Here is a 118,437-nt window from a genome sequence, read left to right on the forward strand (position 1 = left end):
CCATCTGTCTAGATTTCGTCACAATGCATTGCAATGTAATTGGGCATATGTGACATTCCAAAGTAGAGGCTTATTCCTCAGAAGAAGCAAAGAAGAAATACATCCAAAATACAACCATTATTCATTTCATCTCAGTTTCGTCATTCTGGGAGAGTACAATTACCAATTTCCATATATCAATTATCATGTATCAATTTTCATGTTTCAATTATCATATATCAAGCATGACAGATGAGCTAACCATAACGTTAAAGGATACTTCTTGCTGCTGCAAATGAGTATTTGTTTGCTCAGCGTATACGCGCGCGTTAAGAAGATAACGTTCGAGATACACGCTCATTTATAATCTTTTCTAAAAGTTCAGCAACAGTATTAATCATCAGAAAAATAGGATGTGATGAATTCATTGGTGGTCTGAAAACGGGATATTTCAACTTAAAATGTTTAGAGCACTTGCAAGTGAAAACGACATGTTGTAATCACACACCAGCTCACGAAAAGTTATACAAATAGTGTACTTTCTTATCGAGAAATATCAAAGAAAGCTACACTAAAGATAAAATCTTTGCTAAGATTTCTGATCTCCTTTCCAAGATAATTACGTATTTGAACAAAGAGAACTGTGGCCATTAGCCCTAATGCCACCGGGAGATAGTGGTCAGTGAAAATGATCTGGGAACTGCTTTGGAACCGTTGACCAGGCACTAATCTTGAAGCTAAAGATGAATATATCTGATTTTACCTTCAAACATAAGCACAATGCTCCTTTCATTAGTTGTGTTTTGTTTGATTGGTAAGGTAACTATTCGAAGGGACTTTGTAAGAAATAATTAGTAGAATGATAATATTAATGACATATTTTACCTTTCTGTCTACCCCGTGTAGATTAGGTTCGGCAATTATGACATTGTCATTCATCATTCAATTTCAATTAAAGTTATTCATAACTTTGAAGTTGCACACACATTGTAACACTTAGTAAATTTATATAACTTTTCTTAGAGCAGATCCGTTTCATATCATATTCTAAGATTGATTTTTTTATGGTTCTGTACTACAGGAGTGCCATATCAAATCGGCTCAGTTTTTCAAGGAGAGGCTATCTGTACGACCATTGCATCGAATTTATGTACAATGTGTTGAGTCCTTCGCTTGGATGAGGTCGGCTGACCTGAAAAGTGAAACAGAAGGCTTTCTGTTTGCTGCTCAGGACCAGTCACATCCCAATCGAAACCGTCAATGTGTGATTTTGCATCAAAATGTAAATATGAAATGTAGATTATGTAATGAATTTAATGAGACTGTCCAACACATTGTCAGTGGATGCCTAGCTTTGGCACAAACACAGTATCTTAAGCGACATGGTGGAATTGGCTCGATCATTTTATTACCGTCTTCGCCACGCTTGTGGTTTTGACACAGAGGTCCATCCATGGTACGACCCGGAATATGTGGAGGGCGTCATGGAAAATGATCAATACAAAATTCTTTGGAATAGGCCCGTATACAGCCTCAGACGTATCCAGGCCAACAAACCTGATCTTGTCCTTTTTGATAAATCCAATCATTTATATTATTGAATTTTCCGTCCCCTTTGACACCAATGAGATTGACAAGATTGAGGAAAAACATGGCAAATATGCAGACCTCGCTTTCGAAATGCCACGCTTGCATCCCAAGTAATAAATTTGTCCGACTCCCCACTCTCGGTGCCTTAGGTTTTGTACCTCCCAATCTGTTGACTGACAATGGGAGAGTACCGGGGTATCCTACCAGGAATTCAGCCCAATCTGGGTAATGCAGAAGGCTGCAGTGTTGTGGAATCTTCACATTCTCCGAAAAGTTACCGATGGGAGGAGTCGCTGTCTGGGCTGCGTGTAAAGGGGGGCAGGTCACTGAGCTGATGATGGTGCCAGGATCACCCAAACCCTCATCGCTGCATTTTTTACATTAATCTGTACTTTGAAATGTGAGGTGTATTTATAGTTCCTACAATTTTCTTAAGAGGAATGTCTTTAGCTGATATTTAAAGCTGTCAAGGGATGGAGAGTCCTTGATATGTGATGGAAAGGAGTTCCAGAGAATAGGACCAGCCAAGATTTCAGTCTTGGTTTAGGAACTTGAAGGAGCATCTTGTTTTCCGATCTAAGAGTTCTTGAAGGTTAATACTGAGAAAGCAGCTTGGAGAGATCTACACAACCCTCGAATTTAACCCGAATCCTGTACAATCGATGCCGACTATATTATATTATTTGTTATCAAAATGTGCACTTACAAATGCATGTGGGCTTTTCTTATCTGTGAGACCTTTGTTATGTCTTCTAACGGAATGTTTATTGCCATGAGTGTTATTTCTACTAAGTAATATCCATGAAGTCTTCTTGAAACAGGTTAACATGAGTAGGTTTTCCTATACCAGATACTACTGCGCATGCGCAGAGTTGCGTACAATGTGAACACAGATTCATTGCAAAGTGTAGAAAGTTAGCAGTTATAGTTGACCTTGGAACCGTGATGCGAAATTCCATTTCATGGCTTGGTATTATTGTACATTGTGCATAGCTAAGATATTGTCACTGTGTAATATTTACAACAGTTATAATTGTTTGAATTGTTCAAACGTGCTACGACTGCAAATAATCACGAGCATAGCACATTTAATATGTAAGAATCTGAACATGACAAAGATGAAAAGGGTGACGAAACATAACTTACTCCGATTGCCATGGAAACATTATTGTAGTGTTGACACTACGGACAGGTTACTATATAGGGAAGGGAAGTAAGTAGCTAAGAGAAATGCGAGCGACGGGGAATGGAATGATATCAAACATTAATTAGCTGGGTTATGCGAGAAACATATCAGTATCTTCATATTGTCCTTTATGTGTCGGTTCTGTGCAGCGTGAAGGTATCCCCGAATGTTTACACAGTAACACTACCCTATGACACTAAATTACGATACACACAATAGAACTACACGCTGTCACTTCATTATGACACTGCACTACGACATACACACTAGAACCACATACTGACACTTTATTATGACACGACACTACGACATACACACTAGAACCACATACTGACACTTTATATTGACACGACACTACGACATACACACTAGAACCACATACTGACACTTTATTATGACACTGCACTACGACACTGCAGTACGACATACACACTAGAACCACATACTGACACTTTATTATGACACGACACTACGACATACACACTAGAACCACATACTGACACTTTATTATGACACTGCACTACGACACTGCACTACGACATACACACTAGAACCACATACTGACACTTTATTATGACACGACACTACGACATACACACTAGAACCACATACTGACACTTTATTATGACACTGCACTACGACACGGCACTACGACATACACACTAGAACCACATACTGACACTTAATTATGACACTGCACTACGACACTGCACTACGACATACACACTAGAACCACATACTGACACTTTATTATGACACTGCACTACGACACGGCACTACGACATACACACTAGAACCACATACTGACACTTTATTATGACACTATACTACGACACACACAAAGGAACTAGACTATGATATACACAATGGAACAACACGGAGACACTTTATGATGCGCTACATTATTACATCTGACTATGCGTGTACGTGTTGGCACCAGACAATTGCACTACATTTGAGAAGCACAACGAATATATCGTTATTCACGCCGACTCTAGATGGTAATGATAATCTCCAATGTGATATGATATGACTCATCAATAAAGTGAATGTATGCATGTATCGTCTTGTTGTAGCATGCCCAGTCTATCCTCGTCGTTCTCACTCTGGGGTATTACTTTGTTATGTGTACATGTATTTGTATCAAACATATAGTCGGTAACAGTATTTCCTTTTAACAAGCAGATTTTGTGTTAACACCTGGTCTGACTAGTTATGTCATTGTCAAGTGAGGGTATATGCCGTGCTATTAAACCGGGAGTTTCGATGATTATAAAACCTGAAAACAAATACCGATAATCATTGCATTTAGACTGCATAAAAATATATGTGTTTCTTAGTCACATTTTTTCAAAATTTTATTGAAAACAAAATTGATGAGTGAAGAACACTTTTTTCCAAAGAATACCAACAAACACAACTGGGAACACGGCGCTCTTTGATGCAATGTCAGTTGCCTAGCATAGATACTAGTTTCTGTTTCATGTGACACTGGAAATTTGAAAAATATGTTTACTATTGGCAATAAATAAAACAGAATAATATAAGTTAAAATGACGAACCGATGCCCGAGAAACTTTTGTTTCCTTTCGCCTTATATATAATGTTTACTGTACCATTCTTGCCATTAATACCGTTGATACCAATTGTTTCGCGACTTTTATTCATTCTTCCAACATGTTGCATTACGTGCATCCACTTTTCCAAACAGTTATATTCGCGCTTGTGACACATAAAACCAGCCAATAGTTGTGTTAATGACAAAACACAAGAGTTGTCACGCCAACTTGGATACACGCGTAACAAATGTTAGATTTGGCTCTGTGGCTGATAGGGTTAGATCGCTAACTTCATGTGCTAGCGATCAGGTGCCTCACTTTCAGAGTGTGAGTTTGAATCCCTGATTGGTCTCAACCACAAAAAGTACTAGAATTTGTACTTTACTAAGAAAGTGTATGCTAACCATACAATTTGACATTTGACAAATGCCCTGAGATGCCTCTAACGGAAAAGCACACGTTGCCTTCCACATTTCTGTGGTTTGAATGTCCAATTCCTTTCTGACTGCATGAAGCATCCATAGAATCTACCGTGGGCGTCAGTGGCGCAACGGATCTGTTATGTTCACGAAGTGTTCGCCCTGATGAGGTTAACCAGTGAGTGTCAGATAAAGCACGTTACCGGGGAAAAAACGTGTCATCGAGAAAAGAATGAAATGTTTACGTTCACAGTTAGCAACGATTGTTTGGGAAAGTGGAAGGCCCTTCACAGTGTCCTAAATATGTCAGCGCTATATCTACATGTTCCCTCGTCTGTCAAATATGGACATCACTGGTCATATGTAGAGTAGACATTGCGGCATAGACATAGCAGACAACATTGCAGCATTCCTGCACATCTCAGGATGACTGATAATCATATCGTTATAGTTTCTGGCACGTAAAAATCGTTACAACTATTGAATATTCAAGCAGCGTGAGACCAATTATGTTGAGATATCAACCTCCAATACATCTTGTTCAGATGTTGACATGACTCAGTGAATGTGAGTTTGAGCACTATATAACACACATGTTCCATGCAACCATAAAAAGCACTTACAATACTAATTTTGGGTAATTAAATAGACAAGAAAGTCCACACTTAAAAATGGTATCCTTTATTTACAATATGAGACGTTTTACACAAATACACAATGATTTTGTATTATGTACACACAAAACAAACACACACACACACACACACACACAAACACACACACACACACACACACACACACACACACACACACACACACACACACACACACACACACACACACACACACACACACACACACACACACACACACACTTCACCAGTCATGTACCACACGCACATGGACCAATTGCACCGTCTGTACAATATCTCAGGAATAAATATTCAAATTGTCAAGTAACAAAAGTCAATTCAATAACAAATACATGGACTATTTCAACCAATGTGTGCGTTTGGGCGGGATCGGTATGGTTAATGGGTGGCCACCCTGAATGAGCAAGCTATGGATAAGCGTAAGATAAATAGACTTCCTTCTTAATTTGGTTGGAACGTCCTGATTCCTTCGATTGAATGACGAGCCATGGGGGTTTTCTTCTGAAATATACATGACATACATGTTTGGCATGGGTTCGACACAGAAACATGATACTGCTAATAAACTTGCGCGATGGAGATGGGGTGAGGTAAATTTGGGTTTAACGTCGGACTAATGCCGATTTATAGTGCTAGCTCACTGAGATACCATGCCGCAGTTTAACATGAACACCCCACTCAGACACAGTATACTGACTCCGAGCCAACCAGTCCTTGTTTTAGCCCCTAAATGGCGAACGCCAGACAGGGTAACAACAAGTACCATCTTTTAACGTCTTTTGGTATGATGCGACCGGTGATCGAATCCCGGACCTTCCGCTCTCCGGGCGGACGCTCTACCACTATACCACGGAGGCGGTCTGCCCGATGGAACATATTGAAGCACCAGCAGAAGTAAGTGAAGGGAAAGCTGTGCTTCTAAGTATTTTAGGAGTATTTCAATCGGTTGCCTTATGCCTACAACTATAGAGTGAGTTGGATTTATTATAAGACATCCAAACGGTTGTACAGAATTTACAGATTCATATCAGTAGCTGAATAGGATCTTGGTCCTAATGTAAGTAGGACAAAAGATATTAGTTCTTTTGTGGCATGTACGTAATTGCAGAATCAAGAAAAATGTCACTGTAACTGACGAGGGTGGATTTTATGATGCTTCAACCCAAAATGAAGAGCGGGAAAGTTTACCGTTTGCTTGTTTTGGCAGTGTTTGGGGATGGCAAAAACTCCATAGTCCTGTATTGATGGTTGAAATTCGGCAAAACTATAGCTGACTGCTGTCTTCACTACAACAAAGAAGTCGTTATTAAATTGTGTTGGCAGAAATATGTCTTCTCGTTGTTAATATTGAATGAGTGGTGTAATAATAATAATGATAATGATAATAGTGGTGGTAGTGGTGGTGGAGGTGGTGGTGGTAGTGGCGGTGGTAGTAGTAGCAGTGGTGTTGGTGGTGGTGGTGGTGGTGGTGGTAGTAGTAGCGGCTGTAATGGTGGTAGCGGATAGCGGTAGTGGTGGTGGTTGAGGTAGTGGTTGTGGTAGAGTTGGAAGTAGAGGTGGTGGTGGTAGATTTGGAAGTGAGGGTGGTGTTGGGAGCTGTTGTCGTACATGTAGTACATGCAGTAGTGAGTGAGTTGGGTTTAACGCCGCTTTTAACAGTATTCCAGTTATATCACGGCGTGCCAGATTAATGTGGGAGGAAAGCCCGAAGCAATGCAGGTGTCAAACGTTTACCACTTCGGTGAAACCGGTGAAACCTAAGAGCACGGGTATGGTGCTGACAAACTTAGAAACATGTAGTGGTTGATGTGGTAGTCCATGCAGTAGTTATAGCGCCCGTAGTGGTTGATGTGGTAGTACATGCAGTAGTTATAGCGCCCGTAGTGGTTGATGTGGTAGTACATGCAGTAGTTATAGCGCCCGTATAGTGGTTGATGTGGTAGTCCATGCAGTAGTTATAGCTGATGTAGTGGTTGATGTGGTAGTACATGCAGTAGTTATAGCCGATGTAGTGGTTGATGTGGTAGTACATGCAGTAGTTATAGCCCGTAGTGGTTGATGTGGTAGTACATGCAGTAGTTATAGCGCCCGTAGTGGTTGATGTGGTAGTACATGCAGTAGTTATAGCGCCCGTAGTGGTTGATGTGGTAGTACATGCAGTAGTTATAGCGCCCGTTGTGGTTGATGTGGTAGTCCATGCAGTAGTTATAGCCGATATAGTGGTTGATGTGGTAGTACATGCAGTAGTTATAGCCGATGTAGTGGTTGATGTGGTGGTACATGCAGTAGTTATAGCGCCCGTATAGTGGTTGATGTGGTAGTACATGCAGTAGTTATAGCGCCCGTATAGTGGTTGATGTGGTAGTACATGCAGTAGTTATAGCGCCCGTATAGTGGTTGATGTGGTAGTACATGCAGTAGTTATAGCGCCCGTAGTGGTTAATGTGGTAGTACGTGCAGTAGTTACAGCCGATGTAGTGGTTGATGTGGTAGTACATGAAGTAGTTATAGCCGATGTAGTGGTTGATGTGGTAGTACATGCAGTAGTTACAGCCGATGTAGTGGTTGATGTGGTAGTACATGCAGTAGTTATAGCCGATATAGTGGTTGATGTGGTAGTACATGCAGTAGTTATAGCCGATGTAGTGGTTGATGTGGTGGTACATGCAGTAGTTATAGCGCCCGTATAGTGGTTGATGTGGTAATACATGCAGTAGTTATAGCGCCCGTAGTGGTTAATGTGGTAGTACGTGCAGTAGTTACAGCCGATGTAGTGGTTGATGTGGTAGTACATGAAGTAGTTATAGCCGATGTAGTGGTTGATGTGGTAGTACATGCAGTAGTTATTACCGATGTAGTGGTTGATGTGGTAGCCGATGTAGTGGTTGATCTGGTGTACATTGCAGTAGTTACAGCCGATGTAGTGGTTGATGTGGTAGTACATGCAGTATTTATAGCGGTCGTAGTGGTTGATGTGGTAGTTCATACAGTAGTTCTAGCCGATGTAGCAGTTGATGTGGTAGTACATGCAGTAGTTACAGCGGTCTTAGTGGTTGATGAGTTGAAGGTTTTGGTAGTTGTAGTCGTCGTAATAGTGCCACTAGCAGTAGAAGTAGTTGACGAAACGAGCACTGTTGGCATAAGGTGTGGAGAAATAGTGACCTTGCACCGCCCAACAAGTAGCACCAGGCGTCTCTGACGTACAAGCGACCACACAGTCTGTTATCGTGTATGACTTCTCGGAGCCAAAGAGTATCGTGTATAACAACACTGTAAAGTAAACTCAACTCGAGCTGTCTATGAAGTGCTGGACTCGAATCAATCCACAGGTCAACACTGACGCCAAGGTCGGGGTTTGCATCACGTGACTCTCTATAATCTTCTGTATTACACCATAGTCCCAGAACCCACGAGAAACTCAAAGACGTCTAGGAAAGAAGTCATATCTACGTATACACGCCTATCTTTAATTTTCTATCTGTCGAAATGATCTCTGTACTCTTATCTTTGCTTTCTAGTGTGGTTTGGCCAACGTCGCCCTTGGCAATCATAACGTTTCTTTAAACTTCATCGAACGTTTGCATGACCACAACATTCTTGTGAACCGTGCAGAGTTCTTTACACACATCCCACGTCTCTTGTTCACATGAGTGGGTGGTGATTGCTCCGCGTCGAGGGGGAATAGTGGAGGTGGATTGTGTGGCTTGTCACGTGTGTGGGTGGTGATTGCTCCGTGCCGAGCGGTAGTGGTGGAGTTGGGTTGTGTGGCTTGTCACGTGTGTGGGTGGTGATTGCTCCGCGCCGAGCGGTAGTGGTGGGCTGGGGTTGTGTGGCTTGTTCACCTGTGTGGATGGTGATTACTCCGCGCCGAGCGGTAGTGGTGGGGTTGGATTGTGTGGCTTGTTCACATGTGTGGGTGGTGATTGCTCCGCGCCGAGCGGTAGTGGTGGGGTTGGTTTGTGTGGCTTGTTCACCTGTGTGGGTGGTGATTGCTCCGCGCCGAGCGGTAGTGGTGGGGTTGGGTTGCGTGGCTTGTTCACCTGTGTGGGTGGTGATTGCTCCGCGCCGAGCGGTAGTGGTGGAGTTGGGTTGTGTGGCTTGTCCACCTGCGTGGGTGGTGATTACTCCGCGCCGAGCGGTAGTGGTGGGCTGGGGTTGTGTGGCTTGTTCACCTGTGTGGGTGGTGACTGCTCCGCGCCGAGCGGTAGTGGTGGAGTTGGGTTGTGTGGCTTGTTCACCTGTGTGGGTGGTGATTGCTCCGCGCCGAGCGGTAGTGGTGGAGTGAGTCACCGGGACAGTGTTGCAGTAAATAGAACAGTGAGATGAGTTAATCTACACCTGTAATTTCAACTTTCGTCCGCAGTGATACAGTTTGTTCTTGTCAAAGAATAGAATCAGAACCTAGTCAGTTATGGAAGATCGCATACACCCATCTGGGTAGCCGTTAAACATCGTCTTGACATTTGTTAAAAATTCTAAGGTGTGTCGAAATTAAATAAATTATGTTTTAAAAATATTTCAAAATTTACGTGCTAATATTTTGGGTGTGTTTTTTAAATAACAGATAAATCCGCAATGGTCAATTATCAATACAGACTGTCTGTCTCTTGTGTGCTTGTTATTATTTGTGTGTACATAACACCGCATGTTGGCTATCTGAAATGGACGGGAATCCTTTCCTTATATGTGTAGTCAAAAGCTTACATTGACCCATTTTGTACTTAAATATTCGGATAATGCAGAATCTGAACTCCACGCGATTTGTTAGGCATTTCAATATTGACACCCCTCTCTTACTTAGACATAAATCCAACCAATAGTATCCATAGATGATTACCTCCACGAAGAGTTCCGTACATGGCCTCTGTGATGGGGATACAGTTCCTGGAACTGACGGTCAGTTTGACCATCACGTCTGATGACCGTGTCGGAAACTCCCACGATACAAACTCCACCCTCTCCTCTCCGTATCCGAAATAGCTGGAACCCAGGTACGTCGCACTGCCTTGGAAACAGATAATGTACGTATGTAGAACCATACTATATAGAGCGTCCACCATCACCCCGGCCTTGCAGTGCTATAAGCATGCGTCACATTACAAGCGACAGTGTGCAGTACATCACTGGAGAGGAATACATTGCGTGAATGAGAAGCAAAACACATTATCATCGATTATGGATCATTTCTGAAAGAACTAATGGTAAGCCAGGATAAGAGGTAGTGGGTGGTCCGCGACAAGTAGTACGATGGATATGTGCGTGAATTCTGGTATCGACATGTCACACCGACCTCTTAATATTCTTACGAGCAACACGTGTGTGCATGGAGCGTAGTCAATTCCCTCGTCATGACCTGCACGTGCACAACGTGCGTACACCCTTTCTACCTGTAACAAACCAGATATGTTGGCCAACTTCTGTGCACTGCCTACGTGTCTCACACGCGTTTTGTGAGTTTGTTCAACTCATCCTGGATTACCAGTAATGTCTACTGTTGGAAGCATATCGAACATGTCGAATACAAGTAAAGATTACCAGTAATGTCTACTGTTGGAAGCATATCGAACATGTCGAATACAAGTAAAGATTACCAGTAATGTCTACTGTTGGAAGCATATCGAACATGTCGAATACAAGTAAAGATTACCAGTAATGTCTACTGTTGGAAGCATATCCAACATGTCGAATACAAGTAAAGATTACCAGTAATGTCTACTGTTGGAAGCATATCCAACATGTCGAATACAAGTAAAGATTACCAGTAATGTCTACTGTTGGAAGCATATCCAACATGTCGAATACAAGTAAAGATTACCAGTAATGTCTACTGTTGGAAGCATATCGAACATGTCGAATACAAGTAAAGATTACCAGTAATGTCTACTGTTGGAAGTATATCGAACATGTCGAATACAAGTAAAGATTACCAGTAATGTCTACTGTTGGAAGCATATCGAACATGTCGAATACAAGTAAAGATTACCAGTAATGTCTACTGTTGGAAGCATATCGAACATGTCGAATACAAGTAAAGATTACCAGTAATGTCTACTGTTGGAAGCATATCGAACATGTCGAATACAAGTAAAGATTACCAGTAATGTCTACTGTTGGAAGCATATCCAACATGTCGAATACAAGTAAAGATTATTCTTTTTTCCCGGTGTTTAAATCCAGTAAACGAAGGCACTTACGGATGAAGAAGGTTTCGCCAGTTCAACCGAAAAAGTTAATGCAAATTACATCTACGTAGAACTCTGGTATGTCTGGTCATGTGAGATCATTGTATTTAGATATCAACGACAGAACAAGAACAACACATGTACACTCGTATGCGTGCAAGGTGTAACCTTCAAGTGGCCACATGTTTACTGTAGAGATCAAGTCAACTATACTGACTGCATTATAATATATTCGTCTTTAAATGCAAAAACTGATACACACATGTGGCTTTGTAACAAGAGTGTGTCAGATAAAGGGTTTACGCGAGGCAATATAGAGACTCAGCGTCACCACTTTAAGCATTGAAGAAAGTTTCATATACCATTAGATATAAACCTGGGTAAAACAACTGAAGTCTTCAGTCAAATATAAATATATCCGTCAAACCAAATCAGAAATGTAACGATTTAGATGCGACAATTCTCGTCCTTGTGCAAAATAATATTGCCCACATATGGCATCTGTAAAAGCATGTTAAGTTCACACAGAACATATAACGAACGAACGATTGAAGGGCATTATCTGTTTACACAGAGTCAACTGCACTAGTACTCGGCTTCACTCTATGTTCTTGGTATCAAGCGCATGTTTCGTCACTTACTGTGCACCGGGATGTAATACCGGAGATGTCCCAAAGATCAACAACACAACAACCCGCGCAAAGCCGTCCCTTTCTTACCATAAGCTGCATGCACACGTGAGCAAAAGCTGGAGAGCGTGGCGATAACATGCTGGACCGTGTGATGCAAGGTCTTCTGGAAACCCCTGCCCTTGCCAACACAAGTTTGTTAAACATGCAAAATAGTCGTAGGTTCTTCAAGACTTGCTACAAGTTCAAATCGGTTAAGAAATCACATCTAAAATGCAAACCATTGTGTCCGGAACATGTGTATATTCTTTTCTACATTTGTCTTTAAGAGAGTTGGTTTCTAATATCTAGAATGGTTTGTCGAAAGAACATAAGGAATGGTATTGACTGAAAATCAGTGAAAGTTGAAGTAAATACTCGCGTGAACGTGAACGAGTACAGTATTCTGTGCTGTGTCAAGAAGTCTAAATCTACAAGTTCAAGTTTTTACCACACGTGAGACACTTTCTCCAATTGTGTTGGATATTTGCCCGGACGGCAGGGATATATCAAGCAGCGAGAGGAAATTATTTACATACTAATTCCCTTAAGAGAGTTTGTCTTGGAGGATCGTCTGACGAGAGTGATACTTTTTTTCATTTTTTCCCCACTCAAATCACCGCCGGTTATTTGCCCGTACGGGCCTGTTGACTAGACACAATGTACAAGTTTTCTTATCATTGCGAAGAAGACTTTTTTATTAGCAAAATATAACAATGTCCTTGTGCGTTTGACCTTTGCGAAGAATACTTTTTTATAAACAAAATTGTTTAATGTTCTCGTGCGTTTGACCTATTTTCACAACAACAAAAAAAGTCTTCCCGATCAAACATGTATTGATCCTACTCAGATGGTAAATTGGCCCCTGTAAGTTGTCATGCTCCAAACTTGAAGTCTTAAGGAGGGAACAAGAGACGCCTATGATGATCTTGATGAATGCTCTCACCATATGATCAAGTCATGTCTTATATAAAATATAATTATCAAATCTGTTATTGTTATGAATAATCATTTGATGGTTGTATCAAAGACCAAAATACAAGATAGCCATTTTACGATCCTTTGCAAAGTTATGCCTGGAATTTCGGATTTGGTAGATCTACGAATCCTATCAATGAAATTTAATTAGTTCCAAGTTTAATTTTTGCGATACGTGAACAATCACCCTATCCCCCAACCCCACCTAACCCCTTTCCGCTCACTATAAGACTGTGTCACTGTATGATAGCCTTGTAGCAAGTCTAGGTACCTGGAACACATGGGTGTTGCATTTCTTCATGGATGTCCACAATCGTACACCTCCCGTTGTCTGTGATGTATTGCTTCTTCTGAAATACAGGAAGGCTCAACGTTTTTGTGCAAGAATACACTGTTTGTAACTGCCCCTTAGGTATATTTACACTATAATGAAGAAAAAGGAAAAAAATGTACGCCGATCAACATTTACTGTGTATTTATAGATGTGTTTAATCACCTTTCCATTCTGTCAGTTTTCGTAGATTTCATAAAACATACCCTTTCTTTTTTCTTTTTCCTCTTTTCTTTTTAGACATATTCTGCTGTGTTATTAGTTGAAAATAGATTCATTTTCGATTCCGGGATATACAGGGCTGTCGATAACCTACCGTGTTGAAGTCCATCACAATGTTGACTGTTTGGTACCGGCCAAGGGATCTGTCATGGGCCTCCAGCGCCATCAACTTGCGGTCATAGTCGTAAAATAGCTTGTTCCAACCCTGTGACAAAGACATATGAACAAGGCCATGAATGTTGTTTTCAGCAATTTGATTTGGACAAAATATTTGTAATCAAAACTCGATGCCTCGAACTTCTGTAATCGAGGTGTCTTATGTACTTCCCTTCCACACATAAAATCAGGAAACCTCAGAAAACGAAAATGTCAAATGTCAATATGGATTCATACAAACGGGCACCTTTGCTTGTATGAAATGATACTCTAGAAAGGCCATTCCTTACATAACTGTTCATCTATATATATACCTTTATGTATAAACACAGAACCTTTAGAATACGTACTTTCATAAATCGAATCTCTACATATTTTCTTGCTAAAACAATTGTTTTTGTACACAAAGTGACATACTTGTGTTCAAATATAGAAACTAATATCGGTTACCCAACGACATGTCTTGAACTGTTTTATAGCAACGGATATTTGACAATCTCTGCTTCTTTGCATCATATTATGGAACCCCGTACTGGCGACCATCTTGAGGAACAGACAGTGTCCGTGAGCCAACGCTTTAGCTCATATCAAGATGAGAACAATGCCAAATGTAGATATTTCCAAACAGACATGAAAACTCCAGATACATGACAATAAACAAGGGGTGGTGTATATTGTTTATTGTGTATATATGTCATCATTCAGATGGTTACTCCTTTGTCTGTTGGTGATGTTTCTGGGTAGCGGCCTTGCATACACGTGTGACTCCATTACCTACTTTCCGAGAATATCATCGGATTCAATCGTAACCATGATATTGTACATAATACAAAACAGACAACCACATGTATTGAGCGCAACACAAACCTCATTGTACTTTGTTAACATGCACGACCACACATCTTCTTCTAAACATGGAGGGGCGGTCGGGTAGCCTAGTGGTTAAAGCGTCCGCTCGTCACGCCGAAGACCCGGGTTCGAATCCCGACATTGGTACAATGTGTGAAGCCCATTTCTGGTGTCCCCCGCCGTGATATTGCTGGAATATTGCTAAAAGCGGCGTAAAACCAAACTCACTCACTCACTCTAAGCATGGACCTGACTACATATCGCTAATTATTTCTCAAAGTAGTCAACATCTTTTTCTTTCTTATTGCTTTAATTTTGAAATACATTTGCCGACCTTGGAGACGAGCATATCTCTATTTCTACACAAATATGATAAAATATGTAAACGCATTATGTTTATAGCATTTAAAGCATGATGCGTACTTGAAGAGGTACACAATCATTGTTATGGAGCCGGGCGTAAAGAAAGGTTAGGTTATATTGTTTAGGAATACTGAGAAATTGATTCCTTTATTGTCGGGGACACTAATCAATGCTAACCTTTCGACAATGTCTAACCACTTGTTATCAGATACAACACCTTGCCTCTAAATCACCACAAGCTTCTTGGCGGGTCGTCGTAACGGTGTTAATATTTGTAGTTAATTATTTGAGGATCAACAGCAAAGGTTAGCTTTGCAAACACGGCAGTTGTTAGAGATTGTGTGCTACGCGCCCTTTGATGTATCTAGCGATAAAACGCCTCAGCCAATGGTATTTGTTTTTGCTTCGCCTTGTGCATGTGTTACGCAACAAGGACAACTTGTTCCTTTCCATGACCACATTGTCATTCTCTTGAGAGAATTTTGTAAAGCTACCACCGAGTAAGATTCACCGATTTTTTTACACTTCCTTCCGAGGACAACTTCAAAGGCTTTCGGTTTTGTGACATGAGCACACCTGTAGAAAAAGTTTGTTTGTTTGTTTGTTGTTTAACGCCGCACTCAGCAATATTAGAGAGATATATCACGGCGGTCAGTAAATAATCGAGTCTGGACCAGGCAACCCACTGATTGACATCATGAGCATCGATCGACGCAATTGGGATACGATGACATGGATCAAACAATGATCACCGTGCGGTACATTTGGCACACGAAGAAAATATACTGAGTGAAATATTGACGATTTAATTGGGAAGAAAAAGGCCTTTGAATTGTTTTGAACATTTCCTGCAACCATAAACGAGAAATAGTTTCCGTGTGAAGAGGTTCTCACTCACTAAATCAAATCTCATCTGACCATGTACTAGGAGAATGGTCGACTCTGATTGGTCAACAAGAACTATCAAACCACACTAACATATGTCTAAATGTAATGAAAAGGTCTTTTCGGATTCCAGGCACCATATAACGTTGCCGATGCCGATGAACCAATGACGATGGTAAGGCACGTTATGAATATCAAACTAAAGTTCAGCTGCAGCATCTACAGTGCGTATCATGACATAACCGATGTATCTTCCATACAAAGCGTATCTCGTCTCAGGGATCAATATCACTATACTAATAAGCGATGCTATTTGCTGTTTGATCGGATTAAGGTAAGGTTGGATTAAGGTAAGGATATCTATCATTCAACTAGAGATGGGGGAAAGTCGCATTAATATTAAGTCGCATTGTTGGCTAGGGGGCAGCAGTCGTATTAATTTGGAGACGCATTCATTTCAAAATTAAAGTGTACTTCTGTAAGTTTCACTTTCAGAGTATGAAAAACAGCTGATGACATGGAATGGAACCAGCAGGTCTTACATAAACTTCCTTCATGGCGCAGATAGTTAGTTTTACAACCGCTACCTAATGCCGTCTTGGAAATATATTCTTATCAGATCATGGAGGGACATATACAGGGATGTGTAGAATGCGCCTTTTCCTGAAGCAGTAACACACCTGACTTGAGCTTTTTCTTGAGTTTTTCCTTGATAGCCTTCTCACCTGACTTTGTTATTTGGCATAGTACTGTCCATTTATTGGTTCAGAATAACGAATCCTTTGCCAACTGACGACATCCGCTTGTACGTCTTTGGTGGGATGAGCCCAAACGTTTTTACTGTTAGCTCTTATTTTTTGCCTCTGGATTAAAGTGACAAACTCAGGTCTGATACTGGGTTATATTTCGCATTAAAGTTGTCACGATTCTGCTGATAACTGCTCAACATGCCCCTGAATATATCCAGTCAGATCAGCTTCTGATCTGGTGTCAATATTCTGAGTATACCCATGTTGCATGTGTCAGTCAAGATGGAATGAAGTGACCCTAGGCTGATCCCTATAGTGTCAGCGCTATGCCGAATTACGAAACGTATGAAATGTAGCACGTCGGTCAACCAGGCAGTGGACAACCTCCACTTGAGTTTCAGTCGTGGCAGCTTTAGGACAACCAGGCATAGAATCATCTGCTGTGCTCCTTCTGCCTTGCTTACAACCAGCAGCCAAATTCTTAGCTTAATACGAAGGCCGGTCAGCCCCAAGCATGGACCAACTCTTTGCCAGGGCCCTCATCCAGGGCAAGCCCAGACATGCCCAAGGATAGAACCACCGACCTTCCGCTCTTCGGGCAGACGCTCTATCCACTAGACCACGGAGGCGGTCACAAAGCGACAAAACCATTGCCATAACCATATCAAATCTCTGAAATAGTGATGATACCCGGTGAAAAGGCGATCGTATCCTGTCCTACGGTGGCACCTGTCACAAACACGTGCACAGAGCGTGCTCGATTGTACCTTAAAGGTTGTGCAATGTATAGACACCAAGGGCTTGAGCTTCAGGAGTATTGCTCGACATAAAGGGAAAGTTGACTATTGGAAAGTTGAAGTCATCCCTTTTGTCACAGAATTCATTGCAGTGAGAGTTGTTTGGGGACGAACAATCCTCAGAGTACTGGGTACCTTGGCTGGGCCCCCAGACCGCATCAGGATCACATGTAGGCATCATTGAACGAACCCTCTTCATGCGATCCTTATTGTTTCCATCAGTTGTGTTTCCCGAGTGACAAAGTGATGAAGGATAGTGAGAACATTGTACATGTATGGAATGTCGTCCCTCTCAGAGTTTGCAGAGTTAGAATTTATATATTACCCTCGCTGCCACTGCCTGAGTGATAATATAACCAGTGTTCTACTTAAGTACTAGATTAGGTGATACAGGGTTCATAGAAACAGAACTAATTGGGTGACTCCCCATTTCGCAGACAGCTTAAATACACAAAAGACAAGAAGAATACACTGCAAAGTACTACCTTCCTATCGCTTCATTGAAGTGGTATCACAACCAGATACCCCACTTTGTAGACATCTGTCAAGAAAATAATGAAACATGAGTTTCTCCATATTTTTAATGTCATACAGATGGTCATGTTACACATGATAGCCAGGACACATCATCCAACGTACCGAGTTATTCTTGTCATAGTTGTGGTAAATGTTTCAAAATGAACATTAATGTGGATATTTCATTGTAATAATTGCACTTTATGTTTTATCATCTTTCAACAATTTAAATTGTTTCAGACTGTCTTGGATGTCAGAATGTCTGGCCCGAGACATTAACACTGCCCCCCAAACTGTCTTTCAAAACGAATATATTTCTTAAACCGTGTTCGTAGGGTAGGACATGCTTACCCTGTTTGAGAACACCTATTGAAATCACTAATTTTCAGTGATTCATTCACACAATTTTCACAGCTATTTTGCCCTTTACGCCATGTGAAATTTGTTTCGGCGGATAATCTCACTGGTTATCATCTTGCTTTAACAATTTATATTGAAGAATATTTATGGATTTTATGGATATATTTTATGGATAACAACTTCTGGTTTATTGCATATAGCGACGTTGATTCAAACAGCTTGATATTGTAGTAATTCTGCCCATTAAACACGCACATTATATAACGTAATCATATTCTAAATCACTGGCCAGTCATTTCACATTTGTAGTCTATATGACCCTTTTGTAAAACGTTAATTTTGAACAAAACAGTAACGTCTCAACAAGAGCAAACCATACATGAGAACGGTAAACGTAGGAATAGTGAAATACTTACGTCAATAGGTATGGCCTGTGATGCATTACTGACGTAGACTCCGCCGATTTCGCCGAGCACCGCCTGGAACACACTGTGTGTGCAGCAGGGTCGGGGTATGTGGGGGAGGGCTGACGTCGTGGGTGCAGGTATGTGTGAGAATGGTGTGGTCGTGGGTCGAACCCATCCTATCATTGACATCAGGGTAACAAGAAGTAACTGAAACATTGTCCTTCTAGTTATTATGAACTCGTTGTTCTTCTCAACCGTCACTGTAGAAACTGACACTGAAGTAACGTTCTTCGCTGTTACTTTATGTCCTCTGAGGATATGATTTCCTAATGTTTGACACGCAGACCACCTTCCACCTTCACGCAGTATTTAGTTGGACGTGTCCTGTGCCGACTTCCTTCAGTGTCGACTTGGTTTACCGCCCTCGTCCGCCACTAGAATAACTACCAGAATTACGATACACAGATTAAGACTGCTAGCAATGACTTTTCCGTTTCTAAATGTCACAAGTGCCGTTCAGGAAACAAATGTGATTCCTCGTCACTAGAATGTCCGTGTTGAAGACCTGGAGCACTGCAAACTGGCGTCCATCCAATGGGCAGAGATGTTGGTAATGCTTCTATCGATATGAAATCACTACGTTGTACCCAAAAATCAAATCGTCCTGTGATTCCTGTTTGATTCCTGGAAGTATCTATGGGCGCTTCTGCAACAGACGACTCAAACTCGGAATGTGATGAACATCCCTCAGTGTCAGCCCATATAAGTGAGACATGTGATCAAAGAAACTGTTTTCTTAGAACAATGCACCGGCCAGATATATTGAATCAACTCATTAGAATCTTCGATTTGTGCCCACTGACTTTCACTGGGTAACACAAATAGTCCGACACTTCGCCAAGAGCCACGTGTTCAGCTGAGCCGTTGTTTTACAGTACTAAACGAGAGCCCGCTCATGCAGCCTATAGGCCTCGAGGGTCGTGGATCGATTCCATGTTGACTCTCTGCGAATTCGACAAATAAGAACCTGTCTGTTACTGGTCAGTACGCGATGAACTTGCTGGAAATAACAATGCTAGAATGTTTTACAGAAGGAGAATCTGAAACAGTCAAAAGATACTGTACAAATGCAATTATTTAAGCTCGGGGTATGTATTGTCAGAGACCGGTGACGCCAGGCTAGAGCAAAGTACATGTACCTTACTGTAAGAAGTCGCACAGTTTCCTGTATATATAGTGACGGATCGTGGTTTATGTACCTGTGAAAACAAAATATCAAAGGGAAGCCAAAATATGTAAGTAAAAATGTCTTTGCACATTCGACGTGAAAGGCGATTACCATATACCGATATGAACATATCATAGATGGTGATACATTTTAACATTAAAGTGTAATTTAACTGCTGATACAATCTCAAAATAGGTAGACTATGTTAGGAGTAACGTAGAGTGAATGAGTGGGTAGCGAAGCAATCTACAATCCAATCACGATGTGAAGCACTAGATACGGGCTTCACACATTGTACCAATGTGGGGGTGGAACCGGGTGTTTGTCATGACGACGCGACACTTTAACCAGGCCATGCACCGTCCCCGGTCACCGGCTGAATATATAGATAAGTGTCCCTTTACGTGTTTCCTGCTGCGCCGCGCCGTAATGTGGAACTCTCAAGTCTACATACATGACACGAATACAATGATGTGTTGAGTCTGTGGTAATGAGATGGGGAACTTACTGGTACATATCTTCTACTACTGAAGCGGTAATAATCCACGTGCCTCCATCACGAATACTTCATATCAAATGCAATCACGGTTTAATGTTAAAGCGTAATCTTTACACAGCTGTGTTAGATAATACTTTAAACCACACATTCTATTGTGTAACCATCATCAAACATTTGATTCTTGGATAATGGTTTTAGCCAGTTGAAAGATTTCAGTGTTGGGTCAGATGTATTTGTAAATAATGAATGTGTTCCAAACTTTAAATCATTAAACACTTAAGAATTACGTACATATATACATGTGTATAAACGTAGGCTCATCCATGGGGACAATATGAACCGTGCAGTGCACTCACAGATACCGAATACATACATTGTGATGACATCGGTCTTTTTTCAAATGAAAACCAAATCAATATGCATCAATAGGGGTGGTGATGTTTCATATATATGTGTATCCTACACCTTATAGGACTTTGATTATATTATTGCGTCACCCATGTTCATGTTCATTTTTATAAATCAAAGAATAATTGTGTAGAAATATGAAACACGATTTATCATCAATCAAATCCATCTCAACTTTGAAATGTAATGAAAAACAAAATTCTAACCTTGACCATGAGAAGAGTAATATTAACATTATGAAACTATTTGAACAAGCCCTCTTAGCAATGACTAGGAGGCAATCAATGCTTTGATGTAATCTGTTAGAATAAATAGCAATGCAGGTGCATTCAAGCAAACACTCTGACGTCAATCGTTTGCAGGAGGTCAACATCACGAAGCATTGTAGACAAGGGTTTTTGATCCCGACATTGAGATTGCAGTTTGTTAACACTGGATCGACTCAGTTGGGTTTTTTTGTTTTAAAAACCGCAGAGAGAAAATGCAAATTTGCGGACATGTCTCCTACCTTGTAACACTTAATCAGCCATGTTTTCTGGCATTGAATTCTTGACATGATCTTTGCATATTAGTCATATTGTGAATGGTTGTGACAGTGGTTGACATTGAATTCATTCTGAAGACAAGACAATTATTCATTTTTTTATCACAAAGGCAGAGAGTGTTCTTAAGGATAACTTAATTACATTAACCTAATGACGACGACGTTTTTTTTAATTTGCAAAGCAAACTACGACATTCTTCGTAAATTGAAAACAGGACCTTGAGACGTTTAATCGTTGCACTTGATAAATATCGACGACTCGATTTCTAAGCCTTTTCCAATGACATATTTTCGACATTTCGAAAAACGTCCTCAATAAATTTCTGAGCATTTAAGTCACATTTTATATTTTAGTACAAAAACGGAAAACGCTTCAAGTAATTACATATAATTATACCACAAACCTCTCCACAGAAAAGTAATTCTATATATATGTGATAGTATCTTAATCAGCAAATATAAATTTTGATATGCATTGCGTAACTATTCTTCGTTTGTGTTTGAAGTGTTACGTTTATGTATGAAGCAACTCGCGGTTTCAAATTGTATCTGTCGGGACTAAAATGATTGATAGGCAATCCTTCAAAATTTGTTATAACATCATAAATAATGTTGATCTTATCAATATTCACTTTTCAGAAAGCTAACAAATTTACAAAAGACTAAGAAAATTCTAAATGAAAAATCAGCCAACGGAATGTTATTCGTTTTAAGCCAAGGTGGAAAATTACACCTGTCTGTTGACTGTATTTTAAGACTTTTTGATACTTTAGTCATTCCTGTTCTTCTTTATGGCTGCGAGGTGTGGGGTTTTGAAAACCTATCTCAAGTTGAAATATACATTTATGACTTTTTTAATAATTATGTTCACAAAAGAATAGTATTCTTAATTTTATGATTTTTGTAGATCTTGGTAGATACCTACTTGTCAACTTAGTTAAAAGCAGAATTATCATTTTCCGGCTAAACTCAAAATGTTTTTATCCCTTTTGGTGAATACTCTTATTTATAATGACAGTATTTTGGGAAAATGTAATCACAAACGATATGTTTGACCAACTAGGATTAAGTTACATATGGATATAACAGATCCTTCAAAGTATTTATCTGTTAAAAATGCTTGCTAATACTAAACAGAAAAATATCTATAAGCAAACATGCATAGGAAACATAGAAAATTCTTCGAAAGAGGTAACATATAATCTATCGAAATCTCTAGAATTAAAATTTGAGCAGAATTTATTTTATTTGCAAGAATCTAACTGGCGAGTTTTACAAAAAATCGGGACATCACATCACTATCTGCCGGTTGAGACCAGGCGATGGAAGTATATTTCTCTGATGGATCGGAAATGCAATCTCAATGACTTCGGAGATGAATTTCACTATCTATTTGTGTGTCAAGCATTTGGAAAAGATAGAAATGTTTGTTCGTAATTTAATGTCAACACAATGTATACACAATTAATTTTCTTTTTAATAGCAATATGAAAATTTGTAAAGGAACATTAAGAAAAATATCTAAAGTTTGCTTTGAAATTATGGCTATATTTAGAAAATGAATTGTGTGTGAGGAAAACACTGAATTACTCTGTTTTCTGTATGTATAGTGTGTGTATATACTTGTCACCACCAAGCGCAGATGTGTACATGTATATAGATTATACATAATTTAGTTAATAACTGCAATGTAAATATTGTACCTCTTATGCCACAGACTGTGGTCTGGGTTTAATGAAATTCAGGTGAGTTAACTATTTCTACAGAGCATTAAAGTATCACAGAAAAATTCCATTGAGACTTAAATAAATACTAAATACTAGCTGTGAAATACTACTATTGTGATGTGTGAACGGGTTCGTCATTAGTAGATATGAACCACGTTTGAAGTAACGTGTGGTCATATTTATACCAACAGAGACCTCGAGGGGGGATTTTCAATAAGCAAATAGGTTGTTGTTATAAGTCTCCCTCCGAACGCAGCTCATCGGCAATAGTATTTACCAAGTAACAATAGTTGTCTTCTTTATATAAACAACTATGGCTGACGACTCATGCAAGGGTATCAAAAACAACAATTAGCACGTGTCCTTGTATAAATAAACCTTTTGAACGAAACCGCCCAAAACTACTTTGTGAATGTTATAGTATGTTGCCTGGTGAGAGTCACGATGGTGTCTTTTATATTTCAACATTTCCATTGCACAACGCATGTGCATTGACAAGGCGACAATACATTGATTTAATATCCCTTCCCAATGTTATATTTATAGCACGACTGTAGTGCCAAGATGCATGTTCTGCATTTCTCAACTACCTCTGACGTGTCACACTGAACAGCTAACCACCTGGGAAGCTTCCAATGCTCTATTTAAATACATTTACTTACATACCAACCATATATGTACCCCCACGGTCAGTATTTGATCAATACATGATACCCGTGAAGAACCGGGGTAGAATTGGTCTTCAGTAACCCATGCTTGCCGTAAAAGGCGGGTGGTCAGGCTCACTGACTTAGTTTGATGCATGTCATCGCATTCCAATTGCGTAGATCGATACTCTCAATGTCAACCACTGAATTATCTGGTCCAGACTCGATTATTTACAGACCGCCACGATATAGCTAGAATATTGCTGTGTACGGCGTTAAACAATAAACAATAAATCATTTACATGTCTGACCTTATTGAATGTATCTTTATTGTTTTAGAAGCGCATTGGTCAAACTACATCTTCGTTTAAGTTTTGCATTGTACTAGGGGCTAGTTGATCTGAAGAAAGGTATCATATAACTTATATTTTGTTTTGGCAATTCCGACTTTATCATACGCATGTGGTCTCGAACATAAAATGTCATTCCAAAATTCATTTCCCTGAGTAACGGTTTACAGGTTATGTCAGATGTATTCTATATTTCTGGTGTCGAAGTAAGTCAAATTAAATGTTAAAACTGTAAGTCCTTCTTGACGTATCTCCCAGGGTCCCGTGCTCGGAGAGGTCCGTGTGTGTTATATGTATTACTTGTATATGACGTTTCTGCACCGACCATATATCTGCACCTATCATTATTCACAATCACTGTGTAATGAAAATGAATACAGGAGAAGGCCACGCAAGTGTGTTACGTGTACCTAATCCGCTTGATTATTCGCAATAAAATATATTTAAATAATTTTAAAAACTCGGAGAAAGTAATTTTAAACACGCTGAATACATTTATGCATGTTTTTTCTCTGTTTGATACTTTTGACTTGTTATTGTATTTACAGGTACTGAGCGCATGTAGATGCATTAATGCGGTTCTGTCGCGAGTGTGGTAGTTGTGGGTTCTGATTATGATACATATTGATGTTATTTTGAGTTTTCCATTAAACCCAGTGATGCAGTACTCGTAGTGTGGTCCTCAAGTGTTATGCAATCCCTGACTCACCAATTCATTTGTCAATAAAGATGTAGTCTCTCAGCCTTGTGGCGGTGAACTCAGAGACCAAAAAAGATATGAGAAATCTCTGATATTTTTCTCAATTAACAAATGACCTTCTTCGATATCAACTTAGTTTATGTGGCGTTGTTCGTGATTCAAGGCGAATTTGGAAGAATGCCACTTCGCTCAGAGGTATATAAGAGAATGATACATTTCTAGCATAAAACAGCAACTAGTAATCAGAAGCTCTCACACTTAGTATATAATTATATTTTTAATGATTCAAGAATTAATGGACATGGTAATAAAAATAAGTGGTTAGAATGTATAACTATTCTACTAAACTGTCGTGTTTTATGTCACGTGATGGAGATCATTACGACGAAGTGGCTCACAACCCGTGTCGAAGATACTTTAAAGGACCAGTTTCTTCAAGAATGGCGATACAATATCATATCTAGTTCCAAAGGAAATCTATATAGGTATATCAAACCTGATATACGATTGTCTAACAAAAGCACTAAAAACTAAAGCGATTATGTAAACTTATACTCATGAATGAGTTCTAAAACTCTTCATCCAAGGCCTCATATACAATGTCTTAAATCATTTATGTATATTAATCTAATGTTAATTATATATTGTACCCTCGTACCACCGCGGGAGGTCTTGAGTAATTTTAATCTGAATCTGTTACACTGAGTGTTAATTGACAGGTAACCTAGTACCTCCCAGTCGGCATATCCCGTCATGCAGAGGGGTGGGTGAGTGGAGGGTTATGGACGGGGATGGACGTGACATACTGGGGTTATGAGGGACTTCATCAGTAAGGTCGGTGGTACAAACATCCGTTGTCAAGTCAGATGTGATGAAGATAGCTGTGTGGACGACTGCGTGCGGTCACTGTCCTGTTTGTCTTGGGCAGAATCGATGTGGGCTAAGACCCACGTTACTGTATGATTGCTTCAATTGATCTCTCTGTTTATAGATACTTTGCTGGTTGCCAGGGTACAAAATGCTGAATTAGGGGAAAACGCAAGCTTTTAAATCACCAAATTGTAGCATGTGTTGACATTATTGTTCAACAAGTATGACGAAAACGATAAAAGACAAACCTTTGATGATTTAGTTAAGAGATTGAACAATATTTCCCCTTTTTGTTATAAAAGTCTGTTAGAGGTCTGTGATGTGTATAATTAAAGCAAGCATTCATTCTTTTATATCATAAACACCACTAACGTATGTTTATGTTTATCAACCAATTTCGTTATGGTGTGTTTATTGATATACTAACCATTGCATACTTTGTTTATGGCATTAGAAATTATAAGAAATATGTTAATGAAAACAAAATGCCCAAATCATTTCATCACAAACATCTGAAGGAAAATAACTTGATCGGCAAAACTACTCCTGTCAGTTAACATCTTAAGATAATTTTCACCCACAAAACATCTGTGACTAAAGTAATTAGAAATATATAGTTTTTAAAACAGCTGTTAAATCTTAAATAAAATAACGTTTTGATAAAGAACATGTACAAAAACACACAAAGCACACAATGTGCCCGATGAAAATAATGTTATGTGAAAGGTATTAAATCTGCCCATAATACCAGACTGTCACAAACCTTGAGAGCAGGAAGCCTATTAAGCCATATTACACCATGCAGATGTTTAACGTCAAGGGGGAAAAAACTCGGTTGAGAACAAAGGCGTCTACCGGACGAGAGGATAGCTTTTTTTAATGTAAAATTTACTTCTTTTTCAAGAATGACGGAATCACCAATGCTATAAGATACGTTTTCAACGTAAATTTCGCCAAGCATTACGCGATAAACTGTGGTTACAAATTTATCAAAGAAGTGCGAGATAATTTACATTGTATGGAGGTACTCAGAAAGAGATTGCCACATTCTCTCAGCTCGCCTCAAGCTTTGTTGGAAGCTGTAGTTTATTCAAAACGTTGTAATCAATGTTTTATTATCCTGTTGTTTGTTTATGTGTGAAATAAACAAGGTCACTCGTTTTTTAGTGTGCTGTATCTAGTAACAAAACTCAAACGATATTTCGTGATGCAAAACGACTACGGAAACACTGCCATATATCCCATAAACGCCGTTTTTGTTCTGTAAAGAATATATTGAATTTTATGCATTTGGTTTACGTTGTACTCGTTTTCATTTGCTATTTTTTAAAGAAATTACAATTAAAACTACATAACACATAACATGAGATATAAAGTGTACACTTTATTCAGTTAATACATCAGTTGTTGTCAATTTTGGTCAAAACAGATCCTTCAATGCTCGAACTGCCCTGCCTACGACTCCGACCTGTAAATCAACACAGAAGGACGTGACAATGATGTGATACATTTAGGACACAAGTGACAGACGAGCTTGGAAATGCCAACACAAGTTTAAAAAAGATAAATACAGACAAGATTTGTCAAAAGTATTTACACAAAAAATGTGTCTGACTTTTAAGTAATTCAAACACTTTGAAACACTACACAAACTGAGTGTGAACCAGACAGTTATTGATATAATAAGGGATAGAGTGTGGTTTACAATAAACGCCCTAAAGCACAATTTAATGCCCACACGGCATGTAGTTTGATAAAATGTTAATCACGGGCTTATTACGAGGACTGGTAAAAAGGTTCTAAACCCGACTAACTTTCAACTTTGGGTCATAACAAAGTGAACTACCCAATGTAGTACATTGTTTGAGTAGTTCATTGCAAGTGTATTTGGTCTGTTGAGGCCGTTTTTATATTAGTGACAGCCAGTTGAACGTGATAGGGGTCCAAATGTACACAGAAATGAAAAAGATAGAGTTGCTAGGAGTCATCAAGTTTTTGACTTTAGAGAAAAGTACTCCACAAGAAATTCATGACCGCAAGTCACAAGTGTATGGAGACAAGTGCCCTAGCTATTCCATCGTTAAGCATTGGATAGCTATGTTTCAGGCTGGGAGAATGAGCCTTGATGGTGACCCAAGGTCTGAACGTTCCTCAACTTCCATCTATGAAGATTCAATCAAGGAGATAGAAAACTTATACTGTCAGATAGAAGTATTACCATTGGTGACACTTGAGGAAGCCACACGTCTCAGCCATGGATCCATTGAAGCTATTATGCATGAACATAAACAGATGAATAAGATATCTGCTCGTTAGGAGCCAAAGTTTCTAAACTCTGATATTCAGGAAACACGAACTGACATTGCCAATGGAAATGTAGAGCTAATTGAGGAGGATTTCGTCAAATTCAAAAGGAGATTAGTAACGGGTGATGAAACATGGGTACACCACTATGATCCCGAGTCAAAACGTCAATTCATGGAATGGCACCATTCCACTTCTCCGGAACCGAAGAGATTCAAGTCTTCAACATCAGTGAGGAAAGTTATGGCCACACAAGGGTGTGATCCTTGTTGATTACTTAGAAGTCGAAACACGATTACCGGTGCCTACTATGCTGATTTCCTTCATCGCCTGAGAGATTCTATCACAGAAAAGCAGCGAGGAATGGTGACTGCTGGTGTTCTACTACTTCATGAAAATGTCTCTTCTCACACATCTCATCTTGCAAAGACTGCTGCGCGAGAACGTGAGATTCCTTACCCTCCATACTCGCCAGACCTGGCAGCAAGTCATTTCCATCTGTTTCCTAAACTGACAGTGCCATGACGACAACGACGACCTTATAGGGTGTATTCTGAAAACTTCTCATGATTTGAACTGAAAAGCTTCACTATTAACATGAGAAGTGTATTGTAAAGCAGGGAGATTATGTTGAAAAATAAAATTAAAAACTGTTTCACAATTGTTGGTCTTTTTGCTAGGGTTCGAACTTTTTTACCAGCCCTCGTACTTGCATATGTTGGGGTAGAAGAGGTGGGTGGTTGGAGGGTGGGTGTCAAGGTGGTATTTGAAGTAAATTCTTTGCAGCATCGTTTATGTTCAACATTTGACTGATTGAGGAAGAACCTCGAGCTTATTTTTTTTCTTTTGTATCTTTTTGACCAGATTAAAAACCGTAACTCCGGCTGCCATGCTTTATGGTTCCATCTTTACAGGATTAAAGTTCGTATTTACATTTGTGGTAGGGGGGTACTCTTAGCGTACACTATTGGTATCTTTTAGGTATACAAATACTCATATAAAAAATATGTCAGTGAACACTGACCGTGCTGCCTCCTTGCTGGCAGTTTGTTGGGATGGTGAACACACTGCGGTCCTTGATGCCAGGCTGGAACGACGTGATGAAGTAGACAACGTCGGTCTTGGCTGGAGACAGAACATAGTCATTATAGTGGCACAGACGAGGCTGTGTCTATCTATAGCAGTACACGTTGAAGAGGTTATAGCAACAGCAAATGTCAAATTCATGGTAACAGCAATCGACTATAGTTCTTAAGATAGATCATATTTAGCAAAACGCACATTGACATATCATCAATGAAGCATGTAGAACGGAAACAGACAAAAACTAAAATGTACCTCATAAAAGTTTTGAAGTGAACATCATGACGTGAAATAAACTGCTATGTGGCAGTGGATCGGAGATTGTTGAATTTTAGTGTTTCAGTGGCAGCAAAGGATTGCCTAGAAAAGTGTCTGGTAATCAGTATTCGTTGACAATCACGTGCGCTTCAACCAGATTCCCCGAGTCCATTCCATTGAGGAATCTTTAAGGTTTTGATCAAGTTTCCCATCATGGTTGGCTTACCCGAACTAGTTCGAACGATCAAGGGAAACATTTCATGTCAGGACTGTTTCAGCAGGTAAAATATGAGTTAGGAAATAAGACAGACACAAGATCCATTGGAGATATTTTTTTATCAGACTCTTATACGATTTGCTGCTATGAAAGTAGGATCAAGGAATTTATTTGTTGTAGTTAGCAGCTGGGGGGTCTTTGCCGGAAACATTGGATTCAATCCCCTTGAGTTAATATTTACATGGTCACTTGGGCATTTGAAAGTCAATATACCATCAAAGCTTAATGAATAATCCGATTTGAAGTTGACAGGAAAAAACAAAATTATCGCAATACAAAAAAATAATTCAACTGTGACGCAAAATTCTGAAGTCCTGGCGATAGGGTTTTGGTGATGTTACCCATTCCTGGTCAATCTGTGAGGGTTAGATACCATGGTCCTCGTGTGATTGATAAGCAAGTAAGTAAAACTGACTGTACAGACTCCAAGCCGCCGAAAACGAAAAGGTTGTGTTTTTTAATATGATAAAGGAATATCATGATAGGTCTGAAAATGTACCACCAAATGTATCTGCTATATATGATGAGTGCAGTTCTAAATGAACCAGTGAGCAGAGCATGTGGAGTTTGATGATTTGGGTGAGAAGGCTAGCCCCGTGCATAAACAATCTGGGGTGTTAATTCTTGATGTGAAATTAGTTCCACTAACTTAAGAGCAACATACATTTCTCAGATTTAATTCACCAGATTTAGGTCAGCGTATCGCTTGGACCTACTCACGTAGGAGCATCCGGAATGAAGTCAAATACAAGTAGGTGTTGAAAAACTAAGTAAGGACGTTTCGCTGTAGGTTCGCTTTTCGCTGTAGGTTCTAACACCGTTCTGCAACACTTTGATGTGTACTTGTGAACTACTGAGTATCTGAACTGTTCACTGATCATAATCCGGTGACTTTTCTTCATAAGATGAGGAGCGGTCGGGTAGCCCATTGGTTAAGGCGTTCGCTCGTCACGCAGAAGACGGGGTTTGATTCCCCATATGGGAACACTGTGTGAAGGATCATTTCTGGTGACCCCCACCGTGATATTGCTGGAATATTGCTAAAAGCGGCGTAAAACAACAATTACTCACTCACTCACTCACTCACTCACTCATACCATGAAGAACCAAAATCGGAGAAAAATACATAATGAGTCTTTTGCAAGAGTCTAATCTTCAGATCAAGAACATCAAGGCAAAGACAATGCAATTATTTGTACTCCTAGGGTTAGCTGATTGGAACATAACATACATATTATGTATTTTATGCTCATTCAATAGAATCTGAAGCTTTCTCCTTTAACTTGTCGATTTTAAAAAAAGGTTTTCATTGAATTTAAACTGAAATCTTGAAATGTATTATCCCTTACTACATGTATAACAACAGGAAGGTACCGTTATTCATCGTGCCATATGATGCCTCAACCATAGGGACGCAGCCGTCCGCCGTGACGACAAGGTTGACGACGTTGTCGGAGCCAGGTTTCTGGTACTGCCATGTGTTCACCTTCAAAGCCGTGTCGCCGTAGCCGAATGATGTGTTGCCAAGGAAACGGGAAATGGCTGATCGTGATACACACATTTATGTAGTTAGGCCCTTATGAATAACAAATATTAGAACTACTATTTCGTGTCGAGAGCGTCATGAAATTATGTCTGTCACATTATATCCGGCATCGTTAACTCAACAGATAATAATTGGAAAGAAGAGACTATAAGATTGTATTCGTTATTAAGACACTTGACCGATATTACAATAAGGACATTAAAGGACCTACCAGGTACACATGGCTCTCTCATTTTTTCCGTGGTGTCCAGAACTGTACACCCTGTGTCTGTTTTCACGTACTCTTTACCCTAAACATATGTACAGTTTTAAAATAAGGGACACCAGTTCCTTCACAGTTCGACCAATGTTGTCGTCTGGATGACACAACAATAAAGCAATCGGAAATGTAAATAAAACTGTCACTCAGTGGAGAACGTGTTATGCATGAAAGCTATCGCATAGTTCATAACATAACGCCTAGCTAATCGGCCTTTGTTTATGCCAAATAGTATACAAAACAACATATGATATATATACCCTGCTTTATATACATATACTTAACCAGCGCCACAGCACTTTAGGCCACCTTGCTATGTAGTCAACAGTTCAAATGTCAACAGCCACTGTGAGTGGCTAAACTTAGGAAATTCGGATTCAAACATTTTGAACAAATTCAGATGTTATCGTTGTGAGAACAATTATGTGACGTTTCAGCTTCATTGGTCAAGTGATATATCCGAGGAAATGTTTATAATGCTTTTTGAGAGAATATATAAGACGATATATGTCCACACATGAAAACCGAACATAGATGTGTTGAGTCCCACTACGAACTACACATATTCCAAATTTCATTAAATTGTGAAAGAGATGGCTGAATAGTGGCCATGAGAAGCTTCAGCTTTCAGTATGGTCGAAGTTAAAAGGCCAGCTCATGGTCAAAATATACAATACCGCAATACCGTACGGAACATATGTGTTCGGCCCCACGACTAACTACATATATTCCTAATTACATAGAGTTGCGAACGAAAACGACTGAGTAATGACCATAAGAAAACTCTTTCAATATGCAATCACTGCATTGGCCCAGTGATTTCTGAGTGGATGGTGTTTACAGTAAGGGGCAGGCCATTTGATGGTAGGGTACTGCCGGTTTTTTCTTCATTGTTGGGGTCTGAGATGTTTTTTCAGCACATTTCAATTTCTACCCATGGAAAGAATGTTAAAAGTTGTTCACTGTTCACTAAAACATAATAACAGTACAGTACAGGTGTAGGTGATTTTGAAACAGTATAATAGAACATTTTTATGTAATAGCATATAAAAGACAACGTTTTACAACACCATGTGTAGCAAAACCCAGTCAACTTGTTTGTACTTACATCTAATGGAGAAATGTACTTTTCAATTACTAAGATGATGGACATAAGTAAGCATAACTTTTGATGTAAACTGACGAAAAATAGAAACGTTACCAAACTGAAAGTTGGACACACTGGGCCCAAACCCCGAATAGTGTTACAAAATGGTTGAGAATCAACCGCCGTAACAGAACCACAACAGTTTGTTGAGCAATGCACGTGCTACATTACCCAGATCAGTGACACTTGAGTTTGTAGAGAAACCTTTGCTGCACTTGCAGCATACCAGCTTACAAAGATATGGATATAAAAAGAACGATCACAACCAAACCGTTGGGCAGTTACAAATAACATACTGAGGTTAATGGTACTGAAAGAACAAGCCATTGGTATTATACACCTAGAAGCAACGCATGCCCAGTTAGCCGAGGCACTCTCCCATTGTCATGGTTAAAAAACGTGATAGCTCCTACCACTTTGCCGAGATTATAGACGCCTCCATGCAGTTACCAAGCCTATATCATTCCCTCTACCACCTCTGCAAATATGTTTAGTGTGCTTGACTGTGCTAGTGGATTTTGGCAAACACCACTCCATTCAGATGTAGAACACAAATCGGCCTAAATTACACCCGAAACAATTAAAACTAAGCAAATGTAAATTTGCGACAAAAACAAGTCACCTACCTAATGGCATATCTTCAGCAAAGATGGATAGCATGTCGATCTTTCAAAAACAGATTCAGTCACACACATCCAACCCTCTAAAAATGTCCATGATGTGTGTCATTTCTTAGATTTGGCCTCGTATTATCACAAATTTGTGAATCTTCCAACAATTGCCAACAGGCCTTCGAAAAGCAAAAGCAAGCCCTTATGACAGGCCCCCATCCTTGCATATCCCGACCAAACCGAACCCTTCATCCTCACAACTGATGCATCTCAAACTGCAATAGGGTACATAGGTGATTCTCATGGAATGGAATGATGTTGTTAATTCATGATCCATACAAGTATCTTCCTGTTCTGTTTTTAGGAACAAACAATGTTGATTGGTAACGTTTCTTTTGCTCGTCAGTTTCCAAGTAAGGGTATATGATGTTTAATGGTCATTTCCCATCACAGTCAAAAACTTTTATGGCCACTTGAAATGGAAGATTTGAAATGATTATTAATGAATAAGGGTTACAGGCATACCGTCTCTTATGGCTATGTCTCTGTCAAAGATTATGACTTTGTTCATGAAATTTAGTGGTCAAAGTTGTTGTAAAAAAACGAACATAAGTGTTGAGCCCTACTATGAACTAAATAAGAAAACGGCTGACCAGTGTTTCAGTATGGGTCAGTAATGACCAAGAATGAGTTTTTTTTAATATCATTGAAAGTAAGCAGCAGCCTTTTAATTCAATTTGACGTTATTTTGATGTTGTATCGTCCGGTTAGCCCTGGGTTTCTCTTGTCGATGGCGATCTGTTGCTTATAATACAACTGGCCTCGGTCAATGTGCACTCAAGGTAAATAGCTAGCCTCCAGCTCGGTGTTTGATATCTGGTTTGTGTCAATGGCAGCCTTCAGTTGTAACGCTGATGTTGTTTATGATGCCGATATAGGATTTGTGTCGGTATTTCCTATCTTATGTAACGCTAGAACAAGTGCCACAAGCTCACGATTAATGTTTGATAACAAGGACTCACGTGGGGGCTTAGCGTGAAACCTGTTGTTGACTGTCAAAGATTATCAAGAAATGCCAACGCTTGTTGAGTAGTCGATGTTTATAAGAAGAGGATCCAGAAAGGAAATCAGGTTGAAGTCCCGAAATATACAGTACGTCTTTGCAGTCCGTATAAAGTGTTTTGGGTGATGTTTTCGCAGGTGTGACAGTACATTTACATATTTAAACACGTAGATTGATGACAAAGCACACATATACATGCTGCATAATTGTGTATTGCATCTTAGCCTGTACAATACGGCAAACTAAATGGGGACACTTATATAGAGCTTAAAGAGTTTCATACATTAGTTTGACGGGCAATAGATCTTTAGCCCGTGACTTGAAATATGTGTGTGGCTGACTTAAAATTATGTTCACAGAAAAGGATTGCTTACTTTGAGAAAGAGTTTAGTATTTCTGCCGAAAAAACATCCCTCCACGTCGTTTTCAAACAACCTTACTATAATACGTTAAATATTGCGTTAAAGCAAACCAAAGAATGTTGTCATCAAATATAATAATCAAGATGGTTTATTTTGTTCCGTACCACTGTCTAAAACATACTCACCGCTTTATAGTCAATTATGACATTCGTTACTTGCACTGTCCCATCTGGTTGATTCATGTGGGCCTCCAACCGCATCATCTTTGCATAGTAGTCATAGGACATTAGGTTGAATCCCTGGTGGTAATATAACATAGTAGATAGGACATTAGGTTGAATCCCTGGTGGTAATATAAACATTGTAGATATAGGACATTAGGTTGAATCCCTGGTGGTAATATAAACATAGTAGATAGGACATTAGGTTGAATCCCTGGTGGTAATATAAACATTGTAGTCATAGGACATTAGGTTGAATCCCTGGTGGTAATATAAACATTGTAGATATAGGACATTAGGTTGAATCCCTGGTGGTAATATAAACATTGTAGTCATAGGACATTAGGTTGAATCCCTGGTGGTAATATAAACATTGTAGATAGGACATTAGGTTGAATCCTTAGTGGTAATATAAACATTGTAGTCATAGGACATTAGGTTGAATCCCTGGTGGTAATATAAACATTGTAGTCATAGGACATTAGCTTGAATCCCTGGTGGTAATATAAACATTGTAGATATAGGACATTAGCTTGAATCCCTGGTGGTAATATAAACATTGTAGATATAGGACATTAGGTTGAATCCCTGGTGGTAATATAAACATTCTAGATAGGACATTAGGATGAATCCCTGGTGGTAATATAAACATTGTAGATAGGACATTAGGTTGAATCCCTGGTGGTAATATAAACATTGTAGTCATAGGACATTAGGTTGAATCCCTTGTGGTAATATAAAACATAGTAGATAGGACATTAGATTGAATCCCTGGTGGTAATAATAATAAATAGTAGATAGGACATTAGGTTGAATCCCTGGTGGTAATATAAACATAGTACATATGACATTAGGTTGAATCCCTGGTGGTAATATAAACATAGTAGATAGGTAATTAGGTTGAATCCCTGGTGGTAATATAAACATAGTAGATAGGACATTAGGTTGAATCCCTGGTGGTAATATAAACATTGTAGTCATAAGACATTAGGTTGAATCCTTGGTGGTAATATAAACATTGCAGTCATAGGACATTAGGTTGAATCCCTTGTGGTAATATAAACATTGTAGATATAGAACATTAGGTTGAATCCCTGGTGGTAATATAAACATTGTAGATAGGACATTAGGCTGAATCCTTGGAGGTAATATAAACATTGAAGATAGGACATTAGGTTGAATCCCTGGTGGTAATATAAACATAGTAGATAGGACATTAGGTTGAATCCCTGGTGGTAATATAAACATAGTAGATAGGTAATTAGGTTGAATCCCTGGTGGTAATATAAACATTGTAGTCATAGGACATTAGGTTGAATCCCTGGTGGTAATATAAACATAGTAAATAGGACATTAGGTTGAATCCCTGGTGGTAATATAAACATTGTAGTCATATGACATTAGGTTGAATCCCTGGTGGTAATATAAACATAGTAGTCATAGGACATTAGGTTGAATCTCTGGTGGTAATTTAAACATTGTAGATAGGGCAGTAGGTTGAATCCCTGGTTGTAATGTAAACATAGTAGATAGGACATAAGGTTGAATCCCTGGAGGTAATATAAACATTGTAGATATAGGACAATAGGTTGAATCCCTTGTTGTGATGTAAACATTGTAGATATAGGACATTAGGTTGAATCCCTTGTTGTGATGTAAACATTGTAGATATAGGACATTAGGTTGAATCCCTGGAGGTAGTATAAACATTGTAGATATAGGACAATAGGTTGAATCCCTTGTTGTGATGTAAACATTGTAGATATAGGACATTAGGTTGAATCCCTGGTGGCAATATTAACATAGTAGATAGGACATTAGGTTGAATCCCTGGTGGTAATATAAACATTGTAGATAGGACATTAGGTTGAATCCCTGGTGGTAATATAAACATAGTAGATAGGACATTAGGTTGAATCCCTGGTGGTAATATAAACATTGTAGATAGGACATTAGGTTGAATCCCTGGTGGTAATATAAACATAGTAGATAGGACATTAGGTTGAATCCCTGGTGGTAATATAAACATAGTAGATAGGTAATTGGGTTGAATCCCTGGTGGTAATATAAACATAGTAGATAGGACATTAGGTTCAATCCCTGGTGGTAATTTAAACATTGTAGTCATTAGACATTAGGTTGAATCCTTGGTGGTAATATAAACATTATAGTCATAGGACATTATGTTGAATCCCTGGTGGTAATATAAACATTGTAGATATAGAACATTAGGTTGAATCCCTGGTGGTAATATAAACATTGTAGATAGGACATTAGGCTGAATCCTTGGAGGTAATATAAACATTGAAGATAGGACATTAGGTTGAATCCCTGGTGGTAATATAAACATAGTAGATAGGACATTAGGTTGAATCCCTGGTGGTAATATAAACATAATAGATAGGTAATTAGGTTGAATCCCTGGTGGTAATATAAACATTGTAGATAGGACATTAGGTTGAATCCCTGGTGGTAATATAAACATTGTAGTCATAAGACATTAGTTGAATCCTTAAGGGTAATATAAACATTGTAGTCATATGACATTAGGTTGAATCCCTGGTGGTAATATAAACATTGTAGATAGGACATTAGGTTGAATCCTTGGTGGTAATATAAACATTGTAGTCATAGGACATTAGGTTGAATCCCTGGTGGTAATATAAACATAGTAGTCATAGGACATTAGGTTGAATCCTTAGTGGTAATATAAACATTGTAGTCATAGGACATTAGGTTGAATCCCTGGTGGTAATATAAACATTGTAGTCATAGGACATTAGGTTGAATCCCTGGAGGTAATATAAACATTGTAGATATAGGACAATAGGTTGAATCCCTTGCTGTGATGTAAACATTGTAGATATAGGACAATAGGTTGAATCCCTTGTTGTGATGTAAACATTGTAGATAAAGGACATTAGGTTGAATCCCTGGAGGTAATATAAACATTGTAGATATAGGACAATGGGTTGAGTACCTGGTTGTGATGTAAACATTGTAGATATAGGACAATAGGTTGAATCCCTTGTTGTGATGTAAACATTGTAGATATAGGACATAAGGTTGAATCCCTGGTGGTAATATAAACATAGTAGATAGGACATTAGGTTGAATCCCTTGTGGTAATATAAACATTGTAGATAGGACATTAGGTTGAATCCCTGGTGGTAATATAAACATAGTAGATAGGACATTAGGTTGAATCCCTGGTGGTAATATAAACATTGTAGATAGGACATTAGGTTGAATCCCTGGTGGTAATATAAACATATTAGAAAGGACATTAGGTTGAATCCCTGGTGGTAATATAAACATACTAGATAGGACATTAGGTTGAATCCCTGGTGGTAATTTAAACATTGTAGATAGGACATTAGGTTGAATCTCTGGTGGTAATATAAACATTGTAGATAGGACATTAGGTTGAATCCCTGGAGGTAATATAAACATTGTAGATATAGGACAATGGGTTGAGTACCTGGTTGTGATGTAAACATTGTAGATATAGGACAATAGGTTTAATCCCTGGTTGTGATGTAAACGTAGTAGATATAGGACAATAGGTTGAATCCCTTGTTGTGATGTAAACATTGTAGATATAGGACAATAGGTTGAATCCCTTGTTGTGATGTAAACATTGTAGATATAGGACAATAGGTTGAATCCCTTGTTGTGATGTAAACATTGTAGATATAGGACAATAGGTTGAATCCCTTGTTGTGATGTAAACATTGTAGATATAGGACATTAGGTTGAATCCCTGGAGGTAATATAAACATTGTAGATATAGGACAATAGGTTGAATCCCTTGTTGTGATGTAAACATTGTAGATATAGGACATTAGGTTGAATCCCTTGTTGTGATGTAAACATAGTAGATATAGGACAATAGGTTGAATCCCTTGTTGTGATGTAAACATAGTAGATATAGGACAATAGGTTGAATCCCTTGTTGTGATGTAAACATAGTAGATATAGGACAATAGGTTGAATCCCTTGTTGTGATGTAAACATTGTAGATATAGGACAATAGGTTGAATATCTGGTCGTGATGTAAACATAGTAGATATAGGACAATAGGTTGAATCCCTGGTTGTGATGTAAACATAGTAGATATAGGACAATAGGTTGAATCCCTGGTGGCAGTGTAAAAGGCGACGATATGCTTGTCGTAAGAGGCGACTAACGAGATCGGGTGGTCAGGCTCGCTCATGTGGTTGATGCATGTCATTGATCCCAATTGCTTGGATCGATGCTCATGATGTCAAATACTGGATTGTCTGGTCCAGACTCGATTACTTACAGACCGCCGTCAAATAGCTGGAATATTGTTGAGAGCGGCGTTAAACAACAAACAAAGAAACAGAATTTTCACGTCGATTATCTGCACATTTACTCCCAATACCGATTGTCATATCTCTCCCAATTTTGGATGCGTTCGTTCGGCCAATGCGTTCATCTGCGTTGTCCAGCTACATCTATGGGGAGCAACTCACACTACCCTCTCAAAAATAACGTCGTCCAATTTACGATGTCTTCAAGTTGCGAGCGTATGTTCAGACATGACGTCATGATAGAGCAATGTTTTATCGTGAAACAAGCTGCGCTTCGTTCTTCATTGTTCTTTGCGATTTATCGCGTAGCTATTTTTATATAGGGCATCATAATCGCTGGACAAGTTTAAAATGGATATTTGGTGAAAAGCACGAACCTTTCGGTAGCGAAAACGTTATGATAGAATTGTTTTATCCTTATTCGTTTAAACAAACTGTTTGATAAGGAAACTCGTGGAAACTTTGTGTTTTGAGAGGAGCAGAACCTGCTTAAAATAATCAGAATTTAAGAAACAATCTAGTCTCCTAATCGGCCAAGACGAAATGGGTCCCGACAAGCATTTAAGAAGGTAATCAATTTCAAATAGAGTTTAGGTCTCATGTCACGCTTGCGAAAGGAGGAAAAAGTAACTCCCCTGATATTTACTTGTCAACAATTCTATTTCGAAAACCCTTTTGCAAAAACTCACATTAGGAATGCTACTTTTTATGCACTGTTCAAACAAAACGACCATTTTGAAATGATTTCAGATACCTCTTAATTTACATCCCTTAATTTGTATTCCTTTTATACCTCAAAGCGTATTTACTTCATTAACACACTTGAAGCCACACTTCGTATGTGTATGTTGGCAATGTCGTCGTATTGGATTACTTTTAAATACGGCCAAATATTCAACTCACATCTAGGGCAGTTGGGGTGTTTTTTCCGGGAAGTAAGGCGCCCCCAAACTCTCCCAGGAGGGCTTCAAACTGCCTGTCCACACAGCATTTCTGTGGCTCGACAGCAGCGTTGGTGACAAAGAAGGAAGCGAGAAGACAAGACAGAAACATGCCGATCCGTGTCAGTGTATTCAACTAGCAAGTAAGAGCAAATGTGAGGCTTTGTCACATAGATCTACCAGCTGAACATTCCCATGAAGATTTCATAGAGTAACTGAAGATATGTTCGCTGCGATGTATATATAGATACCAGTTAGCAGAGGTCGACATAAGGTTACAACTAATAATGCTGTAGGGTACACACACACACAAATGTTTCACAGTTGCGGTCTTTATTGAATGCCAGTGATTATTGCGCACTATGTTCATGATCGTTTTCCTGGCCATTGTAACAATATTCCAAGACGATTATTTCTTTCAAGAATTTATTCGAAGCATCAATTACATATAATTAGAAGAGTTTTGATATTAAACACTTTTTTAAAACACAAACATCAATTAAATAGCTGCACCTGAATCAAAATTCAATAATTCGTTTGAAGCGTCAATTACATATAATTAAAGAGTTTTGATACTAAACTCTTTTTTAAAACACAAACATCAATTGAATAGCTGCAGCTGAATTAAAATTCAAGAATTCATTCGAAGCGGCAATTACGATCATAAACCAGAAGAAAACACATGCACATAAATCTCTTTTTTAAAACAAAAATTACAAGCGTGGTGGCATCGAAACGAGGTAGCGCGTGTTTTGTTTCGACCTTTTTGTAGATTCTAAGGAATAAAGTCCTTTACTTATGCTGATATTTTCTATGTCCATACTAGAATGTGTAAGGTGATAATACTATTTATGCTCGTAGCCTCTGAAAAATTGATATATTTGAGGAATCATAATAAGTCTACATGATGAAACATATGCTCACACTTTAGTTGGTTTGCCTGTCGCAGGGACTGTTTCGTAAGCAGGCAAGATGTCACTGTCTGTCATTAGTTTGCAAAAGCATTCAGCAGGTATGACATTACTGCTAAACAGGCATCGGGTCAAATGTTATACTACTGATACCTGGGTACAATGTGTGAAGCCCATTTCTGGTGTCCCCCGCCGTGATATTGCTGGAATATTGCTAAAAGCGGCGTAAAACCATACTCACTCACTCACTCACTCACTACTGATACCACGGACCAGGATGGTGCTAACACAGACATGTTCATTAGAATCACTGTGTCTAAAATCTGAAATTTGTTAACACTCGTTTTGGACAACCGTACAAATACCACCCACTTTGGGTGACACAACCAATAATTCCTCAATGCTAAACAAGGTTGTTGTTGGTGGTGCTGCTGCTGGTGGTGGTGTTGATGATGATGATGTTATTTAACAATTTTAATACGTATATATTGACGGTTTTCTCTAACTTTCATTGTCTATGATTAATACATAATCGCTGAAAACCATTTTCTCATTATTCAGACACTACAGTAGTAGTGTGTTAACACCTCTGTGTAAGCGCGACACGACGCGGCTCCTTGTGGGCAGGTCACTTGCTATACATGAGTCTACTACAGTAGTAGTGTGTTAACACCTCTGTGTTAGCGCGACACGACGCGGCTCCTTGTGGGCAGGTCACTTGCTATACATGAGTCTACTACAGTAGTAGTGTGTTAACACCTCTGTGTAAGCGCGACACGACGCGGCTCCTTGTGGGCAGGTCACTTGCTATACATGAGTCTACTACAGTAGTAGTGTGTTAACACCTCTGTGTAAGCGCGACACGACGCGGCTCCTTGTGGGGCAGGTCACTTGCTATACATGAGTCTACTACAGTAGTAGTGTGTTAACACCTCTGTGTACCGCGACACGACGCGGCTCCTTGTGGGCAGGTCACTTGCTATACATGAGTCTACTACAGTAGTAGTGTGTTAACACCTCTGTGTACCGCGACACGACGCGGCTCCTTGTGGGCAGGTCACTTGCTATACATGAGTCTACTACAGTAGTAGTGTGTTAACACCTCTGTGTACCGCGACACGACGCGGCTCCTTGTGGGCAGGTCACTTGCTATACATGAGTCTACTACAGTAGTAGTGTGTTAACACCTCTGTGTTAGCGCGACACGACGCGGCTCCTTGTGGGCAGGTCACTTGCTATACATGAGTCTACTACAGTAGTAGTGTGTTAACACCTCTGTGTAAGCGCGACACGACGCGGCTCCTTGTGGGCAGGTCACTTGCTATACATGAGTCTACTACAGTAGTAGTGTGTTAACACCTCTGTGTACCGCGACACGACGCGGCTCCTTGTGGGCAGGTCACTTGCTATACATGAGTCTACTACAGTAGTAGTGTGTTAACACCTCTGTGTACCGCGACACGACGCGGCTCCTTGTGGGCAGGTCACTTGCTATACATGAGTCTACTACAGTAGTAGTGTGTTAACACCTCTGTGTACCGCGACACGACGCGGCTCCTTGTGGGCAGGTCACTTGCTATACATGAGTCTACTACAGTAGTAGTGTGTTAACACCTCTGTGTACCGCGACACGACGCGGCTCCTTGTGGGCAGGTCACTTGCTATACATGAGTCTACTACAGTAGTGGTGTGTTAACACCTCTGTGTACCGCGACACGACGCGGCTCCTTGTGGGCAGGTCACTTGCTGTACATGAGTCTACTACAGTACTAAGTGCGGTGGCAATACCTTTATTTTTACAAATGATTGTCAGTCTCAGCGTGACAGAACTGCGTCAATGTAGCGAGCTCCTCGCTTGATGTGTTCCGAAGGAATCTGGAAGACGACATTGAGAATATTGCTATATTCAAGCCTATTTGTTCACTTATAAAGAAATAGACATTCATAGTGTACGCCATTAAACATACTTGCAGTTGTTTCATCTGATATTATTTGTATACTGAATATAACTCATTACTTTTGAAGGGATCATCACTGAATCTCTCACTGAAATTTATTTGAAAAATCGAGAAAATTAATTTCTCCTTGTATTTCAAGCAGACGTCTGCTCTTCTTTCGTTACAGTGGTTTGCATTTATCCAGAAGATGAGCATTATAACGTGTGGAAGTGGCATTATGAGATCGAGGGTCATATAAACCAATACATTACACTGTAGCAACATCACCTGATTGTCGGCACGTGGTAGCGGGACACAGTCAGCTGGGATGTCAAAGACAGATGGGCGTTGGATCCCAGGACGAAACCCCGTCACGATGAACACCACATCATTGGAAGCTGTCGATATGACGATATCACACACTCAGCAACGAGCTATAATAAGGGCCTACTTCGACCCACTGTTTATGCCTAATTTAATTAGGAAAAGAGATAAATGTTCAGAAAGTAGATATATTCACAGGAGTGAACATTGGAGGTGTCAGTAGGTGGAGGTGTGACGACACGCTCGTAATGGCGAAGAGTATCAAAAGGGGTGTTTTTCTGTTATTGTTATTCTTAATAGCACTAGTTGTAGTAGTGAGTGAGTTATGTGAGTGAGTTATGGTTTATAGTCACATCGGCAATATTTCAGCCATATCGAGTGGTAGTAGTAGTAGTAGTAGTAGTGGTGGTGGTAGTAGTAGTAGTAGTAGCAGCAGTAGTAGTACTAGCAGCAGTAGTAGTAGTAGTAATAGTAGTAGTAGTAATAGTAGTAGTAGTAGTAGTAGCTGCAGCAGTAGTAGTACTAGCAGCAGTAGTAGTAGTAGTAGTAATAGTAGTAGTAGTAGTAGTAGTAGTAGCAGCAGAAGTAGTACTTGTAGTAGTTGTAGAAGTAGTAGTAGTAGTAGTAGTAGTAGTAGTAGTAGTAGTAGTAGTAGTAGAAGTAGTAGTAGTAGTAGTAGTAGTAGTGAGCTGTATTTAAGGATAGTACACAAACATCTTTCATGTGGCTGGGCGAGTACTAAACTTGTACGTGGCAAAAACGAACAATAGGCTATTTACAGTCACATGAATATATCCAAAATCACCCACTCGTTTTATATAATTCATTGTTTGGTTATTTTTATCATAACTTCTCCGTCACCGCACTGAACTTACCTGAATCCCAGTGGCCGATGTTGTTGAGTCGCGAACATATATCGACTGAATCCCAGTGGCCGATGTTGTTGAGTCGCGAACATATATCGACTGAATCCCAGTGACTGATGTTGAGTCGCGAACATATATCGACTGAATCCCAGTGGCCGATGTTGTTGAGTCGCGAACATATATCGACTGAATCCCAGTGACCGATGTTGTTGAGTCGCGAACATATATCGACTGAATCCCAGTGGCCGATGTTGTTGAGTCGCGAACATATATCGACTGAATCCCAGTGGCCGATGTTGTTGAGTCGCGAACATATATCGACTGAATCGTGACAAGAACGTCGGGTTGCTTCGTTGATATACACGATAAAAAGTAATTAAACAAATATGGTAAGTACAATTATCACAAGGCTGATATATGCAACATTATACTGTGTGAATAGTAGCAAGTATGTGTACGAATGATTTTACCATCTTGTCCCAGGGTCGAAAAGGCTGCTTGTACAAATGGCACACAGTTGGACGCGGCCATTGAAGACTTAATGGAGACGTTGTTGGAGGGGCTGGTGTATTGCCAGTTGTTGGCAGGAACACTATTGACACCGTACCCAAAGTAAGACCGTCCAAGAAACTTCGCGTTGTCTATGGAAAACAATTACCAATTATTGATTATGTATTTCACTTCTATAATAAAACATTCGGATATTTTAATTGTGATTGTTGTTTTTTTAATGTTTCATTTATACTCAATTATCTGTCAGGAGTCGGGAAAAAGGGACCATTTGGTCACGGAGACCTGATGATATAATAACTTATGAAGGCTTCATAAAAACTTGTTTAATATTTGTTAGCCAGTGTCTTCTCCAGGCTCTTACCTATGCTTGTATATATGTGTTTGTTGAAGGTAATCTATTACCCCGTTCACACGCGCCTCTATACATATGTGTGTATATGTGCATACGTGTGTAGAAAGACATGCGTCAGTATACTTGTCATGTGAACGCGTTTACTCATGTGTGGACATTTACACAAGGAGCAAATTTGCATCATGTCGGGAGTAGGTGCAAATGTAAGTGTTAATTTGCACGGAGTGTATATGTTGCAATGTGAACGTTTATGTTAACGTAAGAGGATGATCTAATTAATGTCTGTCCTTTTGCCAACCCCAAACAAATAGTCAACAAGTTGCGTATATACAGAGTTGAGCGGACGGTGTTTTCTTTTGGTTTCAAGGAGTCAAAACGTTGTGTACAAATTAAATCAAACACATGTTGATTCACGCGAAAATGTTGGGTGAAGTTACTCTCTTCTCATTCAACTTTGATTGGAAAGCAACGTGTTTTGTGTTGAAAGTCGTAAACAGACTGACGAATATGTGTGCCTTACACAATTTACATACTTTACACACGTAAGTTGATTTTCATGTGGACGCATAGTAAATTTACATATACACACGTATGTATAGTTACACATGTGCAAAATTACTTACGTGAGTAGATGTGCATGTGAATGGGGTATTATATAAGTCACCAATGTGCGCATGTACAAGGTTATAGATACACGCATGTATACTGGGCAGGTAAACAGAAGCGATAAAACCACATACCTGGAACGCACTGTTCACTAATAGCTCGGGAACCTCTTACATACGTGCATTTGTTCATTTCAATCACATAGCGAAGACCCTAAAATGGAAAACGTAAAAATATTATATTTTGTATTTGACTAAACTTGGATTTGCTTGAAATATATCATTATCTCATGTGGGTTGTGTAGATTTCATATCATGTTAACATATTGACCTACTACCTAGAATAAGGATGTTTCAATCTCGAGTGCTTGTTCCATTTTAGGTATAAAATACAAACATTGTTGAATATTAAAGGTTTATGGATATTATGTCTGCATACAAGATCCAGTACATTGCATTACTTTACTTTCCTGGTGATGCAGTTTGGAACTAGATTGCAACATGTCCGTACCGCATTAAAGTCATGCACTATTCGGGAATGCATGGTACTGTCGTTGGCGCCGCGCTCAAACACTTCGTAGACCACTGTCTTGTTGTAGAAGTTGTAATGTAGAATGTTGTCCACCTACAATGTACACCCAGCATATGGGCGATTGTAGGGTCAGTACTACAGGACCAGTAGGAGCTAACTAGACGCCTGGTTACGGGATTAACCAGTTTAGATGTAATTTATATTTTTATAATGTGTAGATTTGAACGAAGGTTACTAATGGGGCCTTTACACAGGATGGCGACCTTTGTGCCTCCCGTGTGGGACCATAGAATTTGTCAGGTCGTCGTTGGAGGCTCAAAGGAGGCAGAGTGGTTGCCTAGGTCGTTCCAAGGTGGTACACAGGAGGTTCGGACATCGCCATGGACGCCATGGTCGCCGTGAATTTTTTAACATGTTCAAAACAGTCGCACAAAGGTCGCCGAGGAGGTTGGTTGCTCAAAGGTGGCTCAAAGCACAAGCATTGCCGTTGTTGCTGAATGAAGGCCCTGTGGTCTGCTACATAAAAACACGATTTTCTGGGTTTAGGCGACCATTGAGCGTCCTGGCCAGTTTTTGATCGCTCGAGGGTGGCACAAAAGTCGCAGCCCTGTGTAATGGGGCCTTAACATGTTTGTAGATGTCATCATTCAGGGTGATTCTCCTTGCTTCGCCTACGGTTCTGTTTCCTAAACCCTAAAAAGTACCTTTATCCCTTCTTTGAGAGCTGTACATTTCCAGGACTTGCATCTCGGTAAACCCTACACTAACCCCTGGATTCATTCCCGTAGGTTCTCGCGATCTCAAAGAACCCGTCCTTGATTTTCACTCGCGAATTTGAGTTACAAATCGGCCTCAATGTTGGGTTGGCGACATCAACATGGCAATACGAGTTACCTCCCTTCCCCATTTCCTTTTTCCTTTTCTCGACGTCTTAAGTCTACAACAAATTATCAACTTTCCCCGCACGTTTTACAACCAAACTACAGAGTCTAATGCATGTGCACCTACATGGCGAAGACTACGCACCCACAAAATGCATTCATGAATGATGGCTCCTGAGTAGCAACCGCCATCGCACATGGTGCTGGAATATTTTAAAATAGACATCTTGGAATGCAACACCTCGGGCTTCCACTACTGTGGTCTTCCTATATCACCACGTACACCACAGGCTTGACGTGGCTGCTAGCTGGAGTGTCTTCCTATATCACCACGTACACCACAGGCTTGACGCGGCTGCTAGCTGGAGTGTCTTCCTATATCACCACGTACACCACAGGCTTGACGTGGCTGCTAGCTGGAGTGTCTTCCTATGTCACCACGTACACCACAGGCTTGACGTGGCTGCTAGCTGGAGTGTCTTCCTATATCACCACGTACACCACAGGCTTGACGCGGCTGCTAGCCGGAGTGTCTTCCTATGTCACCACGTACACCACAGGCCTAACGTGGCTGCTAGCCGGAGTGTCTTCCTATATCACCACGTACACCACAGGCCTAACGTGGCTGCTAGCCGGAGTGTCTTCCTATATCACCACGTACACCACAGGCTTGACGTGGCTGCTAGCTGGAGTGTCTTCCTATGTCACCACGTACACCACAGGCTTGACGTGGCTGCTAGCCGGAGTGTCTTCCTATATCACCACGTACACCACAGGCTTGACGTGGCTGCTAGCCGGAGTGTCTTCCTATGTCACCACGTACACCACAGGCTTGACGTGGCTGCTAGCTGGAGTGTCTTCCTATATCACCACGAACACCACAGGCTTGACGTGGCTGCTAGCCGGAGTGTCTTCCTATGTCACCACGTACACCACAGGCTTGACGTGGCTGCTAGCCGGAGTGTCTTCCTATATCACCACGTACACCACAGGCTTGACGTGGCTGCTAGCCGGAGTGTCTTCCTATGTCACCACGTACACCACAGGCTTGACGTGGCTGCTAGCCGGAGTGTCTTCCTATGTCACCACGTACACCACAGGCTTGACGTGGCTGCTAGCCGGAGAGTCTTCCTATGTCACCACGTACACCACAGGCTTGACGTGGCTGCTAGCTGGAGTGTCTTCCTATATCACCACGTACACCACAGGCTTGACGTGGCTGCTAGCCGGAGTGTCTTCCTATATCACCACGTACACCACAGGCTTGACGTGGCTGCTAGCCGGAGTGTCTTCCTATGTCACCACGTACACCACAGGCTTGACGTGGCTGCTAGCCGGAGTGTCTTTCTATATCACCACGTACACCACAGGTTTGACGTCGCAGGCCCAGAAAGTTGTCAACCCCACTATTTCAATCAATTCCAAAAACCAATGCCTTTGGCAAATAAAACATGAGTTTGTTGAGGCAATTACTATTAAAAAAATTAAATTATAAGGCTTCTGATATAGCGCTGAGCCCACACTTGTATGTGCTCAAAGCGCGACAGATAAATAGAAAGTAAAACAATAAAAATAACGTCGAGAGACAGACGGCATGAAAACGATGGTTAGACAGTGATCAATAGTCAGAACAGATATGTTTTATGTTGAAGCTTAAATGTGTGAACGGTAGAGGCAGCCTTGAGATCATCGGGCAGGGAATTCCATCATTAGCTGCAACATAAGCAAAGGCTCAACATCCAAACGTTTACAGCTTTATCTCCATATTGAAGTAGAACAACATTCATTCAAGTCCCTATGTGAGTAATCCCGACATAACATACATTTATGAGAGCAGGAACCTGCTGTCCGTTGTGCTTGTACAAACTCCCCCCGACTTCCGCCAACCTGGCCTCGAACTGACGCTCTGTGCAGCACTTGGGGGGATCGGCGCCACTCACTCCACTCCAAACAACAGCCAGAAGAACAACAGTCAAGGACCTTATCATCATAGTGACATGCGATTAAATGTGACTCTCACTACAGACGCACATGGTGTCTGCAGCCAGGTTATACAGATAACCTGCCTTGGTTTGCTGGAGAATTTGGCAACACTAGCAAAGAATTCTATTCTAAATAGATAAGAAAAAGTAAGTCGTGTATGTGTGATATAATCCTACCAGATCGTATACCATAGCTTTAGAAACTTGTTTCTCCCATCAACAAAAGAGACAACTGCCTGTACAACATATTTTCTTTGCCTGTTTCTTGGAGCTTTTTTATCGGAATTTCTGCTCGGATTGGCGAAATCAAAACAAGGCAATTTGGCCAAAACGTTTAACTTAATAAACTTCATGTATATCGATCATCTTATATCGTTGAAAACAAGCTGAAGCTTAATCACAGAAAAACCCAAAGGGTCTAAGAGCGCGATGTGGCACTGAATCATTTCAGTTCAGTGACACTACCATTCCCCTGTCAGCAGGTGTACTACATTTTGGTGCTTCCCTAGATCTGGAATAGCCTCTCAACAAGCATATCAACAATGTGGTTAGAATCTGGGTTTTTTAGTCTAAAGTATATAGGGCACATCCTTAAATTTCTTAATCAGCAGTCATCAATCATACTTGTCTTGTCTTTAGTTATGACGAGATTGGACTACTTGCTGGTGGATGCAGCAAGATCTCAGCTGAACAAGTTACAACTAGTTCAGAACACAGCAGCCAGAATAGTTAAACACTATCGCAAGACTGACCATATCACTACCGCGTTATACAAACTGCATTGGATTCCAGTTGAACACAGGATGCCATTCAAGCTACTCTGTTATGTCTTCAGATGTCTCACGTTACAAGCACTGTCCTATCTTGCTGATCTCCTTCAAGTGTATGTCCCAGGAAGATCCCTCCGCTCAGAGAATAAGAATTTGCTTATTATACCAAATATCCACACATCACACTATGACAAACGTTCCTTTGCATACACAGCGGCCATTGCCTGGAACAGTCTACCACAACACCTCAGTGTCTCCATGCCTACTTTCCGCTCACAACTCAAATCCTGTCTCTTTAGACTTTCTGTCTCCTAATTACTTCTCATTTTTATGCACTTTGAGCATGCACTATGCATGGATATATACGCCCTACAAATGGATTATTATTATTGTTGTTGTTGTTGTTGTTGCTGCTGTTGTTATTATTATTGTTATTATTATTATCATTAATAATAATTATTATTATCATCATTATTATTGTTGTTATTATTATTGTTATTATTATTGTTTATTATTATTATTATTATTATTATTATTATTATTATTACTATTATTATAGGGGATTCCCTTCCAGTGATTTACCCACCTAAACTTGAAATAAAAGAGACCAGCGAAACCACCTCATCTGTTTCATATTTAGATCTACGCATAAAGATTCCGAGTGACAACAAATTCTTCAAAAGACTCAGTAATATTCCAGCAGCTCCATCCTTGGGTGTTTTTCGGGTGAACAATTAGCTTGCCTGTGTTTGTGATGGGTGCCATCTGGGGCAGCATGCGAACACCGGGTATCATCACTATTTGAAAATGAATTCAGAAACACAGGCTCACGATGTAATCGGAATCGTCCAATGAACTCTGCTTTAGCAGAGATCTGTTAAGATTATGGAAATGGATTTTGTCGCGTTTTATTCATAACAAAATCATACACTCATCTACTTGAACAGTGTCAGACATGTCAGGTATTTTGTAACTATCAAATATGTCGAAGATATTTTCCTATTTTGAAAATGTTGTACATTACGCATTACGTCATCATGTCAACCATGACACAACCAAAAACACGTTTTCCATGATGTGCACGCAATTTGTTGCGTTCTGGCGATTTCGCTCACAAAAAAAATAGGAATGTGTTTTGACGAGCTGTTCTTCTTCATGCTTCGCCCAGAACGTCGTATATTACTCATTCACTTATATATTTTCATATGACTTAAGCCCTGATAAAAAATACATCCATTTTCATGGTGGTGCGTTTTCAATGCTGTTCAGTATATTTGGTATGGAGTGGGTGAGTGAGTGAGTGAGTTGGGGTTAACGCCGCTTTTAACAGTATTCAAGTTATATCGCGGCGTGTCAGCTTAATGTGGGGGGAAAGACCGAAGTGATGCAGGTCTCAGACGTTTACCACTTCGGTGAAACCCACAAGCACTGGTATGGTGCTGACAAATCTAGAAACATAATCGGGGCGAACCGAGATTCGAACCCACAATCATAGGTTTCTTGCGTGCCCAAGGGACGCAACTCTGTACAGCGAATCGCGGCGCCTTAGACGACTGGGCCACCCGTGCCCCCATTTGGTATGGACACAAGATATCTTTTTCTGAGCTGTGGGTGTGTAAGCTTCTTGCAAAAAAGGTGTTTTTGTGTCAGGTTTTGTCAACAGGCTGAAGTATACACGTGTCAAGCATATTCTTAAACAATTTATAACTCTTTGATTGGCATTCTAGACGTTAGTGAGTAAGTAAGACAACGTACAACTTCATGGACAACTTCCATATAGCATATAGCAACGTTTCTATGTAGATTCTTACAACGTTATCAGGCGGGAGTGACTCCACGTCGCGATATGCAATAAACCAGAAGTTATTATCCATAAAGTTGTACGTTTTCCTACAGGGACAATTTACGTTTTTCGATAAAACCCCAGGCCGCACACACCCCGGCCCCGGCCCCACCCCGAATATGAATTGGACGGTCCGTTAAGGTCCCTATTTTGAATTGTCATTGTCAAATAGATAAGGAGGCGGTAACCTGCACATGTTTTATTTTCACACTTTAAGATACCCAGCCGTCCATAGCAAGGATAGCACGTTGAATGTGATGTGGGTGGTCCTGTAAGGAAACACCAACATGTAGATTTGGGACAGAAGGTATTTCACATAACATTAAACCGGTCAAAAAGATCATTATAAGTTCAGAAAGGAGTTAGTGAGCCTAAAGAATATTTATCTGAAGATCAGAGTTACAGGTGCGATTTAGTTCAGGATAAATAGGATCAAACATTTTTCATAATTCTTAATATTATCAATATGAAAGTTATCATCGCCAACGACAATGTTTAAACTTCGCGTCATTGTCACGCAGATTTAACGCTACGTATAGTGTGATTTCATCAGAAAAGTGACCCCAATCAATAGGTCCTACCGTCACGACACGAGACGCAGGTCATTCCATATAAAATAAACTATCTGTATGAGTGAGTGCACGTACTTCATTGTTGATGGTGTCGGCAGCGCCAGTACAGAGGGAAGGCAACACAAACAAGTCTGGTGTTTTAATGCCGGGCTGGAAGTTAGTGAACACGAAGACAAGTTCGGAAGGGGCTGCAACATTGGCAAAGTTTAACGTTTCTTCCCAATCACCAGTCACATTTATACACATTTAGGCGACATGCGCCAATAGATATCAGCCACTAACGACAAAGGGTTTACATAGATCATCTATACAGATTTGGGTGACATACGCCCCCAGATATCAGCCACTAACGACATAGGGGTACATATAACATCTAAACAGACTTAGGCAATATACACCAATGGATATCAGCCACTAACGACATATGGGTACATATAACATCTATACAGACTTTGGCAACATACACCAATAGATATCAGCTACTAACGACATTGGGTTAAATTTAACATCACATACTCCCCCAGATATCAGCCACTAACGACATAGGGGTACATATAACATCTATACAGACTTGGGCGACATACACCCCTAGATATCAGCCACTAACGACAAAGGGTTACATATAACATCTATACAGACTTTGGCGACATACACCCCTAGATATCAGCCACTAACGACAAAGGGTTACATATAACATCTATACAGACTTGGGCGACATACACCAAAAGATATATGCCGCTAACGACATAGGGGTACATATAACATCTATACAGACTTGGGTGAAATACACTAATAGATTTGCCGCTTACGACATAGGGGTACATATAACATCTATACAGACTTGGGCGACATACACTGAAAGATATATGCCGCTAACGACATAGGGGTACATATAACATCTATACAGACTTGGGCGACATACACCAAAAGATATATGCCGCTAACGACATAGGGGTACATATAACATCCATACAGACTTGGGTGACATACACCCCTAGATATCAGCCACTAACGACATAGGGGTACATATAACATCTATACAGACTTTGGCAACATACACCAATAGATATCAGCAACTAACGACAAAGGGTTACATATAACATCTATACAGACTTGGGTGACATACACCCCTAGATATCAGCCACTAACGACATAGGGGTACATATAACATCTATACAGACTTTGGCAACATACACCAATAGATATCAGCAACTAACGACAAAGGGTTACATATAACATCTATACAGACTTGGATGACATACACCCCTAGATATCAGCCACTAACGACATAGGGGTACATATAACATCTATACAGACTTGGGTGACATACGCCCCAGATATCAGCCACTAACGACATAGGGGTACATTTAACATCTATACAGACTTGGGCGACATACACCGAAAGATATATGCCGCTAACGACATAGGGGTACATATAACATCTATACAGACTTGGGTGAAATACACTAATAGATATGCCGCTTACGACATAGGGGTATATATAACATCTATACAGACTTGGGCGACATACACCGAAAGATATCAGCCACTAACGACATAGGGGTACATATAACATCTATACAGACTTGGGTGACATACACCAATAGATATCAGCAACTAACGACAAAGGGTTACATATAACATCTATACAGACTTGGGTGACATACACCCCTAGATATCAGCCACTAACGACATAGGGGTACATATAACATCTATACGGATGGGTGACATACGCCCCCAGATATCAGCCACTAACGACATATGGGTACATATAACATCCATACAGACTTGGGCGACATACACCCCTAGATATCAGCCACTAAGGACATAGGGGTACATATAACATCTATACAGACTTTGGCAACATACACCAATAGATATCAGCAACTAACGACAAAGGGTTACATATAACATCTATACAGACTTGGGTGACATACACCCCTAGATATCAGCCACTAACGACATAGGGGTACATATAACATCTATACAGACTTTGGCGACATACACCCCTAGATATCAGCCACTAACGACATAGGGGTACATATAACATCCATACAGACTTGGATGACATACACCCCTAGATATCAGCCACTAACGACATATGGGTACATATAACATCTATACAGACTTTGGCAACATACACCAATAGATATCAGCAACTAACGACAAAGGTTTACATATAACATCTATACAAACTTGGGTGACATACACCCCTAGATATCAGCCACTAACGACATAGGGGTACATATAACATCCATACAGACTTGGGTGACATACGCCCCCGGATATCAGCCACTAACGACATAGGGGTACATATAACATCTATACAGACTTGGGTGACATACACCCCTAGATATCAGCCACTAACGACATAGGGGTACATTTAACATCTATACAGACTTGGGCGACATACACCGAAAGATATATGCCGCTAACGACATAGGGGTACATATAACATCTATACAGACTTGGGTGAAATACACTAATAGATATGCCGCTTACGACATAGGGGTACATATAACATCTATACAGACTTGGGCGACATACACTGAAAGATATCAGCCACTAACGACATAGGGGTACATATAACATCTATACAGACTTGGGCGACATACACCAATAGATATCAGCAACTAACGACAAAGGGTTACATATAACATCTATACAGACTTGGGTGACATACACCCCTAGATATCAGCCACTAACGACATAGGGGTACATATAACATCTATACAGACTTGGGTGACATACGCCCCCAGATATCAGCCACTAACGACATAGGGGTACATATAACATCCATACAGACTTGGGCGACATACACCCCTAGATATCAGCCACTAACGACATAGGGGTACATATAACATCTCTACAGACTTGGGCGACATACACCGAAAATATATGCCGCTAACGACATAGGGGTACATATAACATCTATACAGACTTGGGTGAAATACACTAATAGATATGCCGCTTACGACATAGGGTTACATATAACATCTATACAGACTTGGGCGACATACACCGAAAGATATATGCCGCTAACGACATAGGGGTACATATAACATCTATACAGACTTGGGCGACATACACCAAAAGATATATGCCGCTAACGACATAGGGGTACATATAACATCTATACAGACTTGGGCGACATACACCAAAAGATATATGCCGCTAACGACATAGGGGTACATATAACATCTATACAGACTTGGGCGACATACACCGAAAGATATATGCCGCTAACGACATAGGGGTACATATAACATCTATACAGACTTGGGCAACATACACCCCTAGATATATGCCACTAACGACAAAGGGGTACATAGAACATCTATACAGACTTGGGCAACATACACCCCTAGATATATGCCACTAACGACAAAGGGGTACATATATTCGGACTATCATCATTTTATTCATCTTATTTCCTATAGATATGAAAAATACACCCAATAAAACAGGAGTAATAGGTCATATAGAACGCGTGAAGTACTGTACACCTTGTATTGAGTATACGCAGTACCAATTCACTTGAGTTCTATTTGGGAAGGGTGTAGTTCTAAATACTTTCTTAGTTTGTCAAAGGCGTTTCCAAGACTACCATAGAAGAAAACCACGTTTGATTGTCAAACTATAAAAAGATATCCTCAGTTTCATCTTCCCTGTCGGCTTTCCTTTTATTTTTATTATAAACCATGTAATAACCAGACGAACAATACGTTTATCTCATGATCGCGGAATGGGTACATTCCATACAATGACAGGGTGAGTAAGTTTCATTTACGCCACTTTGGACAGTATTCCAGTTATATGTCGGCAGAAAAGCTTGCAGAAAAGCACGAGCACTTAGGTGCTGACAAAACAGAATAATAATCAGGGCGAATCTGGGATTCCAACCCACGATTGTTGCAGGACTCGGTGACGCAACTCATCACAACGAACTGCGACCCTCGCTTTAAAAGATGCGAAAAGAAATGTCTAATGTATTTATCAAACATACTGATGAAGCACCTGAACGAGAAATATAGAGCGAAATGTCAGCAATATGACTTTCAGTTGATATATAATTATTCTTCAACGATACTCCTTCCTATGTAACATGATTGCAACCACTTTTTGATTCGAGTACATGGTTTTGAAAGACTTCATGGCTTGTGTTCTCAATGTCTAGCCTAGGACTGTGTTCAACTCACCATTGTTAACGTTTCCAAAGATTGCTTCCACCACTGGGACACAAGTCGACGATGTAACAACCAGCCTCATGTCGTTGCCGGTGTCCGGCTCTGCAAACTCCCAGTTGTTAAAAGCGATTTTGTGCACGCCATAGCCGACGTAACTACTTCCCACGAATTTGGCGTTATCTGTGGTGGATGGAGTATGGAGGACTTTTACAATTATACAATGCCAACGTAACGTGTGTCCTTCACCCTTGACTCTCAGCCTAAATGACAGAAGTTAATACCGATAGCTATGATCTTTGTTTAGTTTCATCTCTAAACAAACATCGTTATGTTGTGTTTTCATTTCTCGAAACCCACTCGGCCTGTTCTTACAAAAGTGTTATTTACATAAAATACATAAACGATGTAATTTAAATAAACGATTCTCATACCACATTAAGTATCCTCGTTGCCCACTCAGACACAGTATACTGACTCCCAGCCGACCAGTCCTTGTTTTAGCCCCTTAACAACGAGCGCCAGGCAGGGTAGCAACAAGTACCATATCTTAATGTCTTGGTATGGTACGGCCGGTGATCGAACCCCCGACCTTCCGCTATCTACCACTAGACCAGAGAGGCGGTCATACATTTTGTACTGAATAGGGACGGTGATAAAAGTTATCTGGAGCAGACCAAATAGTGTGCGGAACCATGGGTCGGTAATCACCTGGAATACATGGTTCTCTGAAGCCACGGCGTATCGTTGACGTTGTGCACGATCCTGCTCCGAAAACATGCTGTATGCCCTGAAGAAGTACAACATACGACATCATAACTCCAACTGCCAAACACACAACACAATGTTGTACTGAACAATATACGCCACTATAACATACTTCGTCCTGCCTCTCACAGCCAACATAATGTGGTACTGTACAACGTAGGATATTATAGCATCCCTCCATCTCACACAGCACACCATAGAACCGGCATTAGTCCTGACTAGCACACACACACACACACACACACACACACACACACACACACACACACACGCACACGCACACGCACACGCACACGCACACACACACACACACACACACACACACAACGCACACACACACACAACGCACACACATATGCACGTCGATGTAATCTTGAACGCGACGTTAACCCCACCTCACCTCACCTCACAAAACATCGAAAACAGTAGTGTCAGTATCTGTAATAGTATATTATAGATATATATTTGTATGAAAACATGCGATTATTTAATGACCAAACATAACGGGTTTGTCTGTCATTGATCCTGCTGTAACCCTGAACTACACCAGTGAATCTGTGTGTCCTGAAGTACCATTGTGTGTAGTTGTACTGCCAGGATGCAGGTATTCACCTCCATTAGAAGGGTATGCCTGTCTTGGTGTACCATGGCGTGTGTGTAGTTGTACTGCTAGGAAGGCAGGTAATCACCTCAATTAGAAGGGTATGTTTGTCTGTCTGTCTTGGTGTACCATGGCGTGTGTGTAGTTGTACTGCCAGGAATGCAGGTATTCACCTCCATTAGAAGGGCATGCATGTCTTGGAGTACCATGGCCTGTGTGTAGTTGTACTGCCAGGAATGCAGGTATTCACCTCCATTAGAAGGGCATGCCTTTCTTGGAGTACCATGGCCTGTGTGTAGTTGTACTGCCAGGAATGCAGATATTCACCTCCATTAGAAGGGCATGCCTGTCTTGGAGTACCATGGCCTGTGTGTAGTTGTACTGCTAGGAATGCAGGTATTAACCTCAATTAGAAGGGTATGTTTGTCTGTCTGTCTTGGTGTATCATGGCGTGTGTGGAGGTATTGCCAGGAATGCAGGTATTCACCTCAATTAGAAGGGTATGTCTGTCTGTCTTGGTGTACCATGGCGCGTGTGGAGGTATTGCCAGGAATGCAGGTATTCATCTCCATTAGAAGGGTATGTTTGTCTTGGTGTACCATGGCGTGTGTTGAGGTATTGGCAGCAATGCAGGTATTCACCTCCATTAGAAGGGTTCTTTCTGCTACTTACCCTCTTGTAATCCTGGATGATCCTGGTGTAGGTGGTGGTGTTGTCGGGGTTGTGGGTATTCACTTCCATCACAATGGTTCTGTTGTAGTAGTCATAGTGCATGACGTTGTCAGACTACAAGGGAAATTTAACAGTAACAGTGAAACTTCATTATAGTTTGGTATCTGAAGTTTCACACTCAACATGTGTAATCATATGCAGTATTAAGCTATGTATAAATGAATCATGGTAAGTGTTGTTGTTTCCATTGTATCTATTATGAGACATTCGACCCAAACCGCATTCTCTCGTGTGAAGTGGCATGTGAGTGGCATGCAGTTTATCTTTACAGGTTTCATTGTCATTTTCGATGAAAAGACGGCATTGTTTGACAAGATCTAGACTTGGATATGGGCGGCCATTTGGTAAAAAATACAAAGTTGAAAAAAAGGACAAAAGTACGCAATAATAATCAAATGTTACGAATAAAGTATTAAATGTAACTAATAAAGATCAAAATACAAAACAAACTGACGCCGGTTAAAAAAATACAAAGTTGAAATAAGGGTCAAAAGTACGCATTATTAATAGTCAAATGTTACGAAAAGAAGTCATATGAAAGGAACGATGTTACGAAAAGACATCATATGAAAGGAACGATGTGTACGTCAGGGAGCACGAATGGACGTTGATAATAAAGAACGCCAGATGGCGCTGCAATTTGTAAGCCAAGGCAGACATATCTAAACACAAACCCATACACGTCGACCCGTATGCACCAACCAGTACACAACAACCAGCACACAACAGCCAGCACACAACAACCAGCACACAACAACCAGCACACAACAGCCAGCACACAACAACCAGCACACAACAGCCAGCACACAACAAGCAGCACACACAAACCAGCACACAACAACCTGCACACAACAAGCAGCACACACAAACCAGCACACAACAACCAGCACACAACAACCTGCACACAACAAGCAGCACACACAAACCAGCACACAACAACCAGCACACAACAACCAGCACACAACAGCCAGCACACAACAACCAGCACACAACAACCAGCACACAACAACCAGCACACAACAGCCAGCACACAACAACCAGCACACAACAACCAGCACACAACAGCCAGCACACAACCAGCACACAACAACCAGCACACAACAACTCGTTCGAGCATAGTTCACACTTACACATACAACGTAATTATCGCAACCCCTACACACCAACAAACACACACGAATCAACACACACCAACCTCTAAACACCAACCCACACACACCAACCCACACACACCAAACTCTACACACCAACCCACACACACCAACCTCTACACACCAACCCAAACACACAAACCCACACACACACAAACCCGCACAATCCAACCCACGCACACCAACCCACATACACCGACCTCAACACACCAACCAACACACACCAACCAGCACACACCAATGTACAGATACCTGTATGCACTTACCAACCCACACACACCAACCCCTACACACCAACCCCTACACGCCAACCCATACACACCAACCCCTACTCGCCAACCCCTACACGCCAACCCCTACACGCCAACCCCTACACACCAACCCCTACACGCCAACCCCTACACGCCAACCCCTTCACGCCAACCTGCAAACACCAACCCTTTACACACCAACCAACACATACTAACCTCTACACTAACTAACCAACACACACCAACCTACACACCAACCTACACGCCAACCCCTACACGCCAACCCCTACACGCCAACCCCTACACACCAACCTACACACCAACCTACACGCCAACCCCTACACGCCAACCTGCAAACACCAACCCTTTACACACCAACCCACACATACTAACCTCTACACTAACTAACCAACACACACCAACCTACACACCAACCTACACACGACAACCTCTACACACCAACACCTATACGCGATCCCCTACACACCAACTTCTACACCCTAACCGACACACACCAACCCCTACACACCAACCTACACACACCAACTTCTACACCAACTTCTACACCCTAACCGACAGACGCCAACCCCTACACACTAACCAACACACACTAACCTACACAGCAACCTACACACACCAGCCACTTCACACCAACACCTACACGCCAACCCCTACACACCAACACCTACACGCCATCCCCTACACACCAACCTACACACCAACCCCTACACACCAACCTACACACACCAACTTCTACACCCTAACCGACACACGCCAACCCCTACACACTAACCAACACACACCAACCTACACAGCAACCTACACACACCAGCCTCTTCACACCAACACCTACACGCCAACCCCTACACACCAACACCTACACGCCATCCCCTACACACCAACTTCTACACCCTAACCGTCACACACCAGACCCCTACACACCAACCTACACACGCCAACCTCCACACACCAACATCTACACGCCATCCCCTACACACCAACACCTACACACTAACCAACACACACCAACCTACACACACCAACCTCTACACACCAACCCCTACACGCCAACCCCTACACACTAACCAACACACACCAACCTACACACCAACCTACACATCCCAACTTCTACACACCAACACCTACACGCCAACCCCTACACACCAACACCTACACGCCATCCCCTACACACCAACTTCTACACCCTAACCGACACACACCAACCCCTACACACCAACCTACACACACCAACCTCTACACACCAACATCTACACGCCATCCCCTACACACCAACTTCTACACCCTAACCGACACACACCAACCCCTGCACACTCCAACCCGCACACACTAAGCCCTACAAACCAAGCTCTATACACCAACCCCTACACACCAACCCCTACACACACCAAACCCCTACACACCAACCCCCACACACCAACCTCTACACACCAATCCACACACATCAACACGCTCTCACCAACCCGCACATCAAACCCCATACACCAATCCTTACACACAAAGCTGCACACTAAAACAAAACACGCACCAACCCGCACACGTACATAAGTGAGTAGAAATTACGTGAGACACTTACGTCAATGAGCGCTGGCACCTCCACACCATGACTCGAATAGATGGATCCGCCAGTCTCCCCCATCTTGGCCTCGAACTGACGGGCCACGCAACATTTAGGGGGAGGATTCGATTGTCCCCAAACGGCGCCAACCAGACACAGGACGATCACTAACATGGTCAGTCTTTTACACCTAAAAAAAACCGAAGTGCCTTATCTCGCTGTTGACCAGTGGCCACATGGTGCCTTCCCTTGAGATAAGACTACCGCTAGCAGATACCGTGAAAATCCACTTGTTGACGTTAGGGAGTGCATATTTAAGTTGTACCGAGACATCTTTGGAGCTGTGAGAGTAATTACAGCAGAAATTATTTAAAGAAACCAGGCAAATGCGAACTTATAATCATTATGATATGAAAAAGGGACGACACACACCCCCACCCCTGCCAAGTTTTAAGTAAAAATGAACATTACATATTATTCATCACAAATGTATTTACTGTCATTTAATTCGAAGATCCGGGATAGAATAGATCTTCAGCAACCCAAGCGACTATGTTTGTCGTAAGAGGCGACTAACGGGATCGGGTGGTCAGGCTCGCTGACTTGGTTGATGCATGTCATCGTATCCCAATTGCGTGGATCGATGCTCATGACGTCAATCACTGGTCATTATTTACAGACCGCCGTCATTTAGCTGGAATATTGTTGAGTGCGGCGTTAAACAAACAAGCCAGTCAGTTCTTCGAAATTATTTGCTATTGTCTATCCTGCAAGATTCTCCGACTTTAAGCCATCACGAGTATTCTCCCTTGACTCACTTCTGCTTCTTTATCTTGGGGTGTCTGCATGCAGTACAGTCTCTCATACTCTGAAATCTTAGCTTCAGAGAGTGTTACATATTTTCTTTGACCTCCTGTCTATTATATACGAATAGTGGATGGGCCAGACTCTTCTGTTAACGATGCTGGAGTGCATGTATCCCACTGGTGTACAAGGCTTCATCCTTATGGTGTAAAATGTCCACAGCAGAAATGATGCCATAATTATTTACATAATGCTTGCCAGAGAGTTCTCTCTTCACGTTTGGGCACAGGTGGTATTCTGACGGTGTCAAATCTAGTGAATACGAAGCCAGAGTGCTGTATTGCAACCTTTTTTCTTTCTTTTTTTTCATCATTTATTCATGTTAATTGTCCACGATTTTACATGGCCCTGTACATTGCCACGTGGACTGGCATACCGGGGTTTATATTTGGGTTTGAGTTGCTTAAAGCAATAATACTCATCTAATTATTCAGTACACATTTAATTTTTTCTGCAAGATTAACATTGTTATACTGTAGTACTTTGTATTGTATTTCTAGTTCTCTTTTAAATATTCTAAAAAGGCAGTCGGCTTCAGTTACTTTACATCTGTACGCAATATACTTTGCGAGCAGTAGTAAATAATTCATCAAAGTACACTCCTCTGTGCCTCCTTCTATACCATACAATACAATATATCTGTAATTATCATAAATCTGATTATGTACATTAACCTTCGCCAACTTAAAGAATTCTATCCAAAAGGATAATACATTTGAACAGTAAAGCATGTAATGTCTAACAGTATCTATACTACCACAATGTTCACATACATTACTTTCTTTAATGTTAATTCTATTTAAATACTGATTACAAGGAATGATTGAGTGTAGAATTTTGAATTGCAGTTGCTTATACTTGTTTCCAATTCTCATGTCCTTTAAAATTTTCCATTTAAAAACATCTTCATTAGTAACTTGGAACACATTATAGATTGAATTATACCAAAATTTACTTTTACAAGGTGTGTCAGCAGGTCTGATTCCTTTAACTTCAGGATGTGGTTCAATTTCTATAGGACCCGCGTTTTGGAAACTAAACATGTTCTGCCCTATTGCCTTCCTAATAGCATTGATATACCTACTATATTGTCTTGGTGTTATGTCAATTCCATATTTCCTAGCAATTGATTCGCATTGAAAGAAATCCCCATTCTTTTTAAGTAATTGCCTTATATAAATAATGCCCGTATCTTTCTATTTCGCATCAAATATACTTTTTCGATTGATTAAGATATTTTTGTTATTCCAAATTATTTCATTATAGATGTCATCTTCTCTTCTTGCAAGAAAGGTCTTCCACAAGGATACAATTTCTTTATAGAATAATGGGATTTTTAATTTTAATTTGGACACTTTTGAAGTTACAGTTAAGCTGTATTGCAACCTTGGCGACACCAGATTTGTGGTAGGGGTGTTGTCCGGGTGGAGCGAAACACCTTTAGTGAGCTTTCCATAATATTATGCCTTGATATTCTCCGGTGCTTGCCTAAGCAGATTAGCATAGTGTTTAGGGAGGTAGTCCAGCAGTAGGATTGCTTTATAAACCTAGACAACCGACAGCCATCACCTTGTTGGCTGATGGAAAAGACTCTGCTTTGACTGCTGTAAAGTCACTGGCTGATAGTGGTGACCCCACGACGCATCCACTGTAACAACCCTCTCAACAAATTCAGCGTTAAATCTCACGAGATCTGATAAACCTGAATCGTTTCTGATTAGGAGTCAGAAGCCTTGGAACCCAGTGTTCTATAACCTTTGTCCTGTCCAGTTTTTTCTTGAGATTGTTCTCAACTCTCTCATGAGAGATGCCTACTGTAATGGCTATGTCACGTGTGGTGAGTCGTTGATCACCCATAATCATACCATTGGGTTATCATCATTTTCCTATGTGGTGGCAGCTGAAGGTCTTCCCGATCTTGTGCCATCTTCGAGGCGCTCTCTTCCCCGCTTGGACTCCGCTATACGCCTTTTAACAGTGAGCTGACACGACGTCCGCATGGACTTTCTGAAGGTTGTTGGTTTTCATTTTGCTTCAGACTTTTAATACAGTTCTAAACATGTTCATGATACGTGGTAGGAATGTGCATAGATCTGTGTTTAGGTCTAAACATGTATTGCGGTGTACTTGTATCACAGTGTTATCCCCAAGAGCGGGTACCATTTGAAGGGAATAATCTTATTATACAATCTCTGTGGCCGAAGGTTCGAGTCGGCGGGAATACAAAGAAACTGTACCTTTTGTATTTATCTCCAAACTAATTTAAAATATAAAGTTACCAGTTTGTTTACAAGGACAGTGATATACAGCATTTGATAAATGCATAACATGTGGTCCATGCTAAGTTTCATAAACGGAAGGTATTATTGTGTTGAATGGTTAAATGAATTTCCTTGTCGGAACAACAAACAATTGAACTGTTGTGTTTTCAGAATGGTATCAGGATTTCCACAAAACTTATGCTCTTCACAGTAACATGAACGTGTGTCAGCAGTAGAGAGGTGAGGTGAGGTGAAATGGGGTTTAACGTCGCGTCCAAGATTATTGCACTTATATAGCGACGTGCATGCACGTGTGTGTGAGTGTGTGTGTGTGTGGCTACTTGTACTAGTCCGGACTGATGCCGATTTATAGAGCTAGCCCACTGAGATGCCTCAGTTTAACATAAATACCCCACTCAGACACAATGTACTGACTCCAAGCCGATCAGTCCTTGTTTTAGCCCCTTAATGCCGAGCGCCAGACAGGGTAACAACAAGTACCATCTTTTAACGTCTTTAGGTATGACGCGGCCGGGAGCAGTAGAGAGACACCTACAATAATGGAATCCGTCCATCGACCCGGGGACTACATTTGAGATGCTTTCAAATACTTACAAAATATTTAAAAAACGTTTACATGAACGTATTCATATGATCGTTCCATATTGATGGACGCATTATTTGGCAAAACAAGAGGGGTTGCAATTCGCTATGTTGACCCCTTCGCCCTGCATGATGCGGGTAGTGTGCAACACACCCGTGTTAGTTGGCTGTCAGCAAGACACCCGTGTTAGTGGGCTGTCAGCAACACAGCCGTGTTAGTGGTCTGTCAGCAACACACCCGTGTTAGTGGTCTGTCAGCAACACACCCGTGTTAGTGGTCTGTCAGCAACACACCCGTGTTAGTGGGCTGTCAGCAAGACACCCGTGTTAGTGGGCTGTCAGCAACACACCCGTGTTAGTGGGCTGTCAGCAACACACCCGTGTTAGTGGTCTGTCAGCAACACAGACGTTTAAGTGGTCTGTCAGCAAGACACCCGTGTTAGTGGTCTGTCAGCAACACATCCGTGTTAGTGGTCTGTCAGCAACACACCCGTGTTAGTGGGATGTCAGTGACACATCCGTGTTAGTGGTCTGTCAGCAACACACCCGTGTTAGTGGTCTGTCAGCAACACACCCGTGTTAGTGGTCTGTCAGCAACACATCCGTGTTAGTGGTCTGTCAGCAAGACACCCGTGTTAGTGGTCTGTCAGCAACACACCCGTGTTAGTGGTCTGTCAGCAACACATCCGTGTTAGTGGTCTGTCAGCAACACATCCGTGTTAGTGGTCTGTCAGCAACACATCCGTGTTAGTGGTCTGTCAGCAACACATCCGTGTTAGTGGTCTGTCAGCAAGACACCCGTGTTAGTGGTCTGTCAGCAACACATCCGTGTTAGTGGTCTGTCAGCAAGACACCCGTGTTAGTGGGCTGTCAGCAAGACACCCGTGTTAGTGGTCTGTCAGCAACACACACGTGTTAGTGGTCTGTCAGCAACACATCCGTGTTAGTGGTCTGTCAGCAATACATCCGTGTTAGTGGTCTGTCAGCAAGACACCCGTGTTAGTGGGCTGTCAGCAACACACCCGTGTTAGTGGTCTGTCAGCAACACATCCGTGTTAGTGGTCTGTCAGCAACACATCCGTGTTAGTGGTCTGTCAGCAACACATCCGTGTTAGTGGTCTGTCAGCAAGACACCCGTGTTAGTGGTCTGTCAGCAACACACCCGTGTTAGTGGTCTGTCAGCAACACATCCGTGTAAGTGGTCTGTCAGCAACACATCCGTGTTAGTGGTCTGTCAGCAAGACACCCGTGTTAGTGGTCTGTCAGCAACACATCTGTGTAAGTGGTCTGTCAGCAACACACCCGTGTTAGTGGGCTGTCAGCAATACATCCGTGTCAGTGGTCTGTCAGCAACACACCCGTGTTAGTGGTCTGTCAGCAACACACCCGTGTTAGTGGGCTGTCAGCAAGACACCCGTGTTAGTGGGCTGTCAGCAACACACCCGTGTTAGTGGTCTGTCAGCAACACATCCGTGTTAGTGGGCTGTCAGCAAGACACCCGTGTTAGTGGGCTGTCAGCAAGACACCCGTGTTAGTGGGCTGTCAGCAACACACCCGTGTTAGTGGGCTGTCAGCAACACATCCGTGTTAGTGGTCTGTCAGCAACACATCCGTGTTAGTGGTCTGTCAGCAACACAGACGTTTAAGTGGTCTGTCAGCAACACACCCGTGTTAGTGGTCTTTCAGCAAGACACCTATGTTAGTGGGCTGGTAGCAACACAGCTGTGCTAGTGGGCTGTCAACAACACACCTTCGTTGGTTGTCTGTGAGCAACACACCTGTGCCAATGGTTTGTCAACACTAGATGTATGTCTTTGATGAAATCCATATGTGAGTAAGTGAGTGAGTGAGTGAGTATGGTTTTACGCCACTTTTAGCAATATTCCAGCAATATCATGGCAGGGGACACCAGAAATGGGCTTCACACACTGCACCCATGACAGGAATCGAACCCAGGTCTTCGGCATGACGAGCGAATGCTTTAACCACTAGGCTACCCCTTAAATCCATACGTAGTATTTAGATTGAAAAGTAACCATTTTAACATCATATAGTCCTCTTTTATTTCAGACATTGCATATTACATCTTTAAAACACATTTGTAAAGTCTCTTTCACAATATACTGAAACTCTGCCAAGACAAAAACAATTCCTGTGCCACATACAAAAGACAAGTTGTCCAATGATTTCTGAATACACTGAAGTTCTTTCTGCAACAAGGAGAGAACAATGGCATCTTACAGACTTAGCCTGGATCATGAACATGGGAATGTAAGATAACATCTTAGCAATTACAGTGAAACCATGTTATTCCAGACCATTATTCAGGACGATTACTGTATTGAAAGTCCAAAAATATACAAAAGAAATTACTCCATTTTCATGATTAGTGAGCTGGGCCCTGTTCCACAACTGGGCCCTGTTGCGACAGTCTTAGCGAGGTCTGGAAGATTTCATTGGGAAAAGTACCTTCCAGATTTACAACATTTCAGAGTAGAACATATCTGCAGGTTAGTTGTTGCTAAATAAGTCTTCTATAGGATTAACACTGATAGGTATCTACGTTGCCATATTGTGTCCAAGTAAATCTATTTTCCCTTTTACATAACCCCCCACCCCCCACCCCACCCCTACCAGTACAATCCATATCAATATAGAAGTACAGAATTGTTTGACAGTAATTGTATTAAAGATACATTTTTTAGAAATTGTCTACAATTCCCAACAAGTTCACACAATATTACTATGATAATATGTATGTCCAACGGAGGGCCTGTTAGATTGTCTACTGGCACAGCCAAACAAATGGAAAGTACAGGCGAGATGGCCTAGTGGGGGAGTGAGTTTGGTTCAAATCATGGCATATCACTGAGAGGAAAATGATAAAGGTAAGAGACAATTATGTGATAAAATGCAGAATGTATTGTGTGTGTATCTTGGATCTGATCCAAAGACAAGCACATCCAGGTAACTTTGCCACCAAGCCTTCAAGCACTGGCTCACAATGCCCATGCATCGTAATGATGCTAATCTACAGACCATCACAATAAGGGGACAGTGGTACCAGGTTGCAGCAACAACACAAATAGCAGCAAATAAAGGTACAGTCAATGAATGAATGCTGTTTTATGTCTCAGGCAGCATCACGTCAGCTGTATTTCATGGCATAATCAAGTCTGGACAGGGCAACAAAGTGGTTGACAGCAAGGCAAGCGAGTTAACAGACTGAAAAAGTTTCCACCCTTGCCGAAATAGGCTGGAATTCTTCGGATCGATTGTAGTGCCAACAGTGGCCATTACGAGTTATGTCCCCTCCATGTTCCTCCTACTGACCAATCAGATTCCCCCTCTCATATCACTTGCATTTGCTTCAAACAAAATGGCGGCACCAGGTCAAGATGATCACATCGATAATGAAAATCTATATTGTAGAAAACTGGTCTTACTTCATGAAGTGCATCAAATGTGAGCACATGAACAGATTTAGAAAATAACTCCTAGGTAGCGGTAGACATGCTTTGCAAATCCAGAAATCGATCGAAATCTTCACGGTAGTTTATGAACCAGATGTCCATTTCGTTACACGGTTTTGCTTGGACTATGCATGGACTCCATAATACCAGCCTAGTTCGGCAAAGGTGGAAACTGGTCTTTTGTAGTCAGTTAACTCCCTTGCCTAAGGATGATGCAAAAGGCAGCTCTTATGACAAGCATGGGGAACTGTGGACCTTTTCTAGGTGGGAATACACATAGCAAGGCTACAATGATAACAAACTGTAAAGACCCATTTGAAAACAAAACGCTGTTTCTCATGATAAGCTTCAAACTAAACAAATATAACCCAAGTTGGAAGACAAACTGACAGAGGTAATGTTGAGATAGAGATCCTAGTTAAACAGCACAAATTTGTTCATGAAGCTTGTGATTCAAATAAATGTGTTACAACTGGCGTAAGGTAAATGTATATTGACAGGTGCAGTTTAACTGAATCATATACTGTTATAACTAGAGCTAATACTTGTATAATCACTACGTGTAAAACAACATCTAACAACTATTCTGATGACTGAAATGAACTGATTACTTCCTCCTGTTTTCAAGTAGGTTGTGTTCTACAGGTCAACTGTAGAATTAAGGCAGTTCCTTGACTCCGCCAGTCTACTGGTGTACAAGCATTTAAACACTCACAGCTACTCTATCTGTAGTCAAATGCTGGTGTTCATTTTGCACATGACATCATCACCAAAACCCCATGGCAAACACCAAAATGTACAAACTATTTCCCCTTTGTGAATACATCCTGGAATCCTACCTTGCAATAGCTTGTACTGTAACATCACGACACTAAACAGAGATGACCCATATCCCTTTGCAGTACCTCCTATACCTAAACCCAAGAAGCTGTCCTTTCAAAATGCCCAACTGTCAGTAGCAGGACTTGAACAAAATGTTGGCCTGGAGTGACCCCTGTGGATCCCTGGCACCCCACTGTGCACCAAGTGGACATCTGGCACCCACTGTACACCAAGTGGACATCTGGCGCCCCATTGTACCCCAAGTGGACATCTGGCACCCACTGTACACCAAGTGGACATCTGGCACCCACTGTACACCAAGTGGACATCTGGCGCCCCATTGTACCCCAAGTGGACATCTGGCACCCACTGTACACCAAGTGGACATCTGGCGCCCCATTGTACCCCAAGTGGACATCTGGTACCCCACTGTACCCCAAGTGGACATCTGGCACCCACTGTACACCAAGTGGACATCTGGCACCCAACCGTACACCATGTGGACATCTGACACCCCACGTGGACATCTGACACCCCACTGTACACCAAGGGGACATCTGGCACAAATGTACACCAAGTGGACATCTGGCACCCCACTGTACACCAAGTGGACATCTGGCACCCCACTGTACACCAAGTGGACATCTGGCACAAATGTACACCAAGTGGACATCTGGCACCCCACTGTACACCAAGTGGACATCTGGCACTAATGTACACCAAGTGGACATCTGGCACCCCATTGTACACCAAATGGACATCTGACACCCCACTGTACCCCAAGTGGATATCTGACACCCCACTGTACCCCAAGGGGACATCTGGCACAACTGTACACCAAGTGGACATCTGGCACCCCACTGTACACCAAGTGGACATCTGGCACCCCACTGTACACCAAGTGGACATCTGGTACCCCACTGTACCCCAAGTGGACATCTGACACCCCACTGTAAACCACGTTGACATCTGACACCCCACTGTACACCAAGTGGACATCTGGCACCCCACTGTACACCAAGTGGACATCTGACACCCCACTGTACACCAAGTGGACATCTGGCACAAATGTACACCAAGTGGACATCTGACACCCCACTGCACACCAAGTGGACATCTGGCACAAATGTACACCAAGTGGACATCTGACACCCCACTGCACACCAAGTGGACATCTGGCACCCCACTGTACCCCAAGTTGACATCTGGCACCCCACTGTACACCAAGTGGACATCTGACACCCCACTGTACACCAAGTGGACATCTGGCACAAATGTACACCAAGTGGACATCTGACACCCCACTGTACACCAAGTGGACATCTGGCACAAATGTACACCAAGTGGACATCTGACACCCCACTGCACACCAAGTGGACATCTGGCACCCCACTGTACCCCAAGTTGACATCTGGCACCCTACTGTACACCAAGTTGACATCTGGTACCCCATTGTACCCCAAGTGGACATCTGACACCCCACTGTAAACCATGTTGACATCTGACACCCCACTGTACACCAAGTGGACATCTGACACCCCACTGCACACCAAGTGGACATCTGGCACCCCACTGTACACCAAGTGGACATCTGACACCCCACTGCACACCAAGGTTGGTATGCAAACTACACTATGTACAACCTTCCTAACCTGGCCTCACTTCTTAGGAACTTAGACATTTAATGTCAGAAATAGTGGTCACTATTCAAAGTTAGGTTCTTTCCCTTTCTGATCATATCAAATGGATCTATTTCTAACTTAACTATTATGGATTTCATGTTTTACAATAAATAAACAGGTATATTTTTAAATATGGTATGCAATATATAGGTAAAACATAAAAAGGTCACATTTCTGAAACTTAATTCACACATTGTTGTATTTGATCATAAAATCTCTCTCTCTTTGTTTACCAGAACATTTTACAAAGTTGTGGGTTTGTGGTACATTTGTTGATTTTCATTATGTTAGAAACAACAACAAATAAAAGCAATAGGTAAAGGAGTTTCTAATGTTGCGTCAGTTCTTTATGCAGCTTAGCTCCACAAATATTTATCAGAAACTTTTTGTGAATCCTGCTCATGAAAACCATGATCAGACCTACATATATTAGACCTCATACTTACGTAGTGCTATTTGTATATATTTTCAAGAAAATGTCCATATAGTTTTCAAACCTACATGTTACACAAGTAATAAAAAAGTCTGACAATACACAATGATGTACAGCCCTATACATTCAGAGTATGACTTGCAGTATCATATTCAATATTTACATTTAACCAGTTTGTAAGAAATATATTTATTTGTCTCTTTATGTTATAGTATTCAATTACAGAACCATGTTAATGGAAATATGTCTGTTTTTATCATGTACACAACAATCAACATGTTTGACAATTTCAAGTACTGGGTACACACATTTGTTCTACCTCCGTGGCCACGAAGAAAATGATGAAAAAAAAAAAAAAATTATGTGGCTCACAAAAGCCTGGTTGGTAATTTCTCTGGTCAGCATTATTTGAGATTTCCTCATAAACTATTTTTGTATGCATTACTGTGTCTGGCATGGAAGATCTCATGAAAACTCTCATTGAAAAGCATATGAGAATTTGTAAATCTTCTGTAGGAAATAGACAATATTTGCATCTCCTCATGGTTCTTTACTTACACTGCACTGTGTCTATACTAATAATGAACCAAATGGGATAAACATGGGAAGAAGGACATCAAGTATAAACACAAGGAAAACCAGCTACTTGTCAAAATTCATCAAAAATGCACAAAAGAGAAACCTAACACATAATGACAGAAATCTGGCACTTGTCCCAGATATTTCGGTGTAAAACATCACATTGAATTTCATGGCAGGAACATCAACACATCAATTCATAGACATAAACTTGGGACATTCAAAATATGTTACAAATATACATTCTGAGATTCATTCATTCTTTCAAATTTTCTTCACTGCTGCTGGAGAACGAGGTATATTATTCTTCTGCATATAAACCACAAGGTCGTCGGAATTCCTGCCCTCTCTCATGAATCCACTTGTTGGACACCCACTTGATCCCAACCAACACAGGACATGCAGCATGGCGGGTGTTGTAAATACCTTCCCCATTCTTATACAGGTTGTACCAAAATGCCGCTGTGCCCTGAGAAAAGGAAAACACAAAGTTTGGAATAACAGGTCTAAACACATTCAGTTACTCACTTCAAGTAGTACAAACAGTTCTGAGAAAAAACAACACGAATTTAGGTGGCATTGTGTGTTCATAGCTTCGGGCTTTGGGAGTCGTGCCAATTTACACTTGTCAGAGGGGTACACAAAGTATGTCATCTGGACTACCAGTTGTCCGACTTCCATATTTGGTGGAAGCCTTGGTAGCTGAGTAAGCTAGATCGTTGACTGGTGTGTTGTGTACTGGTGATTAGGTGCCTCACTCTGAGAGCGTGGGTTCAAATCCCAGATGGAACTCAAACCCATAAAAGTACTACAATTTGAACTTTACTGAAAAAGTGTTATCCCAAACATAACATTTTTTAGGTAAGTCTAATGGCTGTAAATTCATAACATAAAACATAAACAGCTGGGGTAGACTGAACAAACATGTACCCAACTGTCAGCCAAATGTCGGAACAGGACACGTGTCGATCCTGAAGGAGGATGCAGGGCTGTGAACCCATGTTCTTGAAGCATTATAATCAGGTATATGATAGTTTCAGGCATACTGACCGAAGATGTATTACAACACTCACAACATGAAGACCAAATGGAAATAGATTCATGAATGTAATATTGAACATGACATCATTGATATTTAAAGCATACAGCCACTTGTGATAACTTGTGATCACAAAATGTGCCTCTGTTTTTCAAACTGCCTGTATTGAAATCTGGAATTGAAATCTTCAGTTTTCAAAAGTGCATTTTCTGTTTCACATACAAAATAGAGAGGTATACATGCATGAGCCTGTAGAAAGTCCATGCAATCATAATTCCAGTCACCATTTACTCTTTCTGCTAATTCAAATTTCATAATGTAGCCAGTTTACATCAGGGGATGATATATCTCCCCAATCTGGTGAAATTCATAAATGGAGTTTGGCTCCTTATAACCCATGTTTGGTCCATTGCCATTGTATACCTTCAGCTCAGTGAAGAAAAAAATCATGCTGTTCAGTATATTTCATTATCCATAAGCTGATCGTGATAGCTATAGGTTTTTTCAAAACGGGGATAAAAAAAAACAGTTAATGCTTACTCTACTTACACCCAGTGTCGTGCACCAGTTACAAGCATGTCTAGGCCTCAATCTCATTAAAATCTTATCTCAGTTCTTTCTACCGCTAAACAAAGATCTGAGGACATCCTGTTAAGGGTTACATCAGAACAACCTTTCATCCAACCTGTAAGAGCATCGCTTACCACATCTGGAAAGTGACATTTGGAAAAGGTTAACACAGGGTATTCCAAATGACAGCTACAGCTATACCGCTGAATCCGTCAAAATCATCGTCCATCTCTCGCTTCAACGGGATAAACATCTGAAAGGAAGACTTTCCATAGCCCGGGGAAGTACTGCCATACAATCTAGATATTCCAGACATTTTCTTTTGTTAAGTTTTCAAATTTTGAATCAAGAAGTTTGTCAAAATATTGCTCAAAGCATAGTCTGGAATGGAAGACAACAGTTTGAAACTGGTGCCGTAAAGCTGCTTTGTGATTGGTTAATGTTGACTCCTTGCTAGTCATTTCATTGGTTGCTCAATGTTTGCGAAAGGTCATTCTGACATGACCTGTAATGGGATGTCGTCAGATCTTTGTTCAGTGGTAGTGAGAACTAGGATCTGATTTCACTGAGATTGGTCAAGGCCTAGGCTGGAAATGGGCACCAGACCATGGTGCATAGTCCCTCTTACCAAATAAACAAAATTCTCACCTTCTTGGGAAACAGTTTAACACCAATATACGGGAAGACAGTAGCGCCCCCTGCTGCCACATCACTCATCTACAAAGGGGAGGTAATACCATACTTAGCTAACATGGCATAATGTTCATCAAATCACAATAAGGACACAAACACAGCCCAAGTTATCACATTCTGTGATTATTTAAAGTCTACCCCAACACCTTTTTTTTAATTTTTTTTTTATTGTTCCTGATAAAAGTACATCATGTTTGGATAAGAGTCAAAATACATGACTAGGGTTTTTTAAGAAAGTACATATCATTCGCACACATCCATACACACATTCACACTCACTAGAAGCTTTAGTACTTAAGAAGACAGAATGCAGGATATATATTTAGTAAAGTTTTGGAATAGCAAATGTTTATATTTTCAAAAGGTTTTCATAAGGAGCCCATTTCATATAGAATTCAGTCTGTTTGGCTTTATTAAAGTGTCTATATTTTTCTAGTTGGTAATAATATTTGACCTCATTTTGGAAATGTGTAATGGTTGGTTGGTTATTTTTCATTTTGCATCTATAAATGTGAAATTTGGCCAAAAAGAGTATCAGATCAAAAATATCATCAGTGTGGAAATGTTTTGAAAAGCCAAAAAGAATTAGGTCTGAAGTAAGATTTATCTTGCCAGTATGTGAACACTTGGATTCAATCCATTGTGAAAATCTTTTCCTGAAATTTTTGCTTACCCTACAGTCCCAAAACAGATGTTGGATAGATTCTGGCTCGGCATTACAGAAAGTACATAGACAGTTGTCAACAATATGCATCTTGAGTAGATAAGTATTAACAGGTAGAATTCTATGGAGCAATCTCAGCTGAAACCATCTAAGTTTAGGGTCTGGAGTAGTTTTGTGTGCTCTGATAAATAAGCTAGGCCAGTTCATATCCATTTAAAAGTTCCTCTTCCCACTTGTCAATAACTTACATAGTAATATTTCTTTGAGCCTTTTTTACATGAAAAGAGATTGGCAATAGATATATTTGTATTGTTTGTTGTTTCCAGATGCAGGTCTTTATTAATGCCTAATTGTATCATGCATGTATTTACAGTTTGGTCTTCACTGATTATCTGAGGCAATACTTTTTTAAATCTATCTGCAATCACAGAAGATAAAAGTTTATATATGGAGTTTAACAGGGTAATCGGGCGCCAATTTTTTATGAGTTGTCTCGGTTTATCTTTTTGGGGGATACAGGTGATGATGCCTTACTTCTGGGTGATTGACAAGTTTCCAGTTTCATAGCTATAATTAATTGTTCTAAGTATGAAGTCGCCCAGATCAAGCCAAAACATTTTGAAAAATTCATATGAAAAACCATCTGACCCTGGACTTTTGTTATTCTTGGATCTTTTAAGAGCTGCTAGCAACTCATTCTTAGTAATACATCCTTCGATAAGATCAGATTCAGATGTTTTAAGTTTAGGAACATCATATTCTAGAAGTAAATCATCAAGGTCTATATCATTAATCGTGTGATCTCTAGAAGTATACAGGTTTTGATAGAAATTGGTTGCTTCATGTATAATATCCTTGGTGTCATTTAGTACAGTTCCATCTTTTGTTTCTATTTCCTTCATATTTTTGCTGATATAGTTTCTACTTTCCAGATTACAGAAATATTTACTTATAGTTTCACCTTCATCTATCCATCTTGCCTTTGATCTCACTAATATACCATCTAATCTTTTTTTTTCGCAATTGTTGCAATTCAATCTTTTTAGTTTCTAGATCATTAGCAGTATTTTCATCATAATTGTTTTCTAGTACATCAATTTCTGCTGTTAAGTCATTTTCTTTTTTGGTCATTTGTTTTTTTATAAATGAAGAATAGGCTATTGATTTGCCCCTAATTTTCATGAGGAGAGTTTCCATAAAAAGGTGATCATCAATCTGGAATTGCAGGTTATCATTAGGGACTTGGTCAATGGCATCCTGATTATAGACTGGTATAGCATATTCTTTCTTTACATCAGATATTACCTGTTTTATTTGTTCAACATACTTGTGATCTTGTAGCCCCAACACCCCAACACCTACTGAGTCCCTACCTTTAGTGCATCCAACATTCTTATTTCCATTGAGTAATACCATTAATACAGGCAACAGATCAAGTTAACATTAACAAACAAGGTGCAGTAAAACTGGGGGTCCATGGGACCCCCATAATTATTGTCAAAGGTCCTTTTAGGAAATGGGAGGGTCTTGTAAAGCAATGAAATTACTTCAATTACAGGACCTTTATATTTTTTGTGAAGAATTAAGTACAACGAATAGCAATGTGTGATGTTCGGGACACAACATATTCTTCCTTCTGCGTCCATTCTATACATTTATGTGTAAATAGCTGCACATTTCTGGTGTCACACGAAACCCTGAAGCATATTTTGATTTGACCTATGACATATTGAAGCTGATTCCTCCAAATGCCAGTGAAATTAGTTTCTGGTATGACCTCACTGTTGACCGCATCACCTTCACACACCTTCAAACAAACAACTAGGCAAGGGCAGCCAGAAGATGATATTGTGACAGTCACAGATAAAGTGTTGGACTACACACTGAAACTCATGTTAACATGTAGACAGATCATGTGTCATGTTAACATGTAGACAGATCTTGTGTTGTGTTAACATGTAGACAGATCTTGTGTTGTGTTAACATATAGACAGATCTTGTGTTGTGTTAACATGTAGACAGATCTTGTGTTGTGTTAACATATAGACAGATCTTGTGTTGTGTTAACATATAGACAGATCTTGTGTTGTGTTAACATGTAGACAGATCTTGTGTTGTGTTAACATATAGACAGATCTTGTGTTGTGTTAACATGTAGACAGATCTTGTGTCATGTTAACATGTAGACACATCTTGTGTCATGTTAACATGTAGACAGATCTTGTGTCATGTCAGCATATAGACAGATCTTGTGTCATGTCAACATATAGATAGATCTTGTGTCATGTTAACACACAGACAGATCTTGTGTTGTGTTAACATATAGACAGATCTTGTGTCATGTTAACATGTAGACAGATCTTGTGTTGTGTTAACATATAGACAGATCTTGTGTCATGTTAACATGTAGACACATCTTGTGTCATGTTAACATGTAGAAAGATCTTGTGTCATGTTAACATATAGACAGATCTTGTGTCATGTTAAGATATAGACAGATCTTGTGTCATGTTAACATGTAGACAGATCTTGTGTCGTGTCAACATTTAAACATCTTGTGTTGTGTTAAAATATAGACAGATCTTGTGTCATGTCAACATTTAGACAGATCTTGTGTTGTGTTAACATATAGACAGATCTTGTGTCATGTCAGCATAAATACAGATCTTGTGTTGTGTTAACATATAGACAGATCTTGTGTCATGTCAGCATATAGACAGATCTTGTGTCATGTCAGCATATAGACAGATCTTGTGTCATGTCAGCATATAGACAGGTCTTGTGTCATGTCAACATAAAGACAGATCTTGTGTTGTGTTAACATATAGACAGATCTTGTGTCATGTCAGCATATAGATAGATCTTGTGTCATGTTAATATATACACAGATCTTGTGTCATGTCAACATATACACAGATCTTGTGTCATGTCAGCATATAGACAGATCTTGTGTCATGTTAACATATAGACAGATCTTGTGTCATGTCAACATATAGACAGATCTTGTGTCATGTCAACATATAGACTGTCAGTGTCACATTCGTATAGATGTCAATTCACAGTACTGGTGATATTGTGTGGGGTTATGATACAAACATTATGTCAGGTTACCACAGAGACATAATGTATCACATCAACCTCACGACAACCCCCATCTGTACGAGATCAAGTTGGAGCTACTAATAACCAACTGAACTCATCCCGATGTTTCTGGGGGTACAGTCAGCTACTTACATAAAACAGGAATGTTGCTATCCTGTTCCCAGTACCAAGTGACTTGAATGCATCCTTTTCTTCTTTCTGATGTAATCAAAGAATCATGTACATTTGAGATATGGATACATAGCAAATCATAACTTCAACTTCATGTTGTCCCTCCTGCAATGCCCTTGTCTGCAGCTAACCTACCTGTTCTGTGGAACTACAATAAACAATCACATTAGCAGGCCTGGGGAAATAATCACACACAGACATGAATGCATCACCCATTGGTTGAACAAATGGCTTCTTTTGAGAATCTTCAGGTAGTTAGTATATTTGTCATTGACATACAAGGAAATATTCCATTTTCTTGATCTCAAATTGGCCACAAGGGGACAGTGATCAACCATAGAGAAATACATCCTTGACTTTTCATGGGGTTATTGCTGACATCAGTCAGACAAATCTAATGATGACTTACATAAATTAGAAAAGTGGCAATTCTGTTCCCCTGTAATTGCTCCATTTGTGTCAGTTTCCGTTTCTGTAAGGCAAATAAATGGCACAAATGTTTCTCATAATACTGTGCAAAAAACATTGGGAGTATTGAATTGTGATTAAAACATTGACAATATGTGATGTTTTATTTGTTGTTTATTGCTTAACGCAGCACTCAGCAAGATTCCAGCTATATGGAAGGGGGCTGTAACTGAGGAAATATATTGCTGCAGGTAACACAATGACTCAATTCAGCCACAGCACTGTAGCTCACCTGTAGATGTGCAGTCAATAGTTTAGCTCCCTCAGTCTGGCAATTTCAGTTTAATATGTTCACAGAGCCAAATATGCATTTTGAAAGAATATAAGAGCATGATCAACATTTCTATTGCAGGATGTCATCACTGAACACAACAAGCTTGGGAAGTTACAGTTTCATTGGTCCAGAGCATCCTGAGGAGATGATGTTTACTGTGCGAGAGCATGGTCAAAGAACATAAATAAAGGTCAAAAGTCAAAATATCATGAAAAACGCTATGTATGTGCTGAGCCCTGCTACTAACTATACATATACAATTTGGAAAATAATGGCTGTGTAAATTGTCATGCAAAGTTACAGCTACTAGTATGGTAAAACTACAAAGGTAAAAAAGGTCAAAATTTAAAATATTGCAAAAAAGACAAAAAGAATGCATATGTTAAGCCCAACTACTAACCACAAATGTGCCAAATTTTATGAAATCTTGACAAAACTAATCAAATTATGGCCACATAGGGCCTATTGGCTTTTTAAATATGGTTGCCATGATGATCATAATGGCTACAGTGATTGATGCCATTTGTGACATTGCTTTCAATGTTTGCAAAGCTGCTCATAGCGACACGATGTCATATCAAAGCATTGTTGCTAAACATTAAAGATGTCATCCATTGTCAGGCATAAGAGTCCTTTTATGAGCTGCTGTTTCAACAATAGATTGAGTGAGCTGATGTTTCCACTTGTGATTGTGAAATGCATGTTCACAAGAAGATGAAGTCTGTGAAGATCAAGCATTCAAAGCTAGTGAAGACCATGTATGTGAAATGAAGTATGTGAAGATCATGTATGTGTTGATTTTAAATCAGGTGAGCTATGAATCAAATTCTCTAGTGACTAAGAAATGAGTGTTGCCATATCAAGGAACCATTTACTGTTTCCCACAACAGCAGTGTATCACACTGTCTAATAAACACTTGTAAATCTAAATATATTGTTCCCACCTTGTCCAGTGCCTGAATTAACAGTTCTGTCTCACATGAACAACAAGATAAGTAAATAAACCAGTTTATCTGTTAGAATCTGCTTAGCTCTTACTGTTTTTACCCTTCATCTCTCACATGCAGAATCACAAAGTATTAAGAACGTTTGTCAAAATGTTAAATACTTACTCTTGCAAAGTCAAAGTGTGGTTCATAATGTCCCCCTAAACCATAGTTTGCAACCTAGAACAGAAACACAAAATTTCAAAAAGTGACAACCAGCTATTTGTACTTCTCTTAAAATACATTGGAAGAAAGAAAGATCCATGTGTACAGATATCCCTTGTAGTACACATAATGTGTACTGACCTCATGGTATATGAAGATGTGCATAGTGCATTACTTAACGACCGGTGCATACCATTCATCCTCTGTAGGATGCCATGTGTAAAGTATATTCTCTGTAGGATGCCACGTGTAAAGTATATCCTCTGTAGGATGCCATGTGTAAAGTATATCCTCTGTAGGATGCCATGTGTAAAGTATATCCTCTGTAGGATGCCATGTGTAAAGTGTAGCCTCTGTAGGATGCCATGTGTAAAGTGTAGCCTCTGTGGGATGTTATGTGTATAGTGTAGCCTCTGTAGGATGCCATGTGTAAAATGTAGCCTCTGTAGGATGCCATGTATAAAGTGTAGCCTCTATGGGAAGTCATGTGTAAAGTGTAGCCTGTGTAAAGTGTATCCTCTGTAGGATGCCATGTGTAAAGTGTAGCCTGTGTAAAGTGTATCCTCTGTAGGATGCCATGTGTAAAATGTAGCCTCTGTAGGATGCCATGTGTAAAGTGTAGCCTGTGTAAAGTGTATCCTCTGTAGGATGCCATGTGTAAAGTGTAGCCTCTGTGGGATGTCATGTGTAAAGTGTAGCCTCTGTGGTATGCCATGTGTATAGTGTAGCCTCTGTAGGATGCCATGTGTAAAGTGTAGCCTCTGTGGGATGCCATGTGTATAGTGTAGCCTCTGTAGGATGCCATGTGTAAAGTGTAGCCTCTGTGGGATGTCATGTGTAAAGTGTAGCCTCTGTAGGATGTCATGTGTAAAGTGAAGCGTCTGTAGGATGCCATGTGTAAAGTGTAGCCTCTGTGGGATGTCATGTGTAAAGTGAAGCGTCTGTAGGATGCCATGTGTAAAGTGTAGCCTCTGTGAGATGCCATGTGTAAAGTGTAGCCTCTGTAGGATGCCATGTGTAAAGTGTATCATCTAGTACTCCAGGGGTGACACTGCAACTATTGCATGCAACCAATGAGAGACACTGTCACCTGTAACTCCTCTGCTGTGTCCATGCTCAGGCCTGTAATGGCCTGCATCCTAGCATTGATTTTGGCCACTACTGGGTCTTCATCCTGCTTCAACCATGCACTGAAATAGATAATTTCTAAATAGGTATGTTGAAACAAGGAGAAGTACAGGACCGTGAGTCAGCAGGTGTTTCTGAGCAATGGTTACAGCCCATGGTGGGCACAGGCAGGAGCAAACAACTGGTCGATGAATGAATAAATACGATCTTACTCTGCTTTTAGCATTATTCCACCAATATCACAGCAGGGGACACCAGAAATGGGTTCCACACATTGTACCTACCGTATGTGGGTAAATCGAACAAGGGCCGCTAGCAAACGTGCTAACCACTAGGCTGCATACTACCCAGTAGTTACTGAAGCAGTAAAACTAAACATTGCTGTACACAAATATGCACCTACTCCCATTCTGCCAGGAAGGAAAGCTTGGTTTGCCTGGTCCAGATAACAGTTATTAATATTACAAGACTATGGCCTGAAGTGTCTATGCTGCACATATCAATATAGAGCATACATACCTTTTACTTATCCTATAGGTCGCCACTTCGAGTTCCCCTGTTTTAGAGTTCTGAACTGTAGCCCTATTTAACTGCAAGAAACAAACATTCATGACACAGGCATCAAGCTTTCGCATTTTAAAGACATGAGGACTTAAATGAATCATATTCATACAGATCAAGAAAATCATCTATTCGTGCTATTCACTCTCAATTTATTGATCTGAAATTCAATAACAAAAAGTGAAAATCTGTTAATATGAGTCCTGGGATGATCATGGGCACCATTTAAAAGGTAGCCTTGTTCTCATATTCCTTGTGTATAAACTTTTTGATGTGACAAGGTGTGACTACACTTATGTGACTGGCTTAATTGTCAGAATGTGTCCGCTTCAGTGCAACACCTCCAAGATGCAGCACACCTTGTGACAGGCTGCGATTGTCATTCACAACCACAGCATCTCAACAACCAAGACAAAAATATGTTTGTCGATTTAATATCAAAATGGTTTGCTTCCATCAACCCTGCTCCAAGTTCCACAAGATACTGGCAGTTATATGCAAAGTTCCTCCACACCCAAGCAGAGTGACCCTCATTCATCGCACTTGGACTTCCCTGAAATTGGTGCCTTGTATTTAAAACACATATCCACAAGCAATACCTTTGGTGTTGCTAAACCTTTAACTGCATTTATTTCTGAGTCGCTCATCACATCATGGTACATGACAATCCATGGATCCAGAAATACATCCTCTTCTTTGGCTGGCATCATAAGCAGTAGAGGATTGTTCCGTGTGCGGTAACGACACGCTAACTTGTGGGTATTTTTTATCTCCTGTAAGTAGAAAAACGATACATGCATCATCCACAGTGATTGAACTTAGTCACAAAAGAAACAAAATACACTGTTCAGTGGAAGTGGTTTATCATAGTGAGTGGTGTAGTTAGGCTGACTCAGAACAACACATATATACACTGAGAAATGTAATTATACTGTTGAAAAATTCACAATATCTGGGTTTTTTTCTACAAAAATTACTTTGGCAGGAAGGACAGGGAGGGCAATGACAAATAAGCAAGCCATTACAAAGCTGTTCTTAGCAACATGTGCATGGAATCTCCTCCATGATGGATGCTTCCACTGTTAACATCCCCATTCATCAGACATGTTTGGTTTTCCCTTGACATTTTTTCACAAAGTAGGACGATAATTGCCATATTTCAAAATTACTTTTCAATAAAAGAAATTCTTAGAAACCTGATATTGTACCTAAAATACACAGCAGATATGTTTCTTCAGGCAGTCAATTAAATTTAATTACCACTTCCCTTTTATGACGGGCCATGTTTCACGCCTCCATAAAGATTTTCCCCACTGGCAAATCGGGCCGAAATTAAAACAAAACCTCATGAAGCCCTTTCTTTGTAAAAGTCAGGATGAGTGATAGTGTTGACTATGTCAGTCTTGATGCGAGGGAACTGAGGCTGCGGATGTTGTCCAGTGATTAGAAGACGTAAGCAAGAGATGTCTTGTAGCCCAGGTTGCAACTGACAGGAGGTGACACCGGGGCATGCCCAGCAGGCGGTACACACACCACCACATTTCAATCAACGACTTTGTCTGCAGCCACTACAAGGGTTTTATGTCAGCCCTGTCATTGTCAATTTCCTGTCTTCAAGAACATACTTAGGAACACCAAGTCTGTCAGTCTCAAGTTACTCATGTCAGTCTTTTTCAGTCCACCTATTATGGTTTCTGTAAGTGCTTTAGACACCATTTTTCTTTTACCTCATTTAGTGTCTTACAGTTCATTTCAAGACATCAGACGGCTAATTTTAACAAGTACAGCATATGCTATTATGATCCAGCTGATCCAGAAAGTCATTATAGGGAAGATAAGGCCACACATTTTTTATTCATTGTTTCACGGGTCTGCTGCCCCTAATGAAAAGCAGCTGGAAAAGAAATAAATTGAACAGAAAAATATTTATTTTAATTATGTCTCCCGCTAGTTATATTATACAATATAAAATGTTAGATATAAATTCCATGTCTACATCACTATCAGTGATTCAAGAACCCAGCTGCAGTTTTAGCTCCATGGCAGAATGACTTTCATATAAATAAATGACTGACACAGATATTTATTTATATTTCAACCGATCTTGTGTGGAAAAGCTGGAATAAATCTGTGAAACAAAACTAAATAAGTGTGGCCCAATAGCCACAAAGTTTTCAATTACCATCACTGAATTTTTTGGGTGAAGTATGTTGGACTTCTGTTTTATAGCTTATGAAATACAAAAACTTCACAAACAGTTTTGCTTTCATCTTCAATTTCAATATTCACTGACTATTACAGTCATGTTCTATGACACATTTGAAGGACCTTACACAATTGTTATGAACAACCAACTTGACACAATGCAAGAAGAAATGGCAACAAGAACTGTCCGTATGTATGAAAACAACTTGATTTTCCTTCGTTTGGACCAGCAGTCTTTGTTGGTGTTGATCACCTTTATGAATGTTTCAGCATAGGGCTCAAGGAACACAAAATGTGACCGGCTGTGGGTAGAGAATTAGCTGATGGCTTTCATATCAAATATGGCAATGACTTGAATTTAGAGTAGCCTCCCTTACTTGAAATACAAAAGCCATCAGGGAATATTCTGTAGTATTTTTATTTGTTATTTTTCCAGAGGGAACACAAGTTGTTTATTTTTTTGCCATTTGGAAAACGCTCAACCTGCGGGTTCCGTAAAGCAAGAAAATAAGTTGGTCTGGCCTTATGCAGTGACAGAGACATTTTCCACATCATAATCTCATGGTAACCATGGTAACTGTGTCCTTTCTAAACAACTGATTACATTGATAGCTTTATTAAATTCAAATTTGATCCTACATGGAGTTGCTGGTGTGGGTTAATCATCAAAAGTCTTATCTTTACTTAGGTAGTGCAATATGACTGATGTGTAGCAAATATAAAGCCAACATGGCAGTCTTTTATCGTTCATCGTCCTTAATGCCTGTATATACATCAATATGTCCTTCAAATGTTATCATTTACAATTAAATAGACTACTGTTCATGTACCTGTAACTGTAAGACAAATTAATTTCATAATATCACATTACCTTTGATAAAAACATTAAACAATTAGGATTTAATATTGTGTTGTTGAGGTCCAACACATGACATGAACGTCTCTGATACATGAAGCTTATGTTACTAATTAAATCCCAGTATACAAGAACTTCTGATTCATGTTTTAGTGAGTATTACTACCACAACTATGTTCCATAATCAATCAAGTCAGACAGAAATTATCTACATTTAAAAACAGAAAACTATGTACATGGTATGCATTGTTTAAATACTTAAATATATTCAGGGATTTATCTAGACATGCTAAGAGGGTGATATTAAGCCCTAAGTCTGCAGCAAATGTCAGTTAAATTTCCCAATTCATGTTAATATAGTTACACTAATCATCATGAAGATGTATTTGTCAAGGATACATGTATTTTACTGACAACAGAATCAATATAGGAGAAAAGCCTTAAATATTTAACTTTATATTATTGCATTGAAAGCAATATTACAATACAATGTTAAAATGCCTCTGAAATGAAGAAAATAAGAACTAAAGAACTAGCAATTTTGAACAAAGTAAGAATATTTTCCCAATTGGCTCCCAAGGGCACTTTTGACTCGCTGATACATCTCTTAGACTGTATTGATGACAGGTAAATAGCATAGTATACATTACACATAAGCATCTTATGGCTGCATTCAAAACACCAAATGCAACAGTTTTCAGCTTCATAGGATCAAAACTACAAACACAACATCTGAAGAAAAAGAAACTGGTACACAGAATGTGCCATATAAACTTTCTCCAAGGAAAACCCTACACCAAAAGAAAGAAACTAGCCTTCACCAAAACTGTTTTGTAAAGTTGATGTCTTACATCTAATAAGTATATACAGACAATTGCTTTGGTGTTGAAACATTTCAAAGATATTGTATTTGTTAAGGAATAAATACATTACAATATGGGGAGTTAGATATACACAGTACTGCAATGAATAGAACACACATAAGAATATTACATCCAACATACTGTTAACTTGTAGAAAAATAAATATATTATTTTCTTACCACTGTGTAAATTTCCGGTCTAGGAAGAACATGTGACTTGATTATATGGTGTAATCTATGGCCTCATTGATCATATAGTATGATTTATGGCCGATAAGAAATATAGAATACTAAACTCGCTCCTTTGTAATACATGTACCAATTTTATTATGGTCCTGAATAGGTCTGCAATGACTCAATTTCGCTCATCAGATACCAGCACTATTCTTGAATTTCATAAAATTGCTACTTCATGGGAGCAAGTTTATTCAAATATTACTTGTTGTTAATAACTTTTTAAACATTTACTGTTGTGTGTAAATAGGCAGGTATCTAAGCAATCCACAGCATAATCCAACTGAATTTAGCAGAACAATACTTCAAACACATTACACAAATTGACACATATTAATTTAATAGGCCACCCCTTAAAATACAGTGGTCCATTCCATAAAGCTATCATATCACTAAGGTTATCATAACTGTCATAATTTAACATACACTTACGACTGTCGTTGCAATACAATCGTTCTGTGGAATGTGGCCCTGCACCACAAAGTTAACAAACATGTCACAATGCCCAATGACGTAATTTGTGGAATTTTGTTCCAAGATCCACCAGCGAAACAATGCCATGTGACATCAGCCTAGCAACCACTGCTTGGGTTGCTGGGGTAATCAAGTGTGCATAAGCTCCTCTCAGTGACTTATCATCTCTACACCCAATGCCATTGAATAAGCCAAGGGATGTAGGGAGTTTTTAATATTTGTCAGTGAAACTTGTTCCTGCAGTACATAAGCATGTGCTTTCTTATTACATAATGTGTAATAGAGCTGTATGTTTATTAAACTGTAGCTATATGCTGCTCTGCTCTTACTAACATTTATTTGCTCTAAGACAGAAATGGGATGAGATTTTACCCTGTCACTAATTCTTAGTTCATAAAGGTGTCAACACTTCTTTGAAGGAAACACTTCTGATGCGAAGTAGCACCAGAATAACGAACAGGACACATGACAGGTCCCCTGAAAAGGACTGTATAAACTGGTTTTTAGAATCAGATATAAAGTAGTGCTTTTCTTGATCCATATCTTACCATTATTTGCTCTCCCCGACACAACGCCTCATAGCTCTGGAACTCATGTGACCTGCGATAATCATTTTCAACAGGGTCCATGTCCAAGGTCTTTCCATCCTCTCCCCGAGCATACTCTGAAGCCTCCTTGTCCTTCAGCATCTTCTCGTAGTACCGCTTGTTGTTGGTTGCTCGCTCATGGTTGGGTTCTGGTCAACAAGCAGATCAACAGTATGCAGTTCAAGTGATCTTCACTGTTTCAAACAATATCTGGAGAAAACGATCTTAAGTATGGGCCAAACTACAGATCATATGGAGGTCTCTCTACCTAGGACTGTGCAGTGAACCTCAACATGTGTGAGTTATGATCATCAGATATATTTGAACAAATTCTTGTCATGGTTTGCATCTGTAGTGTGAATCTCCATCAAGAGAAATCAAGCACAGGATCGGTACTCAGTGTCCCATTCTTGTTGTAAAGGCCAACCCAATGGGAATATAGTTGTTATATAATGTGTGACCTGTTTGAATGTGTGTCATTGCATCCTAATGATGTGGGCCATTGCTCATCAGTAGAGGAAGGAACGTGTACATGAGACGAGTCCCCACTACGCATACAAGTGACTATACCTGAGAGGGCGTCACTCATACGAGTGACTATACCTGAGAGGGCGTCACTCATACGAGTGACTATACCTGAGAGGGCGTCACTCATACGAGTGACTATACCTGAGAGGGTGTCACTCATACGAGTGACTATACCTGAGAGGGCGTCACTCATACGAGTGACTATACCTGAGAGGGCGTCACTCATACGAGTGACTATACCTGAGAGGGCGTCACTCATACGAGTGACTATACCTGAGAGGCGTCACTCATACGAGTGACTATACCTGAGAGGGCGTCACTCATACGAGTGACTATACCTGAGAGGGCGTCACTCATACGAGTGACTATACCTGAGAGGGCGTCACTCATACGAGTGACTATACCTGAGAGGGCGTCACTCATACGAGTGACTATACCTGAGAGGGCGTCACTCATACGAGTGACTATACCTGAGAGGGCGTCACTCATACGAGTGACTATACCTGAGAGGGCGTCACTCATACGAGTGACTATACCTGAGAGGGCGTCACTCATACGAGTGACTATACCTGAGAGGCGTCACTCATACGAGTGACTATACCTGAGAGGGCGTCACTCATACGAGTGACTATACCTGAGAGGGCGTCACTCATACGAGTGACTATACCTGAGAGGGCGTCACTCATACAAGTGACTATACCTGAGAGGGCGTCACTCATACAAGTGACTGCCTGGCCATGGACAACAGATTTGTGCATGTAGCACAAAAACGTGTCTACACGTGTCAAAGTGTTATTTATTAAAATGATAAAACAAAGTTAAGTACAGTTATCAAATGACACGAAAGGATGCTCATGATAATAACCTTTAGTTTGGGTAGTCCAGGACCCTGTCCTAGAAAGCAATCTTAGCAGTGCAATCTTAAGTGTTCAATAATGGGGGTTACATTTGTCTTAGTGCTAAGATCGCTTTGGAGAATGGTGCCCTGTACTAGTGAGTAGGCAGTAATGTATAACCACATACTATCGTCCAAAGATAAATCCTTGTATTACATTTGAAACATGCTACAAAATTTCGTGGAGACATGTGCGGGATTGTATGGATCTAACACATGTTAAACACTGTCAAATTCAAGTTTCCATGCTTACCTAGTGTCAGCAGTTCCTCTGTAAATATCAGAGCTGTCTTGACATTTCCTTTCTGAAAATATACATTCAAAGAATTCCACAATTTGCATATATGTGAATGATGTCAAACCAATCCAAATTTGTGTGTGAAATATGGTATTCAGTGTAAAGAACAAATCATGCCTTGTGTGAAATACAGGTGTACCACTATGATTTGTCACGGACCTCTACACCTTGCATAGCCCAGACTCCACCCAGACCTACCAGACTCCACCCAGACCTACCTGACTCCACCCAGACCTACCAGACTCCACCCAGACCTACCTGACTCCACCCAGACCTACCAGACTCCACCCAGACCTACCAGACTCCACCTTGCATAGCCAAGAGTCCACCCAGACCTACCAGACTCCACCCAGACCTACCAGACCTACCAGACCTACCTGACTCTAACCAGACCTACCTGACTCCACCCAGACCTACCAGACTCCACCCAGACCTACCTGACTCCACCCAGACCTACCAGACTCCACCCAGACCTACCAGACTCCACCTTGCATAGCCAAGAGTCCACCCAGACCTACCTGACTCCACCCAGACCTACCAGACTCCAACCAAACCTACCTGACTGCACCCAGACCTACCTGACTCCACCCAGACCTACCAGACCTACCTGACTCCACCCAGACCTACCAGACTCTAACCAGACCTACCAGACTCCACCCAGACCTACCAGACTCCACCCAGACCTACCTGACTCCACCCGGACCTACCTGACCTGACTCCACCTAGACCACCCAGACTCCACCCAGACCAACCTGACTCAACCCAGACCTACCAGACTCCACCCAGACCTACCAGACTCCACCTAGACCCACCTGACTCCACCCAGACCAACCTGACACCACCCAGACCTACCAGACCTACCAGACTCCACCCAGACCTACCTGACTCCACCTTGCCCTCCACTGACCTACCAGACTCCAACCAGACCTACCAGACTCCACCTAGACCTACCTGACTCCACCCAGACCTACCAGACTCCACCCAGACCTACCTGACTCCACCAAGACCTACCTGACTCCACCTTGCATAGCCCAGACTCCACCCAGACCTACCAGAATCCACCAAGACCTACCAGACTCCACCCAGACCTACCTGACTCCACCCAGACCTACCAGACTCCACCCAGACCTACCAGACTCCACCCAGACCTACCTGACTCCACCCAGAACTACCAGACTCCACCCAGAACTACCAGACTCCACCAAGACCTACCAGACTCCACCCAGACCAACCTGACTCCACCCAGACTTACCTGACTCCACCCAGACCTACCAGACTCCACCAGACCTACCTGACTCCACCTAGACCTACCAGACTCCACCAAGACCAACCTGACTCAACCCAGACCTACCAGACTCCACCCAGACCTACCAGACTCCACCTAGACCTACCTGACTCCACCCAGACCAACCTGACTCCACCCAGACCTACCAGACTCCAACCAGACCTACCAGACTCCACCCAGACCTACCTGACTCCACCCAGACCTACCAGACTCCACCCAGACCTACCTGACTCCACCTAGACCTACCTGACTCCACCCAGACCTACCTGACTCCACCTTGCATAGCCCAGACTCCACCCAGACCTACCAGACTCCCCTAAGACCTACCAGACTCCACCCAGACCTACCTGACTCCACCCAGACCAACCAGACTCCACCTTGCATAGCCAAGAGTCCACCCAGACCTACCTGACTCCACCCAGACCTACCAGACTCCACCAAGACCTACCAGACTCCACCCAGACCTACCAGACTCTAACCAGACCTACCTGACTCCACCCAGACCTACCATACTCCACCCAGACCTACCTGACTCCACCCAGACCTACCAGACTCCACCCAGACCTACCTGACTCCACCCAGACCTACCAGACTCCACCCAGACCTACCAGACTCCACCTTGCATAGCCAAGAGTCCACCCAGACCTACCTGACTCCACCCAGACCTACCAGACTCCAACCAAACCTACCTGACTGCACCCAGACCTACCTGACTCCACCCAGACCTACCAGACCTACCTGACTCCACCCAGACCTACCAGACTCTAACCAGACCTACCAGACTCCACCCAGACCTACCAGACTCCACCCAGACCTACCTGACTCCACCCGGACCTACCTGACCTGACTCCACCTAGACCACCCAGACTCCACCCAGACCAACCTGACTCAACCCAGACCTACCAGACTCCACCCAGACCTACCAGACTCCACCTAGACCCACCTGACTCCACCCAGACCAACCTGACACCACCCAGACCTACCAGACCTACCAGACTCCACCCAGACCTACCTGACTCCACCTTGCCCTCCACCGACCTACCAGACTCCAACCAGACCTACCAGACTCCACCTAGACCTACCTGACTCCACCCAGACCTACCAGACTCCACCCAGACCTACCTGACTCCACCAAGACCTACCTGACTCCACCTTGCATAGCCCAGACTCCACCCAGACCTACCAGACTCCACCCAGACCTACCAGACTCTAACCAGACCTACCTGACTCCACCCAGACCTACCAGACTCCACCCAGACCTACCTGACTCCACCCAGACCTACCAGACTCCACCCAGACCTACCAGACTCCACCTTGCATAGCCAAGAGTCCACCCAGACCTACCTGACTCCACCCAGACCTACCAGACTCCAACCAAACCTACCTGACTGCACCCAGACCTACCTGACTCCACCCAGACCTACCAGACCTACCTGACTCCACCCAGACCTACCAGACTCTAACCAGACCTACCAGACTCCACCCAGACCTACCAGACTCCACCCAGACCTACCTGACTCCACCCGGACCTACCTGACCTGACTCCACCTAGACCACCCAGACTCCACCCAGACCAACCTGACTCAACCCAGACCTACCAGACTCCACCCAGACCTACCAGACTCCACCTAGACCCACCTGACTCCACCCAGACCAACCTGACACCACCCAGACCTACCAGACCTACCAGACTCCACCCAGACCTACCTGACTCCACCTTGCCCTCCACCGACCTACCAGACTCCAACCAGACCTACCAGACTCCACCTAGACCTACCTGACTCCACCCAGACCTACCAGACTCCACCCAGACCTACCTGACTCCACCAAGACCTACCTGACTCCACCTTGCATAGCCCAGACTCCACCCAGACCTACCAGAATCCACCAAGACCTACCAGACTCCACCCAGACCTACCTGACTCCACCCAGACCTACCAGACTCCACCCAGACCTACCAGACTCCACCCAGACCTACCTGACTCCACCCAGAACTACCAGACTCCACCCAGAACTACCAGACTCCACCAAGACCTACCAGACTCCACCCAGACCAACCTGACTCCACCCAGACTTACCTGACTCCACCCAGACCTACCAGACTCCACCAGACCTACCTGACTCCACCTAGACCTACCAGACTCCACCAAGACCAACCTGACTCAACCCAGACCTACCAGACTCCACCCAGACCTACCAGACTCCACCTAGACCTACCTGACTCCACCCAGACCAACCTGACTCCACCCAGACCTACCAGACTCCAACCAGACCTACCAGACTCCACCCAGACCTACCTGACTCCACCCAGACCTACCAGACTCCACCCAGACCTACCTGACTCCACCTAGACCTACCTGACTCCACCCAGACCTACCTGACTCCACCTTGCATAGCCCAGACTCCACCCAGACCTACCAGACTCCCCTAAGACCTACCAGACTCCACCCAGACCTACCTGACTCCACCCAGACCAACCAGACTCCACCTTGCATAGCCAAGAGTCCACCCAGACCTACCTGACTCCACCCAGACCTACCAGACTCCACCAAGACCTACCAGACTCCACCCAGACCTACCAGACTCTAACCAGACCTACCTGACTCCACCCAGACCTACCATACTCCACCCAGACCTACCTGACTCCACCCAGACCTACCAGACTCCACCCAGACCTACCTGACTCCACCCAGACCTACCAGACTCCACCCAGACCTACCAGACTCCACCTTGCATAGCCAAGAGTCCACCCAGACCTACCTGACTCCACCCAGACCTACCAGACTCCAACCAAACCTACCTGACTGCACCCAGACCTACCTGACTCCACCCAGACCTACCAGACCTACCTGACTCCACCCAGACCTACCAGACTCTAACCAGACCTACCAGACTCCACCCAGACCTACCAGACTCCACCCAGACCTACCTGACTCCACCCGGACCTACCTGACCTGACTCCACCTAGACCACCCAGACTCCACCCAGACCAACCTGACTCAACCCAGACCTACCAGACTCCACCCAGACCTACCAGACTCCACCTAGACCCACCTGACTCCACCCAGACCAACCTGACACCACCCAGACCTACCAGACCTACCAGACTCCACCCAGACCTACCTGACTCCACCTTGCCCTCCACCGACCTACCAGACTCCAACCAGACCTACCAGACTCCACCTAGACCTACCTGACTCCACCCAGACCTACCAGACTCCACCCAGACCTACCTGACTCCACCAAGACCTACCTGACTCCACCTTGCATAGCCCAGACTCCACCCAGACCTACCAGAATCCACCAAGACCTACCAGACTCCACCCAGACCTACCTGACTCCACCCAGACCTACCAGACTCCACCCAGACCTACCAGACTCCACCCAGACCTACCTGACTCCACCCAGAACTACCAGACTCCACCCAGAACTACCAGACTCCACCAAGACCTACCAGACTCCACCCAGACCAACCTGACTCCACCCAGACTTACCTGACTCCACCCAGACCTACCAGACTCCACCAGACCTACCTGACTCCACCTAGACCTACCAGACTCCACCAAGACCAACCTGACTCAACCCAGACCTACCAGACTCCACCCAGACCTACCAGACTCCACCTAGACCTACCTGACTCCACCCAGACCAACCTGACTCCACCCAGACCTACCAGACTCCAACCAGACCTACCAGACTCCACCCAGACCTACCTGACTCCACCCAGACCTACCAGACTCCACCCAGACCTACCTGACTCCACCTAGACCTACCTGACTCCACCCAGACCTACCTGACTCCACCTTGCATAGCCCAGACTCCACCCAGACCTACCAGACTCCCCTAAGACCTACCAGACTCCACCCAGACCTACCTGACTCCACCCAGACCAACCAGACTCCACCTTGCATAGCCAAGAGTCCACCCAGACCTACCTGACTCCACCCAGACCTACCAGACTCCACCAAGACCTACCAGACTCCACCCAGACCTACCAGACTCTAACCAGACCTACCAGACTCCACCCAGACCTACCAGACTCCACCTTGCATAGCCAAGAGTCCACCCAGACCTACCTGACTCCACCCAGACCTACCAGACTCTAACCAGACCTACCAGACTCCACCCAGACCTACCTGACTCCACCTTGCACTCCACCCAGACCTACCTGACTCCACCCAGACCTACCTGACTCCACCTTGCACTCAACCCAGATCTACCAGACTCCACCCAGACCTACCTGACTCCACCCAGACCTACCTGACTCCACCCAGACCTACCTGACTCCACCCAGACCTACCTGACTCCACCTTGCACTCCACCCAGACCCACCTGACTCCGCCTTGCACTCCACCCAGACATACCTGACTCCACCTTGCACTCCACCCAGACCTACCTGACTCCGCCTTGCGATCCACCCAGACCTACCTGACTCCACCTTGCACTCCACCCAGACATACCTGACTCCACCTTGCATTCGACCCAGACATACCTGACAATCTTTTGTTGTCCCTCCTTTTTTCTCTCTCTGATTCTGTTGGGTGTTTTGTTTCACCTCATCCATACACTCTACCTATGCACAACAGACCTTTTAACCCTGATGACTCTTACCATTGCCAGAGCATAGGCCAGGTAATCTAGAATCTCCGTCCGCTCCATTGTTTTATTAACTTCATCTGACTCAAGCTTCAGTGCCTGCCACATCCACAGGGCTGTATGGTAAAAGTCCTCTGCGATGTATGCAAATCTTCCCAACTCAAAACATTCAGCAGCTGAGGGTGGGGTTAAAACAGAATGAATCAAAGTGCACCGAGTTTCCATAAACATGGCTTCTTAATAGAATGGCACGGTGCACATCTTGGCCAACAGAGCTAGGTGCAGTGTGAAGAAGCGCCAGAGAGAGGTGGTACCAAGTCTAGAAGAGGCAGTCACATACAAAATTGGGTCAGGAAATCATTCAACATGCTGCAAGAAGTTTCAAGATATTTGTCACAGATCTCATGCATGCTGTCATTGGGACAGTGAGGGAATGATGAGCTGTGTTTAACACAACTGTGCCCCCCACATGACATTGAGGGAATAATGACTTAACACAACCCAGCCCAACACATGGATGTTGAGGGTATTATGAGTTGTGTCTAACACAACCCAGCCCAACACATGGATGTTGAGGGTATTATGAGTTGTGTCTAACACAACCCAGCCCAACACATGGATGTTGAGGGTATTATGAGTTGTGTCTAACACAATCCAGCCCAACACATGGATGTTGAGGGTATTATGAGTTGTGTCTAACACAACCCAGCCCAACACATGGATGTTGAGGGTATTATGAGTTGTGTCTAACACAACCCAGCCCAACACATGGATGTTGAGGGAATGATGAGTTGTGTTTAACACAACCCAGCCCAACACAAGGATGTTGAGGGTATTATGAGTTGTGTCTAACACAACCCAGCCCAACACATGGATGTTGAGGGTATTATGAGTTGTGTCTAACACAACCCAGCCCAACACATGGATGTTGAGGGAATGATGAGATGTGTTTAACACAACCCAGCCCAACACAGGGATGTGGAGGGTATTATGAGTTGTGTCTAACACAACCCAGCCCAACACATGGATGTTGAGGGTATTATGAGTTGTGTCTAACACAACCCAGCCAAACACATGGATGTTGAGGGTATTATGAGTTGTGTCTAACACAACCCAGCCCAACACATGGATGTTGAGGGAATGATGAGATGTGTTTAACACAACCCAGCCCAACACATGGATGTTGAGGGTATTATGAGTTGTGTCTAACACAACCCAGCCCAACACATGGATGTTGAGGGAATGATGAGATGTGTTTAACACAACCCAGCCCAACACATGGATGTTGAGGGTATTATGAGTTGTGTCTAACACAACCCAGCCCAACACATGGATGTTGAGGGTATTATGAGTTGTGTCTAACACAACCCAGCCCAACACATGGATGTTGAGGGTATTATGAGTTGTGTCTAACACAACCCAGCCCAACACATGGATGTTGAGGGTATTATGAGTTGTGTCTAACACAACCCAGCCCAACACATGGATGTTGAGGGTATTATGAGTTGTGTCTAACACAACCCAGCCCAACACATGGATGTTGAGGGTATTATGAGTTGTGTTTAACACAACCGTGCCAACCAAATGGAGTGTGAGAGAATCAATGAGTTGGGTTTAACACAACTGTGCCCCACCTCTGACCCCAGTACTTCCATCAAGTGCCATCAAAAGGAGAAAGGTTTAAATATGGGATTAAATCATCTATAGCATAATAAAACGAGATTCTTGAAGGAAATAATTCTGATGCCCATATTTGGGACAACAAAAACGTTAAAACCTACTTGTATTCCAGAAACTACCGAGAGTCATGTGATGTGACATCATAGTGGAGAGTTGACTTGCAGGAGATCACTGTTTCTGAATAATGTTTTGTAGAATACTAGTGCTCGCCATGGCACCACCTGACAATGCCATCGATAAAGATGGTGAATTTTTGCTCAGTGAGTGAGTGAGTGAGTACGGTTTTACGCCGCTTTTAGCAATATTCCAGCAATATCACGGCGGGGGACACCAGAAATGGGCTTCACACATTGTACCCACGTCAGGAATCGAACCCGGGTCTGCTGCGTGATGAGCGAACACTTTAACCAGTAGGCTACCCGACCGCCCCCTTTTGCTCAGTGACTTTACACATATTCGTCCATATTGATATGAGCCAGTGGTTAGTCAAAATAGTCTTGACAGCGGTGAGGAAAGCGAGGAAGATCTACTGAGTGAAGATGATCAGTCTGATGTCAACACGGAAAGATTTGGGAACTCAATCTGGTGTTAAACACTAGCCTGACATTTCTCAAACAAAATGAATTTTTATTGATGCTTAGCATTGTCAAAACATCTTTGTGTTGTCTTTAAGCCAAACGATAAGCATAGAGCTGTTTAAGCTAAATTTGTATTCTTTACAAATAAAGGTTATGTGTTAAAGTTGTATTGCGTAGTGATGGTTTGTTCAGTTAATACTGTCGGTAAATAGTTATTAAAACTAATATGTAGTTCACTGATCAACAGAGGGATACTACTGATAGGCATTTAGCTCACTACATGCCCAGTGACTCTATTTGTCTTTGCAAAAATAATACATCCCTCACAACATGGACTGTTATATATTGGAGAGAGACACAAACGAGGAATGAAAAAAATGAACATAACAACAAATAAATGAACTAAAACTGATGTCACACGAAAAAATACCTGTCACATAATAATTTCTCTCAAAATGAACACCAAATTCACACTTATCTAACCTCAAACTGTTTTTTGTCAAACAATAACTTATCCCACATTTAGACAGAAAATGACAGAAATAATCATCTGTGGTGGATTCAGGGGGTTAAACCTTTCCCCGAGACAAATACATCATGTACATGTATTTCTATATTGTTCATTTTTTGTGACTAAGACATCTTCATTTATATCATCTATCCTGTTTTCATATTAAAGAGGTGTATACAATGTACCTGGTGGTGAGCATAAACACATTTTAAATTCTTTTCCAAAATGAGGACTGAATTAATTTCAGGGCTTACAGATACTGTGCATACAGAAGATTCTCAACTTCAAGTCTAGTTCCCTGAAGACATTCCAGGAATGAGGCTGGCAACCCCCTTTTGCTACGTAGTATTACAGGGGTCTATTTAGAGGGCATCTGGTACTCGGCAATGTAGTAAGCGGGACTCATATAAAATCGTATTTGGTATACAGATTCAACATTTATAAAAATTATTTTGTGTTGAGTAGTATTCTGGTTTCAGGAGTGAGACAATAAGACCAAGAGTGAAACATTAGATGATATTTGGGATTCAGGAGGGGCTTGGCACCCTCAAAATTGTAGAAAAGTTCATCCTGCATGTTTTGTGAGAAAATAAGAAAGACCTTTCATGCAGAATCAGACAAGGGTTTCAAGTACGCAAGACCACTGACTGAATATGTGAATTCATATACACCAATCTTGTGCCAAATATATAACCTTAACATGAAATCTTAATCTTATCAATGTGCATGGTCCTTTGTAATTGTTGTACAAGTGTAGTCTGTCATGGATTATATGTAACAATGAATGCTAAATTTATTTCCATAACCAAGTACATTTAGTTTGTGTAGATCTCCATAGACAGATGCCTCAAAATGCAAGAAACACAAAACAGCATGTCCAGTCAGTTTCCATTTACCTCCTCGCTGACACTGCTGTATCCAAACATTCCTCCTCGCTTGGAAATTTTCAAGAAACGACACTTAATACTTTGATTTGTTGACCTAGTAGACCCCCCACACCCACATAATAACCAATTTTGCACCTTCAATATCCCGAGAATAATGGAAAATCACTTAATTGTCATGTAGATAATGAACTGTAAACAAAACAAAATGGTGGACGTCTCTCAAATATGACATCACAGCTACAGCTCGGCATCATTTGCTCGGGATCAGGGCAGTTGACTCTTTTTTGGTGTAAATATGTATTTTGTCGGACTATTTACCATGTTATAAAAAGATTTGTTTCAATAGATATCTTTTAAGAATGAATCAACATCTAATTCCTTAGTGGCAATAATTTGGAGTTATTGATGAGAAACTTGAATAGAGGTAACATTGGTTAACATCTCATTATGCACAACAAATACCCTATAGCAAGTCTAGATTTGAGCATCAATGGCAAGGACACTGGAGACTCCTGCACTAGAAGCACATTTCCTCCTCAGGTTGCCAGGAGACAGCTGTGTGTTGTGGACAGTTGTGATGTACGAAGGGAAGGAGGTTATGCTGACATGCACAAGAGCAAGTGACATGACAGATGTCATCACACATGCAGGGTCAGAGAGTGTAAAACTGACAACTTTCCATGTACAGTTAGTATGAAGGCCTACAGTACTCTTCAACACAAAATGCATCAGTTCCTATAAACAAGGGTCAGTGTTTTAGATTGCATGGTGGACCTGGTCATTGACCCCACAGTATACAATAAATGAATCCATATTTGCGCAACATTGTCCCATGGACCTATATGCCATATACCAGGCCCGCCATCTTCACAGGTCACTTGACTTAACTCCCAGCAAACTGAAGCTCTGGGTATTCCTCAAATCATTCCAGAACACACATCCTCCCACATTTCCACCACACACCTCCCACATCTTCCACCTCAACACATATCACAGGTTACAGTGACCTGGACAAGAACTATTGCGATATACTACACTCCATTTCCCCTGCAAAGATTATTTTCTCCAAAACATAAACACTTATTCATAAACATACCCTGTATTCAGAAAAGGCCATGTAGTCAAGCATCTCAGCCCGGAGATCACTTTCATTTTGTTTGTTTTCTTGGGTAGCCAGTTTTTCCAGTGCATGCTCCATCCATAAGGAAGAATGATAGAAATCTTCCGAATTATAGGTTAGCTTCCCTAGCTCGAAGCAGTCGTTTGCTGCAAGGAAATGTAAGCATTGGCAGACATGCTGTTAGTGAGGAAGGATTGACACATGGCAAGATTTAATCCATGCTAAGTTAGTATCTATCCTCATTTCAGGCATTTAAGACATGCGGTCATTTTCTGACAAAATGCATAGTCATTTATCATCCTTATTCATTATGAAATGGAATATGTCTTTTAATTCCAACACAATGTTGGAGGATGAATTTAAGAAAAACACTTTTGCTTTTGATTATGTTGGTCAACAATAGTTTTTATAAAAAAACAAATTACCAAAAGGTAACTGTTGGTATCCACTTTACAGTATTTTTATGCAGTTGCTCTCTTACATCTGTGTCAATAAGGAAGGCAGATATTGTCATTACCAACTGAAATTCCACTCTTCTGAATAAGTACAAGAAATGACCATGGGCAATGTGTACAAATAAACATGTAATGCATGTAACATCTAATATATAATTTTGCAAACTGTTTTTATGACATCATGCTACAGGTCAGATCATGCCATCAATCATATTCACAAACAATGGAGGATATCAGTCAGACGTTTATGACCCAGGCACCAGGAAGTGTGGTCTAGGACAGTGGTCTTTCCTCCATCCTAATACCAGTGTATACATACATCATAAAATCACTGACACATCAAATGATTTTAGTTTTATGACAATGTGGATAATGATGTAACCAATTTTCAACCAAGCCCAGTTGTGATGGTTGTAAGGCTGTGCTGATATTCACAAAGACTTTCCCCCAAACTCCCCTAAACCATCATTACCATTTACTCCGCCATGATTCTTGAAAAAACACCATAATAATACTTATGGAAAGGTCAAGTTTTCATACAATACATGCTTTTCCACAATCTGTGTTTCTGAGTGTCTTGACGGAGAGTCCTTATACATGATATACAATAGGGGAAGATACATTATGTACAGGAGGTAAATACACATGATCAAATGCAGGTAAAATATTTTTAAAAAAACATTAAATGTTGTCAGGGCTTGATTTAGCTATATAAAACATGCACCAGTGCAACCTAATATTTATACATGCACCAAGTGCATTTTCAAATTTATATCTAACCCTTATATGTCCACACAACATCAAGCTTTGAACACATTCAATACCTCTAAGCTTATTTTCCATACTAAGTCAATAACCCTTTTTTAATGTGTAATTTGTCATGCCTTTTTGGGCTTGATGTAGTCAAAGTGTGGGTACTTCAAGATTATGTGCACATTTCAACTTTGATAAGTTTATAATTGGTTCAAGGTGCAACCTGGTTTTGTCAGGTGCAACTAGGGCTTCATATCAACATGCACCTGGTGCAAGTTGAAACAGGTTCCTTACATCGCAAACAGTAAACAGGTTTGAAACCAGTGAAGAAGGCCATATCCAGAACATATTCGAAACAAGTTTCATTCTAACCATGCTAACACAGCAGTTTTAATTAAATAAAAAAATTAAGATGTGCTTTGAAAAAAGCTTTGAAATGTGTCTTTGCTCTTCGCACATGCATCTGTGAAATAAGAGCAGAAATTGGTTTGGCCGAAATAAAGGTAATGCACTTCGAAAAAAAACTTCCTCTGTTCTGAAGGCTTTCTCTTTGTTTCAGCATGCAGAATTTTGTTTGTTTGTTGTTTAACGCCACACTCTCAAACATGCAGAAAGTCGAACAGTCTCAAATGTGAAAGACTGCTTGAAGCATACTGAGGAAGAACACCTCAATTTATGAACATGACAAGGTCACTACATGCATAAATATATCAGAAATTATTCTTCACTCATAGGATAGGATCATAAAATAATGTCAATATGAATTTGAACTTACGACTCTCAAAGACTATCAGTATATAGGTTCTCCATGAGGAGATTACATCATTTCTTTTCTTAAATTCATCACAAGCTTACCACAAATAGATACATATCACAACAACTGAGGCTAAGTTGATTAATCCTCCATACTACTGTAAGTGTGATGTGACAGCAGGTGTATCTCGGCACCTACCTGTGAGCTGCGTTGACTGCACTCCCCCTAGGGTGCCCTCAGCTATTTTGGATGTATCAAGCTTGTATGTGTCTTGTAGTCTCATCAGGGCAGCCGCAGACCCCTGCAGGTCCTCGTACGAGGGCAGGTCTTGGCGATAGTACTCCACGTACCTGCGCATGCCTGACATCCACAACGCAGAGAAAGGAAGTTGAAAAGACATCATTAACTAAGTAATAGATCATTGCTCTCTTTTCATCACAACCACACAAAAGAACACTTACTGATATGCAACTTCATAATATAACTTGGTTGTTGTTCAAGACCTCTCCTTCAAATTAGGAGACAAACACAGTATGTTTATTTCTCCATTCTACCAGACTAAATAAAACGCGAACCTTTGTTGCTAGAAATATATGGAGTAAAGCGGCATGGGTTGAATCCAGTGTTTTGAGTGGGTTGTCGATCAAAACTTTCAGATACAGCCTTTAAACAAAATATGGTGTTCTAAATGCTCAAGCATTATGACAGGCACTTCGTAAGCTAACATGAGGTGTGCACCCCTAAAGAAAACTAAGCAAGCCTTGCAAAGATCGCATTCTACACTGCTATTCACTATTATGACATCATATTGCTCATTGTGATGCAAAAGATATGATGTCACAGTCGTACAAAGAAAATATTACCACACATCTTTTGAATATTACAGTAAAGGCAACTTTGCATTTTGTAGCATATAATTATTTAAATATGCCTACCGACAATGACTTTAAAAGTGGTACTATTCTAAAAATATAAGCTTCCGTGGTGATGACATCATCAAACTGGCTGTTTCAGTCAGAGGAGATTTATTGTGATTTGATACCTCTGATTGACCAATCAAAATCAAGTATTTACCAAATTCATGGTAGAATCTTTGTTATTCCTCCCAAATCAATTCTTAGTTCAGCCAATACATATTATGAGTTGATTTGGTTGGAAATTTTCAAGCAGTGACTGTAACTCACTCTCTGAGGAATCATTCTTGAGGAGGTGGTCGACATTCTTTGACCAGTCTAGAGTGAATCGCTTCACAAAGAGGAAAGCATTGACTGGGTTGGCCAGGTAGTAGTCGGGCTTCTCCAGGGCCTTGATACTGTGAGCCTCCAGGTCCTCCGCTAGTCTGCAAGACAAAGTGTTTATACCATTCATCATTAATTCTTCACTGTCCCAAGGTCTTCCATAAAGTAAAGCTTAAAACCTTCAAGTTACACATGTTACATGACAAGTTATACATGCTTCAATCCTTATGTGGAGACCTAGCCTGGATATTGTCACCAGACTGTGGGGAATAATCCTTCGGTACAGAAAAAAACTGATGGACCTCTGGGTCCCCACAAGGACATATATATATATATCAGGCACACAAATACACTTTATAGTTTGGAATTCTCCAGGAAATTCTCTGTTCTGCAATATGATTTTGTAGTCATTTTAGGCAAATCAAATTTCTGTAAATGACCTCTGTAAATCAGGACCATCTTAAACATAGCACAATTCAGACATCTACACTGTGCAGCACCTTCTCCTGTTTTGAGAGATCCACTAGTCTATTTGTTGTATACACTGGCTTACATTATTGAGAATATGCATGAAATCATTATCGTAACACAAATTAGGGAATTAAAAATAAATGTTTCAATGATTTGATAAATTCAACAGAAATTTCAAACTTTCTTTACTGTGACCCAAGGCAAGGGAGTTCCGCACTTGCCGAACTATGCTGGAATTATGGAGTTATATTTTGGCTGGACTAAAGAGTCTATGCATAGTCCAATCCAAATTGCATAACAAAATTGACATATATATATATATACAAGTAAATGTGCGTATTTTAAAGTTCAATAAAAAAACATTTATTCCGAATTAAACATGTTTTAAAAAATTCATATTTCAATACATATTCCTGAAGACATCTCTTGGAGTCTTAGAAAGTTATTCACAATTTGCACATGCATGTTCATGCCGGACACATAATTTGAATGTTTGCGTGTTTGTTGGGAGCACAAAACTCACAGGTGTTTGTTTACTGTGAGCAGCACGCAATAATTCTTTAACTATCAGGTGCTCATAAAAACAATTTAGCATAACCATAAATAACACTTACACAATGCCACATCTTGCTCAAAAATCATTGTGGGAATGTGGCAAACTGGAATGCACAAATGTTCATTGAAACACAATGTCATCTCTTTGGAGATGTTATATACCGCAGGGCCACACTCATGACTTGCCACTGGCCGGTCATCAAAGTGAGACATCACATCAACCAAGACAAGACAACCATATTCGGTTGGTGCATCAAGGGAATCAACACGAAACTGCCACATTAACAGCTTGAACAATTCGTGGGTTGAGACTGATTAGTGGAACTAAATGCAACCAGTTGAGGAAGCACAGCATACCACCCGATTTGCTTCTGTCAGTATACATAGGGTTACAAATTCATTTGATACACCATATGGTTGATTAGACATTAGGCGGGGTTGGGTGGAATTGGGGCGAGGTTTATGAACTGTTGGTCTGCTTAATCAGATTATCAACCAAGGATCCTAGCAATTGCAGCCTTGAAAATGTCCTGCACATATTGCAAGTTTTAATGATCACACATTACTTAGGAATCTGCATGAGATTAATTGAAAGGCTATTCAAAGTAATTCATCACTGTTAGCTAGGAACATATTAACACAAACTAATAAAAGAGCCTTTGGCTATTGGCTTTGATGGGTTTATTACCATATAACTGCCAGCTTTCCTCCAGAATGCCCCCAGAGAAACTCCTGGTGCACTTGGTGACAACTTTTATGACGGTTGCATCATGTTTTGCCCCAAGCAGAACTTACAGGGAAATTGTTAACTGTCACTTAAGAAACTGTGAAGCAAAACCATTTTGTTAAATACAATCTGGAGTTAGTGAGTGAGTGAGTGAGTGATTAGGTCTTTCCCTGATTTCTAAATATACAAAAACAGTATCCCCCAGGTACATCAACCAGGCCTTATCGCACGAAAAATCATGATGGGTAAGCTAGTGAGATCTTTAGCTTGACATTTATACAGATATCTTTAAATGTCTTACAGTTCCCAGATTTTATTCCTTAATAATCAGAATTGGGATAAAATATCAACATTTCAGGGCACAATATCTGTAGAACAATGAGAAGAACTGTGACCATGACAGGCAAGGTTCCTGATAAACTGAAACTTATGACAATACACAGCCCCAGGAAATATAGTGCCTCTTTTTTCATTAACTCATTTTGTTTCAAACAAACCAGAGCATATACTTCTCAAAACATTTAAGTATCACCCGAATATTTGAAATTACCATAGCTAATCTGTCATGTCATGACAGATATCGTAATATGAAAGAATCAGGTGATCCTTAACTTGTTTTTAGTAGAATACATGACTCAAACCAGAGCACAGTAACTTGATTGATTTTTTTCAGTTCAAATAAATGTTATATGTTAATGAGGTGTGAAACCCTTTCTTCTTGCCTCAATTCCAGAATGTCAGTCCGCCTCATCAGTTACAAGCAACAGGATTAGTTGGCCTTCACCTTCAAGTAAAGGGCTACGCTTCGTATAAACCAAGTCATTAGAGCACTCCATGAATGTATGCGATATTACTCCTCTCTTCTGACTTTATTTGTTGGAGTGTTTTATCATGACAGTTATAAATATATATGCACTGGCATATGTACATGCACAGATCCCCTTCAAACAGTTAAGAAAGAAGTGGCTTTCAGAAAATATCTTGAGAGCATTCCACTGCATGTCAGGTTATTGTTGGAGGACAACTGGTGATGTTGGGTGTAGACAGGAGCATTGTTATATGGAGACTTGTGGGGAATCCAGGTTAGAATACGTCACCAGCAACCTATGCACGTCAACAGTAACCTATGCACATCACCAGTAACCTATGTATGTGCCAGCTACCTATGTATGTCCCAGCACTTAAACCTCTGAGACATCCAAGTACCCCATCTAAATTTAGACCTCTGGGACATCCAAGTACCACATCTAAATTTAGACCTCTGGGACATCCAAGTACCACATCTGCACTTAGACCTCTGGGATATCCAAGTACCCCATCTGCACTTAGACCTCAGAGATAACCAGGCCCCCATTTTCCAGAGAACTATTTTCATCAAAAGTGAAGACATGAATGTAATCAGAGAAAAGTAGAAAGCTAAAACACAATTCATAAAGAATATATCACCTGCTCACCATGAACTTTTCAACAGCCTCAACGCCATGGTCGACATTCAATCAATACTGTTGTGTGTCAAATACTAGTCATGCACAATTTAATCACACATCTATCTGTATTTATGATCTCCACAGATGGCAATGGGTGTGGGTGTCTCTTGGACTAAATGAGAGATTGCACATCCTCCACTTAGGTGATACTGCCAGATGTTGGAGAACAATTTGTTTGAAATATTAAATCAAAATTCAGAATTGTAGATCAACTATCTTCATCGTCAATAGGTAGTCCATAGGTAGGAATGGCAACAGTGTGTCATTACAAGACAAATGGTTAAAGAAACTCAACAGAAAAATTTCAAACTGACAATATCATCATTTGGTAATTTTGATTTAAAAAAAACATTTTGTAAATAGTAACCCCATTAAAATATTTGTTTGAAATAAGTGCTTTATGGCTGATTGCTGACATCTTAACCACAGCAATACTACATATTAGCTGAACACTTGTTGGGTAGAGGATGTCTTGGGAGTTTTATCAACATTCTGATTATACCATTCCAAAACTGCTCTCACTCAACTTCTAGAATAGCTGCAGATACCAAATGCCTGATGGTATGAAGACATATTACGCATGAACAGATAGCTAGCTGGATCATAAACCTTGAACGCAACTTGCTTCACGGAGCAAACAAAGGTATGACATGGCATGTGCTGTCCGAGCATGTGCAAAACAAGGCTAAACAGACTCACTTGAGTTAAGCTCACTCACATTGGGTTTGATATCTCGTCGTGAGAGGACGGACAGTCGAATAAATTTGTTTAAAAGCATTTCGAGATAGGACATAGGTAGGACATACAACATATTCATTTGGAAAGCTCGTCACCATACGGTTTGATAGCAACAGACTTTGAGAATCATATTTGGTTTATCTTGTCTCATTTAGTTTCTTCAACTTTTTTGTAAGAGATTCATGTTAAATCCCCAATATTAAGTTAAGTCTTTGATAGGAATTAAGAATTTGGAAGGACATGATTACATGACACTTTTTATGGACAGCAACTTCCTTTATTCTTTGTCACGACATTTCAGAGCTACTTCTTGCTCCTTCATCCAGGTACATGCTGAACAAATAAAAGAACATCTAACCAAGGCAAGGGAGTTAACTGACTATAAAAGTTCAGTTCCCACCCTTGCCAAACTAGGCTGAAATTATGGAGTTATATTTTGGCTGAACTAACAAGTCCATGCATAGTCCAATCATAATGATGTAACGAAATCGACACCTAGTTCGTAAACTGCCGTGCAGATTTGGTCGATTGCATAATTTGCAAAGCATGTGTACCGCCAACTCGGTGTGAATAGATATTTTCCAAATCCTTTCATGTTTTTAATCAAGATATAAAAGAATAAAAGAAGTTGCTATCCACAAAAAAACGTCAAGTACCCATATTTATTGTCTGAATTACTTCATCAGTCTAGAGATTCACGTTCCTGGCATGCCACATTAAGAGAAATTTACATGTTAGTTCACTGTTCCTATTCCGCTGTGCAACACCTGGCTACTCCCCACATGCTGCCACAGACATGCCTGTCTTCCTGAACACTCCATTAGGAAGAAATGATTGGGGTCATGAAAACATATTCATCTGGCCATAAAGAATGTTCATTGTCTTGTCAACACCTCCATTTACTAAATACGCCATTGCTTAAACTGTAACTAATCAATAATCAATTTTATCAGCTGACATCGGATAACACTTTCCATCACCGGGGAACACTTGGGGCAAATGAAGAGGAAATTAATGCTTACAACATGCAGCTAACTATCCCCCGGTATAGACAGACACTGTGGTGCTCGGACAAAGTTATTGTATTAATCACTTCCTGTGAGCTATTATTAAGAAGGTGGCATCAATTTCACACAAGCTTAACATTCATCACTTCTCTACACAGGAGATTAACTGCAGCAGTTTGAAAGTAGTTTCACTACTAATTTGAGAGAATAACAGATAATTGACACGCAAACAAGACAGCCTTTGGATGAAAAATGTGTTTATCGAGTTAGCTTTAACATTGTACTTTTAAGTCAATTCCAGAACACAAGAGGCCTAACACAAATATCAGTTTTTCCTACTCAAATGTTGCATTTGTTAATATATATAAAAATTTAACTACAACGTGAGGGCATTAAAAACCAAACATGGATAAGCACTGATTAGCGTATTACATTAAGTAAACGTTGCTTTGTTTGTTGTTTAAAGCTGCACTCATCAATGTTGTAAATGCATTTTGCTTTCATTTTTGTAAAGTTTTGGTTTGTTTTGTTTGTTGTTTAATGCAACATTTGGGCAATATGACGGCAGTCTGTAAATAATCCAGTCTGGACCAGACAATCCAGTGGATGAGCATCAATCCATGCCACTGAGATTCGATGATATGAATCAACCAAGTCAGTGAGTCTGACCATCCAATCCCGTTAGTCTCCCCTTATGACAAGCACACCTTTTACGGCAAGCATGGGTTGCTGAAGACCTATTCTAACCCGGATTTCAGAAATGTTGCAACTTGACTAAACGTTTGTGATGTATCTATTGCTAGCCAAAGGGCTAGTCCTCACTAGGAAAGAAGGACTAGTCACAGGTATCTAGGCAGTCCTAGCAAGTTGGATATAAATCACTCCACTTTGTAAATCCTATGACCTAAATCAATCTAACATGTTTGTCACAGGTGCATGAATGACAAGGTCAATGGGCACAGCACCTCTTCAACATGCTCACTACAAAAATATTTGTTCTAGGCTATAATTTAGAGTTTGGAGTTGCTGAATCGCAAGGCAACCATACAACTGTAATCCTACAACTATCCACCTCAATCATTGCCTAGCAGTACACTTTTCCACTCATCATGCTCAGCTAACAAGCACATGTCTGTTATGTCCAACAAAAATGACCACATTTGGTTTCTAATTGATTCAAAGCAGATATCCTGTATCAAGTTCACATGGTGATTTATTCTCAACAATATTGATTTGTTGAAAGAAGTAACCACTGATGATACAGCCATGATAGCAGCAACAGCCATTGTTCTTATAATGGGTGAATATTACCACTATTGACTTGGCAATTGACAATTTGCAACATGTGTTAGCTGCATGTATGACACTGTTATAAAGTACATCTATGAACATATTTTGTAGAAGGTATATACTGGTGCTGCTATGTCTAAAGTAGCACACTGTACAAGAATGTACAACTGAATATGATGTGTGTGTGTGTGTGTTACACATAAGCACTGTATAATATTCCCTTAGCTTTCAGTCAAGACAACCAGAATGGCAACTTTGGAAAAGTTACCAGACCGGATAAAATGTTGCCAGTCCAGAATTTTCAGGACTAACGAACAAAAGTAAGAAAAGGGTAAAATAACTGTTTAAATGTTAGATGTCAGAAAATAATGATTAACTGGTAGATTGCCTACTTAATAACCTTTAACTGGTAATTATAATTCCTTTCGTTTGAGGGACATATTAAAACGAAATTATTTTCTCCTCCCATCGAAAAGCACAACAAAGGGAGGTAATTTGGTCTAGTCTAGTAAGGGGTACAAAGTTGAACATTCATTGGCTGCACTCAGGGCTGGTAATATTAAACATGTATATATGTAATTTAGGTATGATGCTGATTGATGTGTGCATGAAAGGCAAGCTGCTACAGTTAGTGTGTTTGTGGCAGTGTGCTTGTGGCAGATTGTATTCACAATGCTTACAACATCCCAGTATGTTGTAGTTGTGATTTTCTATCTTTTTTGCGTTGAAGGGGTAAGAAGGAAACATCAGGCAGTCTCAAATACCTGCCTGCCTGAGTCTATTTTGCAAAGACGGCCAGTTTTGAGAAGTTGCACACCTGATGGGACGATTATAGTATTCTCTATATTACCACAGCATTCTAGTTTCAGTTCAATGTAAGAGGTAAAACAAATGTAAACCTAACACACATAATTGACAAATAAATATAATTCATGTATGATGCTGATGGATGGGTCCATGAAAGGCAAGCTGGACAATCTTTGTTGTTAATGTGTTTCTGAGCTGCTGCTATTCCCAAGATTATCATGATGTGACGCTTTGTTTGCATGTTGTGCTGTTGAATCATGAGAATACGTTGTGACATGGACTGGTATCCATAGTTAGAATCTAGAACACTCTAGTTGTGAAAGTATGGATTTTAGACAAACTTAGATCAGTACATACTGACGAGCCATTTGAATATCTGATTAGGCATCAATGCCTGTTTATATAAATACATTTGCATACATGTGCAAAAATTAGTTTAGATTCATGTTAATGATGCTGTTTTGATGATGGTCATGATGCTGCTGATGTTGGTGATATGCTGACGATGTTGATGATGGTGTGGATGTGTGTTGATGAATAAACTGCAGTCAGTCAGTCAGTACAGCACCCCAGTATGTTGTAGTTGTGGGCTTTTTTGTGTTAAGGGGAAGGATTCTAAGAGAACCTCAGGCAATGTCTCAAATACCTGCCTGCTGACAGCCCGAGACAGTCTATGTTGCGATTAAACAGCCAGTTTTGAAACACTGCACACCTGATGGTCAGGTTATTATTGTATTCCCTAAATAACCAAAGCATTCTAGTTTCAGTTCAATGTAAGACATAAAGTAACTGTAAAAATAAAACATATAATTGACAAAATAAAATTTCAATGAGTTAAACTTACTAACATGACTAAGTTGACAATAAACTAACATTAAACAGCACTATTCTTTTCTCTTACCCTTTTCTTACTTTTGTTCGCTTGACTAGAATTTATACACTGCCTCAGGTGGTGTTCACTAAACAAAGCATTCTTGTGCAGCAGTTGGCTATTCTTGGGTATGCCACTGTTTGTCTTATACAGTTTGTTGTCCTTAACATTCCCATTAAATGAATTGATGACCAATAAAGAATTCACAGCAACTTTTGTATGAGTTTTCTGAATATACAACTGAAACATCATCTTCAACCATTGTGAATACAATCTGCCACAACCACACTTTGTACAATCTACACATAGCCAGTGTATGTGTAAGTTGTGTAAAGTTAGGGTCAGTGGAGCTTCATGTAACGGAAATTAAAACCCAAATCTTGAAGACCTACAGAGACTAGCTGGTATACTTCACAAAGGATTCATGAAGATCCAGGTTAGAATAGGTCTTCAGGAATCCATGCTTGTCGTAACAGGCAACTAATGGGTTGTCAGGCTCACTGACTTGGTTGATGTATGCCATTGTATCCCAGTTATGTAGATCAATGCCCATGATGTCAATCACTGGATTGTCTGGTCCAGACTCGATTATTTACAGACTGCCATCATATAGCTGGAATATTGCTGAGTACAACAAACAAACAAACAAAGACAGCATTGCCTTCACCAAGCAGTAACCAGGGTAACATAGCAGTCAGATTGTCACTATCATATAGATGACAACCACCCAGTCACAATCAAAAGCTTTCTGTTTTCCAGAATTGCATAAATCTCTTGAGGATATAATCCAAGCTACTGTCAACTTGGACAAGTTGTGTCACTCCTGACAGAGATCTTAATGAAACTGGTAGACTCTGTATTCATTTACCTTTTTGAAACTATGTTTGTTGAGGAGATGGAGTGACTAGTTCTTCCTTGATATAAGGTTCTACCATTAGCATGGCAACTGCCCACTCACTGGAAGACCTCCAAGTGTATGTACATGTATTTTGTATATGACATGCGCAAGGATTGAAGTCAACGGAAATCCTCCCCACATTAGCCAGATGTCATTCCGCTGATTCAGTGAGTGGGACTGAGATACCTAAAAGTAGGTCAATGTGCAATTACTGTTGCAGGACAGACTTTTCACGTTTCTCTCCTCACTTTCATATACTACTCAGAAGATTCGAAGGACCACCCAAACCTTTCATACTACTGTGCCAGAACAGATTAACTACAGTAATATGAAAGAATCAAGTGTTCTTTAACTTCCTTTGTGTAGTATATGTGACTGCCACCTGTTCACTCTTACATATCATTTTCCAAATGGTTGCTATCCTTAAAATTGGATATATTTTATCATATGGACAGTGTTATTGTTATGATAAACCAATCTGATAAACATGATCTGATAATTATGCAAATGAGTTCATCCAGCAGGAACTACATTCAAGCCCCAAACATCAAAGCAATGTCTGCTTGATCAGTACACATGTAAACGTTTGTCTGATGTTTCCAAGTAGGTGTTTCTGTAGCCAAACATTTGGCACTATTTGATAAATGGAACAATTCACTTAAACATTGTATTCCTACACAGATTCTCAAATAACTTCATTGAGTGAAAGTAAGTCTTAATCATTGAATATATTAAGGATACGATAGAGAGAGTATTATCCTCATGTGTTTCCATATCGTAAATATCATGTTAGGAACAACAAATATGTATTATGCTCACCATAGGTTTGCACAATATAATTTTTAACTAGTATCCTCTATTTGCTTTCAAATAACATATCAAACCTAGGTCTACTGTTACATGATCCTCACAATCATTTCTGTCCTAACCACCTGACCGCATCTGACGAGCATGTAGTACTGTGTCCTGGCTTAATGGTTGATGTCCTGTCACAAGTGTCAGCTATCACTTCTTAACTGTCAAAAGATTGAAATTTGTTTTTGAACCTGAAGACATGGACGAGGCTGTGTTGTTTGAGCCCCTGATGCTCTTGTGTTGCCACACCATCCTGCACAAGGACAACCTCATCTGCAGTGATTGAGCAGCAGTTTTCTTTGGTGATTAATGATCATTCTGGTCAATAATGGTACATCACAGCTGTTATAAAAGAAACTAGATTATTTTGTGACGCCAGTGACTTCCAAATGTCCTGAAACACACAGTGCCAGAAGCCATGCAGAGACAATGGGATTCAACTTTAATATGGACTTGTTTCTTCAGTGGAAGTTATTCCAAAAATAGGATGGTTTAAGGGTTCAGAAATTATATTAAAAAAAACATTCCTGGTCCACTGTCTCAGCATCCAAAATATTGTTGATTAGAAAACAAGCACCAGCTAAAGAAACTAATATGTACGTGTTAACTGTTTTACATGCAGGGTTTATTCATTGAATATCTACATACAACCTTACCCATCCACTATATAAAGTAACTGTACAACATTCTCATGGGAACATACCACAACAATCATATTAGATATATCCTAACAGTCACGGGAAGTGTTCAGACAAAGGCCTCTCTCTCCCTGATGCTGGATGGAAGTGCCTTCCTCAACACACATTCTGCATGTATGATCTAAACACAATGAATTTACCCAAGGTGTCTCAATCATTCTTATGGGCATTGATGTACACTCCCTGATTCGGTCAACATTAGCAATGATTAGAATCAGGCTTTTGAGTGGTTTAAACATATTTTTATTTCATAAATGAAATCTGGATTGGTAAACAAGCAAAACATTTGCTCATATAAATACCGCTCAGACAAAACAAAAAAATTACATATTGTGACAAGAAAAACATGTTCATGTTGAATATATACGTACAATACATAAAGTCAATCTGTAACCGTCAACTAGAACTAGTGGAGTCCGAGCTAAACCAATGCTGTATCTCCATTTAATATAGTTCATAAGCCTCACAGTGGAGGACTAACACATTCCAAGCATCACATAATGATACAACTAACAATGAAGATCATTATGAAGAACAATATATGAATGTATGCCCTATAATGTTTCAAATATGTACTTTTTATGGCCATACATACTTTTACAAAATGCAAAAAAACACTTTGTTGTTCCAGGAGCAAGGATGAGAGTGTTCTATGATATTCATCATATCCCGTATATTGTAACTATAGAGCATGATACAGTGCACAGCACAGCATGACACCTTCTTGGTCTTGTACACCACTTGCTCAAGTTCTGGCTGCTGCTTACGTGTCATACACTTCAAACTGAAGAGATACACTTGAGAGACGATTACACAGTATTACGTCAGAGAAGTTCCCTGACACATCAAGCCCATCAAAGGCTTGGTGATATAACATCTGCTTTCTTAGCTGTCCCCATGCATATACTTGTAGTCTGTGGGGCTGGCATGGCAGGGGTTTATCAAGGTTCTTCAGATGACAATACTCTTGCCGAAGACTACAGCAAATTGAAAAAAATATTCCAATTCATAAAATTGGCTTAATTAATTTAATATTTAGTTTAACATTACCATGATTACTGCATTGAAAATATCAATTAACATGCTGAATTTTAAAAGAAACAAATGCGCCTGTCATGGGCATTCAGTTAAAATGCTCGGAATTCAGGGAAGCATGTGATCTGGGGCCCCTGATGTATACTCATCCCCAAAAGAAACATGAACCATAGTTACTTCAGTGTCTTTATTCTTATCACAATATGCTGCATGTGATTTCCAAACTTTACACGCTAATGCTGCACAAGACAGTTGGTGCATCTCAAATCTCTTTTACTTGAATGTTGTAAATATGATAATTTAAGGAAAAGAATATTGAACAAAAACACTATGTACATCCACTTAAATACAAGATTATCTCTTTAATAACACATGTGAGCAAAACAGCTATACAAAATATATCTCTATTTATATATCATGCCATGTTATTAACATGATTAAGAAATGAATCCTTGTAACATTTTCAACAGCTTCCACATTGTCATGTATTCTGTACTATGGGCCTGTGGCCTTACAGTTAGTTATAAACGAATAAACTGAATTGAGTCATGGATCTATGATGTCACATGTGAGGCGTTCATGAGCGTCGGTTCACAGAACATAAGAGTTTGTTTGTTTCTGCATCAAACCAATCTAATATCTCTTGAATATCAGTAATTCTTCAAATATTAACCAACATGTATGGTATTCAGGTTTCTTTTATCGATGAGTACATACTTAACGGCTGAGTTCAAAGTCTCTAAATTGGAATAATGGCCACAACAACAAAACAAAGATGACAAACTAAGTTATTGTGTCACATTAATCGTACAATATACATTGTACATATAACAAGGAATAAGATCATTTATATGTATAAAGTTGACACCCAAGTTTTACTACTCACGCATGGAATAGTTTGAAATAAAAACAATGAAAGGTTTACTCATTAGGATCAAAGTTTATTCATGTTTTCAAACAGACTGATAAGAGGCCTAAGTAATTTGTAGAGATTGGTTAAAACAACAAGAGAACTGAAAGAGATTTTACATTGTAATAACAGCCCCTAACATATATACTCTATACACATCCTACTCACACTGGACGATCATTTATTATTATCAAAGCCATTCAGACGTTTCTGTTGTCTGGGGGAGGAGCCATTTTGACGTCTTGTGCTTTACGGCTGTTTTGATATAAGTCTGTTTTGACTACAATTCCTTGGTAATAGTGAAAGTCATAATTTGTTTGTTGTTTTAATGCCGCACGCAGCAATATTCCATCTAAATGACAGCCTGTCAATATTCGAATCTGGACCTGACAATCCAGTGAACGAGGCTGTGAGCAACGATCCACGCCGTCACAGGGACATATGCTATATGAGACAAAAAGTCCTCTAGCACCCATAACATGTAGGCAATATTTTGACATGGTACAATCTCATTAAAATCATATCCGAGTTCTCGCTACCGCTAAACAAAGCTCTGAGGACATCCCTTACGGGTCACGTCAGAACGACCTTTTGCAAACTTTGACCGACCACTGAAATGACTAACAAGAAGCCGACATCAGCCAATTAGAAAGCAGCTTTCTCAAGCCTTACAGCACTCATTTCAACCTGGCGACTTCCATTTCAGACTACGCTTGAGAAATATGTTGACACAGTTCTCGATTAAAATCTTGAAAACTGAACAAACCAACATTCCGGAATGTTTAATATATGGTTGAGATTGTATAGCAGTGCTTCCCACATACTGTTCAACGCCTCCTCCGTTCAAATGTTTATCCCAATGAAGCAAGAGATAGACGATAATTTTGACAGAATCAGTCGTACGGGTTGTAACTGTCGTTCGGAATACCATGTGTTAACGTTTTCGAGGTTGCATGATCAGAAAACACATTCTGACTGTCATTTCATGATCTGGTAAGTGATGCTTTGATTGGTGGGATGAAAGGTCGTTCTGACGTGACCCGTAATGGGATGTCCTCAGATCTTTGTTTAGCGATAGCGAGAACTAAGATCTGATTTTAATGAGATTGGACATGGTAAGAATATAAAGCTGTGATGAGGTTACTGAATTTTTCAATACACTCTTTTTTAACTGATGACATTTCTACTTAAATCAACTAACATTTAGTCTCTAACAATTTCTGTCTAAACAAATAAAGAAAAGTTCATTCAGAAAATGTCTTGTCCTCAATACTGATTTCAATTCAGACTTGCTATGGGAGACATAAATTAGAATGACACAATGCAGATAGTCCAGGTATGGTGCATAGGAACGTCTGGACCTGTGGGAAGGTGCCCTGGTGACAAACCATTAAGAATCTAAGTTATATCATAGACACTAATTATTCCCAATACGATTTTACGACTGTTTTATCACTGATTTGAGGACATATGTACAATCTGTACTAAAACTTGGCAGTCACATGGGATGACTGAGAATCAAGCTGTCAAGTTGTTTTGAAAAATGTTATCTGTTTTATATTATGCATATATCCGGAATAGTAGAAGATCATCAGTAAAGATGTGTAAACAAAACACGTGCAAAATGTGTAAACAAACACGTGTCAAAATGGTACAAATACCATATTATGAACAACATACCTTTTAATTTTTCGAAGTCGCTCCTCTTCATTCTCCACGTAGTTTTTAAGGGTGACAGCAATGTCTCTTTCAGCGTAAAGTGCAGTTTGGAGATGCGCCATGGAAGTAAAGAGTTCGCATCTTCCAACATTTGCCACGCAAGCAATCAACAGAAAACTGAGAACAATCTCTGAGAACGAGCCCTGCATCTTGAGATGATCTGAATCTTATACTTCCAATTCCACACTGGTACAACTTGTCGAAGATTGAAGGAAGTGTTTGTAAAATATTGCGCTTCTATTACAAATATCAGCTGATCGCAGAGAGGTTTATCTCAAAAATGGTTTTCTGCGAGTGCCAGCGTCCCAAGACCTTGGTACACGTTGCTGAGGAGGAGCCTACGTGCTTCGAGAATGGTACACACTCCGGATGTAACCCCCACAGGCGAATTCGAGGTTAGAACAGCCATATCAAATTTCGAGCAAGCAGGGTTCCCCTTGTCGGAATTTCTTGGGCCAGTTTATTTCCCAGATAGGGGTGACAGCATATTTCGGTGTGTACAACAATCCATTTTTTTAAACATTACAAACTAAATATATATAAAAGAACTATTTTATGTATTTCCTTTATTTTTTACACCTCTTGTGTATAAATATACATACTGCCATAGCGTACTATTTCAAAAAACTATTGCCAAACACACCTTCATTTTAAGGCTCCAAGGGAGTTCCCGTACACATTCTCATATAACATATTCAGAACAACTTCCTAGATCTTAACAGGTGACAAATGCTTCTGGCGTTTCATTGTAAGATGGGACAATTAAAAGTCAATAAAGCATATTCTTGACACAGTAAATGAATGACTTTTATTACCGTCATCATTATCATCAATACCATTGCAATTGTGTCAATTATAATCATCGACGTGTTGTAAAAATCTATAATATGGGCGATATATGTTATATGCCCATGATCAACTAGGTGACTTTATGCTTATGTTAATTAAATGTTGACAGCAGAGGCCGTTAATGATAGGCAATATTTACACATTAATATTTGACACCTGCACCTATAAAGGTGGCCAGTAGACCAGAACATTAATCGTCGTCTTTTTCAAGCGTACACTAATTGTTATTTATAGTTATGAGCAGTTGCTAAAGGATGAAGCACCGGTATATGTACGATGTGAAGTAATATCTCCCCACAGCTGCTGTGTGCACAGGTATTACTGAGCAGGACTTCAACACTGTTATACACATATCATGTTATTTCTACATGCCTTGGACATCTGATTTAATGTCTATAGATATATTATAATTGTTTTGTTTTTATGATTAAACAATTTTTTTAGCAGTTTTGAAAGCGTTCTTTTGCTGATAGAAGTATGTTTAATCTTATTTATTAGAGTTTTCAGTCGTGATTGAAATATGATATCGACATTGGTGTTTCAGGTAAGTGTTGTGCTCTTGTAATAAAGATTTTCAAGATTTCAAGATGTGTGTTGCATTCAA

The 118,437-nt window shown here is 40.7% G+C and overlaps 5 protein-coding genes and 1 long non-coding RNA gene across 60 annotated transcripts; all 6 read right to left on the bottom strand.

Moving 5' to 3' along the window:
- Positions 1–5,398: 5,398 nt before the first annotated feature.
- Positions 5,399–19,750, bottom strand: LOC124140145 (ependymin-related protein 1-like). The gene is made up of 6 exons (XM_046507558.2): positions 18,859–19,750; positions 13,862–13,972; positions 13,486–13,564; positions 10,224–10,391; positions 6,575–6,672; positions 5,399–5,887 (listed from the first exon to the last, which is right to left on the bottom strand). Exons 1-6 carry the CDS (start codon positions 19,063–19,065, stop codon positions 5,828–5,830), a joined length of 723 nt encoding a protein of 240 aa, XP_046363514.1. The 5' UTR covers positions 19,066–19,750; the 3' UTR covers positions 5,399–5,827.
- Positions 19,751–27,193: 7,443 nt separating this feature from the next.
- On the bottom strand, positions 27,194–40,432 carry LOC124140138 (ependymin-related protein 1-like). Of its 2 annotated transcripts, XM_046507546.2 has the most exons (7): positions 40,194–40,432; positions 34,918–35,031; positions 31,502–31,580; positions 31,119–31,286; positions 29,151–29,251; positions 28,041–28,091; positions 27,194–27,290 (listed from the first exon to the last, which is right to left on the bottom strand). In XM_046507546.2, exons 1-6 carry the CDS (start codon positions 40,341–40,343, stop codon positions 28,071–28,073), a joined length of 633 nt encoding a protein of 210 aa, XP_046363502.1. In that variant the 5' UTR covers positions 40,344–40,432; the 3' UTR covers positions 27,194–27,290; positions 28,041–28,070. The 2 variants fall into 2 exon arrangements, with proteins under 2 accessions (XP_046363502.1, XP_046363494.1); XM_046507538.2 differs by lacking the exon at positions 28,041–28,091.
- A 2,484-nt stretch (positions 40,433–42,916) lies between these two features.
- Positions 42,917–49,214, bottom strand: LOC124139732 (ependymin-related protein 2-like). Of its 2 annotated transcripts, XM_046507033.2 has the most exons (6): positions 48,976–49,211; positions 46,251–46,364; positions 45,875–45,953; positions 44,740–44,910; positions 43,368–43,477; positions 42,917–43,017 (listed from the first exon to the last, which is right to left on the bottom strand). In XM_046507033.2, the coding sequence occupies exons 1-6, from the start codon at positions 49,141–49,143 to the stop codon at positions 42,958–42,960; spliced, it is 702 nt and encodes a 233-aa protein (XP_046362989.1). In that variant the 5' UTR covers positions 49,144–49,211; the 3' UTR covers positions 42,917–42,957. The 2 variants fall into 2 exon arrangements, with proteins under 2 accessions (XP_046362989.1, XP_046363007.1); XM_046507051.2 differs by lacking the exon at positions 46,251–46,364 and having other exon boundaries at positions 48,976–49,214.
- A 2,717-nt stretch (positions 49,215–51,931) lies between these two features.
- Positions 51,932–61,794, bottom strand: LOC124139751. The gene is made up of 6 exons (XM_046507071.2): positions 61,601–61,794; positions 58,545–58,658; positions 57,215–57,293; positions 56,519–56,686; positions 52,395–52,507; positions 51,932–52,016 (listed from the first exon to the last, which is right to left on the bottom strand). The coding sequence occupies exons 1-6, from the start codon at positions 61,754–61,756 to the stop codon at positions 51,960–51,962; spliced, it is 687 nt and encodes a 228-aa protein (XP_046363027.2). The 5' UTR covers positions 61,757–61,794; the 3' UTR covers positions 51,932–51,959.
- Positions 61,795–67,348: 5,554 nt separating this feature from the next.
- On the bottom strand, positions 67,349–117,481 carry LOC124139714 (prolyl 4-hydroxylase subunit alpha-1-like). 4 transcript variants are annotated; one of them, XM_046507013.2, is made up of 13 exons: positions 116,946–117,473; positions 102,863–103,017; positions 101,877–102,038; positions 94,956–95,116; positions 89,015–89,066; positions 87,300–87,487; positions 82,720–82,893; positions 82,079–82,149; positions 81,522–81,621; positions 80,393–80,446; positions 78,500–78,565; positions 74,557–74,625; positions 67,349–72,768 (listed from the first exon to the last, which is right to left on the bottom strand). In XM_046507013.2, exons 1-13 carry the CDS (start codon positions 117,131–117,133, stop codon positions 72,601–72,603), a joined length of 1,608 nt encoding a protein of 535 aa, XP_046362969.1. In that variant the 5' UTR covers positions 117,134–117,473; the 3' UTR covers positions 67,349–72,600. The 4 variants fall into 4 exon arrangements, with proteins under 4 accessions (XP_046362969.1, XP_046362960.1, XP_048258634.1 ...); XM_046507004.2 differs by lacking the exon at positions 94,956–95,116 and adding an exon at positions 99,693–99,862; XM_048402677.1 differs by lacking the exons at positions 94,956–95,116; positions 116,946–117,473 and adding exons at positions 99,693–99,862; positions 111,738–111,755.
- LOC125384169 lies at positions 89,075–94,947 on the bottom strand. 50 transcript variants are annotated; one of them, XR_007223024.1, is made up of 6 exons: positions 94,529–94,947; positions 94,411–94,436; positions 91,333–94,147; positions 89,971–91,263; positions 89,917–89,940; positions 89,075–89,847 (listed from the first exon to the last, which is right to left on the bottom strand). It is a non-coding gene; the product is annotated as an uncharacterized LOC125384169 (long non-coding RNA). The 50 variants fall into 50 exon arrangements; XR_007223022.1 differs by having other exon boundaries at positions 91,333–93,209; positions 93,444–93,477; positions 94,088–94,947; XR_007223019.1 differs by having other exon boundaries at positions 91,333–93,209; positions 93,444–93,477; positions 94,068–94,947.
- Positions 117,482–118,437: the final 956 nt, after the last annotated feature.

Source organism: Haliotis rufescens, unplaced genomic scaffold (genome assembly GCF_023055435.1).
Source record: "Haliotis rufescens isolate VD_foot unplaced genomic scaffold, xgHalRufe1.0.p SCAF_28, whole genome shotgun sequence".
In the NCBI taxonomy this organism is placed as follows: Eukaryota; Metazoa; Mollusca; class Gastropoda; order Lepetellida; family Haliotidae; genus Haliotis; species Haliotis rufescens.

What these genes read in the sequence shown, in the direction of transcription:
- LOC124140138 (XM_046507538.2), bottom strand. Translation starts at nt 40,343, where the DNA reads ATGTTTCTGTCTTGTCTTCTCGCTTCCTTCTTTGTCACCAACGCTGCT. An exon ending in GAGAGAGCCATGTGTACCTG is followed by an intron (nt 31,287 to 31,501) that starts GTAGGTCCTTTA and finishes TATCACGATCAG; the next exon opens with CCATTTCCCGTTTCCTTGGC. An exon ending in ATATGGCACGATGAATAACG is followed by an intron (nt 29,252 to 31,118) that starts GTACCTTCCTGT and finishes TTCTGTCTCCAG; the next exon opens with CCAAGACCGACGTTGTCTAC.
- LOC124140145 (XM_046507558.2), bottom strand. Translation starts at nt 19,065, where the DNA reads ATGTTTCAGTTACTTCTTGTTACCCTGATGTCAATGATAGGATGGGTT. An exon ending in CACAGGCCATACCTATTGAC is followed by an intron (nt 13,973 to 18,858) that starts GTAAGTATTTCA and finishes TCTTTGTCACAG; the next exon opens with GGTTGGAACAAGCTATTTTA. An exon ending in ACTGCCAAAACAAGCAAACG is followed by an intron (nt 5,888 to 6,574) that starts GTAAACTTTCCC and finishes TGTATATTTCAG; the next exon opens with AAGAAAACCCCCATGGCTCG.
- LOC124139732 (XM_046507033.2), bottom strand. Translation starts at nt 49,143, where the DNA reads ATGATGATAAGGTCCTTGACTGTTGTTCTTCTGGCTGTTGTTTGGAGT. An exon ending in TAGTGCATGACTTTAATGCG is followed by an intron (nt 45,954 to 46,250) that starts GTACGGACATGT and finishes TTTCCATTTTAG; the next exon opens with GGTCTTCGCTATGTGATTGA. An exon ending in TTCGACCCTGGGACAAGATG is followed by an intron (nt 43,478 to 44,739) that starts GTAAAATCATTC and finishes TCATATCGACAG; the next exon opens with CTTCCAATGATGTGGTGTTC.
- LOC124139751 (XM_046507071.2), bottom strand. Translation starts at nt 61,756, where the DNA reads ATGTTAGTGATCGTCCTGTGTCTGGTTGGCGCCGTTTGGGGACAATCG. An exon ending in TCATCCAGGATTACAAGAGG is followed by an intron (nt 57,294 to 58,544) that starts GTAAGTAGCAGA and finishes GTACTTCTTCAG; the next exon opens with GGCATACAGCATGTTTTCGG. An exon ending in CTTTGGAAACGTTAACAATG is followed by an intron (nt 52,508 to 56,518) that starts GTGAGTTGAACA and finishes CCAATGTTGCAG; the next exon opens with CCCCTTCCGAACTTGTCTTC.
- LOC124139714 (XM_046507004.2), bottom strand. Translation starts at nt 117,133, where the DNA reads ATGCAGGGCTCGTTCTCAGAGATTGTTCTCAGTTTTCTGTTGATTGCT. An exon ending in TGGCCTTTTCTGAATACAGG is followed by an intron (nt 89,067 to 99,692) that starts GTATGTTTATGA and finishes GTATATTTTCAG; the next exon opens with AAAGGAAATGTCAAGACAGC. An exon ending in GTCGGGGAGAGCAAATAATG is followed by an intron (nt 82,894 to 87,299) that starts GTAAGATATGGA and finishes TTCTACTTACAG; the next exon opens with GAGATAAAAAATACCCACAA.